Source organism: Amblyomma americanum, chromosome 6 (genome assembly GCF_052857255.1).
Source record: "Amblyomma americanum isolate KBUSLIRL-KWMA chromosome 6, ASM5285725v1, whole genome shotgun sequence".
NCBI classification, from domain to species: domain Eukaryota; kingdom Metazoa; phylum Arthropoda; class Arachnida; order Ixodida; family Ixodidae; genus Amblyomma; species Amblyomma americanum.
Window position 1 is genome coordinate 77384400 of NC_135502.1, and position 142796 is coordinate 77527195.

Genomic DNA, 142796 nt, shown 5'->3' on the forward strand with positions numbered 1-142796 from the left:
AATGCTGGGCCCCAACTCGCGCGGTCGCGCGCGGCCGCAGCCACCACCTGACTCCCGCTCCTCCCGCTAGGGGCGCTGCGCCGGCGCGTGACGTCACGGAGGAAAAGCTGGGCCCCAGACCTTAGTTTGCGAGGCTCCTAAGTAGGGCTCCCTTAGGCCTGCGTGCCGGGGTTCCAAAAAGGAGTTTCATTTCGGTGGAAATAAACGTTTTGATGATGATGATGGGCCCCAACTCGCGCGGTCGCGCGCGGCCGCAGCCACCACCTGTCTCCCGCTCCTCCCGCTAGGGGCGCTGCGCTGGCGCGTGACGTCAGGGAGGAAAAGCTGGGCCCCAACTGGCGCGGTCGCGCGCGGCCGCAGCCACCACCTGACTCCCGCTCCTCCCGCTAGGGGCGCTGCGCTATGATTGACGTCACGGCATATGTGTAAAAGAGCTGCGCTCCTTCGCCGGGACAGTCTTATACCCCTGTCACACGGGCACTCTAAAGGCACTTTGAACTAATGCTCCTTTACGCTCCCAAAGGAGCACTACTTCAAGGGAGTTCGTCCGTGCTACACGGTCGCGGAACGACCTTCGCAAGAACTTTTTAGCGCCCTCATCGGCGAAAAGCGTTATTTAAATTGCAAACCTCACTGCACATATAAATACATAAATGTCACATTTTTTTAGTAAATTAGTTTTATAACCGTATTATGTTAAAGCTAGAGTCACTAAATAAAGACTTAGAGTACTGTCACTGCAGCACGGCGGTAAGCAAGGGCGGCCATTTTGTTGTTTATCATTGTTGCCAGATTGCCGCTTCGGCGACCTCGCCGCTAACTTTGGCCCGGCCATTTTGTAAACAACGCTGTTAGCCACCCTGCGCTGCGGCGGGGATCGTAGCCGTACGGCATGGAAAGCGGAAAGCGCATGAAGCGTTTTCCATCATTCTGCGAGTTGAAACAGCCAACAACGCAGCAAAACGGCATCCTCGTATGCTCTTGTGCAGCTGAAATGCTGCGAGGCGCGGAATCCCTGGTCACTGAGTCGGTCACCGGCAGCACTCGCAGCACTAGGACTACCACAGTTGCCCGACTGAAAACGCATAAGCCACAAAATGGCAGCCCCCATGAACCGTCGCAGTGTAAACAAATATCACGTGATGCAAACTGACCAATGATCGTGGCGGCGGCACAGAACAATAGGAGAAAAGAGTGCCGGTACTCTAAGTCTTTATTTAGTGACTCTAGTTAAAGCAATGCAATTTTAACTGCAATGATGACATGATTTTCCAAGTACAGAGCATAACATCACAGTGCTGGCCACACTGAGCCCAAATGGCTCGTATATCTGGAACGAGAGTATGGCGTGGTGAGACTGCCACAAAACAAATGATCTTATATTTTAAAACACCACTAATCTTATGAAGTGAATTTATAAAATGAAAATTTAACGTTTCTTTTCTCAATTTATTTATGCTGTTAACTCGCTGGGAGAGAGAGTACTCCCTTGAAGCCTCAAAGGACGAACTCGAGCTGCCTTGTTTCGAAGCTCCTTTGAGCTAGGTGTCCTTTGGCGCGTCCGTGTGGCAGCGCGCGTTCGTCCTTAGAGTAATGGAGCATTAGTTCAAAGTACCTTTACAGTGTCCGTGTGACAGGGGTATTATACCCCTGTCACACGGGCATTTCGAGGGCCCTCGAACCGATAGTCTATCGACTCAAAGGCGATCGAGCGCTGCTACACGGGCAGTTTCAATGGCGATCGAGTCAATAACCTATCGAGTCAACGGAGCAGCACGGAACTCCATCGAGATATGCAACGCATTCTTGCCTTAACCAAGCTAAGTCTGGCCATTCTTTTTTTTTTGACAAACATTGATATATTGCTCTTAATGTCCTTTATTTTCTAACGTATCTGAAACGTTGCTTATAAACGTTGAAATAACCTTGCCCTGGCCTTAATTATGTAAGATCAGAAATGCAACTTTCTATAAATTGGTAAACTTACAAGAGCATGTCGACCCACCAACTTTGAAGGTGCACAACTTAATCAACGTTTTGCAAGGACCAACATTGAAGGCGTCACTCGTGTTCTGCAGTATACGCCGCATCCAATACAGGCAACTGACTCAAACAACTTCATATAACCATTATTGAAGGGTGTTCTATAAGTGAAAGTGGTGTACAGGTAATAAGCAACGTTTTCTAACGAAAAAATAGGACTGCGCACGCAATATTTAATGGCAGGCAATATTTAAGCGATATATTACGAAGAAATGCTATAGTTTAACACCTTTGCTGTAAGAACAGTGAGAAAAGTTCTTGGACACAATGGTTGAAATATATGTATAATGTTGTTGTTTTTATAATTTAAACAGTATAATAACGTTTAGGACAAGACATTATAACTGTGTTTATTTTTAACGATAAACTAAACTTTACGATGCAGCACGTAACATTGTTTGTTAATTTTAAACTTGACAGCAACATTCATTACACAGCATTAACGCAATGTTTACTGTGAATGCAAGCTATTAGTGCGTAAGCACTAACCCAATGGTTACCAACCCCGAGCAAAATCGTAGAATGGGACAGCCAAGATGTCTTGCGTTGTAAAGCATGTGTGTAGAAGTGGAGCAGAATTTTTTTTTTAGTTGCCCTTATATTATTTTTTCCTTCGCTCTGTACAGCTAAACATGCCCGGATAATTAACTGTAAACAACAGGACGCAAGAATGTTTCTTGGGAAAGTAGCCGGACCATTCTTTCAACATTTATTTTTATAATGTGGTGCATTCTTATGGTGCATGTATTGCATATTCCCAGCCTGGATAGCTTGGAAATAAACTGAATTTTTACGTATATTGATCATCATGTCATTTGTGAAGTCCGTGTGCTGACCTTCTTCAACGGTCAGCGCTACTTCGTTTTTCGTTCAATATGAATAAACCAGCCCGACTAAACACTCTTGTTTTAGACTGTCTATAGACAGTCTGTAGATAATGGTGTACTGAAGGTTTAGTATACGGGGGTCTATAGGCAGTCTATAGACCTATGTCTGCTGGACCAGTAGACTTTTGTCTATAGACTCTCTATAGAGAGAAATCTACAGGAAGTGTATAGCCATAAGTCTATATATCATCTATAGACTCTCCGTAGGCTTGTGTCTATGTCTTTCAGTAGACATTTGTCTACAGAATGTCGAAAAAAGTCTGCTAAAAGTGTATGACCATAAATCTATAGATTTTCATTAGACCAGTCTATAGGAATTATCTACAGATGTCTTAGAATAAAGTCTATAGACAGTTTATGGACTGCCTAAAGAATTTTTGTAAGGGCTATTCCAAGCTAAGAAAAGAAGTGCCAACAGAGACAATACGTAAGAAGTGACACGGACAAGCGCTTACTGCAACTTTTTGCCTTCGGGATGTTCACAGATAAATTCCAATCCATGGCTTTGCTGTCTAAATACTTCTAGAATATCATTCATGGTATGACGATGGGTCCTGTTTGAGAGATGAGAGATGCTTATTGACGGAGTAGACGCTCTGTCAAGGACAGCTTCGGAAAAATCCCCAGGGGGCCAAAAGGAGTTCAACACCGTCGTCACTTTTTTCAAGGACAGAGGTCTGCGGTTATTACAAGCAGACAAAGAAGGAGGTTTTGTGGTGGTGCCACCGGGATGTTACAAAGAAAAGACCTGCGCTGCAGTGGAAAAGAATTTCGCTGTGACAAGTCTCAAGCCGGGAAAAGTAAGATCTCGAGCAGTCACCCTCTGTAGGAACCTAGATTTGGAAAAGATTGCAAATGCTATAAGTAAGCGCAAGGAAAAGACTCTAAGCATGTTTTTCACTGCCAAGACTCATAAGGTAGATGTACCGTTCCGTTGCATTGTGAGCGAGCGCGAGTCTTGGCAACGCCTTATTAGCCAATTCCTCTTAAAACATCTGAGTTCACTTGTTGTAGAGGATCCCTTTGCAACGAAGAAGTCAACTGATGTAATAGACTTTCTTCAGACTTGTGGAACTATAGGCAGCGTTTTCTCGGTCGATGTTAAGGATCTTTTTTATTTTATTCCCCACAAAGAATTATTTCTAGCCGTTCAGTCTTGTATCGAGAAAAAAAGGTGCGGTGTCATTTCAAAATGCAGTGGGAATGTCAATAGACAGTTTTCTAACGTTGTTGGAATTCTACCTAAGTAAGTGCACGGTGGTCGAATTTGAAAATCGGGTCTACATTCAAAAGAAAGGTATTTGCATAGGTTCTTGTGTGGCGCCTATTTTAAGTAACATTTTTCTCTCAGCCGTTGATGAAGTTTTGGACACTGTTCTGGACAAAGGGAAAGTTCTGAAGGTATTTAGGTATGTCGATGATTTTCTAGTCGTCTTAAACAAACAGGACCCATCGACATACCCTGACACCATGAATGATATTCTAGAAGTATTTAGACAGCAAAGCCATGGATTGGAATTTACCTGTGAACATCCCGAAGGCAAAAAGTTGCAGTAAGCGCTTGTCCGTATCACTCCTTACGTCTTGTCTATGTTGGCGCTTCTTTTCTTAGTAACATGCACCAACTAGCCCAGCAAAAAGTTCTACTTGCTATTCCAAACCATCGCTTCTGTATGTAAAGTTTATTTTTATACCGCTAGGAACAAAAACAAGCCGAAACGGAAGTAGACGGTTTGTCCTATAGCGCTCATCCGGATGAAAATTTCACGTAATCAACCATGCTGGACTGTCTTCTTTACTACTTACAAGTGGAAGGCTTTCAGAAGTTAATGTTATGACAGAAATTAAGTTTTGTGGCACGTAGTTGATTTTTTTTAAGCCTGTAAAGGGCATCTGAAGAGGTATTAAAATTCTACAGGTTTAAAAGCGTCGAATGAATGATACTTGCAGGTAGAGTATGCAAAGTCTATTTGCGCTAACATTTGAAATTGTGACGTAATCGCCGTATAAAGCCGCGTCGGCGTTCAGGCTTCTTTGCAGTGTGGAGCGCCGGGCAGAGTCAGTCTTCTAGGTGGCGTTGGCAGAGGTCGAAATAATGACGTCACAAACGGCGACGCTCCGTTTAGAGCGAATAAACTGTTGCTTGAAAGAAGGAAAACCATCACCACCAAAGGTGAAGCCACGAAGCATTGTTTGGCGGCACCGGACGACGCACGGCGACATGTGGTCGAAGGCAAGATAATATTTCAAATTTCCGCAACTATGACGTCATTACGAGTTTCCCCACACTTCTTCACAGCCGTGAGGAGAAGCCTTAACATCTTCGTGGTTTTAATTGATAATTATGTCATGCTAGCGCAAAACTACTTCGCATCGTTTACCTAGAAGCTTCATACATTCAAATTCTTGTATCACCTAGCTCGTATTCTCAAAATACTATTTCAGCTTCCTTTTAAGGAGCTTTTATGGGAACCACAGAATGTATTTTATGCTTTTTTCGAGTATTTTGGAGAACTAAGAGAGAATTTTTTTTTTGCCGCTTTGAAATCGTTATCAGTAGCTAAGGGAGGTTTTTTCGCTTCTTTACAGTTTGCGTGAGTAGCTTAGGAAGCATTTCTATGCCGCTTTCGCGCTCTTATCACCCAACATCAACCTGTGACGTAAGCAGCTCACGGTGGCGCTGCTGTCGCCGGATGAGGCACGCCATGGTAACTACACGGGGAGATAAGGTGCGGGCCCTAGAAATACGTGAAACAAAAGATTTAAAAGTAGGTATCTGATTTTGGAGTGAAGCTGTTAGGTCGCCCTTTCGCCAACAAAAGCCGTGTGCATCCTAGAACAGAACACTTCAAGCCAGTTGTATATTTAAAACACCTTGATACATACGTGCTGGAATTAGCCACAGGTGGGGGTACTGAGCGGGAACGTTGGCCATGGAAACAGGCGTAAACGGAGCTCCCTAAATATTTTTTTTATTTCACACTGCACCTGTCAAGGCGGCTGTTAAGAGCTGAAGATTTAAGGATAACATGAAAAGTGTGCAACGCAATTTCGTGATTGATACCTTTTAAAACGTTATGATTAATATGTGTTATAATGGCTGACATGCCCCTCACAGCGTCTAGGCGCTCAGTCAGTTCGGCCCTATCCGAATCAGGAAAGCTTCTCCTGTAGTCCGATACGCAGCCGCCGGCGCTACGTTTTCGCGCAAATTCAGTAGTTCAAACTAGACAGCTCTACATGGAAGTCAGTTTTCAAAAGGCATGATAGAAGAACTACACACCGTAGCGAGAACACCCCCTCACTGTTTCTGTAAACACGATGTTGGCCTATAGGTGCCCCAAAGTATACAGCAGCCTCCAAATGAAGTGAAAGCACCATATTTCAATACATTGCCAGCAAACACCCTGAACAGCATTGTGTATCCCTTGAGCACTTAGCTTCTGCGCAGACCCAGAAATTCTGGACAGCGCATTTTTTCAACCGGAAATTTATTAGGAGCGCTATCATTTCTCATATCGTAAGATTGGACCATACCAATCAATCGATCCGCAGATCACTCCTCGGGACGCTTGTGATTTCCTGCTATTCATTGACAAAAACGCACGTATGTACCCATTTCTGTTCTGTGGCAGTCTTCACTACTCGGTGCGAGCGCAGGACACTTTAAAAGCAAGGTTTTTCTACGCATCGGAAAGTCAGCCTATTACAATCATTATATTCATAACTGCATCTTACAATATTCCACAGTTGCCTCATAATTAAAGTGTTGTCAAAGAAAGGTGGATTTGTAACGGGGGAAAAAATTACTCTGTGCAGGAAAAGCTTTGAGCGAAGTTTTTTAGAGGGCACCTACTGTAGACACAAGGAGCTTTTATTTCATGTGCAGCAACACTTGTGGAACGTCCTCGGCAGTTTAATTTCCTTTTTTTATTTCGACATTGGCATGGTTTCTGTGTACAGAAGTATTTGTCATTTAAAAAGCCTCCAGTGTTTTTTTTTATCATGAAAAAAAGGTATCAGAAACCTTATTCTCCAAGACCTCCTGCTCGTATCCGCCGTTCTGCCACATAATAGCGATAATAATCCTTAGCTGTATATCATAATAGCTAGTATCTATATATTGAAGTCATTCGATGGCGCCCACCAAAGGCGGAGGCCACCGATGGCAGAAGAAAGAGCATAAAACTTTTTAGCGAATCGATCTAAGATAGAGTGCCGGAGCACTGTTCCCAGACGCCTTACCTTTGCAGAGCTTTTATTCTGGTATCCACAGCAGTTTTTATCGTGCTATGGGGAACTGCTATGGGGAACGAATACATTTTCTCCAAGCTAATTTGTAAACACCTCTTTAACGCCTCAAACCAGCTCGCACTAGCTCGCACGGACAGGCAGTGTCATCTATCGATGGATTCTCGAGATTTGCGGGTGTAATGGGCAAGTATGGTCGTCCAGCGTTGTCGATTAACCCTTAACGATACGGTAAAGGAAAAATGAATGGAAACAAGAAGCTGCGCTAGGACTGAGAGATTACCCTTCGAGAAGGCTAGCACCATTTCTCCTTCGAGGAAAGATGTCTGCGTTGCTGAGAAAATCGGACATGAAACCCCCAGTTTCGAGCCCCCTTATCGCTTTCACGAGGGGGCAATGGGTGCCTCCTCATTTATATAATGCAATCTCTCGAAATATCAAGTAAATACCTTTACAGGCGCTTATCCTTGAGCCTGTTACTGCTAGTGACCAGAATCAGTCGGTTCGTGCAAAGATGACGCAATAATGCCGCAAATCCGCAAATGCGTGACAAGTTTGTGGGTGGTTGCTGTTTATTTTGAGAGGGTTATAGTTCCAAGAGAAGGCAAGCGTAGCAGGGGGTGGCAGAAAGTTAGGTGGGAGGATGAGATTAAAAAGTTTGCTGGCATACGGTGGCCGCGGCTGGCAAAGGACAGGGTTAACTGGAGAGAGAGGGGAGAGGTCTTTGCCCTGCAGTGGGCGTAGTCAGGCTGCCGATGATGATGATGATGATGTACTGCTAGTGAATACCAAACCAACATGTGTCGTGCGGCGTGGTAGGTTATGCAGAGTTTGTTTCGAGGCTGACATTTTCAGCGGCTACGTCTGCAATGAACTGTGTTCGTTGGAGTCTATGTTTAAAGTCGTGAAAGAATAGAGTTGGAACCGCGGTTTATGCAAGATGAAGGACTCGACCAGCTTGTCATCTCTTGTCTGCGAGGCGTCGGAAGACACGTGACGGCCACAGGGACAGCCTGCTACTACACAGACGTCTGTTATGTCCGTCAGGATGTCTGGATTGATGTCGATGTGAGCGCGGCTGCCGGAGCATATGAGCAGTAAATGATGACCCCCCTTGCCGAAGGCTGTGCCCCGGTTCGAGGCGGTAGCCGAGGATTTCGCGGCAATCGCGTCACTCTCAGACCACGAGTGCGACCGTGCGCCCCACTTCGATTACTACGAACGTAGATCGAGGCATGGGCTGCGTGAATACTGTGTTGACGTGATTGAGAGCGAGTATGTGGCATGCCTGCGCAGCCTGCCACATGCTCGGCCTGCCACATGCTCGGCATACCACACTTTTCATTATCAAATTTCATTACCTCAATGAGCATACAGTTTTCATTATAAGATTTTATTATCTCAATGAGCATACAATGTACTGGAGTACTATCCAGTGCTGCGACCGCTCCTCACGCTTGATGCACCTCCTGGTGCCGACAGCAGCAGGAGCGCTGCAATTGAGCACTCTTGAAGGCTCACTTTAGAAATACCGCGGTGCATCGGAACTAACGCCTGCTTTATCACGTCACTGACGCTGTGCAGTGTAATTCTGTTTGCCATTATTCAGGCTGCATTTTGTTGCAACCCTCGATAGGGCACTTCGATATTCACGAACCAATATTATTCTTTCTTCAGACCTCAAACAAGCTGTCAGCACGAGTACCGGTGAAACCTTCATACTAGATCTTGCATTTTTTAATGAAGAACCTCTACGCAATGGTTATAGTTCCACAGTATTCGAGGGAGTGTCTGACAACAATGGAGTATTTATTGCTTATAACATCATGTGTAAACCTGAGCCGCGCACCTATCATGCTATTCTCGATTTTTCATGGGCTGCAGATGACAACTTACTGACGCGCTTGAATCCTCATTTCATGTTTTTTTGTGTAGTTGGTCTTGTACAGTTCACACACTGCTCGACAGGTTCCTTTGTTATTGTCAAAGCTGTATTTCACGCTTAATACATTTTAAATCTAGCAAGGAAAATAGTCTTGCTCAAAAAGCCCATCACGCGATGCAAGAATCTTCACTCTTATAGCCTCATTTCCTCCTTGTTTAGTTCTCTGCAGCACAAAACAAACATGAAAAAAGCCAGAAATTTCTACTTTAGCACTGCGTTGGCGGTGTATCGTCTTAATAATTGCAGCCTTGAGTCTGTGCCTTTTTACAAATATTTAGGTGTCTTCATTTCCCATAATCTTTCTTGGAAAGTACACATAGACTATGTAAGCAATAACGCTAACCGCATGCTGGGCTACATACGCCGTAACTTTAATCTTTCTTCTAGATCCGTAAAACTGCTTCTCTACAAGTCGTTGGTTCGTAGTAAACTAGAATATGCTGCATCTATCTGGGACCCCTATCAAGAGACACCAATATACCAACTCGAATCTATACAGAACCGTGCGGCCCGTTTCATTCTCTCGAATTATCACCGTAACTCTAGTGTCAGTGCCATGAAATCAAGCTTATCACTCCCACTACTGTCGCAACGTAGAAATATATCCCGCCTTTGTCTATTCCATAAGATTTACTACGATAACCCCATCCTTAAGAGAAAATTTATAACGCCACCTTGCTACGTTTCAGCTCGGATCGATCATCGTCATAAAGTTGGTATTCTTTCATGCCAAACAAACCACTTTTACAACTCATTCATCCCCAGCACATCGGCACAATGGAATCACCTTCCCCGATCGGTCGTCGAAATAAGTGACCATTCTGTGTTTAAATCGGCTTTAACTAACTTGATGGTAACATAGTACATGTAATTCTTGCGCCCTGCCGTTTATTCTTTTCAGCTTATGTGGTAGTTAAAACAAACCTGGTCTGCGTGGTATGCTTACTTTTATGCTTACTTTTATTCTTTGCTCATAATTTCGTGTTAAATGTCTGTTAATTTGTTTGATTGTATTTGCTGTAACCTACTGATTTGCGCGAGCCATATTCTTGTTCACATTTTTGTGTTACTTGTGACTGCTGTTCCTTTGTTATTTTGTCTATTGTACCCCACTCCCCTCTGTAATGCCCTCGGGCCCTGAGGGTACTGAAATAAATAAATAAATAAATAGACCATTCAGCTAAATTTTGTAAATGAATACTTTCCCAAGCCCATAATCCGTCTGCACTCATCATCAATGGTGAGTCATGCGCTCATCCCTCCGTCGAATCTGAAGCTTTTAGCAATAATTAGCAATCGACATTGGCTATAGTGATGACATTACAACTCCAGAATTTTGCTCCAATACTTCTCTCGCCCCTTTTCTTCGTATTGATACAAATTTTACTTATGTGCATAATCTCTTATTAAACATGTACTCAAGCAAAAGTGCTGGCCATGGCAACGCGCCCAATACATTCCTGAAACGGCATTCCTGCTCATACCCAGCAGTTCTGGACAAAAACATTTTTGAACGAGAAAGAGTATGACCGCAATTTTCTGACATATATTGTAAGATTTCACTATAACAATCAATATATCCGCAGATCTCCCGTCGGAAAGCTTGCATATTTATTTGCTATTAACGTCTTTGCTATCGTAAAAAACGTTCCCTTTTGGTTTTTTTTTATGGCGGTCTTAACTGCTTGATGCGAGCGATGGAAAAACTTTGAAAGATTTGGCTACGCGTCGCAAGAATGAACCATTGCCATCAATAGTTTCATAGCAGTCCCTTAAAATATTCCAGTATTCAAAATTGTTGTCCGAAAGCGCTGGATATGGGATCTCTCGCTGTCTAAGGGCGTTTCTTTTAATCTTTAGTGTCTGCGACTGTCCCATTACTCTGGAAAAATTGGCAGTGCCTTAGCTCGGCTATACCAAGATATACGTAGCGAGAGGTACATTTCTCTGGCTGAGCTTGTTGTGGTCACTGTATGTGTAGCAATGAGAGACATTGGGTATACACATCTTTTATTCATTCTGCTTGACACAGACGAAGACTGCCCGATAATCTGTGAAATAGCATGCAGCGGTCTCAATTTTGTGGATACAGAATTTTGATTTTGTATATACTCTCTTTGGTATACAAGGTCTATAGTAGTTCCCCATTGTGTAGGCTGGACGTGAGGGTCCGAAGCTAAACTAAAGTCAAACTTTTATTTCATACACTAAGAGAGTCCTGTTTCCTGTTGAAATCACCCAAAGTCACACACAACTGTGAAACCATGCCGTAGACTGGTATACACGTGGCAACCACATCAAACGTCTGCTTGACAGATGTTCCTGGTGCCGGGTAGACTCCTTGGATGATAATGCCGCTCTCCAGAAGCCGAACACAGCAGGCTTCACCATTATTCTCCGCGATCAAAGGGAGATGTCTGACGGCGGTGATACCTCGTTTCACGTACACACTGACTCCGGCGTTCTTATTTGGTTGAAGCCAACTGCCAGGCGACAACCTCAGGATCGGAAGAGTTAATCTTCTCTTGTCTATATATACCGCCGTTTAGCAGCGACTGTACTCTCCTCTGCATCCATGTCAAACGTTGTGATACAGGTGCCCACTACATCTCCGCCTTTTAAACGCAATCCTGCGCATGCAACGCGGGGTTCGGGTGACAGAGCAGCGTGCGGCGAGGCGGTGACGAAGAACGCCGCGCAGCTGTGGGGTCTCTCTGATTACCATGGCATCGACTCATGCGCACAACTGCTCATCCACGTGACGTCACGCTCGGCTTAGACGGTGGGCGAAGCGCAAGCCGCACTTTGCTCCTCTTCGGTTGCCATGGTAACGGCGCATGAGCACAACTGTCCTTTCCCATGAACCGCGAAATGCTCGACTAGTAGCCCAGTGTAGCTCTCGCTACAAAAATTCGAACGTTATCCCCGTACATAATGGTGAAGACGCTACTGATATCCACTCACAGGATGATTTCCTTACTATCCACATCCTCTGAACTCTTAGAGCACATCGTTGATAAATACATTCTGCAGTACCTGATAAAACACGTTGCGGGGCTAGTTGGTTATGCATATTCTTTCGTTAAAATTTAAGCAGCGCTAACTTTTAGGACGAATACACAGAAGACATGACAGGACAGCGCCCGTCCTGTCATGTCTTCTGTGTATTCGTCCTAAAAGTTAGCGCTGCTTAAATTTTAACGAAAGAATATGCAGTACCTGAGTACACCATCTTGTCAAATGCACAGCATAATTTCCGCGCAGGTTTTTCAACCGTAAATCATCGAATTCACGAATGATATGGCTCCAACAATTAACATGAGAGAACAGATCAATTTCATTTTCATAGATTATGTAAAAGCATTTCACACTAATGTCACCAAAAGCTTGTTATTAAATTGAAAATTTTTATTGTGATCCTAACATAGCTGACTGGTTAACTGATTTCGTGCACTTATGTTCTCAGTTCGTTTGTTTTAACCAGATGGAATCATCTAGCGTTAAGGCAACTTCAGGGGTGCCGCAAGGGTCCATTTGAGGGCCGCTTTTGTTTATTGCATATATTAAGGATGTTATTAAAATTATTGCTAAATTTCTGGTTAAAATTCAACTATATACCGATGGATGCGTCCTTTTCTCGGGTACCTCCTCGATTATTGATCAAGGGAAGCTAAAAGCGTTATCAATGTTCTGTGGTTGGATTGATAAATGGCGGACGTCCATTAATTTGAAGACAACAGTTGTCATGACGTTAGCGAACAAAAAGGAACAGCTTAAGCAGACTTACATTAATAAAATCTGATAATCTACCACAAGTAAATGACTGAGTATTTGGGAGTAACCTCCACACCTAATCTGAAGTGGAGTAGGCATGTAGATACAATTTGCACCAAACCACAAAGACAACATCGCCTTCTGAAAGTTGGCCCAAATAATCGCAAGCTTAAAGCATATAAATCCTTGATAAGAACACTTCTCGAATATGCTTGCGCTGTTTCGTCACCCTATTATGTGGGCGATGTAAAACAACTGCATTTGTACAAACTAGATGGGTAGTCATGGTGTCATCATCAGGTGAGCTTCGCTTTTCCATGACTGCTGCGTCAACCATGTTGCGCAATTCTGTGTTTGCAGGTGTGCCTCCTAGGTTTTGTAATTGGCTATTTCCTAAATTATCGGTGGTATGATTTCTTTCTCTCCAGAATGCACTTTAATTTTGAGAAGTAAATTTTGTCGCAGTCAGACAAATGCATCCCTTTCCCTGATGTGGAAAAAAAACGGCTGTCTGCGTGTCGATCAAGCTCATTCACCCTGTGTAATTTATTAGTTTCTATCTGCTTAATTTTATGAAATGTACGATAGCGACAGTGGAAAAACTATGTGTTCCTTTTGAATTCCACGACATAAAACAAAGTAACTAATACTGATTCTCATGTTATTGTATGTTCCTTTTGAACTCCATGGCTACAGCGGAAAATAGGTTTTGTAGAGCCTAATGTATGAGTTTATACAATCCAGAAATCGGGCGGTGTACATGTACATTTAGGGAAGAGAAAATAATACAGCTAAGGACCAAGTGAACATTTGTAGGTATTTCAAATCTCGACAGTAAGCAATATATTTGTGTCTGATGGCAAGTTCCCTTCCATAATGTTTGTGAAAACCTGCGAGCGCCTTTTTATACGGTTGTTTATATTCGTCTGATGAAAAGTTCCAGGCAGCCTACAACAATGGAGACGCTCAGCGACGCAACGAAAAGGTAGCAAAATGATTCGAGCTCAATTAGTTCCAGAGGTTTCACTTTGACGCTATTGTGTTCGGCGTGTCCCTTTAACGCTTCAAGTAGCGCAAACTCTTTCGGGGGTCTGAGCTGCGAGCTTTCAGTGACCGTCCTGATAAAGTGGCGGAGTGCGTCAATGTGCGGATAATTCTTCCGTACAGTCAGTGTAAGAAAGCTCGGTTTCAGGATGTCTCGGGATTCAACGATATGGCGCCTCTTCTCAGCTGAGTTCCACGGTGGGAGCCTGTAGAAAACACAGACGCGGTCTTGTCGATACGCGCACAATAGGCAATGCTCTACGTCTGTGGTCACGAGCGCTTCTTTGCCTCTGCTCATCTCAAAAGCCTCGCGAAGCTTACCGTAAACGCTTCCTGATGGAACCTTGCCCTCTAGAAGCTGAAGCATCAGGCTGCCTCTGGGGACACAGGGTGCGATTTTCCTTTGGTCGAGTGCGATCAGAAGTTTGGCGGTAGTGTCGATGACGTAAGGGGAGGCACGCAGGCTTAGTCTAGATATCAGCTCGCTTCTGAAATAGTTTGAGAGCGGTAGAATTCCCATCAGCCAAATGCCGTACATGACTCCGCAAGCGAACGACCAGCGCCTGGAGCGCGGAAGAGGAGACGACGTCGCGTAAGAAGCAGCTAGAAGGAACGCGAGGCCATCAAGCATTGTTCCAAAGGACCTAGCTCTTAAGAGTGGCAAGTCTGCAAGGCTTAGAACCAAGCAGGAACAAAGCAATGCCACCGCCCCTATCGATATCCCCGTCATAGAGCTCATCAGGACTTTAAAGAAGGACACCAGTACAAAGCGGTTGCGTTTGGCATAGAAGGTCTCATACATATAGCTCACAATTCCGGGAAACGCGAAATAAGCGACGCCTTTCTCGTTTGCGGCGGATAAATCTCCGTGCACGTCAACTTTGGCGCTGATGAGGTCAATATGGAGACGCCGCGAATCTCTGTAAAACGTGTGAATCACTGTCACGTTGTAGAAGCTCATTGCGCGCCAGATAAAGTCAGACTGCCAGGGATTACAGCTCAATCGTCGTCGCGTTCTATGAGCGCTGCCGATACACCCGACGTGGATCTCTGTGTTTCTTAGCTGAGCTCGTCTTGGCGCTGAAGAGCGAGTCTTGGGAGGGCTCGAGATGCAACCCCTGGAGTACACTGAAAGCAATCCTGGTTGACCATTGTGCGACGTGTTGTATTCAGTTCTCTTAGATTTTGGGAAGGCGCAAAGAAAATTCCTCACAGCAGAAGACGACACGTAGCGGTTCATTGCAACCTTCTCTCGTGGGCTTCCCCGAATAAGTATCCAATCTACCAAGTAGAGAAAGACTGGCGTACGGAAGGTACGAGCCAGGCACGTCGACACATTGGGCCCAAGATCCGTTACGAGCAAGTTTGTCCTGACGCTGCAGAAAAAATTTTTTGTGATAAGTTTTTGCAATCTTGTACTTGGCAATGTCCACAAGGTTACCGGCCACGGAAGCTTGCGGAGCAAGGAAAGGTCTAAGTACTGACGTTCACAAGAAGCGAGCGCTACGTGATCTGTACGCAACATGTGTGAAGACAGCGTGGTGATGATAAAACCACTTTCATTCCTTGACAGACTCTTTGATCCCGATGCACCACCAAAGACTCCGCATAATAGCACTAGTACCGTTATAGCGTTCAGAGCCATTATTTTGCCACTGTCTCTCATGAGGTGCAACTAAAGTCTAATATATTGTCAGAAAATATATAGAAGTGAGTATCGGTCGAGTACTCACAATGTGCCCCGTGCTAAGTGCCTCCAGACCCAGATTTAAAACACCTTGCACCCAAATTTGAAACCTGGTCGAGGCGTCTTGACGAAGAGTTCTTTGGCCTGCTTCTTGGTGGAGCTGTCGGCGGTCGTCATTGTATCACACTGGCTTAAACCACTACGAAAGAAGTGGCAACGGGCAGTGTATCAGTTTGACACGTTGCCTGCCCACAGGTGGTGTGATGCACGTTGAAGATGAAGCGTTGAGAGGTGTAATGTGGTAATGTCGCGTTCTTGGACGTCGACGCAGCTGATGGTTGTGGATGAGTCTACTGTCATGGGTAACTGCACTGCAAGAACTAGCTACGAGTACCGCTAGCAGGGCTTCAGCAAACACCACACTGGTGGATCACTTAGCAGCTTGACGTTTTTGTGCAGTCGTCCAAGAAGAGGGCCTCTTCTGATGCAGTCCTTCCCTGACCAGATGTTAGAGCTCAAGCAGATCGATTCTCAGCCGGATGCGTGATGATCACACAACCCCGTGTTCAGGGCCCTCCGACATGAACAGAAAAAAAAATTAATAATGAAAGTGGAGGAAGCCCGTACCGAACGTATACCTACAGCGGGCTTATAAGCCAATCAAATATAAAATATTCGGGGCATAAAACTGCCCAAAGCGGAAAATTTAGAGAAAGAAAGCAATTTGAAAACAGAAAATTAGCCCCACGGTAGCACAGGTTTCACAGGCGATGTCAGAGAGGGCCGAGTGCCCTCAGCGGCAGCAGTTGATGGAAGTCATGGCAATGAAACGGAGATGATGATTCAGTTCCCATCAGTTAGGCGGCGCCAACAGAACAGGAAAGACTGGGTGCTGTCCGAGCAAGAGTGTACGACCTGCGAAAAAAAATCAAGCATATAAAAAAACAAAAATGGTGCAATGTATGACAATCAGAAGCATGCATAAGACGTATACTCACCCCAAGGCTCAAAGGTCTCCGAGTCCAGCACGTTGAAAATGCACTAGACAACCACGGTAGCATCAACTGTATACGGCAGTACTTCGCGTGCTTAGTACTGCTTGCGCTGCGTATGCCGACTGGTTTAATTCCAGAGGGGCCACCAGCACGATTTATTGATTCAAGCGGCACTGACGGCCCGCGCCAAGTCGTAAGGAACCCAGTAGTTTGCGGCCATGTCGTGCCTTCAGGGCTTTCATTATCGAGAAAGAAATGTTATAATTAACCTTCACGCGGCACCCAAGATGTGCAACAAAACAACAATCCGCTATCTAAGGCGTTCCAGCGCGTCACGAACAGAATGGAATGGGACGAACACCGCACATGTGTGCCCTACATTCACTCCTGAAGGGCATCTGGGAACAGTTGGGGGGCTTCTGGGAACAGCCAGTGTGTGTGACCACCCGATAAAGACAGTGTTTGTAAATGGAGTGGCTCCTGTGGGTTGGCTTGCGAGACGGCGTTGCTGATCAGAGAGCTGCCTTTCAGATTTTGTCTTGATTCATTTGACTAAACATATCAAGTGTACAGCTGTTACTGTAAACCACAGGCATGGGTAGTATAACGAAGATACACTATTCTTCGATACTTTTTTGTATGGTTATTAGGTATCGCTTGCCAAAAAATGAAAGTATCGGATTATCAGTACCGCAATACATTTTTAGTGTATCGTGTATTTGGACGATACTCGATACTAAAAAAAATGGCAGTGGCTTAGCTCGGCTATGCCAGGATATATGTAGTGAAAGCAAGTGTGAAACTCCCCGGTTGGCCTTGTTCACATATTCCACAACGTATGAAGCACTGGCATAAACGTCCAGTATGACATGTAAGTCCATGTTTGATTTCAGCACCGAGGCTATCCAAGGATTGAAGGGGTCGCGTCACTCCCACGCCTATGACTCGATGGAGCACCGCCACGGAGAAATCGCGAGTTTGCGGCCAATAAAGCTTACGTTTTAAAAAAAATTGGCTGGGGCCTAGCTAAGTTAATTTAAGCCTGGATATCTCCAAGCGAAAAGGTTCGGTGATGCTTATGGTTTAGCTTATGGTTATGCTTTATTATTTAGCCTTTGGTTATGCTTACGGTTTAGCTTATCGTCATGCTTTATGGTTTAGCCTATGGATATGCTATTCATATATGGATATGCTGTTCAGCCTCCTTTTCACGCCGTTTAGCGAGACGTGCCTGTCGTACTTCTGGCGTTTCAGACTCGGCTTTGCTGCGTCGTTTAGAGAGACGTTCTTCTCGTTGTTCGGGTGTCTCGGACGCTCGTTGAGCTTTCAGCCTTTCATTTCTTCGCTCCTTTTCAGCCAACTCCCGTGGTAGCACTTCTGTATCGGTAGTATATCACTCTCTTCTCCTTCCATGTTGAATACGCACGCCTATTCTCTGGCAATCGATTATATAGTCGGCCTCCGCGATAAACACGCGCTTGCGGCGAACGTCAAACGATGACGCATAGCGCGCGGCAGTGGCCACCTTCCATTCCATTCCATTCCAAAAACTTTTATTTCCATCAGAAATGGAGACCCCCTACTCCCTACCCCTGGCGCGCAGGCCTAGGGGCAGGGGCCGGGGCCGGGGCCTCCGCGACTAGATGCAGGCAAAGAGTTGCTGTCTCTTCGCGGCCTCTACCGCCAGATGAATGGCTTTCCTCTGCATGGCGGGGTCCGCGCTTTGCAGAAGGGTCTCCCAGGCTTCTCTACTATTTATTCCTTCATTGACGCCTGGGGAGTGTGTGCATTGCCAGATTATGTGGTCGAGGGTCCCCCTCTCCCCGCATTCCTCACACTTATCATCTGTCTTCGTCTTTCAGGACGTGTGATGCCCATACCGGATTTATGTAGTTTCCTGCTTGTAATCTGCGCCAAGTTGTTGCCTCTCTGTTTCAGAGCTCTTTGTCCGGTGGAGGGACAGTTCTTCGCTGTAATCTGTAATTTTCTATTATCTCCGTGTATGTCTGTAGTCTCTCGTCAAGCTCCTTGCAATCGGGCGGCTCTGCTCTTGCCCGGAGGTAGAGATCTCGGGCTAAGAGGTGCGCCGCTTCGTTGCCTGGAACTGACGTGTGAGCTGGTGCCCATATGGGGCTAATTTTCCTATCAATTTTCCTTCCAACTAGTATTCGCACCGCTTCTGGTGCTACTCTGCCCCTTCCGTAATTGTAGATGGCTGTTTTGCTGTCGCTTATTATGTAACTTGCCTTGGTGCCTACGCAAGCAAGCGCTATTGCTACTTCTTCCGCTACCTCTGGATTGCGGCTGCGTATTGTTGCTGCCGAAATTGCTTTACCTTGGCCATCTATACTACCGAGGCTACTGCTGCTCCCAGTTTGCCGCTCGCCGCATCTGTGTATGCCACTGTCTCGCTGTTTACATCGCTGAAGCGTTTGACTAGTGCTTCAGCTCTTTTTTCCCTCCTTTCCTTATTGAAGGTGGGATGCATGTTCTTGGGAAGCGGATCAATCCTCAGCTGTTCCCTCATTTTTCTTGGAATATCTTGTTTCTTTTGCATGCCTCTATCCGTCTGCAGTCCCACCATGCTTAGAATGGCCCTGCCTCTGTACGTTTGGCTGAGTCTTTCCTGCTGGGCGGTCCTTACTGCTTCGGCTATTTCTTTCCATGTATTATGGATTCCCATTGCTATAGGAGTCTTTCGGTGGAGGTGCTTATGGGTATTCCGAGTGCTCGTTTGTAGCATCTCCTGATTATTGAGTCCAATTTTATTCTTTCTGAGGCCCGGATGTTTAGATATGGTGTAGCGTAGCTGAGTCGGCAGCCACCTGCACCGTGCGTGACGTCACTCGTGCTCCGACATACGCCGGCTCGCGCGAAGCGCGGTGTTGACTAACGTAGTGAAGCGTTTCGCTTCAAAAAAATGTGCCGTAGATATTGAGGCTGCTGCCAGTCAGGCTTTGGGTCGGCGGCGCTCGCTGACCGGTAGTGCGCGCGCGCGCGCGTGTGTGCGCGTGTGTGCGTTCGTGCGTGTGCGTGCGTGTGTGTGCGCGCGTGTGTGTGTGTGCGCGTGCGTGCGCGCGTGTGTGCGTGCGTGTGCGCGTGTGTGCGTGCGCGTGTGTGCGTGTGTGTGTGTGCGTGTGTGTGTGTGTGTGCGCGTGTGTGTGTGTGTGTGTGTGTGTGCGCGTGTACGCGCGCGCGTGTGTGTGCGTGTGTGTGTAGGGTGGGCCCTTATTGCAAGAGGCCATTGGCTTTTGCAGCTGCTCTTGCCCGGTTCACGAGCCAAAGCTGGTCTTCCAGCTGTAAGCTATACAGCGCCGCCTCCCAGCCCTAAAAAAAAAACCGATTACGCATTCCGTATCTACCTCTGGGTAACTCCAACTTTGCCAGTAAATAATGCGGTACAGATTGCAAATCAGGCGATACTTAATTACTGCTTCCCTCCATATGCATCAAGCTGTTAATAAGGGAACATGCAGTGCGCAGTAATATTATGTGTTCCATTTTAACGTTGCGGCAACGTTAAAAACATATAAGGTTATAAATTATATATAAATCGTTACTTCACCGCTCTAAACAATCATTATTCTAATATATATAGTCTTCTAAACGTTACTTTAATGTTAGCATCAGAACTATGAAACAACACTACAAATTTATTTCGAGCACTGATTTCCAGAAGTTTTGCCACTGTTCTTACAGTAAAGATGATTTTCAACTAGCAGTACTTTGCAACCACATCTCTTAGATAGCATTCGCCATAGATTGCATCACAGCCCGATTATATTGTCAGAGAACTTTGGTTATTACCCATTCGCCATTATCACTAATAGTGCATACCTCAGTAATTGGTATATAAGCTTAATTAAATTATTTCCGTTCGGAGGCGAGTTAATACGAGTTGCATGTTGTGTATAGTGGAACTGAAGTGTCGCCCTCATTGCTGGTTCTTGCAAAGCGTTGTAAGTTGTGTGCCAGCACAACCAGAGGGCCTGCGTGCTTGTGCAGGGCTGCTTCAACATTTTAGAGAATGTTACATTTATCTTGTTTACATGTTCCATTAATGTTTGCGGAAGGTCATTCTGACGTTAATGTGTCACATTACAAAAACGTTATAAAAAAAGGTGATTAAACAAATAACATTTGACCTAAACAAAAATGTAACGTTATCATAATTTTTCGGTGCTATCTGAGTAACTTGTGCGAACATTACAGAAACGACAACGCTCTGAACGAGGATTCTGCTTGTGCGAAGGTTCGACCAAGTCAGCATTTTTTAATGCGCCCGATTTCCTATACAACAACTGTAAATTGGCGAACTTCGTGTTGTAGAAAGCGCGAAATTTAAAAAAAAATGGGCAGTGGCTTAGCTCGGCTATGCCAGGATATAAGTAGCGAAAGGTACGTTTACCTGGCCGAGCTTGTTGTGGTCACTGCATGTTTAGCAATGAGAGACGTTGGGTATACATATCTTTTATTCCTGTTGCTTGACACAGACGAAGACTGCCCGACGATCTGTGAAGTAGAATGCAGCGGTCTCAATTTTGTGGATACAGTATTTCGATTTGGTAGACCCTCTTTAGTATACAAGCTCTATAGTAGTTCCCCATTGCGTAGTCTGGACGTGAGGGTCCGAAGCTAAACTTAAGTCAAACTTTTCTTACATACACTGACCAAGAGAGTCCTGTTTCCTGTTGAAATCACCCAAAGTCACACACAACTGTGAAACCATGCCTTGGGCTAGTATACACGTGGCAGCCACATCAATCGTCTGCGTGACAGATGCTCCCAGCGCCACGTAGACTCCTTGGATGATAATGCCGCTTTCCAGAAGCCGAACACAGCAGGCTTCACCATTATTCACCGCGATCGAAGGGAGATGTCTCATTGCGGTGATACCTTGTTTCACGTACACACAGACTCCAGCGTTCTTATTTGGTTCAAGACAACTGCCAGGCGACAACCTCAGGATCGGAAGAGTTAATCTTCTCTTGTCTATAGCGCCGTTTAGCAGCGGCTGGACTCTCCTTATCTACATACATGTCAAACGTTGTGATACAGATGCCCACTACATCTCCGCCTTTTATGCGCAATGCTGCGCATGCGAATCACGGTTCGGGTGATAGAGCGGCGTTGGCGGCCTGCGGCGAGGCGGTGACGAAGAACGCGGCGCAGCTGTGGGGTATCTCTGTTACCATGGTACCGGCGCATGCGCAAAACTGCTCATCCACGTGACGTCACGCTCGGCGTTGACGGTGGAGCGGGCGCGCGGCCGCGGCGACATCTAAACATCTAGGTACTAGACATCTAGAAAAAAAAAAAAACGGCTATTTCCGAATTCCCGAAATAAAGTTGATATTTAAAAAAACCACAAAAATGGTACATTTTCATGCTTTTTTTCGATTTTTTTAAATATTTATGCTGTATAAAGCTGCATGCTGTGAATTATATCGAAAGCCAGAATCTGTGCAAATATCAATGAGAAAATTGTGGTGTTTTCTAAAAATTAGAATTTCTTATTAATTATTGAGCAGTCCCTGGTTTCTCGCCTTTTCTAAATATTCAAACTGCCCTCACCGCACGAGTAATATTTTTTTCGGCAAAAATATTTCAGGCTTTGATTACGCACATTAGGATAAGTTTCCATGAATTTCTTTGAACAATTTGGAGATGGTCGAGCGCAACCTCTGGGTCGTTTGGCGTGGAATGACCCAAATCTGTCCCAATCCGTCGCTCTAGTTCATTTCACCTTGTCTTTGTGCTTAGCAGAACTAAATACCGTGTATAGTGATCACTTCCCAGTGGCTGTGCCGTGTTTTACCCACTTTGCATCCCCAATACCCTTTCACAAATGTTGCCTATCCTCGTATGATCTAGCGGGTTGTTTAAAATCGTCCATTGCAGATCCTGAGCTACCTGCCAAAGCCTATTTCCCTTTGGGCTGGCTCGGATGTAGCCCCAGAGTTGAGAGTTGAGGTGTTGAAAGCTACAGGTGGGGTTAGCCTTGCTTTGTCTGCCGGCAATTGCTCCACCGTAGCGTCCCTTCTATATTAACAATGTCCCCACTCCGGGTGAGGCGCATTGAAATCCCCTACCACGATGAATTGAGCCCTAGCCGCTATTCGTTGTGTTTTTATCGAGGTCTGGCAAGCCCACCCCATTATCTTTCGGAGAACAATATACATTAAGAACAAAGAGACTCTTATCGTCCTTTCTTTAGGGCAGAATCTCTAGCCGGACGTAGTCCTCCTCTCTGCTCCTATCTATGGTATGCTGAATCGCCGTGGTGTTGCGATGGTCTAGCACGGCCGTGAAGACTCTCGATTCCCCCCTCCCCGATCAATCTCTGGCGGTGCGAATGCCTTAAATCCCGGTAATTTCGCCAACCCAAAAGCCTCTTGCAAAGCTATAATTTCCGGCTTACTATCCAGATTTTGTTTGTGCAACTGCAGGTTCCCCCGCTTGCGACGGAAGCCCCCTGCAGTTCCACTGCCAAGTCTCAATTTGCTGCTGAGGGGCCATGATTAGACACTAGGTTCACTAACATCGGCGCTTGGCTGACTACGGGAGGCAATCTAGCCTCTAGCATAGCATTGAGTTTTGAAACATGCCCATAACCTGGGTTTGGAAAGCCCGGAAGTCCTTGGTAACGCTCTTCAATCGTGTCTATAGTCTTGCTTCGATCCTGTCGACCCGAGCTTCCAATCTATCCTGTCTTTCCTCCAGTTTTGCTACTCTGTCCGCAAGGGTAAACATGTCCCCCCTAGGACTAGTGACTACTACTGGCTGCGGCGTGTCCGCCGTCGAAGTTTCTGCCACTCTCTTTGCATTAGCTCACTCATCCGCCGGCGGCGGCCTCTTGAACGTCCCTCGATTCTCCAATTCCATAGCTGTGCCCTCGCTTTCGCGACAAGCGGTCGCCTGCGCCGATTTTAGTGGACACTGGACCACGGTGTCTTTACCCTTTGTCGTTTTGGAAGGCTACCACAGGTCCCCCCTGCCACCCCCCCCCCTCCCCTCCTCCAACCTTGCCTCCTGTCTCCTGTCCTGAAAATGAAACTTGGTTGGCCCCCGCCGCGGTGGCTCAGTGGTTAGGGCGCTCGACTACTGATCCGGAGTTCCCGGGTTCGAACCCGACCGCAGCGGCTGCGTTTTTATGGAGGAAAAACGCTAAGGCGCCCGTGTGCTGTGCGATGTCAGTGCACGTTAAAGATCCCCAGGTGGTCGAAATTATTCCGGAGCCCTCCACTACGGCACCTCTCTCTTCCTTTCTTCCTTCACTCCCTCATTTACCCTTCCCTTACGGCGCGGTTCAGGTGTCCAACGATATATGAGACAGATACTGCGCCATTTCCTTTCCCCCCAAAACCAATTATAATTATAATTGGCGGGTATAAAAAACATTGTAAAAAATTGGTTTATTAAAACAATAATTTTTTTAAAACCAATTAAAAAAAATTATTGTTTTAATAAACCAATTTTTTACAATGTTTTTTATACCCGCCGCGGTGGCTCAGTGGTTAGGGCGGTCGGCTACTGATCCGGAGTTCCCGGGTTCGAACCCGACAGCGGCGGCTGTGTTTCTTTATGGAGGAAAAACGCTAAGGCGCCCGTGTGCTGTGCGATGTCAGTGCACGTTAATGATCCCCAGGTGGTCGAAATTATTCCGAAGCCCTCCACTACGGCACCTCATTCTTCCTTTCTTCTTTCGCTCCCTCCTTTATCCTTTCCCTTACGGCGCGGTTCAGGTTTCCAACGATATATGAGACAGATACTGGGCCATTTCCTTTCCCCCAAAACCGATTATTATGGTTTATGGTTTTTGAGGAAAGGAAATAGCGCAGTAATTGTCTCATCTCGAACCTCGCCGTAAGAGAGGAGGAAGGTGAGAGTGAAAGAAGAAAGAGAGAAAGTGGCGCCGCAGTGGAGGGCTTCGGAAAAATTCTGAGGGCGCTTAAAAGCCTGCTTACGTGGATGAATGAAAAATGAAAATTGGTTTTTGGGAAAGGAAATGGCGCGGAAAAATTCTGAGGGCACTTATGTCTGCTTAAGTGGTGGAATGAAAATGAAAATTGGTTTTGGGGGAAATGTTTTAAGGCGCGGTTGAGGTGTCCAGCGAGATGTCGAGAACTACTGCGATCGGAGGAATGCGAAAGCGTGTGCTTTGAGGAAAGGAAAGAGTGCAGTAGTTATAGAATCTCGACATATCGGTGGACACCTCAACCGTGCCTTAAAACACCCAACTGAAGGTCATTGGTCCGAAACCCTGTCGCAAGCTAGCCTAAAAAATTGGTGTTTGGGGAAAGGAAACGGCGCAGTATCTATCTCACATCTCGGCTAATGGATAAAGGAGGGAGTGAAACAAGAAAGGAAGAGGTGTAGTAGTGGAGGGCTCCGGAATGATTTCAACCACCTGGGGATCTTTAACGTGCACTGACATCGCACAGCACACGGGCGCCTTAGCCTTTTGCCTCGATAGAAACGCAGCCGCCGCGGTCGGGTTCGAACCCGGGAACTCCGGATCAGTAACCCGCCGTGGTGGCTCAATGGTTAGCGCGCTCAGCTACACCATCGGCTCGAAATGAGCATTTCTGGAGATCCTGAGCGTACAAGCTTCACATCGTCCCTTACTATGCATATAAAGACCTATAATAACAATTGGTTTTTGAGGAAAGGAAATGGCGCAGTATCTGTCTCATATATCGGCGGACACCTGAACCGCGCCGTAAGGGAAGGGATAAAGGAGGGAGTGAAAGAAGAAAGGGAGAAAGCGGTGCCGTACTGGAGGGCTCTGGAATAATTTCGACCTCCTGGGGATCTTTAACATGCCCTGACATCGCACAGCACATGGGCGCCTTAGCGTTTTTCCTCCATAAAAACGCAGCCGCCGCGGTCGGTTTCGAACCCGGGAACTGCAGATCAGTAGTCGAGCGCCCTAACCACTGAGCCACCGCGGCGGGTTACACCATATAATGACCTCATGTTTGATTTACATCGGAGGGCCACTTTAAGGACATCCTGTGCACCTGTAAACTTCTTAAAGGGTCCCTGAAAAGGGTGTTTGAGGTTGGCTATAAAATGCTCACATTATGCAGAGTACTGGCCAACGAGCGTTCATGCCGCGTACAAGACCGCAAAATGACTGAGTGAATCAACTTTATTTCCGTCATCATGGGGCCTCACGGCCGGGGCGCAGCAATTAGTAGGGGGTGCCTCCCAGCCGGCTCTCAGCACCGGAGACTGCGGAGAGTCTTGCAGTAAACTGTCTCCGCCTGAGGGATGATGAGTCTTTGCTGATCCGGGTAGTGGCTCCGAAGACCGCAAAAGCGAGCCGATAATTTACCATTTCAAGAAATCCCGCATCCACGCCTAGCAGCGACCTGCAGTGCTGCGCTTTTGCCCGAATCCGCGCTCGTTACGTCGGCATCCGTGCTCGTTACGTCATGTGGCGCTCGTTACGTCAGCAGTGGACTGCTAGCATTAGTTCGCGCGCGTCGGCAGCCGGCGGAGGAGCGTCGACATTTGAGCATGAAAAAAGTGACGAGAGAGGGAAAGGTGCGAAGACGCGGGAATTCAAATTTTGACTACAGATAATTCAGCTTCTACAAATAATAATAATAATTGGTTTTTGGGGAAAGGAAATGGCGCAGTATCTGTCTCATATATCGTTGGACACCTGAACCGCGCCGTAAGGGAAGGGATAAAAGAGGGAGTGAAAGAAGAAAGGAAGAAGGAGGTGCCGTAGTGGAGGGCTCCGGAATAATTTCGACCACCGGGGGTCTTTAATGTGCACTGACATCGCACAGCACACGGGCGCCTTAGCGTTTTTCCTCCATAAAAACGCAGCCGCCATGGTCGGGTTCTTCTACAAAGCGCATTTAAAAAATTTTTGCTGGAGAATGTTTGTGAAGTGGCGTCCTTTATCATCCTAGGCACATCGCACCTTTGTTGAGACCCCTTTCACAGCCCCTTTAAGGGATACTGAGGGCAAATTAAAGCTGACCTGTATCAATAGATTACTGCACACTACCAACAGAGATGATAGTTATACTGAAAATGGAGCTTTTATCACCTAAAAAATACAGAAAATGGAAAATGATGTCGCCATTATGGGCCGATTTTGCAACTAAACTACAACGCGTAGACAGTTTTTTGGCACAGATCTCAGAGGCTAGGCTAGACTGCCATTCCCTTCAAAATGTTGATCAGGAGTCCTTTTCGGTGCAGACATCACGTTTGAATGGAGTGGCGAGAGGATTTTTGCATGCAATTTCCTAAGTAATAAATGTGCCTTTTGCTACCGGAAAAACATCAACATACTTGGAAAGAGCGATAGTATTGATTTTTACTATGAACAAAAATTTAATGGAGTTATCCTCAGTGTTCCATTAAGCATGAACACCACATATTAGCTCAAACGCTAATTAACAGTCATGTTCTGCAAGTATGAGTGACATTGCATCAGTTATTGACAATTACTACTGCTTTCTGAAGATAAAACTGAAGGATTATTTTACGTCTTCGTGGTGGTCTCTCATTCCATATCTCTTGGATGCTTGTTAGGAGCATTAGCTTCTTTGCCAACATTGAAAAGGATCAACTAAGTAAGAAAAATGATTCAAGGAGTAGCACATGTGTTAAATCAACAGCGGAGAAAATATGGCCACTACCATTACTTTCACAGAAATAAAAACATTCAACACGTTTGCAAAATCTGTACACTTTGTACATTTTTAATGGTAACTCAATAATGTGATGATGGTAAGAAATAATGTGTTGATGATACAGCAGTAATCTAGTCACAGAGTGCGTGTTGCAATGGCATGGCAGCAGACTCGAGAATTTCGAAGACTTGGCAAGTTCACGCACATGAATCACACCGCAGTCATGTTTTCATAGATTCCAGGCGTAGCATAGGCACACAGCTGCTTCACGATCAAGATGCCAGACTTAAGTGCAAATGCTATCTCTCGAAATGGCTCAAGAGAACTTTCTTCAAGCAAGCCACCAATAGACATAATCATATGGCAAAGCAAACAAGACAAGGTACAGTCAATCGTTCCATGCTCCCTTTGCTCGCCAGCTGAGAAATTCATCATATTCCTCTTCTTCCAGATCACTGTTGCTCTCTTGACTGGCATCATTTGTGGTCACTTCCTTCTTCATCAGGTCTTCTTTCCTCTGCTGAAGTTGCTCAACCCGCTGCCAATTTTGGCTGAAATAGAAAGAATAGGGCCACTATTAATAACTGCCTTTACATACATTTCACTCCAACAATGGTTCCCGTTTAATGCCTCCTTTCCTCAAATGATTTGTCAGATCTTTCATTAAAGTATTCCGACAATGAAATTAATTTGTCACTGGGTTTATATGAAAATTATCACAGTGGCAAAGCTCTTCAATCCTTGCCAATAATAACATGTAGGTACACAGAAAACATTATGAAATGAACGGCGGCTCAACAAGGACACTAACAAGAAAGAGACACCTTGTTGCGCCGCCGTTCATTTCATCATGCACCAACTCACCCCTCAGGCCGTTATTCTGAAACATTATGAAGTTCTAAGTTTTAAGTATCATAAAAAAACATCTCGTGAAAGAGCACGCAGACACATCACATGCAGCTTGTGTGTATACAGGCGATGTAATTCAATAATGTAGCGTTCAGATCAAAGTCCGCGTGAGCACTCATAACACCAATAACACCTTAACCATGACAATGCACTAATGCTAAAAAGCTTGCTGATGAGAGTAAACAAGAAGCATATCAGAACTCAAAAACAGTAAGGTTTCACATTGCATTTGTTGAAATGTCCTGCATGAAGAATATTAGTTTTGCAATACAGTAGACTCGTAACAATTCAGACTCAAATTCACATTCGGTGAATTAAAACGAATTTCAAAACTTGATTAGCCTGCTATATTTTCAATGCATTTCAAAGCTGCTTAATTACAGCTGGGGCTCCGCTTAATTCAAACGCTTTGTCTCACTCCAACTTTCCCGGCACGCAAGAGGGCGGTGGCTGAGGTCGGATACAAGCGTCATGGCACAGTCTATGGCTACCAAAAGGGGGCCGGTGTCGAGGTATGACCGGCACGGCAAGCGATCGTCCAAATATCTCTCCTGAAGCCTGAATTGCATGGTACATTGTTGCCCGCACAAGCTCCGAAGTTCGCGCAAAGGCAGGCATTACAATTGCTGCAGGGTCCCCGTCGCAACACAGTTTCGTTTGCTGCGCCCTGCCACTACCCCGAGGACAACAGCTATCAGCCACGCACCAACTTGCCAAGCCTAGCTGCTCACTGTTTTGGACACCAGTTGGCGCGTCGTTGTAGGTTTTTATTTCTTTCAAAAGAAATTTCACCGTTCTGGCATCAATGTGCATTCCCCTCACTTGCATCCGCATGCTTCTCTGCTCACCACAAGCTGCTCCCTCTATGCAGTGGAGCCTGCTCACACGAACACTGCCGCTTGCAAGGAAGCTTCACCGCTGACGCGTCGCATCGTGAACGAGGCCGTGGAAGCCCTTATCATTTTGAAGCAGTTATGTTTTAGACATTCCTGACAGTGTGCATGCAGAAATATAGAAACTCGTTGTTGCAACTGCTTTCACTAAATAGCAGACAACCATCGTTCATTTTTTCACCAACTGAATTTGCTTTTGTGCAAAACTGTTTTTAGCAGTTTTTTGGAGCCATTCGTTCATTTGACATTTGATAATTCGGACGTTTTTTTTTCCTGTCCCTTAAAGTCTAAAATAATGGGACCTTAATGTATTGACAAAGCAGTACAATAATAAACTTTTTTTTTCAACCACATTACCGGTTGGAGACTGCAGGTTGAATAAACAAATCAATGCCTTTCACCCATGTTTTGTATTGTGCCGATGCTTGTAACGACATTTGCCTGAAGGCTCCAAAATTCCATTTGTATGCACAGATATTTGTAAAGCAAATGACAGATAGCCTCATATTTAGATGAACTTCTAATAATTCCAACCTCTGATAATTAAAACAAAAATCTATGCTCCACAGAAATTTTAATTAATGAGTCTACTGTAAATAAGAATTGTGCATGAAGCACTAGCACAATGATAAACATAAAAAAATATTCTATGCTGTATATGTACTCAGAAGTCAACAATCTGAACTGTACAAAATATACCAAGTGCAACCGTTGTCCGTAAAGTTTTGAGACTGATTTGTTTTCTTCTCTAGAAATGACTCCCCAAAACAAATGTTGGTGCAAATGTGTAGTGTCATCTTTTCGGGCTAACCTGAGCTATTTATGTTAATTGCTGTGGCAGCCTCTAGATGGCTCTACATGCAGAAAATTAGGTTGTCACTAGTCGTCTTGCGCATTCTACTGTGAGTGAATGTGAAGAGATGTACGTCCACCTCGAACAGCGTGTAAATATAAAATTCTGTGTGAAGCTTGGCAAGACAGCCACACAAACGTGCCAGAGCCCTTCACTACGGCATCTCTCATAGCCTGAGTCGCTTTGGGATGTTAAACCTCCATAAACTAAACTAAACTAAACTAAACAGACGTATGAGCTCCTTCGTGACGCTTACGGCAATGAGACATTATCACGGGCACGAGTTTTCGAGTGGTACAAGAGGTTCATTTCGGAGAGAACGTCGGTGGAAGACGACACAAGGCAGGGGCGCCCTTCAGCCTCACGGAATGAAAACAACATGGCTTGGATCAGGGTAATCGTGCAGCAAGACAGCACCATTACAGTCCGCATGCTATCAGATGCTCTAGACATTAGTAAGACAATATGCCACCAAATTTTGCGTGAGAACTTGGGGAAACGAAAGCTGAATACCAGACTTGTGCCGCACTCCCTCACACAGGACCAGAAGGACACGCGGGCATTGGTGAGCGCTGATTTGCTCTCCGAGGCACAGAAGGATGCTGCATTCGTCGACAGCATCATTGCTGAAGACGAAACATGGTGTTTTCAATACAATCCACAAACAAAGAGGCAGAGCGCCGAATGGCGGTCCACAAGTTCTCTGGTGTCGAGAAAGGTGCGGTGACAGAAGACCAAAACAAGGACGATCCTGACAGTTTTTTCGATGTCAGAGGTGTCATACACCACGAGTTCATCCCACAAGAACAGACGGTGAATCAGGAGTTTTATATCCACGTGCTCCAACACATGCGTGATGCACTGCAACGCCATCACCTTGACTTATGGGCATCTGGACAATGCAGCCTTCTCTACGATAACGCAAGGCCGCACACTGCTCTCAGCGTGACAAAATTTCTTGCCAAGCACAGCATTACTGTACTTCCCCATCCGCCATACTTGCCTGGCCTCTCGCCATGCGATTTTTTCCTGTTTCCTCGTGTGAAGAGAGCCTTAAAAGGCCACTAGATGGGGAGTGTGGAGGCCAATAAAGATGCCACGACGAAGGAGCTGACAGCCCTGCCAAAAGAAGCGTTTCCCAACTGTTTCCAAGACCTCAAGAATCTTTGGAAGCTGTTTACAGACTGCAAGGGAGACTATTTCGAACGGGTGCTGCACAAATGAATTCAATGGTAAATGCATTTTTTTTTAATGGACTCAGTCTTGGAACTTTACAGACAAAGGTTGTAATTGCATACTTACATCTGTTCATCAATTTCTTCAATGTCACGCTCCACCTTGCTCTCTTCAATGTCCTCAGCCATGATAGCCTCTGACACCTGGAAAGGAAAAGTGCGTCAACCATAGTCTTTTCTGTCTCAGGTTACATGCTACTTCTTGGAAAATATTACTTGCTGCTATTGTTCTCCATAATTCAGTGTTTTTCATATGTACATAAAGTGTTTCTGTATTGTATAAAATAAGCAAGACTGTAATTTCACCATTTAAAATTTCCTCCCCAGCATAAATCTACACAAGTGTGGACCTAAATTCTACCTCCAGCAACTCCATAAGTGTACTTTTTTAAATTCTGCTAATCGGAAGATTTTGAGGCAGGAAATTTGCATTTCATCACACACATGACGTAGTTCTGTATTTAGAAACATTTAGTATCAAGTCTGCCTTACGAGCTATTCACACGTGCTGGTAGCACTTCCAAAGTAGTACACGTCTGCACATATACAGGTACTCTTATTTACACATCAAGGACTACTGAATTTTACACCACCACTGAAAGCCCTGCTCCAGTGCACCTGTCCTAGTTCATTCCTTTTGCTAGCAGGGCCATAACTAGGGGTTGCAGTTTTTCGGTCTTTATTTGTTTAAATTCGGCTGACTTTTTTTGGTGTTTATTTCAAAATGCAAGTTTCAGGTAATTTCGGCGAATATTTTTTTACACAAATGAATTATTCACTTTTTTCGGTGATTTAATGTGGCAATTCTGTGTGGTCAAAAGTCACTTAGAGTCTAACTGGGCATTTCTGACAACATAAACACTGCGTTTGCAAGCATTTAACATAATTTACCAGTACTTGGAGGTGTGTTTGTAGAAGGAACTGCTTTCGTAATTAAAAAGAAAATGCAACTTTAATGAGGCAGCCGGCAGTCAAAAATGCCAGTAGAATTTACTTCTAAGAACTAGGCTAAATGTTTTCTTTGGGTTGTCGCGCTTGGTTGAGCCAAAGGGCGGGACATCACGTAGTCTGCATGTTGATATCAGCAGTGGAACTGCAGCTCAATCGTCGTGGTAGCCCGAACACTATATTTGTCATGACGACCATGCACAGTTTCACGTCAGTGGCCTACATGCAGTTTATAAACCTTCTTTACCGACTAACTGCTCTAAGCGGGAGATGATAGTGAACAAAGAGTGCTTAACTAGTAGGCGGCAAGGACGTGGTGCTTCCCGGTCTGCAGAGGAGTGTAAATAACTGAAAAAATATCTCAAATTGCACAACTTCATGGCTTATCCAATGATGCCACCATCTTATCATGCCCCTAGGTTCCCTACAAGATAATTTTTAACTTTGACTGAGTGTAGCCCATACTGAACAGCCAGCTAGCCATGCCTTACATATCAAGAATACTGACCTTCTTCAGTTAAAACCAAATTTCAAAAACTGAATTCGGCGCAATCTTATCAGTCTTTTTTGGTTAAAACCAAAAATTCCAACCCCTAGCCATAACACTATGAGTGGCATTGCAATAGCCAGCACCAGTTGCCGGAGCCACTTTAAATTTCCACTGTGACCACCTATTGCTGTCTCAAGTTTCCCCTACTCCAACACAGACAGTGCGTAATTTCACCACTATTTGGGTGAAAATTATGTTGACCAGATGTGAATGTGCACCAAATAGAAGCAACGAAGGTTAGAAAACCAAAGACAGGTCGGAAACAACCGTCATAATCTATAAACTGCTTCTATACATTTTTAATGCATACTAAGTGCACAAACTCTGCATCAAATGAACTTGTGTTATTTTAATAGTGAGTTAGTGATAATCTGCTTATACAAGCTCCAATTAAAACAGTCCTGTGTGGCTGAATATGCAGCACTGTGGTAGCAATATGGGCTGTTGGTGAAACATAATAAGGACTGCACAGTGTGTGTGTGTGCGTGTGTGTGTGTGTGGGGGGGGGGGGGCAATACACAGGAAGGTGTCCTTTGATCTCTCCAGTACACCTCATATTATGCAGCTCTATATTATGTATCGCTTAAAATAGCTAAAGCTTGAGTACTTGAAAATTTCTAATGTTGCAGACATCGTGTTCTTTAACAACTTTCAAAACATAGGAAAAGTGCTCAAATACAGTCAGCACACAGCCCAGAGTCCACAACAGACCAACCTGACACTGCCTCAAGTATCAGACAAGTAATTCAAGTGACCTCAACGACCAAACAGCAAACTAAAGTTGGTACACATGGCCCCACAGAACCTATCTGTGCATGTGTTGTCAAGGACCTACAGAGCTGGAAATTAAAACCACATAAGTTTGGGTTCTGTTAGCATCCCACCAACAAAATACTTCACCAGATGCAACAGGCTTGAGGAAAACCAAAAACCTTCAACTTGTAAATGTTCAGTAATGGTTGGTAAACAATAAAGAGTAACTTACTGTAGTTTCTTCTGCAATTTCCTTTCTGAATTTCTCCCATTCCTCTTCAATTGGGTCTTTGTATTCCACGTTCCTCGCCTGAGTATTGAACACACAAACAGTAAGTAAGCCCCTGGTAAGCATAATTATACTTGCTGAGATCGTAACACTTTACAGAAATTCATTAACCTTTGGCCACAATGTGTTATTGACTAAAATAGATTCAATAGAGACTAACCTAAAACAAAACTAACACCATCCCAAAAATGTTCAGACAGACTGCAGGAGCAATACTATGCAAGATTTAAAAAGCAGTGCAAAACCACTTCCAGATCAGTAAGGAGTAACCTGTACCTAAGCCGCTGTACCAATGCAACATTTTGTTTTATGCTATGACGGCAACATGATCTTGAGGAATGACGCAATCCTCGAGATCATGTCGTTATTGGTGGCATCAGCGTGATCCGCGCAAGCATCACCCCAACAACCCATGAGTGCTTACTGCACCCGGCTACTCCGACACAGTCAACACCGCACCCCCCTCCCCACTCACACTCTCTGCCTCCCTGTCACATCCTGTCGCTGCATTTGTCATGACACCCCACGACATGACAAATACACAGGTAGCAGTGTACCCTACACCCTACACTGCTACCCTAAGTTATTAAACACACTAAAATCAGCACTTCGCACTACCCAAGCTCTCTCTCTCTCTCTCTCGTGCGTTTCTCTCAATGCGTCCGCCACGCAGGTTGCCTGCCTTATATGCATGGATGAGCGATTGTCAAGTACCCTGAGGTTTTCCCCTTCCTTTGTTCAGTATACATGCCTGCCCAACACTGGCACCGCCCCCACCCAAACCACACCCCCACCAACAGCAAATGTTTGCTGCACACTGGTTGTCCAATACTCTCACCAAAAGGCATTCACTAAATGTAGCTCTTAGCTTTGAGCGAGTGTAGCAGTGTAAACACAGCAGACATCCCCTATCCCTACCTACAGTTAAAAGCGCTCCAACTGGCATCAGCATTTCACACCACGCCCACTGTCATTGAAATTCACATTACCAAACTCCCAGTAAAACTTGACTTTGCTCTTGGCTTTTAATCCTTTAAAGCCCCAAGACAGCTGATATAACCAATCAGTCAGTAAACTGAGTGGCAAGAATGAGCAGAGTTGGCACAGTTGAGGTAGTGATTAGATGCTAGATAATTGCAGTTTTGAAAAGTGAAATTTGACAGCACAATGCTTCGTGTTTGCAGCATCTTCGCACACTATGGTTATTGCTTTGTTCCACTCTACAAGTCTAGCGTGCGGGCATCCAACAGGACCTGAGCTCACAAGTTTCCTGTGACCGAAGTGGAGAACAAACAGCTCAAGAACCCTTCGCGACAGGCCATTGTAAGCCATTAGGCTGCCCCAGCTGCTGAACATGCTTATAAAGTGTGCACCAGAGCATTTCAGGTTGATGGCTTGCACTCAGCAGTGAAATAAACATTGAGATTGCCAATTATCATCTTGATAACTGTCAGGTTTAGCTTTCCTTCAAGTGCTTCCTGAGCATTGCTGTATGCGTACTTAGTTCCTAGCAATCATTGCATACTTTCTAGGGCCAGGGAAATAGCCAAGGATCCCAAAGGACCAAAGCAAGGCCTGTAACCTTTATTTCAAACCAGAATGCTACAGAGAATGCCTTAAGTTGCACAGATTGAAGCCCGATGCTGTACAAGTACTGACAGCATCTACCAGTGCACTTCACCCCTACCCACTGGTCATGCAGTATTTCTTTGGCAGCACAATGCCATAGGAGAGGACAGAATGCACAGGCCATTCCAAATACATATGGTTGTGTTTAAAGCAGAGCATGCTCAAAAAGAAGCACTCACAATTGAAATTAGAAAACTTCAGTTAACGGAACGTTTCTGATCTCATAATTTCATGGTAATCTAAACCCAGCTATCCAAAAGAGTAAATAATTATGCCTTCAGTTGTGAGTTACCTTTGCATCCAGGACAGGGTCATCAAAAAAGCCTTCTGGTATTGCTTTCGCAGGTGTTTTTTTAGCTGACACCTCTGGCTTTGGCGGCAAAGGTTTATCTGTCGCAGCTGCTTTTGGCTGTGCTGAAGCAGTTTTATCAAAGAAGTCTGCAAAAAAAGGATACAACAGAAGCATTAAAACAGATTTATATGAACTCTGTAAACTGTATGCAAGTCTGAAAAGCTACGTTATGTAGAAAAGTGATTCTGCACACCATACAATATGACACGCACCGTGCAGTGTGTGGTTATGTGCTGGATGCATGGATATGTCACTTTATGCATGGTCACTTACATCAGCAGTCATTGTCATGCAGGCTTGCAGCCAGCTCAATGTAACCACATGACTAAAATATTACGCAATGCCCATAAATTTTTCTTTTACTGTGGTCCCAAAGCTGCCTCCACCTGTCGAAAAATTTACCAAGTGGCAGCATGTGTTATCAGCATCAAATAAAACGTGGACAGGATAACTGCAACGTGAACACAAGAACACAAAAAATTACCTGCTGAAGAAGAAATACAAGCTGGATCCATTAACATTTCTGCACAGTGCACTTTGTGCCATCAAAGTAAAAATCAAGTATGCTAATACATATTCAGTATTCCTCAGCTAAAATCTTTGCATTTTGCTGCTCCCGTTTCAGTTGTCTAATTCGTGTTTCATTTGATGTTGACAGCCCGCTTGGCATCAGAAGTTTATAGAGTACACAAGGCATAAAAAAAACTGGCTGTCTTTGCATCCATGGCATGGAACCTTAAATTCAGATATGCATCTTGTGCTTTCGCCTGAGAGTACATCACTGTGCCTGTCATTTTCACGTCATGTGCCAAAGTCACAAGACACTTTAGTGTTTCAATATAAATTCTGCTCTGTAAACTTATAATGTCAGCAGCAGAGAATAAAACAATTCAGTTGGACACCAAAAATAACGTCCAGAACGAGATTCTGCAATCAGTAACTGCATCGGGGCCTCCTATTGCTTGTAAATAAGCACTTAATAAATCAAGAAACAGCACAGTATAATCAATACAAATTCGAGAACAAATGTTAAGCAGATGCAAACAGGAAATATACATACACTATAAGCACTAAAACAAATTCATGATATAACACACTGAAGGTAATAGATTTAGTCAAATCAAGCAAACACACAACTGTGTAAAAAAAATAAATAAAAAACAAACATTTTTAAAGAGTACATAAAATCATTTTTGTAAGTGCAGGACAAAGCAAAGAATAATGAATCAAAGCAGCAGTAAAAGCAAAAAAAAATATATGCTACTCATTTCCAGTAAAAAAAAATGGTAGGGTTTTAACGCAGTTAAACCAGTAGGGCATACGAAAGCTTTTGTGCACAGATGGAAGCTGATGGAGACGATGATGTGCAATGGACAGTGCGAGAGTGTGTTGCAGTTTAACACAAGACGTGATCGGCTGCGGCGATGGCATAGCAGTGACCATCGAAGCTAATCTGTTTGCGCTGGTACAGGTTTGAAACCCAGCTGCAGCAATATTTATTTTATTTCTGCAGGTCGCCCAAGGTCAACCTCAAGGTCATGCAAGCCACAAGATTCTTGGCTGAGTTTGACTGTGTTAAGTAGTGATTTCACATTAAAAATGTTTCAGTTCCTTTCAGAATACAAATGCTGAATAAGATGCTTTTACGCAAAGTGTCAGCATATTCCGAAATAAAAAAGCTGAAAAATGAACCTTTGGTTTCATGTAGCTTGTGTGTACCCACAGCGAAATGAAATTATCATTGACTGCAGGTTTAGTGACGTCAGTTAATTAGTACACGTTAGTATTAGTATACATGCATGTCACTAATAGCATGACTGAATGAAAGGTAGAGAAATTTGATTATTTGTTAACCACAGATAAATCTGCATACATTATATTGAACAGTCTTGGTGATGAACAGAATATTGTTACTGTTCAGTAACAGAATAATGCTAGAACAATATGGGACAACAAGAGACTACTCTGACAGCTTGGTGCTTTACACTCTGAAGTGAACTAAGGTGAGTATTAAATAGTATTTCCTCAGCGTATTAAGCAGTACTTAACATGTGACTGAATAAAGGCATAGTATAATAAAAGAAGCATTGTGTGATTGAAGTATTGGCAGGTTTTAATAATTAAACAAATTCTGTAGGCAATTCATAGATTTAAAAAAGTAAATGGGCCACTTAGCATGTGTTCACAACTGTCAACAGCCTCTTTAGCTAGATCCATAGTATTCCTAACAATTTTTACACTGCCCCTCAGTAGCGAGCAAGAAAGACTGTCTTCCTAACGCTATGCACCTCTGTACTCCCTGGAGTTCCATCAGAACCGAATTGTGTGGCTTGCATTATTCTGATAAAGACTGTGCATGCCATGCTTCTGAACTCTTTATTGTGCGCTGTTTTTGTACCTTGCAGCATTGTTTGCTAGAGGCAGCACCTTTTATTCTGGCCTATGTGAAACATTAATTTTAGCACAACTGCCCGTAATCTTCACTGCATTATTTAGGATAAATGACAAGGACACAAGAACAAACTTGCCCTTTGGAAGGGCAGACTCTGCAGAATTTTGCCTCTGAGCAGGCTCAATAACATCCATGTCCTCATCTGATGAGTAGTCTTCTGTGAGGAGAGGACCTTTCGCCTTTTTGTGAGGGGGACTGCAACAAATGAATACAACAATGAAACATGCAGTTTCATGTGTCCCTTCAATACTTATTCAGTGCTATTATCTTTATCACCATTTTACAAGAGGGGGAACAGGGTCTTAAAAGAAACATTTTTATTCTTAATGTCATAATTATGAAATCTTCAGGAAGCATGTGTTTTTGTGTACCAATTCCAATATACCATTTCACTTCACGTAAAATAAGTCCTTATGCACTTATGTAATCCTTTAAGTAAGGTTTATCGTCTTGAGCATTTAAGAAATTCTGTTGCAGGGAACTCGCTAAAATGCATGCCATTGGTTTTTACTGACATCAAGGAATGCAATAAGGGTAAAAATGTTACCCTGTTCGTCATAGAATTTGTGGTATATAGCTCTGAGACTGCCACTTCAGAAAGAGTAAAAAAATTGCTTTCCCATTTCTCAAGTGGCAACTTCCTGTAAGTTCTATAGACAGGATGGTTACAAACGATTTCGCATTCTTCCTCCGCTTAAATAGCAATTTCGCATTCTACCCCCATTTAAATATGCTGTCATAGCCAGGTCGAACCTGCAAACTCATTTTATACTTATGCATACTACTGATGCCCCTTACATACTCTAACTTCCAACATTCAAGAATGCTTATGGATTGAGCAGGTAAAATACAAGCAGTTTCATTAACACAATTAAAGCCGCAGTGGTGGCCATTACAAAAATATGGAACCACTCCAATTAAATACCTAATGGCCATCGACATTTTACCTACTTGGAGCACTTTGGCCCCAGGCGAAATATTTAGTCACTAAAACAATGAAAGCTATAAACATGCATAGCCAGGCATGGAAAAGGACTTGAGCATGAAAGATGCCTACAACAAAATTCTTCACTTTGCATTATTTGCAGCTCTTAGAAGTAATTAAAATCGTTAAGCTACAAGTATTTCTGTTACATAAGGAAAAAGTTTTTACTTGGACAAACTGCCTCAAAACAAGATGGCTGAGAGGATTATGATATAATTATCTGATAAAATGCACTAACCTCGCGTTTCCTGGTAGGCTTCGGCCTTTATCTGAAATAAAATCAATCCAAACAGTTTAGCATTTAGTGTGAACCGACCATCAAGAAAACCACTTATGGCGGCATCGAAAAACGCACCGTTCTGATTGTCAGCTGATGCATCATTTCGGCGCTTGCTGAGAATGCTCTCACTTTGTCCACGATTGGCCGTGCTTTGTTTAAAGTCTTCCACATTCTGACATGCAAGAAAGACAAACAGCAACGTCACTCAATTTGCCGTCCTACTCAGCAAACCAAAATCGAAGCGATCGTTCACGATCGCTTCACTTACTTGCTTATGGGCTTTCCCGAGAACATGAGTTGCCCATAATGTTTCAGTTTTGACGTGGACCATACATACTGAACACATTAGCTGCCCTAAACTGTTATATGTGGATTATATTAAGGAAAACAAGAAAATCAGTTTTACACAGCAGTATGCAAGCGAACCCGAAACGCAACGGCTTCGGTATTCATAACGAAACCACAACAATTATAAAAGGATATTTGGCATATGGAGATGTGATTTTTTTCGATGACTGACTTAAAGCTTCCTTTCGCTCTCTCATCAAGCGCTTTAAGTCATCTTTTTGGATAACTTTTTTTCGCGCACCGGGCGCTGCCATCTTGGTTGGATTGAACTGGATTGGATTATAAATAAAACAGTGGCAGTCATTATGGTTTTGGCGATTATATTTAGCACAGATTTTTAATGCAAGCAAGTTTTGGACATTTTTACTTTAACAAAGTGTACAAGAAGTTTACAAAACTGTCTTAAGCATTTTATGACGCCTTTTTGCTCTGCATAGTAAATGTCCAAGGCAGCCTTTAGAAACATTGCATTGATAGCGCTATCTGGGAAGTGCTTTGCACACTATAACGTAAACATAGTGGCTCCCGAGATTTGCAACGACCCCAACTATGGGAAGTCGTCCAACCAATCGTTACGCCGGTTTTCGCTCTCAGAGGCCATGTAAACACGCGCTGGTGCGCTGAAGATCCCGAAGAGACCAAGTGGAAAAGCTGAAAACGGCCGTCATGGCGTCGTCCGGTGAAGTTATTGCTCCGGTGAAGAGTGTTGACAAACTTAAATATCTAGAGAAATACATGTCCGGGAAAGAAAAGAAGAAAAAGAAACGGACGAAGGCTTCTTCAACCCAAAGGTATGACTCGTTTGAATGCATTCCGGATCATATGTATCGCGGCTGCTGGATTGTTGCCGGCAGAAGACCCGAAAACATAAAGTGGGCCAGGCTGCTCCCACCACAATTCCCGCATTGCTTTCACGTTCACGTTCATGCACAATAGACTGAGCAGGTCTTGTGTAAGTGATTCCGTTCCCAAAGTTTTTGTTCGTTTGTCAACAGGTTACGGATACTCGACGATGATGTCGACTTGAAGCAAATTTCTTCGGCACACAGTCGAGAAGCAACACCTGAAGATGATGAACCAGCAGTTGCGTCAGTTATTGACGAAAGACCTCTCCATGCCCGTGTGGCGGAGCAGTACACATCGGCCCAATGGAAAAAAATTGGCAAAGGTGAGCGAGCAGTTTGGCGCCACGAATAGTTGGCGGGAATGTTTTGAAATCCGCATCGCGTTTCGTAGTAGGTCGTTGGTGGAAGATGCCGCCTGGTGTGAATTTTGAATTTGTGCGTACTTTTTTTCGCAGATGCAGGCAACGAAGAAGTTCGTGGATCTTCCAAGCAGGAAAGGGCTGCTGACGATAGTGACGAATCGCCTCCTCGAAAGCGGCATCAAGCTTGCTACAGGAGCAGGCACGATTCTGACAGTGACCTGTCCCCGGAGCGACCAGGAGGTGTTGCAGTGTCTCCGGCAAAGCACGGTGAACCCGAAAGGAACTACCGGAACAGAGGAAGCCCACCTGCTGAGCCAGTGTCAAAAAACTCCCGCCACAGGTCTTCGCCTCAGAAGGCAAGGCAACACTCGGGAAGTGATACGTCGCCACGTAGAAGACCCCCGTCATCACCTCGATCGAAGAGAGATAAGGAACAGTCTCCCAAGAAGCAGCGTCCAACATCATCATCGTCATCTTCTTCAAAAAACAGACCTAACACAGATACATCGTCCAGTTCTCATAGGCACAAGAAAGATCAAACAAGTGCATATCGTGGCTCATCACCAGAAAGATTTTATTCTGATGTTTCTGAAGTCAGAGTCAAAGTGGAACCAGCTGATGCGACAGAAAGGAAGAGCATCCGTAACAAAAGTGATGGGAAACAAAGCAGAGGACATGTATCACCAGGCAAACCACCTGACTCTCCTCAGAGAGCACCAGGAAGAAGAGGCCGCACTGAGCATGAGCATAGATCATCTAAGCATAAGATTCACAAGTCTGATGAAAGACATCACTCTCCACAGCATAAAGAGGTGAAGGTGAAGACAGAACCGCCTTCTCCGCGGGATGACCGTGATGTCCGGAGGTCACGTGTTAGGCATGACTCTGACAGTGACCTGTCCCCAGCTAGGGTTTCAGATGCCCCTGAGGACATTGATAGTGACCTTTCGCCGAGACGTTGCAGAAGAACTGGTGATGGTGCCGTGCTCGGAATGCGTGGTGGCTCTGACAGTGATTTGTCACCACCACGTCCAGGGACGGTCACAAAAGCCCACGACAGACAAGGTGAATCGGATAGTGATTTGTCACCAGTGCGTCCTAGGAAGAAGAGTGTAAGCCCGGTCCCAGTCGAGCGGCATGGTTCGGACAGCGATTTGTCACCACTGCGCCCTGGACGAAGTGCCAACTCACCTGCAAGACCAGCAAAGCAGCACCGGAAGCAGAACAGCACAGCAGACCACAAGAGACAAGACAGAAAAGCTTCACCTCCAAGGTCAAAGCACCGGTCAGCACCACACGTCAAGGTTGAAAAGGAAAGTCCAAAAAGAAAGGGCAAGGAACCGGTGAGGTTCTTTACTTTTCAGTGCAAGTTTGGTAGTGGTCTAGAGTGCTGATTATAACTAGTTTTGCTGTCTGCAATGCAGTAAGGCTTTAGCCACCTGTTAGTGTTGTTGCATTTTTTTTTTATGGAAGACCTTGTGCAAATGATCATATTTGATGTGCAGTCATTATGTGAGGAAAAAAAACATAACTGTGATTGCAAGTACTTTCATTGCAGGTGATAGGTCTTGAAGTTCTTTTGCTTTGTGAAGAGAACAAAGCTGTGAGGCTGCTGGTTTCATGTTCATATACTGCATGAATGTAATCAGAATTAGTAACCCTGCTGTATGTGCATAGTAATGAGTTTTGTGTCAGGGATCAACTAATATTAGTTAATTCGTGACAGAAGACACTGTGCCTAGCTTTTTCTTCATTGTTTAAAAGGGATCAAGTGATGAGCTGCAGTGGTGGCTCAGTGGTTATGGTACTCAGCTGCTGACCCAAAAGACACGGGTTCGATCTCGGCTGCTGTTGTCGCATTTCAATGGAGGTGAAATGCTAGAGGCCCGTGTACTGTACTATGTCAGTGCATGTTAAACAACCCCAGGCGGTCGAAATTATCCGGAGCCCTCCGCTGCGGTGTCCCTCATAGCATGAGTCGCTTTGGGACGTTAAAACCCATAAAATCAAATCAAATGGTTTAGTTTTTTTATTTCTTTTAAGGTGTAAGCCTTACTTGTCCCATTGAGCAAAAAAAAACCCGTCTCTCTTTCTCTTTTCCTGTGTGCGTGCGTGTGTGCGTGCACATGCGTGCATGGTGTGTGTGAGTGAGTGAGAACCCTCGATGGTACCATGGGCGTCCGGATGGGGGGGGGGCAAGAGGCCCCGGCTGCACACCCCTGGAAATTTGGACAATCATTTTTTTCGCTGAAGCTAAAAAGTTGATTAGCACACTCAGGTTCCTCATATCCGTAGAAGCGCCATTCAGGATTGCGAGCAAACTTTGCACTCTGCACACTATGACGTAATCTTGCTGGTGATGGCATGGCAGTGAAAATATGACAGGCTCAAGATAGCGAACAATTCTGAGAGGAACGCTTGATGTTTCCTATCTTGAACTTCGAGATCTACGCAGTATTATCGCTAGAACTTCCGCTTTCTCATAAATTGCCAGCTACACTTAGGAAAATGTCTAGACAGCCACACATAGTAAGAAAAGTGTGACACCTTCCTGTGGCATCACATTTGCTTGTAGACACTCCTTGACGAAATTTCGACCACCCCGCCACCCAAACCAAGCCTATATAAATCCGCCCCTCAAAAACCTTGTACACTTGTAGTACACTGAAAGCCGAGGCTAGTAGAGTCATTACGCGATCCGTTTCAACGAATTAAGATAGGACCACATAATTATTTTGGTCCCAGATAAATGCAACCGCAACTAAATTTTGTGTATGGCTACCTATCAAAATAGGATAGTCAATTAAATAAGCTTTTTTATTAATGGAGTGTAATTCGTAGAAGTCTACGTTTTACTTTATTTTCTAATTATGAAAACGATTGTCAAGTGCTTCGGACGAATTCGCTTCGGACTTAAGAAGGATATAACACCTGGAAAGAGTCCTTTTCGCCACCAGTGGCTGGGAGATTACGCCCCTTGGCTGGCATACTCAGCGAGAGCGAAAGGCGCCCTTTGTCGTTTTTGCGTCACTTTTCCTCCACGTGTTCACCGGGGTACTCAACGTAGTTTTATCGTGCGTGCTTTCACTAACTACAGAAAAATGCACAAGGCGTGCAGGGATCACGTAAAATCCCAATGGCACCAGGAGGCAATGAGGGCCTCACTGAACTTTATAGATGTGATGAAAGGCAAGAAGCTATCCATTGTACAGCAGCTGAACAGAGCACTGCACGAGCAAGTTGAAAGGAACCATGAGAAACTATTTCCAATAGTTTCCACCATTTTCTTTTGCGCGACACATGACTTGCCAATTCGCAGCAAACAGTCCAATAGTGGAGTCTTCAATGACCTCCTTGAGTTTCGGGTAGAAGCTGGAGATATTCGAATTGAGGAGCACTTCGCTTCGCCTGCTGGCAATGCTAAGTGCACTTCTGTCCGCGTCCAGAACGAGATCATCACAATCTGTGGCGACATCCTGAAGAGCAGATACTTGCCGAAGCTAACACAGCGTTTGCTTTTCTCGTTCTTGCTGATGAAACTGCAGATATCTCAGGAAAAGAGCAGTCTATAGGCGTTTTTGGGATTTGTAGAGCTGGAGCAATTAAACTCCGCTTGCATCGCCGCTGCAATCTTGAAGCTTTTGACGAATGCCAGGCTGATTTTTTCGAACCTCGTTGGACAGGGGTACGATGGATGCTTTACCATGGCTGGAAAAGAAGCTGGAGTGAACAAATTAATACAAAAACATTTCCCGAAGGCACTATTTTTCCTCTGCTTAAGTCGCAAACTAAATCTCGTCATCAACGATTAGAATGACATCTCTGAAAATTCTAAACACAATTGGAATAATCAAACAAAACCATAAACTTCTTCCGCGAGAACATGCTCCGGAGAAAATTGGTGCCCAGCATTCCGATGCTGTGTGAGACAAGATGGTCTCCAAAATACAAGTCTATTAGGATCTTCTCTCGGCATTACGTAGCCATAGTCGAAGCACTCCAGGAGCTCGCGTCAGCGGAATCATGCTCGAACACTGCAACTAGACAACGAGCACACATCCTCTTCTGCGCAACAACAAGCTCATCTTTCATCGTCTGCTTGCACATTGCAGTGAAGTACAGCGCTCGGCTCGAACCAGTTACGAAAGTTCTGCAAGATGTATCCATGGACTTCCATTCTGTGCATGACCACATCACTGAGCTTCAACGTATTTTTCGCGGCCACCGGACAAACGCTGTAGAGGAATTCTCTGACATCATGAGTGTAGCAAAGAGGTAGCCAATCACTTAAATGTGGCGATATCTGTACCAAGACAAGTCTCTCGTCAGGCCCACCGAGACAACTACAGGATTCAGTCGCCGGAGGAATACTACCGTGTGGCAATATATGTGCCGTACTTGGACTCTCTCACTGCGTCTTTAGCTCGCCACTTTTCTGAAAGCAATGAGAGGAGCTTCATACTTCTCCAGCTGCATCCATCAAAAATGAAGCACTTGAGCCATGTTGAGTTCACTGCCCTCGCCTAAGAATTCCAATGCTTTTACTGCATTGACAACTTCAAGGAAAAGGCCATCTCTTGGTACGAGATGTGGTGCAACAAAACTGGGGACCTATCAGAAATAACTTACTGCGAGCTTCTACATCAGGCCAAGACATTCTTCCCCGTTGTTGCAAAATCCATTGAGGTGGCTCTGGCTTTGCCAGTTACTACCTGTACGGTCGAACGCTCCTTCAGTACAATGAGGAGAGTGAAAACCTGGCTGCGCTCAACGATGACAAACGACAGGCTGGGCGGCCTTTGTATGATGAGTGTGCACCGAGAGCATGTAATGAAGCACAGAAATGACTTTATCACCCATGTCATCACGCAATTCGCCCAGAAAAATCCATATGTAGTTGCTGTTCAGGGAGCACTGACTGAGTAACTGTAGTTGCGTGTTTGTGAACATATTGTGCTGTGTGCTGGCCATCAATTCGGGTGAGTCGAGAACCTGCATCCAGCAAAACTGAGCACTCTTCTCCACAAAGTGATAGTATCTTTTTGCATTTTTTATTAATTTTAATTGTTTGTTCATTAATAAACTGCAATGTATCTCTCCAAGCCACACATTAATTTGCTGTTTGTAATTTTTCTTTCGTGTGTGTATTTTACTTATTTATAAATAAATAAATAAATTTACTCTTCAAATAGTGCTTTTTTGCGGAAAACATACCGCTGCACCCCCCACCTCCCCCCACTCCAGCGCCAACAACCAACGGGGCCCCTACTTATGGTACCCATAACTTGGATGGTACCCATAAAAGATGGCGTCCTCATGCAACCTGGCAGGTGGACAGGTTTCAGTTAAATCAATTGGTCGCACGAGGTTACTCGGGACAACCTGGATCACACAAGTCCCACCAGTGACAGCGCCTGCCATCCCAAGGCAGCGGCACACTGCTTAACTACTGTACCACTGCACCAGGAGTATGAAGACTTCCAGGGATCTTTAAATGTTAAGTAGAGAAAGACCACAAAGTTAGCGTGCTGATCAGAACGGGTGCAGCAGCATTGCGACAGCAGCTACGTAGAGCCATCCAAAGGTAGAATCGCCAGCTGCATGGCATCGGATTACATCCCACCGCAGCGCGCGGCGACTGCATTCACAAAGTGAGCGGCCGGGCTTATGCCTGCTCCCACTTAAGCAGTCGTAGTGTCTCACCGAAATTTTTTTTTTAATATAAATTCAGTTGGAAAGCATGATTTTGTTGTGTCTCTTATAATATGTTTGTGTGCCTTGTGGAAGCATGAACATGCTCAAATTGGTGTCAGTGGAGCATGCTAGCAACAGCCAGACTCTGTCTTAAAGCTGCTTAGCTGGGCTGGAAGGAAGCAGATTGAGGCGTGCATGCATGCTTTGGTTTCACTGGCAAAAGTGATTATGCATTGTGTTTTGAAGTGTTGACACTTCTGACTATGGTGGTGTTTGAGATGACTTTCAGCACTTCTTCCTTCGCACCATGCGATGCTGATATTTTACTGGCGACAGCGAATCATGAGGACTTCAGTTGGAGTGTAAAAGCCGATCATGGTCATCGTCATTATCTGAAGAGGAATGCATGTTTTTTCTCTCCTCAAAGCCTCCTCACAATGCTTAGCATGACTTTTTCTTCCATTGTGCCCAGGCTACAAAAACATGAATGTCACAGATTACGGCATCTTTTCTCTGCTGTTCTTATAGGGACTTCGTTTGGGACTTGTCATCGTCATCTGAGGTCACTGAGTGTCATAACCAACACACACGGTCACTGAGTGTCATAACCAACACACACGCAGTAGGTGCACTTTGAGATGTACAGTGTCAGAAAATTTTGGTTGTCGCCGACATATTCGTACACAATTATGGCAACAACAAATTCTCGTGCTTTTTTTTTTTGTAAGCACTGAAAGTGAACAGCGACTCGCTTCTCTATGGGCAAGACGTATTGCTTACCCTTGCAGGGTCTGGTTGCTTTCTTCATTTACTGACTACAGGTCTCTAAGGCACTGCTGGTACAAAAGACCGCGATTTGCAGGTGCCGAACATGGCCTTTCAGTTTAGGGTTTTTTTTTTTTTCACAATCTTTCGGACCCATTTTCTCCTTTATGAAAATCTTAGTACTCTTCAAATGTGCAGTGTTGTAGCCTGACAGTGCAATTTCAGTTCTCTGCATTGCTTTCATTAATGAGATCCAAGGCATGCGGAGCACTCAAATGTTGCCGACAGTTTGGAACTTGCATGCATGCGCAGCACGTAGCGTAGCCTGTCAACTTTAATAGTTGGCACTAGAACACGGATCGTTTGCTGCTCATGTGATCTATTTTCCTCTGTTCTTGCCTGTACTGGGTGTGAGGAATGCTTTAAGCTCGTAACTATTTTGAACATTTCTAAAATGGACTAGTTGGAGTTGATAGGAAGTGTTCTTTGATGCATGCTTCTGCAAAAGCTTTAAATCAAGGCAGTCTGGGTAAAAACCAAAGTAGCAGTAATAGCAAATGTGGTAGAGTACTTCAAAATACAATTCAAAGATGTTTAGCTCGGCAGATGTCATCTGCCGTGGCATACAATACTGATGAGGTTCAAAACTTAGACTGCTAATAAGTATTGCTTTACTCTGCATATTCACTGCATAGCACGCAACTAGAGAAAAGAAGTGAAGGGCAGCAAGGTCAACCAAGCTCATGCACATAGCGTATCACATGCATGACCGGTAAAGTGGTTTGATGGGCATGTTTTCATTCTCTTGTTGCATGTCCAATGGCATTGTGTGGATCAGTACGTTTTTAAACATGTACTGTTTACTTTTTTTTTTTCATTAGTTGACCTCTTATGACCTAATTTTTTTTCTCAAGAAAAAAATTGATTCGTACCTAACGCTTTTTGTTTGTGTTCTGAGAATGTGCAGGAAAACTTTTAGACCATTTACACCCATGGTGCGCATTTTGTAGGTTTGTTGCAAAAATACGACAACACGATTCAGGTGAAAAAAATTACATCTATTCGTGGACTTTCGCTTACTACAATGCTTTTTACTTGGACGAGCTGCATCTCATATTGCGCAAAAATTTGTGAAGCATTTGTTATTAATGCAAAGGTGACGCATGCTTTTTGTACTAACGAACGCTGCCTGACCTTAGAATTGTGGAATCTTGAAGCGCTGCCGTTTCTAATTGATGGCTGACCACTGCCCTACGCTGTGCAGCCCTCAGCACTGGAGCTATGGATTAAGGGCCCCACCTGTCTTAAGCCACTTTTCTCTATCTCTTTCAATAACTGTTTCCACTACCACCACCACCAATTGAGATAAGTCCTGTCATAGGATATCAGTCCACCAAGTAAATCAACTCCACCCATAAATGAGTTGTATGTGGCAACAATTGCTAGCTGTAGCACATTCCGAATTTCCTTTTCCTTCCTGTCATACCTCTTGTGCTGTCCTATTAGCACAGCACTGTCGTTTGTGCTGGCCAGTGTTCCGCCTCAGTTGTCACACCATTCTGCAGCTGTCACATCTATTTTGTTGTTGTTGTTGACCTCTACTGCATTGGCAGAGTCTTCTTTTTTTTTCGTAACTTTCACTTCCTTTTTCTTCACCTCAGCACCACTAGTCAAATTGCAGCAAAGAATTCCCTATCAGGTGCTGCTGACGTGTCGTTCTCCCCATCAGCAGCATCCGCTTCATGAACAGGATTGTAGTCCGAATTGCTGTCACTATCGCTAAGACAGCTGCTTTTGCTCTACTCTCTGAACATCATAATTATTCTATAAAAGTTCTTGCTTCATCTGGAAACATAAAGGAATTGCTGATTAGCTAATACAACGCACTTGCTTGATGTTGTTGTAAGCTACCGTGGTGGCTAAGTGTTCCTGGTGCTCGGCTGCTGACACGAATGACACGGGTTCGATCTTGGCCGCGGTGGTCGCATTTCAGTGGAGGCGAAATGCTGAAGGCCCGTGTACTGTGCCATGTCAGTGCACGTCAAAGAACCTCAGGTGGTCGAGATTATCCGGAGCCCTCCACTGTAGCGTCCCTCGTAGCCCGAGTCACTTTGGAACATTAAACCCCATAAAACTGTTTTTTTTATGTCGAGTGGTAATTCAGATAACAAAGAAAACTGCCTTTAAATGATCCCTGATAGACTTTTGATGCAAAATGGCTCCATACTGTTCTCAGCGTAACTTAGCCCCAAATGTTACAGCAGCAGTAGTGTTTTTTTGCAAAACAGCTGTTATATAGAAGCGAATGAACTGAAATACATTTTGTTTATGACTCGTAAGCTTACCGCATTTCTGCAACGACGACGAAAGCGAAAAAACAAACCGGGACTCCTGCAGTATTTCTTCCATGCAAACAATGGCCTATAGAACAATAGAAGAGGCTTGAGATGACAGTTTGCCGTTATGTGGTTGCCGGACATCTTCTAATAGTGTCTGAAAGCAGGATATTGTTGTTCATGCATTCCAGCTCAACAGAGGAGCTGATGAACTGTTTGTTGCGAATTTGCGACACTTGGCCACCAGAGGTTAAGCCTCCCTCTTTGCTTTTGCAATGCAGCATGGTGAAGGCTCAGAAGAATGCCTTTTACCTGTGTTTTCCAGTTTCGTTTGGCACACTGGTAGTTAAAGAAATTGCAGCAGTGTGGAGGCCCATATTGGTGCCTGACCTTTATAGTTTTTTTTTTCTCAATTTTTCGTACGTTTTTCATACTAGGGGCAGTTCGTTAGATGTGCCTGAAACAAGACAACACCTCCTGTTTCAGTGCCAGTCACATTGTTCACTTGGACCATCGTCTTACAGGAACATGACACCTATTCCCCCTGTGTGCCATTTGTTGCTGTCCTTTCATTTTTGTAAGTTAATTTATGTTGCTCCATGCAGGAAAAAGTACAAGAAGTGGTGAAGCTTCGGGATACTTCTAAAGCAGACAGAGCAAAAGAAAAAGCCGCCAAAGAAGCAGAGATGGCCAGTATCTACAGCAAGTGGGGAAAAGGGTATGACAATGTTCTCCTCTCTGTGCTCTTATCAGTTTTGTGGTGAAATTTCTCATTTTGATTTGCAGTCCCAGTCACTAAATCTGGTCGGGAAATTCTTGCTTAGGAGGCCATTTCTGCATTCCCGTGGGACTCTTAGCGCTACGGGAATTGCTCACATCCGCTTTTCTGATGTGGTGTTTTTAAAATTACCCTAGCACTAAGGCTCCTCGCTCGCCGATTTGGTCTATCTTTGTCTGAAGCCTCTGTCGATGCCAACCTGCCCACCGGTTTTTGGGCAGCCTGCCTGCAGGCTTTATGGCCAACTATGCACCACACTGTATGGCAAAACACTTCATGGCCACGGGTGGGTTTAGAACCAATGGCGGCGTGAACAGATCAGTTTTGCTGGCCACGGCATTAGACCACTACACCATCGCCGCAGCCAACCGTGCTCCTCCATGTAGGTCTTGGTGATGTGCTTGACACATGAGTAATTCATCCCACGTGGTTAACTTCCAGTCTCTCATGCTGTACTTCGGATGTCATCATTTTCACCAACTTCCATCCATGCACAATGGATCCAGAACACACTGCTATCGCATTGGCCTTTAAAGCAAGCCTCGAACCGAATCAGACACTGAAGTGCATACCGAAGTGCAAGCACAATTAATTCGCATTTGCATTTTCACACCTTTGCACTTGCTGTTCCTTGTCTCTTGCCCTTTAGCTATCTTTGCTGCTTTAGAGTGCCATACAGGTGTGCCAGTTATAATAAAGTTGCAGCGCCGCAAGTCTTTGAGTGACTGCTGATTGTCGCTCAAACAACTGCTAGGCTAGTGGCTTCACAGAAATTTTAAAGGTGTATCGTTGTCAGTAGTGGTGTTTGTCTCTTAGGTTATTTCTGACATACTAGAACATGCAGGGGCACACTCTGTGCAGCATGGAGCCTGGCCATTCCCACACTGCATCTTTTGTTTACTTTATTTCTTAATGATACAGATATAGAGGCTCTTTCCTGTGCTTCTGCAAAAGAAAAACAGCCACTAGTATCATTCTCTGACAGTCGTAAAGGCTATCCTAGTTTAATGTGGACATGAGCAGTAGGCATTTAAAGGAACATAGGAAAAGAGGAATAGGGAGAGGTTCTTACAATGATCCGGGCAACTGTGCTTTGTATAGAGAGCAGTGCCAGGCCCACCCATAGCTGCTGGTTCTTCATAAGAAGGAGTTCGTTCCTGGATGAGAGGAGTCTTTAGTAGGGTCCAGAAAGATTCGGCACTTTAGTTTACCCTATGGTCTTGATTGTGGGACTAAGCTTATCGCAAGAAAGTCTTAATGGCTTGCTATTACTCTGTTGCCCTAGAGGTGGGAGAAGGTGTAAAAGGACTAATCATGACGAGCAGTACCTTGCAGAGTGGGAAAACATTGAAGATGTCTTGCTAAGGCTTTAAAGCCACATTATTGGTAATTCGGTCCACTTTCCTTTGTCTTCTTTCGTGAGGAAAATTTGTGAAGCTGGGAACAAGTAACACAGGGCAAGAGAACTATTGACGCTAAGGCATTTGTATTTGCTTTGCAGGATCTACAAGGAGGCTATTTTGTTGCTGAGAAAAATGTATAGCTTGTTCCTGCTCTGTTTCTTGTTCAGCTTTCTGGTCATTGTGACTGTGCATGCTATGTAAAGCTTGCCGACATCAATACTATTGCAATGTTGGTCAAGAAATGCTTCTTATTTGTTCATATTACCAAGTATAGTGTACTCTTTACAAGCTTCGTTGCTCTTTGAGGTCATTGGAATGCAAAGCTTTTTGCAGTCTTACTGTGGTGAACCTGATATATAGATGTGCCCTGTTAATAAGGCCCTTGTTGATATGAAAATGAAAATTGGTTTTTGGGGAAAGGAAATGGCACAGTATCTGTCTCACATCTCAGCGGACAGGGGGCCATAAAGGAAGGAATAAAGGAGGGACTTACGGAAGAATGGAAAAAAGAGGTGCTGGGCCCTCTGGAATAATTTTGACCACCTCCGAATCTTTAACCTGCACTGACATCCCACAGCATACGGCGACGCGACTTCACCTCCATTGAAACGCTGTTGCCGCAGTTGGGTTCGAACCCGGGAACTCCGGATCAGTGGCGGAGCGCCCTAACCGCTGAGCCACCATGGCGGGTGGGACTTGTTAATACGGAAACTCGCTGTCCAGACGGTGAACAAGGCGAAATGCATAGAGCCCACTGGGGCCCATGTATTTTTGTCCCATTAATATAAACAGTGAAGAGAACAAAATCAGCCCCTAAAATTTGTTCCGCTCCTTGTATTTTGATTGTAGGACTCCAGCAAAAGACAGTGCCCAAGTGTTAATGGTGTAGTGATAGCTTTTTTTGTGTGTGTGTGTGTGTGTGTGTGTGTGTGTGTGTGTGTGTGTGTGTGTGTGTGTGTGTGTGTGTGTGTGTGTGTGTGTGTGTGTGTGTGTGTGTGCGTGCGTGCGTGCGCGTGTGCGTGCGTGCGTGTGCGCGTGCGAGAGAGAGAGAGAGTGAGTGAGTGAGTGATTTCATGGACCTGTAGGCACTTGAAATGTGCTTCAACCTGCACCCAATTATTTTAAAGGTAATGGTGGCCAGAATCTTGCACTCGGAGCTTCGAAGGCCGTATAGTCAATGACTGTGAGGGATCTCCTGTGGTAAGGAATATGACAGGACTGATGTTAAGGGAGAGGAAAAAAGCAGATTGAGTTAGAGAAGAAACATGAGTTATTGATATGTTCACTAAAATCGAGGAGATTATTGGCATATACATGGCATGTATTGTGGATAAGAGGTAACCAGTGGCCTTTTAGGGTAATTAAGTGGATTCCAAGACAAAGTAGATGTAGCAAGGCATGACAGGGAGTCAGGTGAGCAGATGAAATTAAGAAATTTGTGGTAATGAGGTGGCCACAGTCTACACAGAACAGCGCTGACTGGAGGCCAGTGTTACAGCTGTTTCTCTTACAGTGAATAGCTGGGATGATGTTGATGATGATAATTATCTGGCTATACATTTTTTATGCTGTGAAACACTAGCCAGAATGATCTGTTAATGGCAAAGAATCTGTTCTCTGGTCAGGTATGTAAATGAACACATACCTCAGATTTGATGCCATGTGAAGGAAAGTCTTTCTAACATGCATATCTGGAGCCTCCCATGTGTACGTATTTCGGCTGTGGGACAAACAATAGGACAATTTTTTGCATTATTTTACATGAGGCAGTAAGCTGGCAGAAAAAGCTGCCAAGGACCAGCTTGACAGGATCTCAGGCCCTCTTCATTGGCAGTTCTCATAATGTCAGCAGAAAAAAATTGGCAGTGGTTTAGCTCTGGTTAAACCTGGAGTGACGCGATAGCTACAGCTGGCTGAGTGGAACTTGCTCAGTTGAATTGCAAAGTCAGTCTTTCACCGCTCCGTTTCGTTGGGCGGTCCTTCTTCATCTTCGTCCCACTTGACACGGCGCATGCGCATAGCTGTTGCAGCTCGGTTTCGCCAGCGCGCCGCGCCGCCGGCAGCAGCAGCTGCTCCGCACCACGTGGCTGCTCACGTGACCAGCCATGTGACCAACTGCGTGACCACGTGGTGGTGGCGGCACAGCCACGGTCACGTGCCGCCACCACGCTGAAGGCTCGAAATTCTGCCGTAAAGTAGCTATCGCTACAATAATATGAACAGTGCCTTTGTTGCAGTAAAAGAAAGACGTGGAAGCACAGTACCTGCATAATACTAGGTGCACTACGTGGCAAGAAAGGATATTATACTCTGTGATAACTAGACTTCACCTGTGAATCACATGCAAGTACAACTTGCTACAGTTCAAAACACAAGAAAATAATGATAGATGCTACATTTTGAAAAGATTGTGTAATGTCTTGAATGTTATGTTCTCAAGCTGGGTGTTTCTAATGTGTAAACTGCTCAGTATCCAATTTGTTTAGCAGCATTTGTAGACTGCACATTGTTCTGCTTTTTTTTTATGTTTTATGGCCCAAAAAGACACATCTTAAAGGATTCTTCATTATTTTCTAGTTTAGTTATTTTCGGAATAAAATCATTGCTACATTTAGTCCCTTGTTTGTATAACTTGCAAAGCCAGTAGTCGTAAAATTTTTTAGCTAAAAGAGTGTTGTACATTGCGAATGATTCAAGTGAGTGATAGTGCATTGGTATGTTTTCGACAACTCTTATAACTTATTTTGCGTCATGACCAGTTTTTCTATATTATATTTAGTAGCTGATGCTCATACCAAGTGGCAGTATTGAAGTCTAGACGTGAACAGGCTATTGTAAATCAACATTTGAATGTCGCAGGGAATACATAGCGATTGCGAGAAACTGTACCTGCTATAAAGCCAAGCACCTGCAAATTATTTTCACCACTTATTTGTTCCAGTCTTGCGCAGCAAGAACAGCAGAGCCAGAAGTTGGCGGAACATCTGCATGAGATGGCTAAGCCCTTCAGTCGTTATGAGGGTGATGAAGACTTAGAGAAACATTTGAAAGACCAGGAAAGAGAAGGTGACCCAATGCTGAACTACATACGAAAGAAGAAGAAGAAGGCGGATGACACCAGTGGTATGTAATGCTGCTTCCAAAAACACCTGAAAGCTAGCACTGTATATCCGACCTTCCAAAATAGGCAGTATCACTGTAATTTGTGCCTTACCATGGTGTGATATAGACCCTACTTCCATGCACCATGACCAATGTTACCCTTCAAGAAGAGGCTTTCAGTCTATGCGTAAACACAAACATCGCTGTTTGCCAGGAGACCTATTGCTTTGCACAGTGTTGCCTCATTTCCTTCCAGCCTCTTGTTATTGAATTTCATCTTGCTAGTGACACGTAATGCTTCAGATGGTCATAATTTAATTGAGAGGAGCCCAGCTTTATGCCTAAATAGAATTTAATCCCTGCAAAAGGCCTATTTAGTGACATTATTTTTAATTTGGTATTGTTGCCTATCCTTATCCCTCTGAAAAGCTTATTCTCAGGAATAAAAGAAATTGAAAGCGGGAATGTTAACATATTTAATGAAAGTATGGCTGGTTGAGCGAACAAGTTAAAAGATTGGAGAGCATGGCCAAGGCAACCCAGTCTTGTGTAAATTCCCAGTGATTTTGCTTTTAAAGAACAAAGTGATTAGCAAGTGATTAAATTTCACTTTCAGCTTAATCTGAAGCCTCTTTGCCTATTGGCTGTCAGGGCAGCTAGGGAAGTGCTTCGCCTTCTTGTGTGTGTTATCTTATGGCATGAAAGTTGTCCACTTCCAAACAGCTGCTTCCCCATAATATTCCAACCCCGCACCCCACATTTTGCTGCAGAGAAAAGACATTTTTTAACATCATATGCCAGGATTTGGCATGTTCCACAGTTTGGTGCAAATTGCATAGCAGTTCCACCACTGTAAAAAATTTTCTTTGTCTCTACTGTTTCCTATGCTTCACACAACAACCTTTTTTACCAATACAACAAAAACTATAGAGCCAAAGCACTCTCTTTTGTTCTGCACAGTGAAATATAGTTCCCAGTTACAGTTAACGGCGTCCTCATACAACATATTGTACTGGTAACACTCATTATTTAAAACATGTTGCTAACTGCACATTTTCAGCATTAAATAATCACTGCAAAGCACATTTCTTTATTGCAACAATTTTTGGGAGTAAATCTGGTTGCGCGAAGCTTCCATAGATGGTGGCAGCTACACCATCGATAAAGTGAAGCAACCAGTGCAGAGAGCTAGGTGGCTGACCTGCAGCCAAACTGTTTGCAGAGTGACACTGTTACAGATGCTCTGCCCCTGTCCTATCTCTTCATTGCCAAAAGAAGTTGTCACAGAGTATAGCTGAGCGCTGTGAGTGGCCAGTGGAGAATGAGGGAGGGGGAGAGTGGACGTTAAGCCATCAGGTGAGAGAGATGGAGAAGGAGTACAATATCAGTACCATTGGCCAGCTCGGGGACATGGTCCTACCTATCACCTTATCACCTATATCCTTTACCCTATCACCTTTATCACTCCTATGCTGTGGTTCATGCTATTGTCTACTGGCTTCTACGAGGACACACTTATTATTCAGGTTTAGTATAATGTAACAATTCCTTCCTGAATCAATTCCGTTTTTAAATTTCCCACCCTTCGCCACTTGCTGAAGTGGCACCACACCCTAGGCTTCAGCCAGTAACCAAGAACTAACATGGGGCATGGTGTCACTTCAGCCAATGAGGAAGCGTGGGAAGTTTAACAATGGCATGGAATCAGTTTGGAAATTGTTATATTATACCGCTCCAGTTGATATGTTTGAGAGCAAGACATTAAGGAAAACTGTATAATAAAATGAAATTTGTGCCCATTTTGACAGTGTTCTCACAGCTGACATCTGTCGCTTGTCTTATGTCACTGGCAAAAGTATGCAGAGAGGTGTTGGCCTGACTGATGAAAAGAAGCAATATTTTTTTAATTAATTTGTGCACTTCATGCAGAGCTGGTAAACTTGACTGCAATGTTCACAAAGACTTCCCTCTGCTCATTCCATGCGTTAGAATATGACTGCAAAATCATTTCGGTGTACTTTTAAGGAATTTTATGTAAAGACAAAATCTGCAACATGTTCTCATCTTGTAGTATCTACAATGACTAAAATGTTGAGACATGAAATTGCAGCTTGTTGCACTTCAGTTTGGAATTTTCTTTCTCCTGTAAGGTATTCAGAATGCTAAATCCTAAATCCTGCTCATGGTTGTCACAAGTTTCATGGTATGAAGTGGTATCGCGCATATTACTTCCTTGATTGAATTCATACTACAAACATTTTTACAGGTCGTCCCAAATATAGTGGTCCTGAGCCTCCGCCAAATCGTTATGGCATCCCTCCTGGCTATCGTTGGGATGGAGTGGACCGATCCAACGGTTTTGAAAAGAAGCTGATTGAAGCAAAAAATAACAAGATGGCAACTGAAGAAGTTGCGTACAAGTGGAGTGTGGAAGACTTGTAGTCTTCTTTCTTTTGTTCAGTACATGTAACATCTGTTTTTACATAAAAAGTTATTTAAATATCAAAACTTGTTTGAAGTGACTCTCGTTTTTGTAGTCTGAGCTGCATGATTAGTTTGATCTGCAGTACTGATTGCCCCTCTCCTTTTTACTTTTTATGACTAGGCTTCAAGACTATCGTCGGACGCTCTCTCCAGATTTTTTTTTCCTCCATGATGGTAAAACTCTACTTTTAGCAGAGCGCATACAGTCGTGAGTAAAAAGATTAGCACAGTGACGTCACCAGAGCGCTGAAAATAGCACCGTGCGGCTGGCGTGGCGCCGTGTTTTGCGAGCGTACCTGGCACTTTTGTTATCGGCAGGTTCTTAACCGCAGCGCCGAGTGTTGCTATCTGCCGCTCCTATGGCACATCACTAGTGCTCATCTTTTTTACTCGTGACTGTACTCACCACCATGCTTACCGCGCGCCGTCTAGCGCATATAATAATACTTTATGCCAGAAAGCACACTATTGCAATAAAACTTTTTAAAAAGCCGCCACCGTCTGGAAGACGTTGAAGTAACGAGTGTTAGCTTTATTGGCCATGCGTAAAATGAAAGTCTTTTCGCATCCAGCGGGGCCAAGGAAGAAAACCCTGAGCGGTTTGGAAAAGTAACAAAACTTTAACACCGAGCAGAGCAATCGGTGCCTAGCGCCATCTATCAAAGAAATTACGATGCACGTCTACCCATTGTCGAGTTGCACCCCCTCAAGATACATCCCAAACGGAATTTGCTTCATTTGGGGGGTGAGGGTGGGCCTAGAATTCGGCTTGCTGTGTGATATGGTAACACTTCAATTAGTAATTGCACGTATACAATGTTTGCCTATTATGTAATTGTGGTTTTATTTCGATACCGCAACCCATAGGGTTTTATTTGCCCGCTAAATTTCGTACACAACTGCCCTTGATGGGTCCCCCTTGTTGTCGGAGTATATATAGCGAAATGAATGTATACATATATAGCGGTCCCGTAATGGGACAGTTTTTCTACCCATTATAGAAACCAATTTTAATGGCTGCCATCTTGAATTCGAGAAACCGTAACTATGACGCCATTTCGACCCCTGACGTCATACATAGTTCCACCATATTGGACTGTGACGTCATCACTGGCACGCGTCAGGTGGTTGTTTCTATAATGCTATTGTAGATGGCGCTACAAGTCTCAATGCGAGATGTACTGTTTTCTAGTTGCTGCCACAGATGGCGCTGTGATCTCAGGGTGGTAGCAGACCCCACGAAATCTCGAAACATGATGAGTAAGAGCTAACGCTATTAAAATCCAAATTTAGAGCAGACACACAAGCTGCACCTTGTGAATGTGAAGCGATAGTGTTAATGGGTTGGTTATTCTCGACTTTACATTCATGAATCCGTGGGAGTACTCATACCACTCCTGGCGCACTCGCGTAGTGGTGCAGTGGTAAATTAAGTGATGCACACCTGCCCTGCAATGGCAGGTGCTGCCATATGTAGGGCTTGTGCGACGCTCTTCCCAAGCAACCTCCGGCGACAAATCATTAATTTAACTGCTGCCATGGTGGTCAGTTTGCTCAGAATCTGGTGGGCAGGTTGTGACACCAAAATTAAGGTCGCGCGACTTATGTTGCTTCTAAGGCAATTTTTTTCTTACAACGCCGACCAGGACGCCGGATTTTCTGTAGAACGGAAGCCTTAACGCTGTCGCGTTAAAACCATTGCAGCTGCTAAGCATTGGACAGCCGCTTGGAGCATGATAACTAGTCTGCTGTCACTGCGCTCCTCCCTATGGAGAGGAGTAAATTGGTTTTTGGGGAAAGGAAATGGCGCAGTATCTGTCTCACATATCGGTGGACACTCTGAACCGCGGTAAGGGAAGGGGTAAAGGAGGGAGTGAAGGAAAAAAGGTGCCCTAGTGAAGGGTTCAGGAATAATTTCGACCATCTGGGGATCTTTAGCATGCACTGACATCCACAGCACACGGCATCCAAACAAATGCAGACGCCTTAGCGTTTTTCCTCCATAAAAACGCAGTCGCCGCGGTCGGGTTCGAACCCGGGAACTCCGGATCAGTAGCCGAGTGCCTTAAAGGGACTATGCAATAAATTAATTGAGATTACGTAAAGCCGACGAGAGATAGGCATTCGATCACTTGTCACCCCAGTGCAAGAATTTTTGAGCTAGCATCAATAACAGCGAAGATAGGAGGAGCCCGCGGCTCAAGTTTGCTGGCCATCTGGCGGCGGAACGTGAACTACTGGGAAGAGAAGCAGCCGGTGCGCGGCGGCAGACAAGTGCGTGCGCACGCGTTCCGAGGCCGTCCTGGGCGCAGCAGGGCACCGCGGCGCCGCCAGTTTTGTGCAGTTGTTCGGCGAGCATGTTGTGGAATTTGCACAATGGCAGAAGCGGTCCTGCCTAAGCGGAAGCGGGGCCCGAAGTATTGCTGTGTTGTCGGCTGCCACAACAGTGCGGAAAACACCAAGGGACTTGATCCACCTGTAAAACTGTACCGATTTCCGGGGATGGTATGAAAAAGAAAGACTTCAAGCGTGGATCAACGCAGTGAGGAGGGTTAGGTAAGTCCCTACAGCCATGCCGTGCTTTCGGCTGTGGCGGTTTGTATTTTGTGTTCGTTCGTTTTGGTTACAAGCCGGTACTCAACGCTGAGCATGCACGCAACGACTGCACTGATGATTGCGGGTACTTGTTGTGTTCTCGCAAGCACAAATGTAAAAGTTGGATTGCGATTGCGTAGTGGCTTTTGATTTCCTGTATTGTTTTTTTTTAGGTGTGGCCGTCGTTGTTACAAGTTCGCACATGAATATGCTAGTGCATTTAAATAAACATTGCGCTGTTAGGTGATTACAGTTAGGCGCTGTCAGAGCAGCTTTATCACATCGGAACGAACTGCTGCAATAAAGGATTGGTTTGTGAATTCTACGCCCGAAACCACCTCAGGCAATATGATAGACGCCGTAGTTTGCTTTGTTTTGTTGTGAATTTATATGCTGTTTTAACCTGTGAATCACACTTGCACTTATTATTATGCTATATTCGAGGAGCTCGTGAGTTATTTGAGTTGCTCCCTTTGGAACTTGTGCGATTTCGTTGGTGTCTGTGCGTGTGTTTATGTTTGCCTTGGCAATTGATAATAGACAATACTATTCTTTCTTATGTAGCCCTGATGGAACTGTTTGGTTGCCTAAGGAGCACACAAGAATTTGCAGCAGACATTTTGTAGGCAACTGCAAGAGTGACATTAGCCAACATCCAGCCTGCATCCCTACCATTTTCCCTCCGATCTACAGAAAAAAAGCACCTGACAGGGAAAGAGCGCAAAGGTATGAAAGCAAAAATGTGAAACTGCCAGTGTAAAATGCATCAACAGGACTTGTCGGGCTAGTTGGTTGATCATAATGCAAAAAAGACGAACTGCGCAACAAGAACACGGACGAAAGGGAGGCGTGTGTGTGTCTGCCTCCCTTTCGTCCGTGTTCTTGTTGCGCAGTTCGTCTTTTTTGCGTAAAATGCAGCCTTGTGTTTTTTAATGAGTTCTGCTTTTTTTATTTCATACTTTAAATCCTGTCACTGATTGTAACAGGGAGGGCATTCAAAAGGGCAATGAGATAAAAATATAGCAGTTAATTACACGATGAGCTTGGCTGCACCCTTTTTAAGGTTGGCAGTAATATGTTACTTTTACTGGTTCAATGCAGGTGGCAAAGGCGTCTCAACCAGGCAATATCTTCTAGACAGCTCGGTGCAGGAAGTGAAAATCCATCACGAGGTACAGACGATGAAGCGACAATGCATAAACCAGGAGTCTCCATTACAGACTGTCGACATCAGGACATTCACATGATGGATCTCAGTGATGCACCTCTGGAGATGAGTGCAGCTGTGGCTTCGACAATCAGCACAAGTGATTCGCATCCTTCAATGAGTGTGTGTGGCACAGGAGAAAGTCATTTCATTGCAAAGAGAGATGCTGTAAGAACACCTTTTAATTATGGGATCATATTTCTGTCTATAGAAAAAGCTTGACACAAATCCAACATTAATTTGCTATTAATACTGCCCTTTCAACACTGTTCTCCTGTAGCACTGAGAACATATCTATGCAATACAACATAGTCATTTATACATATTTTTTTTTTTCAGGCATCCCAAACCAAAGAGAGTGTGGCTCAAGGAAAGCTAACTATACTTCTTTCTGCGACAAATGGAACTGATGCATCTACTCAAGTTGTGCACACATAAATGAGTGACAAGGTTGGACTATGCTGCGGTTTCCCCTTATCAGTTGTGCTTAACTCTAGCTAACATTTTATTAAGGCTAGCAGAGGATTTCTTTTTTAGTGCAATTACCTTTGTTGTGAATTTTTCTTCCTGTGTAACATTTTGTTATTTTATAGTAGTGGTGCTATTTTCTTTTGGGAATGAATGAGCATAGTTGCAGGGGGATGCAAATAGCATTTTTCATTGGTTAGTCCTCTTGCTAAAGTATATTTGCCTGTAAATTGCACCATGTTCTCTGTTTATTCTGCTGCAGGTTGCAAGTACGGATGGCAACTGGAAGAAAAACTGTGGATTTCAAGGCTTTCAGTCTCTAAAGGAAAAAGAAAAAGCGCTGCAAGATTTATGTGGAGTGACACTGCAAGTCTTCTGCCTCCTTTTAAACCTGCTGCCTCCTCCGAAGTACAGGCGCAATAATATGTCAAATGAAGATAGGCTGTGCTTGTTTCTCGCAAAGCTACGTCTTGGGATAACATATAGTGCACTAGGAGTAATTTTCAGTGTCGCACCCTCAACAGCATCCACTGTCTTTAGGAAAACACTTGGTATTTTAAGCATTGCTCTGAAGGATTGGGTCTTCATGCCTTCCCGGAGAGCAATCAAACTTTCTTTGCCTGCCCCATTTAAAGAAAACTACCCGAACTGCACCTTAATAATAGATTGTACCGAGATCCGCACTGAAGCACCCTCAAACCCTGACTGTCAACATATTTTGTATTCACATTACAAGGGAGGATACACGCTGAAATTCTTAATTGGTATAATTCCTAATGGTATGATAAGCTTCGTATCAAAGGTTTATGGAGGGCGACATACTGACTCATTCATTACCCAAGATTCTGGCTTTCTGGAGCTTGTTAGTCCAGGCGATTTAATTTTAAGTGATAAAGGATTTCCAAGCATCCGCACAACGGTAGAAGGGAAAGGTGCGGTGCTACTCATGCCTCCTTTTAATTCAACAGGTGGTCAAATGTCTGATGTCATGGACATGACTTACAAGATTGCCTCTGTACGTATCCATGTTGAGAGAGTATTCCAAAGATTGAAAATTTTTCATATTCTAAGGAACAGAGTACAACTTAGCTTGATACCACACATGAAGAAAGTATTTTCAGTGTGTGCTGCCTTAGTAAATTTGCAGCCTCCAATAATTAAGCAGTAGGCCTGCTTTGCTTGATGTAGTCCATACCTTAGTTTGCATGAATTACATTCATAAGAGTTCATGTTAGCACTCAAGTGAGTTCACAACTCTTAATTGTATGCGTCCCAGCCAATAAATGGGTATGCTAATCACAGCACTGAGGACTTTTGTTTTACTTACTTTTGTTGTGAAAGGTTCTGTGTTGGTCACCATGTGTTTCGCACAGCAGATCTGTGCTTTCAACTTTTTATTCTCCCATAGATGGCAGCAAAATAGTGAAAGCAATGGATGCAAGCCAGTACATGGCACTGAAATGGTATCACAGAAATATGGTTTATTGAACATCACTTGATATCACCTCATCATAGGTGTAATGTTAAGAGATAGGAAGCGTGCACAGTGGGTCACAGGACAAACTTCAGTTAATGACATTCTTGTCGAAATCAAGAATAGGCATGGGCAGAACATGTAATGCGAAGAAAGGATAACCGGTGGTCATTGAGGGTAACAACATGAATTCCAAGGGAACTAAAGTGTAGCGGGGGGGCGGCAGATAATTAGATGAGGTAAAGAAGCAAATCAGGGGTCAAGTGGGTGCAAGCTAGCACAGGACCAGGTTAATTGGAGGAATATGGGAGAGGCCTTTGCCCTGCTTTGGGTATAGCCAGGCTAATGACGATGACTTCATATCACAGAACTCTGATTTATTGCACATGAGCTACACCCGACTACACTTAAATGAGATCACTTAGACATCTGACTAGCATAAACAGTGCTACACATCTGGGTTGTCAGCCCAGATGTGTTTACAATAAAAATGCAGTACAATGCACCGAAATTTAATGTATTAAAAGCTTGAGACTGTTGTCCTTTGGACATAAAACTCTTGCAAACCAACGCTTGACGCTTCCCCTAATTAGTCATGTGGTCTTTGCATGCTACTTTTAGCGCTATATTATTGATAACTTACATTTTTCAGTTTTACTTGTGCTTTACTAAAAAAATGTAATGCATTTCACTGTTTTTTACTGAAATGCAATTTTATTATGGATGAAATATGTTAATGCTTTATCTGGCTAATTTTCCTATGTCATGACTAGGGGACACTTGGACTAAAAAATGAAAAAGCTACCATTAGAACAAAAATTCATGCTCAAACACTTAAAATCTCCAGGTGTATTAAATTAACATGGCACGTCCTTTCAAAAGGCACCTGTTATAGCCAGAGTTGCTTCATGGCAATAAATATCCTATAACATAACACATTTTCATTACATAACTTCTGAATAAAAAATTCTTAAGTATGTTTAATAATTGGATATTCCTGGAATTAAAAGAAATGAATAGGGGTTCAAAATTAATAAGGAATTCAGTGCGTACATAATAAAAAAGGTGGTTATGCAATGTAAAGTAACTTGAGCGAAGCATCTTGAATCAGCTGAGGAAATAAAGTATTGAGATCTAGAACAACAACTGAATTAAAAACTTAAAATAAAAATACTCCATCTTTGGAATCAGATTCCACAGAAAGGCCTCATCCCGGTTTACTTTTACTATCACTGAGTGTTTAGGACTGTAAATATAGAGAATGGCCCTGTAAAGGTTCATTATATACATTTGCACTTGGATTTGAGTGTAGTAGCTATGTGTTGTTTTCAATACAATTTCATCCCCACTGAAAATTAAGTAATGCAACAGGCTGCGCCTTTCTTCATACAAGATGAAAGGTTCATCTCTGAACTTATATGTGCACTTAATCTCAATGAGCAAAGCCATGGTTGCTCTGGAAGCACGACGAGTCCTGTCTGAAAATAACGAATGGGATTAATTAGTACTTTATTTGAAAGATCTAAGGGATAAAAGACTTGACGTGCAAGGAGGGACTCATGCAAGGTAAAACAACAAGCAAACTTACTTGTACAATGCAAATACCAAGCTTTTGTTGCACCTCATCTCGTGCAATTGCTTCTGTTTTGATACCTGAAAAAACAATTTGACGTCCTAGACTTTATTATTATGAACATTGGACAGAATTCAATCCTGCTGTGGCACAGGGAGCACAGTGATGTGATTTGATGACAAAGCACAGCATATTTTCCTTTTAAATAAGTTATGTGCTGCTGGAAAGCATACCGTATTGCATTGCAGCACTTGTGTAGGATGATCTCTTGCATAATTGTTCAGCTACTCTCTGCAATCCGTCATCATTCTTTTTTGTCCTGATGGCATGTGCTTTTGTACTGCTTATTCACACGTGACGCTCTTCGTGCCATCTGCAAATTATAAGCATTATAAACATGATTTCATTCATTATGTGTGTTGTGCTTGCTATCATTTGCCGAATTTCCATTACATACCGTAAGCAGTTTGCCTGGCCCCTTGTGTGAAGGCATAGGTCACATGGGTTCTCTTTAAGCACTACTTTTTCATCGTAGCTCGCAGCGCTTTTCTCATCCAATTCGCTGGCAAAATTTCTGATTTGGGTTTTTTCATTTTCAAGAACCTCAAGGTATCTATCTGTAGACTGGTCGGTGCTTCATTGGCTGTAGTAGTTCCTCTAGAGTTTCTTTCTCCAATTTTGCCGTCACTTGTTCAACAATTTCATTAACTACTTCCTCACAAATCATATCCTCAGCACTTGTCTTTTCTATTTCCAATATTTGTCGTAGGGAACATGCTATGCCCGGATAGCTAAATATGATGTTTGGGTCATGAGGCTTTCCTTCTGGAGTGCTAGTGTCCTGGCCTGTTAAGAAGGACGAAAAAAAAAAACTAAACAAGTTAATGGCATACTTAACAAACGGAAGCAGCAGCTATGAAGGGCGGCATGCTGAATGCACAGAAATAAAAAAGATCAGCTAAACTAGTTGGCCAGAAAGCATATTTTCAGGCTGCAGTGTTGAACCATCTAATAAAGCAGCGAATTCTACTCACAGTAGAAGAGGTCCGAAACATCTTGCTCTAAGCGCCTCTTTGGTTTGTCACTCGGCTTTCCCCATTTCTGGGGCTGGCTGGTGCATGATTCCTCCTCGTAGCTGTTTACATAGAGGCACATAGTAGCTGCATGCTTGCAATGAGCTGTGATGCCAGCTTTGCATGTGCACCTCCCTCCTTGAACGAGGAGGTTCCACCTCTCCTGGCTTGACCACGCCAACTATGAGGGAAAGAAATTGTCTGGGTATTTCTCAAACCAGCCAGACATGCTAGACCATCAAACTAATTGCAAATGTAAGGCAACGTCAGATTTTGGGTGGCCTGGCTTATAGTTGGATGCGCCAAGACATTGCTTTTTGCTAGAGCCACGTCTCCATCTCGTCATGCATGTTTCGCTGCATTACTGTTCGCAATTGCTGTTACCGCATTCACTGTCTCATTATCTTACATCACTTTCTATCACCATCTGATCGGCCGTCCTATCACACGCATTGGCTTTCCGTGAAAAATCTTTCGGTTATAATCGAGCCCGATTCTTCACACGTGCGCGCGCACTCACGCACACAGATTGAGTTTTCTTTTTGCTTAACGGCTTCCTCGTGGATAAAACTAATGGCACTGTACATTTCCGCGCTTGCGTCGCACGCACGGCACCCGTGGCTGGGTATCACTCGCAGCTAACTACGCGTTCACGCCGCAGGTTTAACGCCTGTAATGCAGAGTAGCCCACAAAACTCGTAGGCAGACGTGAGAACCGAATAAAAAAAATTAGGCGGCAGTAAGCCGAGTTTCGCAGTGCTTTAATTCAGCCAACCTCGCAAGCGTCAGTGAATTTTCCAACCAGCTACTAAAGCATCTGCCTCGTATTCGCCAGCAGAGATGGATCGAGTGCCCCTAATCATTGCGAGTCATTTATCGGTAGTTCGAGCATATAACAAAATGACAGACTTACCTCGACGTACACGTCGTACACGATGTGGTCGCTCACTTGCGATGTGCATTTGCCACTTAGCCGGGCTGCATCGTGCTCAATACTCTGCTCCACAGAGTATACATGTGAAATTAGCTTTTGACCTTTATTCAAGTTTGTTTTTCGGAAGTAGCTGTCAAGCTGAGCGGACTTTTTGTAGCCGCACTTCAGACGATACATATTGGAGCGGCGTGAGCTCGGCGCGTGCACGGAAGCGAGCGGGAGCGACGCGGTTCAAAAGGCGCGCGCCACCGCGAATGCCCCCCCCCCCCCCCCCAGTTTCTCTTTTTCTGTCGGAGATGGCGCTTTCTGTCAGGAGCAGTAGCGCCACTCTGCGACGCTGCGGTTCCCTATATAGACGATTAAAAATTACGCTCCTCCTTTCCCCATTCAACTCGTACACGAGGAGCACCAGAAAAAATTTAAGAAAAGAGGTCTGGGACTGCGCCCCGCCTTTGAATACGTCATCAGATGACGTTCGCTCTGCAACTTCCGGTTGTCGCTCCTAGCCAAAGCCACCTAGACTCTAGGTGGCTTTGTCCTAGCCCCTCAGCAGCAGCGTCGGCGGCGTGGCGGCATCTCTCTGCCTTCCTGGATTGCGGCGCGCGCCGGGTTTCTTGCTTGTCATCTGTGGTAATTAGCAGTAATAAACCCGGACCTCGAGGTGCGACAGCTCGCTTTTACGGCCGCGATGGGCATCGAGCCCTATGCGTGCGCACGAAGAGCCGTGCGAGTGGCTCCGGAACTCCCGACAGAGGGAGGCGGCAGAGGAAAATTGAAACCATATGCGCGAAGGCAATGCCCTGGCTCGCTTGCCCAAGAGGGTCGCGCGGCGGCACGAGCAGACGATTTTCACGGCTACCGGAAGTGTGCCCGTGACGTCGTGGCTGCCGTGGCTCCAGCGAATGAGAGCGTGTAGTGGCCTGGCGACGTCATGGTACAGTGACGTCTTTGTTCCACGATTTTAGTTCCAAAATCGGTCACTTCGAGTGCACCAGTCGGCCCATGAATTTTGAAAAACACTGTTTTTAAAAGTTCATAATAAATTGCCGGCTCATTTCCGAAGACTCATACTTTGTGTGAATGCTTCTTAGCATCATTTCTAAGCATTGAAAACATTTACAAGTGACTTTTTATTCGTTGCATAGTCCCTTTAACCACTGAGCCACCGCGGCGGGGATTCGTATTCGAAAATTTCAATATTCGCACTCCCCTAGTCTAGAGCCTTTCGCGTTGTCAGCAACAGGTACTACCTTCGTAGGAAATTCATTTATTGCAGTATAAATGGTAGAACGTAAAAGATAGATGCATAAGCGATACCCAAGCGAATGACATAACTCCGTGTCAGTGCTCCGTGCTTACCGAGCGTGCCAGCTTTCATGCTTGCGGTGGAAGATCGCTATGGCGCTTGTACTTTCTGACCTGATAGGTCGATAAACGACCAATTAAGAGGATTTTCGGAGAGCTCGAAAGTCGGCTTACAGCGATTCATTGTGCTCCGGACTCTGTACGTAGACGGACGAGGCGTGCATTGTTGATTTTTTTTTTGACGTGCCTTTAATTGGATTTAACTTTTACACGTTGGTATATTTACAAGCTCAGATATTTTATTCAAAGAAATAATATACTGTTTTCTTGCTTATTTCGCGGAATTTTTCCAGATAAACTTCGCGACACCGCCAGGGCGACCGTTGGAGAAATCGTGTTTGGCCAGGGTTCTGAAAGATTGTAATCGAATTGTGGATATTTTAGGCAATAATAGACTTCTCTGAAATAGCAGCAACGTGTCGAAACAGTCAAAGTGCGCCGCCAAAACGATCGACTTAGAGATGCGATGGAACTCGCGACGCTCGCCAGTGAGGGAGTTCACTGGCCTCTGGGGCATGTCTGGCGGTCAACCGCAATGACTTCGAACTGCAAACCGATTTTAAGGTATCGCTTCTCGGCCTCTTGGCTAAGATCAAAGTGTAGTACCTGTTCTTATCAGCTTAATATCTGATATGGGTCCTAATTGGGCCCAAGATATTAAACATATTTTTGGAATGCGGTGGGGTGCTTGAAGCTTGCTTCGCCTCCGCCACGGGTTGGCCCGGACTTGCACTACTTCCGGGATCGGCCCACTCACCCCTCATGGGGTGAGGCCTCATCAAATCTAAAATCAGATGTTAAATGCACACCAACACCTGACACAATCCACATTGTGTGATTGTGGGCAGTTACGTTCCACATAACCGACGAGCTTTTCCTACTGCAGTGGGAACAACCATGAACTGCAGCGATTGTCGACTTCGGGCTTGCTGCGAAGAGCTGTTTGAAACCACCTTGTGAATGGATCAGACAAAAATTAATGAAACTTTTGTGTATAATGAGTGCACAGAAAAAAAGTCCGCTTGAGATGAAAATGTCTTGCTGTAAATATATTGCAGATATTGGAAGAGAAGTGCAGTGAAACACACGAGTCCATCTGAGGTTATAAGGATAGCGAAGAAACCCAGTAGTGTTTTCCAAACAGGTAAACAAGTTGGCAGCTTTTGTAGAAGAGCTGGTCTGCAGTGATGAGCATAGGAACAGGAGTGCCTCTTTTTATTTCAAGAACCAAATTAGTTTTCATTACTGCATTGATATTGGAAAGTCCTCAAATAGAATGTACTTGTGGAGGATATCTAAGAAGGAAAACTGCTTTGTATTTTTACCTCTCATGGGAACACTACATACGCTGGGAACAGTATTCATTTGGAAGAAGTGCTTGAAAGATTACTTTTTTACCAAGTTTGTTAGGCATGATTTTTTTTTGTCTATGGTCAGTCAAAATGCAAGCCCAACGTGGGGAACACAGATGTTCTATTGGCTTCAGCAGTGTTGTGTATTAGTGCATTATAGTGTAGGTCACTGTTTGGTTTAGTAGCTACTGGCAGAAATGGTAAAAGGTGAATTATTTTTTAATTATATGTTACGTGATGAGGTAAAATATGAGTCTTGGTGAGGTATCTGTGGTAATGTCTAAACAAGCATACCCACTTTCCTGCTATGTGTAGCTCTTTGAACTGGCTTATTTGGGTGGCTCATGAATATAGTATGGGTGCAAAGCAAGTACATGAAGGGAGACCCAGAAGAGCATTGATATCTTTAGCTTGGTATAGTGGAGCATTTCTAAGTCCTTATTTTTCTCTGTGCCAGTTTGTCTGTGCAGGGGCTCATTGATGTCTCCAACTCTCGAACCTCCAAGAGGAGACTGCCGACATCAACACCAAGTGCTCCCAGCTAGAACACAACTCCTGCATCAGCTATCACTGCTAAAGAAATGCAAGCTGCAGACTGAACAGATGGATAAGTGGACGGTGAGAGTGGCAACTTTGATGTGGAGTGGTGGCAGGTGCCATCAGCTCAATGTTGATGTTTTGTGTTTTGTACTGTTTTAGTATTCACCTTCCTTACAGTTGCAAATTGCAATATTTTTAGGCTGTACTGAACCTGATGTGATATTCTATAGTTCCTTACTTCCTTACTTTTCAGCCACGACTCCTCACAACAGTTTTAAAGGAGTATAAACACCGATTTCAGTTGCACATTTTCTTCTCTGTAATGATGTGTGACACGTATTATGCATGAGTCATCATGGGGTATTTTATTTCCTGTGACAGCAAAATAATTTACTATTGAATTTTTTCTCTTACTGTTCCTGTTTCATCAACTGTGCATGATGGCTGTGATGCATAAGGTATGTTTTAGTCCGTTAGGCATGAAAGAAGCTACAGTCTAATTGTTGATACATAGTTTGAATTCACTACAGCACTTCAGGGTTGTACGGCTTTCACATCACAAAAATCTTGAAAAAAAAAAAGAATTTTAGAAAACACCACATTTTGTATCTGTAAGGTGTTATTAATTATATCCCAAAAATATCCCCCGGAAACCACCCAGAAGTGATTTCAAAAAATGTTTTTGAGGCCGCAGGAAGCAAGCCGAAATTTATTTATTTATTTATTTATTCACGTTGCCTCACAGGCTCCAAGCATGGAGTATTGTGTGAGGGGGGGATTACATAAATAGGGGTAATAACAGGAGCATGAATGACACGATTATATAATGCTGATTGACTGTTAGTACTCATTAAACAGTAAGAACATCATTATACAATAGTTATTGACGCGTCAGTATTTAGAAAAAATGGCTGTTATTTCGGTCCTAAAAGAAGCTGGATCACGAATATTGACAATGTGTTCCGGAAGACCATTCCAGTGAACAATAGCCTGCGGCAAAGCGGATGAATTGAATGCAACGGTTTTACCTGAAAGGCGTTTGAAGCTGAGATGGTTGTTTAAACGGCGCGAAATGCGGTGAGGTTGGGCAAGAGAGAGAGTCGAAAGATTACTGCTATAGACTATCTTGTGAAATAAGCAGATTAGGGCAATTAATCTTCGTGATTGCAAGGTACAAAGAGAGAGCGATAATTTAATGTTTGTGACGCTTGAGTGACGGTCATAGTTTCTGGAGATGAAACGCGCAGCACGATTTTGGACTGATTCAAGGGAGTTAATTAAATAAGCCTGGTGAGGTGACCAAATGGATGATGCATACTCGAGTTGCGGACGAACAAATGTTTGATAGGCGAGCTTACGGGTAGTAGCAGGAGTTCCATGAAGATTCCGTTTTAGGTATCCTAAGGTCCGGGATGCTTTAGCTGTTATTTTCTGTATATGAGTGGACCAGGACAAGTTACATGAAAAATGGGCACCGAGGTATTTGTAAGAAGACACCTGAGAGACTAAGCTGTTATCGAGCATGTAATTGAACGAAGAGTTAGATTTTTTGCGGCTGAATGTCATTAACTTGCATTTTTCAGTGTTAAGTGACATTTGCCAGGATGAACACCAAGCGGTTACATGATCGAGGTCCCTTTGAAGTGCAAGAAGGTCTGCAGGTGATCGGATTTTGCGGTAAATTATGCAGTCATCTGCGAACAAGCGAATGGTTGATGTAATGTTAGATGGCAGATCATTAATGTAAATCAGGAACAGCAACGGGCCCAGGACGCTTCCTTGAGGAACACCAGATAGAACATCGCTAAACGGAGATGAGTGGCCGTTAACAACCGTGAACTGTTTACGAAAAGACAAGAAATTCCTTAGCCATGAGGTTGTTAGTGAGTCTAGGTTGAGGGAAGTAATTTTACCTATTAAGCGTGAGTGCGCAACGCGGTCGAATGCTTTTGAGAAATCTAAGAATATGCAGTCTGTTTGGAAGTTCTCGTTCATGTTGTGTAGTAGCTCGTTAGTAAATTCCAGTAGTTGAGTCTCACAAGAGAAGCCTTTCCTGAACCCGTGCTGGTTAGAAAAAAAGAAATTATTACTATCTAGATGCTGCGCCACTGCTGATACGATGATGTGTTCGAGGATCTTACATGGGACAGATGTCAATGATATGGGGCGATAATTTTGCGCGTTCGTTTTATCACCTGATTTGAAGATGGGGATAATTTTACCAATTTTCCAATCCCTTGGAATTTCACCAGTTGATAGCGACTGACGAAATATATGGAAGAGAATATTGCTTGAATGGATCACTGTGCTTTTGAGAATTTTTGTATTAATATCATCAATGCCAGCAGAAGTCGAAATCTTAAGATTGTTTATTAATGCTGCAATACCGGAGACACTTATTTCTATGGGACTCATGTACTGGTAATCGGCATCTACTAATGGTGGAGTAGTGGAATGGTCTTCCTGTGTGAACACTGAAGAAAAATAATTATTAAATATAAGTGGGCATTCTTCTTCTATAACTGGAGCACCAGTGTTATCCAACAACGAAACAAGAACCGGAGTGTCAATAGGTGATATCGTTTTCCAAAATTTTTTAGGGTTGTGTGTCATAAGAGATTGAAGGTCATGGGAATAATATTTAAGCTTTGCTTTGCGGATGGCACTACAATATGTTTTTTCGGCGGTTTTGTGTTTCTGCCATGAAGCCGGTGTGCCAAGGCGTTTGGCAGCTTTGAATAGTCGCTTTTTCTTGTTTTTTAATGCATGTAACATCCTGTTGAACCATGGTTTAGACGCGTTCGTGCGGAGGGTGAGCAGTGGTATATGACGGTGTACCAATTCCAGTAAACTATTTTTGAACAAAACCCAGTTCTCGTTGGCCGAACGCTGAGAAAAAGTCGGAAGATATGTGTCACAAAAGGATTGTAACCCTATATTAATGGCATTGTAGTCAGCGCGGTTATAATCAAAAATACGTTTAGGTGTTTGTGCACGTGCGCATGAAGGCATGGAAATCGTGAAATTAAGCAGTTCGTGATCACTAAAGCCATCAGAATAAGAGATAGGGCTTATATTGTCTGGGACTGACGAGAAGACGAGGTCAAGCTTATTGTTTCCTCGGGTAGGTTTTTCGACTAATTGAACCAAAGAGAAATCGAGAGTTAGTTGAACAAAATTAGTGCCATCACGTGTTCTCGAACTTAAGCTCGGCCAGTCAATTTCGGGAAAGTTGAAGTCACCAAGTAGACAAATACTTGCTTTTGGAAATTTAGCTTTTGCTTCAGTTAGGTTATCATGTAGATCAGAGACGAATGATTGCGGACTATCTGGTGGTCTGTAACAAACTCCAAGAAGATGCTTGGAAGATGGCGATGTGATGCAAACCCACAAAATTTCTAAGTTACTAGGAATATCAACGGGAAAAGAAGTTATATGCTTTTTAGCAGCAATCAACACCCCTCCTCCCCTTCTGTCGCTCCTATCGTTTCTGTAGATAGTGAAACTGTCCATATCAGGCAAGACTTCATCGTTCCTAATATCTTTATGGAGCCACGTTTCGGTTAGTATTAAAATGTCGCATTCACAATTGTCAAGGTATGAACAAAGTTCGATGCGCTTAGGAAGAATGCTGCGTATGTTAGTGAAAAGTAAGGAGAGCTGCGATTGCGCGGTGTTATTGCGGTAAGATGTTTGTTCTTTCCTGATGACACGTGTAGCCGAGCAACACCTTACCTATGCGGAAGATAGTTTTACGGTGTCAGTAGCGGCGTCGTACACGTAAACACTATCGTTTATTCTCAGCTTATCGACATTTAGCTTGTACGGAACTTTTTGTGGTTTGGCAAATTCGATCAACTTCTTTCTAGCCAGTCGTGTCTGAAAGGAGAAATCTTCGCGCACAGCGTAGTTAGTTCCTTTCAGCTTGATGCCGTTCCCAATGATCTGTTGTTTGTCCTTAAACAATGTGAATTTTACCATCACTGGCCTGCACTTTTCCGGGTCGTATTTACCAATGCGGTGTGCCCGTTCTATTTGCGATGAATCTACTGTAATGTCCAATTCATTCTTGCACAGGTCAATCACTTTTGTTTCAGCACTTGACCATGTCTCAGATATGTCATCGGAAAGGCCGAAAAAAAGCAAGTTGCAGCGTCTCATCCTGTTTTCCGCGTCATTACAACGCGATTCAATAATTCTGAGCTGGTCAGAGATGACGCTGGAAACTGCACCAGGAGAATCAGCCGAAGACGCAGCGGGATTGTTTTTTAGATCTGAAACGTCCACTTCAACACTGCGAAGTCTAGAAGACAACTGCTTCAGTTCAATGTCTACTGACGCTTGCCACTGCTTCAACTCTCTCAAATCACTTCGAATTCCATCTTGGCCGGATTCGATCCTTTGTACAGTCTTCAGCACAGTAGCCAGGATGTCATTAGAATCAGGTCCGGGGTTTGTTTCCACATCCCCGGAAAGAATTAAGAATAAACTACTTAAGCAATGTTGCACAGTTTCCTCGCATGCTTCAAGGGCAAATAACCACTCTCTGGGGCACGACACCAAAAACAAGCAGCGATTCTTGCTTCTTAGGCAAGTGCAATGATCAAGGTAACTCACCTGGAACAGTGTGAAAGGTAAGTGCTCCATTGCCAATACGGCGTCGTGCCCCAGAGGGGCGTTCACGGGCAGCAGCTTATATTCCGTGTGGCCGGCGCTGATAGTGGTATCGCTGGTGATGAACGACCGCGGTTGCCAGCCGAAGAACAGGTTTCCTTCCAGATGGATCTGTAGGCAAGGCTGTTGCGTCCAATCCGCGGGTTGATTCGCGTTCTCAACTGGGCAGGTGAAGACCACGTCCGATGCCAAACAAGGTAGCGATGAGCCAAGGAGTAGGGCAGCCTGGAACAGTGTGAAAGGTAAGTGCTCCATTGCCAATACGGCGTCGTGCCCCAGAGGGGCGTTCACGGGCAGCAGCTTATATTCCGTGTGGCCGGCGCTGATAGTGGTATCGCTGGTGATGAACGACCGCGGTTGCCAGCCGAAGAACAGGTTTCCTTCCAGATGGATCTGTAGGCAAGGCTGTTGCGTCCAATCCGCGGGTTGATTCGCGTTCTCAACTGGGCAGGTGAAGACCACGTCCGATGCCAAACAAGGTAGCGATGAGCCAAGGAGTAGGGCAGCCTGGAACAGTGTGAAAGGTAAGTGCTCCATTGCCAATACGGCGTCGTGCCCCAGAGGGGCGTTCACGGGCAGCAGCTTATATTCCGTGTGGCCGGCGCTGATAGTGGTATCGCTGGTGATGAACGACCGCGGTTGCCAGCCGAAGAACAGGTTTCCTTCCAGATGGATCTGTAGGCAAGGCTGTTGCGTCCAATCCGCGGGTTGATTCGCGTTCTCAACTGGGCAGGTGAAGACCACGTCCGATGCCAAACAAGGTAGCGATGAGCCAAGGAGTAGGGCAGCCTGGAACAGTGTGAAAGGTAAGTGCTCCATTGCCAGTTTTCCCAAGTGTTTGTCTTTTACCTGACTGCCCTGCTTGCAGAAAGCATAGCATGACAGCTGCATTATGGATGCTTATGTGGTTTGTTATATTGTGTTCCGTGATTAATTCTTTATGCACTGACTTCCTATATTTATGAACTACTTTCTCATTTCTCAACTACTTTCAATATGACTGCCACGAGCAAAAAAGAAAAGAGGGATGAGTAAAACAGTGGACCTAAGGAAAGGCACGTTAATTGACATGTGGCACTTGAGAGAAAGAGAAGAGGGAAGAAAAGAATATGCAGTGGTATTTTCGGAAGATATAGAAGATGATGGTGAAACCGAAAACGAGGCGGAAGTAGAAGAAAATGAAGTGGATGCATAAAAGGAGGGGTGGCGGCATGTACAGGAGGAGGAACGTTCAAGGTGCGGACGGTGGCACACGGCCGTCTGTGGTCCCCACCGGCTGATTCCCCAGTCCCGTGGATCACGACGCTGACCTTGTATTCGGAACGTGGGCCCTGTGTCAACGCCACTGGAACGACGACTTGGCCAGCGGCTGTTGCTACCTCGCAGACCTCGTCACAGGTACGAGGACGCTCCAACATCAACATCCAGTTAAGGCGACGTGGCAGCACCGACCCCCTTCACCTGATCCTCCTCAACACTCCTCTCGTGGAACAGCGGTGCCTCTTGAAACAAGGTACCACCTGGGTTTTTATCCAGGATAGCGTGCGAACCACCCATGCTTGGTAGCAAGACTGTATGAGTATGACTTTGTGGTTTACAAGTGAAGACCATTAGAATGGTAGGACTGCGGTGTTTTCTGTAGCATTATCTTTGTGTATGTGTAATGCGCTGTTTTGTTCATTGTTATGCATGTGTAAAGTGTGGAATCTTGAGTTTCCCCTTCGAAGCCTTCTCTCTCCTTTATAGGCTTGCACGCATACAGAGCGCTTACCATTTTATATCGGAAGCACACATTGGTGCGACAATGACATATTAATGAGTGCTTTATGAAAGTGTGCATATAAAGCATTGTGTAGAAAAAATTGAGCTGCTAAAAAAATATTTGAAGAGCGTTACTGTGTCAAACATTTCTTTTGGTACAACTGAAGTGACTGCAGGTGCGTACCATGTTTTGTTGTCAAGCTAGGCTTTCTGCAAGTTTGATGTAAGAGGTATTCATGCGACGTTACGGGCGCCATTTCACACCCAGCTTCAGCGGTGCAGGCCAGACGAGGGGGAATGAGACAATTAGAGATGCACCGTAGCCTTTCGCCCTGCTGCATGGAAGCCAAAATGGTGACCACTGTGGCCTGAGTGCATACCTCCTATAGCACTGAAGCATATAAAAATTTGTCAAAAGCAAGTTATTTCGGTGAAAGTTTGTATTTAAGATGCATTCAGTGGACTTCCCAATAAGCTGGCCAAATTTCTATGCCGTACACCAAAAAATAAAAAATTTCACCTCTGATCATGTCCTCCCTTAAAGGACCATACACACCTAATTTTAGTTGCACGCTTTCTTCTTTCAAGTGTTGCGTATACATTAGAATACATGGTTCACCATGTAATATTCGCTTACGACCACTACATAATTTATAATTGAATTCCTTCTTTCATGCTGTTTCAGTTTCGTCAACCTGACGTTAGTGGGTGCTTAGGTAAAATGAAGCGCTAAAAAAAAGAAATATATTCGCTTATACAAGTTTAATTCGCTACAATGTACGCTTAAGCCAGCCTGCTTCAAGGTTTGTAATGACAAAAAATTGGTGTATCTGCAATTTTATAGGTGTTGTTCTTATGGCTCATGACTTAACCCTTTCACTGCCGGGTTTTTTAATCACTGCTGCACACTCCCTGCCGTGGTTGGTTTTGCATGTCTTTTTTTAGTTTCCTGGAAATTTTATGCTTGCAATGCACTGTGATGCATTACTAAGATAAGATGGGTTGAAAGCATGCTCCTGAGGCTTGAACTCTTTCTTCTTCCAGCAGAAATCTTGCTCATCGGATTTCCTCTTGTTACGCAGATTTTTAGGTGGCAGAGGCTCTTCATCGCTGTCTTCACTAGACAAGGCACTTAGGTGGGCTGCTTCCTTGTTGTCACTATCAGAGTCCGAATTCTTAAGCAGTTCTTGAATTTCCTCATCCGTCAAAGCGCGGACGCACGTGGCACGCTGCCTCGCCATGGCTGCTCTGCTGAGGCCAAAACGGAGTGACGCGGATGTAGAAACATGCGCTCCATCTGTTTAAAATTTACTCCACAAGTTCTATGAATTTATGAGCCCTCTTCTTAGATGGCACGACATGCTTGCTTCTTTTTTTTTTGCACGAGTGTTATCGGGAGTGGCAGGGAGCGAGTTAAATAGCCAAAATGAGTTGCAGAAGCAGGGGGTGTGCATGTGTGGTTGCCAGAGTTATCTCGGGGGTGGCAGTGAAAGGGTTGAACACCGACTACTCTACACGTCGCAGCCATTGTTCAGGAGGGTCCCCGTGCCTCCGAAAATGTTCCAACAGGGCAGTGACCGGCTGGCCCGTGTCCTTGACGGTCGCGAGGTGAACCCAATTCGGAGGATAAAAAGGTGAGCCCCATCCTGTACGGGCCAATATGCTCTGGCAAAGTGAGCATTTCCCATGATCAACTCTTCCCCGTCCTCGCCCCCACAGGGGGGCGTCTGCAGCATGCAGGCGTTGGTGAGTGGCGATACCACGGGTTCCCGAGCATCCACAGGGATATCCCTGCAGGGGGATGATGGTGAGCAGTGCGTCACCGTGGACCCAAGTACTTGCGCTTATCCGTGCGTGGCATCGCCGTGTCCGGAGAAAAGGGGAACCTGGTGGTTGAGCCGATGCCGAGTGTTTGGACCTTTAAAGCTCCTCGGCGGAGGCAACACACCACTTTGGCCCCAGCTTCCTTTAGACGGCACCTCCGGCCTGACCCGACCAGTGGAAATCGGCAGTCGCCTTTTCCTATCCTCCCCTCTGTCTTTCACTTTCCTACCATCTTTCTTAGAACTTTCCTGTTTCCTCCTCCCTTCTCGGTTTTTCCTCTTTTCCTGGCAGCCAGGGGTAACCTTGTGCGACCAACTACCCTGAGTTGCGTCATATTTGGTTATAGTTGCGATGTATAGCTGGCGTGGGCATGACTTGCTTTCAAGTTCCTGTTGCGTCCCCTTGTTGGACTCCGTGGTGGTTGGCTGGCACCATGACCGAACAACAAATGTATTTTATGGCTACTTCATTCCTTTTTTCTGATCGCCCTCTGAAGAGAGGGCACACCGATATGACAGCAAGGTTCTTTGCAAAGAATCCCTATAACTTTCCAAGATTTCACGTGGTTCACTCCAACCACGAAGAAAAAACTGCTAGACTCATTTCATCGTTTCACGTGACAAAAACTCTCAGACACCATAGGCCAGGGGTACAAACTAAAAAAAAAAAGCTAATGGAGACCTTCTACTTGAAGTTCTTTATAACAACCAGCATGAAAAACTGCAAGAAGTCACTTGCTTTGGAGACATTCCTGTACTAGTCAGCCCAGACCGATCATTGAATAGTCTGTGGAGTCATTTCAGACGATGACCTAAGATGCTTGAGTGAGGAGGAACTTCTGGAAGGCATAAAGGAACAGAATGTCACGAACGTGTACAGGATTAAAACCAGACACGACGATAAAGAAACCCAAACAAAGCACATTGTCCTCACCTTCGCTTCAAGCACACTTCCAGAGTCTGTAGAGGTCGGATACACCAAAATTAAGCTGAGACCATACATTCCAAACTTACGTCGATGCTACAAATGCCAGAAGTATGGCCACGGTTTGCATAGCTGCCGGGGCAAACAGATCTGCGTTAAATGTACTTCTTACAACCATCTCGCTGAAAACTGATGTCAAGCCCTACCTTTGCGTAAACTGTGAGGGCAGCCACCCGGCTTACTCATGGGCATGCCCAGCCTGGAAAAAAGAAAAAGAAATTATTACACTCAAAGTAAAAGAAAACATAATGTTCAGAGAAGCGCGGAAATGACTCCCGTTGGGGCAGAACCCAACCTACTCTGCTGTGGTGCAACAGGGCACAGCATCACAGCGGCCATCGGCACCTGCACAGCTCACAAACAGTGAGCCTGGAGTAGGGCCACCTGTGCCCCTGGTGGCCGCAGCTAGTTCTGCGCCACCACCCACGAAACAGGCCGCGCGGTCTGCCGTCCCTAAGGCCCCTCCTTACACGGAGAGGTCCAACATGAAAACAGCTGTGCGTTCAGCGAGTTCGTCCAGCTTATCCAAGGATGCGATGGACACAGCTCCTCCCTCGCCCCGCTGCAGCGGCGGCAAAGTTCTATCGAGCAAAAAAAAAAAAGGGATAAAATTCCAATAACTGTTCCAAGAGACCCATCAGCCTAGGTTTTAAACCTCATCCCTATCTAGTCTATTGAATTCAATTCAATTCAAGGATTTATGTTTCTTTCAAAATACAAAACAGTTGCTGGAACTGTCGTGGAATTTTACACTACACTGACGTAACATATTTTAAATTCATTCTCCCCGGTAGCACTGTGTCTCCATGCAGGAGACTAACCTAGGACCACAGAACAAAAATATTCTTAAGTACCAATTGTCTTTCGTTGCGACCGAGCGAACTCAAGCAGGCTCTCTGAAGGTGCTGCTATTGCGGTCCAGGGGGTGTTGCAACTCAGAAAATCAACCTAAAAACCTCATATGAGGCAGTTGCTGTGACCGTTCTCGATTTTAAAACCATAACAATATGCTTCATATACACTGAACCTCACCTAACCATCACACTTCACGATTTAGAAACGCTTTTAATACAACTACCAGAGCTGGACCTTTCAGTTGGGGATTTTAATGCTCACTCCTCCTTTTGGGGAAGTGAATATACGGACGTCAGGGGCAGAATTCTGGAAGATTTTATTCTCTGCAACAATGTATGCCTGCTGAACACGGGCAGACACACTTACTGTTCTCCAAGTAGTGGGAAAATGAGCTGTCTAGATTTATCTTTTTGTTCACCTTGTGTTTTTAACGATTTTAAATGGGGTGTCATTGACAACCCATATGGCAGCAATCATCTTGCTGTATTAATCAGTTTAATATCCCCACCAGAAATCATCCCAACAAAGCTGTGTCCTTGGAAACTTCATTTAGCAGACTGGGAACTATTTAGAACAGAAGCCACACTAGAATAAATTGCTTTAGAAAATCTGAGAATTGATGAAATAAGTGATAAGTTCATGAATTGCATCATAACTGCCGTACATTTAACTATTCCCCATTCTTCAGGAGCGGTGCATCAAAACCGCAAAGTGTGATGTACAAAAGTCTGCAAGTAAGCCAAAAAACTACAAAACAGAGCTTGGGGTAAATTTCGTAGGTATTCACCACAAGAGAACCACGTATATTTTAAAAAGGCAAGAGCCAAAGCTAGGTACGTCCGTCGCAGTGCAGATAAAACCTCATGGCAAAGTTATGTTACTTCTATAAGCAGTCAAACAACATAAAAAAAATGTTTAATAGTTTTGAAAATTAGATCACAATTCCCTTCTGGACAACACCTGGCGCACAAACAGGCATAAAAGGACAGGCAGACATTTTGGGGGAACACTTCGCGCCAGTTTCCAGTTCGTCTCACTGTTCGCAGTCATTCCTAAAATACAAAAATATAGCCGAAAAACAGACTTCCAACAAGTGGAGGTGCAAACCAGGAATACAACAAGTTAATTACTCTCCAAAAAATCAATAGAGAACTGTCTGCCGGCAAAAAAACTGCTCCAGGACCCGATCAGATACACTATCAAATGCTTGCCCATCTTTCCCAGCCTGCCGTAGAGGCACTCCTGACTTTCTTTAACAAAATATTCATAGAAAGAAAATACCTCAGGTGTGGAAAAGAGCCTGAAATCTAGGAAACCAACAACTTCACCTGAAAGCCATAGACCAATAGCACTTACAAGCTGTCTCGCAAAATCTTTCAAGTGTCCTAAATACAAGACTAACATTTGTCCTCGATTCCCACGAACTTCTCAACGTCCATCAATGCAGTTTTAAAAAGGCATGCTCAACAACTGACCATCTTGTTCATCTCGAAAACACAATTAGGGAAGCGTTTATACACAAACAGGACTGTCTCGCGGTCTTCTTCAATATGGAGAAAGCATATGATACAACTTGGAGGTTTGAGATTCTCCGTGACCTAGGTGACCTAGGTATCCGTGGTAGGATGTTAAACAGCCTAAATGACTTCCTTTCAAACTGTTCTTTCCATGTACGCCTAGGCTCAACGCTGTCAAGGAAATTCATTCAGGAAAATGGAGTACCTCAGGGGTGTATATATTAAGCACGACCCTGTTTATTATAAAAATGAATTCCATAGCTAAAATAATCCCCAAGACTATCATGTATTCAGTCTACGTCGATGATCTCCAAATAGCCTGCACATCCTCAAACATAACAACATGCGAGAGACAAATACAACTGACAGTAAGCAAACTGACGACATGGACAGATAAAAATGGTTTCAAGTTTTCCACGCAAAAGTCAGTAGGTGTTCTGTTCTAGCTGAAAAGAGGGTTGCACACTGATCCCACACTTTATCTAAATGAAGTCACAATACCAGTAAAAGTTGAGCACAAGTTTTTGGGAATAACTTTTGATGAAAAACTCACATTCCTGCCACACATTAACACCCTCAAAAAGAAAGCTTCTAAATCCTTGAATATACTAAAAATACTTTCATGAAAAACACTGGGGCTCCGATAGGACATGTCTGTTACAAATTTATCGCTCTGTAGTATGCTGTACCTTAGATTATGGTTGTATAGTTTATGGATCAGCAAAACCATCGTACCTTAAGCGACTGGATCCAGCACATAATTTCGGCTTGCGTCTTTCCACTGGTGCAAACAGGACGTCATTCATAAACAGTCTGTATGTAGAAACCAATGAGCCATCACTGTAGACAGATAAGCCATGCTCACATGCTCGTACATTTTAAAATTTCGTTCACTGCACAAACATGTTTGTTATTTCATCATTACAATGTGCCCATCTAGAATACTCTTTAACAATAACCCGCAAGCTACCAGGCCACTGCTCTTGCGATTGAAAGAGATGTGCCAGAACCTCGGCGTACTAGACATATTGCCAAGCATTGCTCGAAGGCGAGGTCCACTGCCACCATGGTATAAGTTCCCTGAAATCTGTGATTTCACTCTCACACAGTTTCACAAAAAACAAATGCCGGAAGAAGCTATAATGAAAGAATTTTTTACACTCGAGGAAAAACACAGTACTTTCACAGCATATTATACAGATAAGTCAAAAACAGAGGCGTACGTTGGTAGCACAGTGGCACAAGGGAATCGGAATAAAATAGTAACACTTCCACAGTGTGCATCCATCTTCACTGCCGAATGCTACGCCATGTGTGTAGCCATAGAAAAATAGTAAAGGAGAACCTTGCCAACAGTATTATTTACAGAGACTCTCTAAGTGTGCTTACAGCCCTTAATTCCAGAAATGCAATAACTCCGCTGCTTGGCGACCTCATACACAACATTACAACAGCCATAGCTCAAGGACAAAACTTAAGACTCTGCTGGATACCTAGTCATGTCGGCATAAAAGGCAATGAAAGAGCAGATTTGTGCGCTTCTCAAGCCTGCGGCAAGCAAATTAAAAATGTAAATATGCCCTATAGAGATTGCATAAAAATTCTGCATTGTAATGCAAGGAAAAAAATGGCAGTCCACTTGGAACAATGAAATAAATAACAAACTACACCTAATGAAACCAGTTTTAGGCCAATGGAAGTCATCTGTGCACCAAAAACGTTCCAAGGAAGTCCTTATCTGCCATCTCCGTATAGGCCACACACACATTACACACAACTTTCTGCTTACAAAAGAGACAAACCAGTTTGCACATGTGGAGATGAACTTAAAGTTACATGCTCGCAACTGGAAAAGCTAAGGAAAAAGTGCTTTTCTCCATTTTATAATCAATGCATCCCTTTTCACCCAGCACTGCTCTTAGGTGAAAATGCAATTGTGGACATGTCTTTTGTTTTTAGATTTTTAACAGAAGCTGGTGTTCTTAAATGGATATAAAACATGACCTAGTGCTTCGCCTGATGCACCTCAGCCACTTTCTCATTCCCGAGAAAAGGGGCTGAGGTATTGTGTCTGATTGGTTGGGGGCCTCCAGTCCTTGCACAGTTAAGGACGGCTGATGATGTTACCCGACCTCCTTTGAAACTTTTAATATTAGCCGTTTATCAATATTGTTTTGCTGTCAATACTAGGTAGAAGTAAATAACTTTTTAAGCTTTCTACACTGTCATAATTTTTTATCTGTGTAAAAATCTTTACAAAACAATTTCTTATACCTTGAGCTTGGCGCATGATAGCCTTAGTTGCTTATGCGCCATTAAACCCAATAAAATACAATGCAATTAATCCGTTTTTAGTTTTCTGAAAGACGCAGCGATCTTAAACAAAGTATAATATCAAAGAACTATTAACTCTAAAAATTCTTACCCTGTGCTTTGACGCGTTTTATGATACACCTCATCCATTTTCTCAGGCCTGAGGCTGAGTTTTACATTTGATTTGTTGGGCTCCTCCAAGTCCTTGTCCTGACAAGGACTTTCGCTGAGGACACCCAATTCTTGAAATAAATTATACCATGTGTTTGGCGCATGATAGCCTGAGCTGATTGTGCACCATAAAACCCAATACAACACAAATCTTCCTCGTCATCTCGTACGCCCGCTGCTGCTGATCGACTCTCAGACTACAGACCATCCTCGGGTCTAGAAAGCTGTGAGAGAACTTTTTAGCCCCTGACTGTTGACCTGGAGAATATTTTAGCCCTTGTTTGAACATTGATTGTCCTTAGTATTTTGTCCATTGTATCTTTAGTGTAACTCTCTGCTCATACTTACCGTTTAGAAAACTTGTTTTGTGTTACCTATATCCTTCGCTTAATCACTGTATTTGCTAACAGTTAGGATTTTTTTTTCCCAGTCTTTTGTCACGAAGTTGTTATAGCTTTTGTTATTAGTGTCATTAGAACTGCTCGCTATAAATATATCCAGTTATTTGTTACAAAAGCGACTGTCGTGACCTTATTCCTCAATCCAACATTAACACACGTGCTTCATGGGTTGACTGGCCTAGCTTTTAAATGTGTCCGCAAACCTCTTTAGAGGGATGGTGAGTAACCGTAAAGGGGATCTCGCGCCTCTGCTTACTGTAAAGGCGGAGGTTTAGTACCCATGCTGCCGTCAGCAAAACAAAAAATTTGGAGGGGCCATTTAAGCTCCGCCTTAAGGGTATGACCTGATAAGGTATTAGGTTGATTCCCATACATGTAGAATTGGTCATTCTCTACTCTACATTCATCGATCCCTAGGAGTCCTCCCACTACTTCTGGTGCAGTTGAACTGCAGTTAAGCGATGCTCACAAGCTGGTGGGAAGGTTGCGATGACACCGCAAGGTCACATGACCTAGGTGGCCCATCTGCCTCCTAGGTTTCTTCTCTGGGGATTTTTCTTGGATTTTTCCCTCACAGTGAACAATGCCGACGGCTAGGCCGGATTTTCTGTGACCGAGCTCCTTAATGCTGTTGCGTTAGAGCCCTACTTGCCTTAAACCCGACGTGGACTGCCAGAAAGCACATGATCAGCTGGACTCGTCATGAGCCAGAAATGACATTGTGCTAATGACCAGCCTGGCTTGTCCAAGTCCACTAGGGGGTTAAATGTAAACCATGAACACGTCACCCTTGCTAAGCCCCACCTGGTGACTGATTAGAGTACCAGAATTTGTTGGTTGTTGACCCTGGTGTATGCCTTCTAGTAGATCTCTTCACTTGCTTTGCACAGGAGTGGTACCATGTCTACCATTGCTGTGAATGATTCTTTGTGAATAGCAACTATTGTCACCATTAATGAGCATAGTGTTTGATGCTTCTTCCTCCCAGGAGATCTGGAAATCCCCAAGTGGTGCCGCCATCAATGAGGATTGTGACCTTGACTGGCCAAACTCAAAGTTGATTGGCAACTGCATGAGCAGATGCGCCATCCCGCTCCAGCCTGAGCAGGTGGGTGGAGCACCAAGCAGCTACCCAGGTTGGACATAGGCTTTGACGTCACACGTGCGCAGCTGAGGGACATGTTCTGGTGGGTGCTGTTGCTGTGTTCATTCCGTAGCTGCGCTATTTTCGAATGACACACAAAATGGCTAGGATTTGTTGTTCCACTGTGCTCAGTGTAATCACATTTTCATTACACTACATCTCTTACACAACTGCAGCCAAGGCAGATTACATGGCTGTGATGGCCAGCTACAAATCTAAATATGGCCTAACTGCAGTAGTTAAGGAGTTAACTATTAGGATTTGGCTACCCTACTAGTTACCATGTCACCGGTTTTCTGACGTCCGCCACCACTAGTGTTAAGGTGAGATGAGGCTTCGTTTTGTGCAAAAAACTGCACAGGCCTAAGAACCACCGGATCTGACAACGAGTTTACTGCCAGCATGCTTTTAAAAACTAGTGGCCAGTGCACTTCATGAGTGTATTAGACATGCAAACTAAACCTTAACAAGGTGCACTATGAAGAGCTCAAACTAAAGCACCATTTTGACATTGGCCTTTTTCTGCTGACATTATCAGAAAAAATTGGCGGTGGTTTAGCTCCGGTTAAACCTGGAGTGACGCGATAGCTACAGCTTGCCGAGTGGAACTTGGTCACGTGATTAATCACGTGACGAACCACGTGAACAGCCATGGCGCCGCGCCACCGGCAGCTGCTCCGCATCACGTGACCAACCACGTGACAGCGTGGCGGCACAGCCACAGGGTGGCAGTGCCGCCACCGCCACAGTGCCGAAGGCTCAGAATGCTACCGTAATGTAGCTATCGCTACAAAACTCAACGGTGAGTGCTTCATGTTATGAGGAGAGCAGTGAAACACAGCAGTTAATGAATGTTCCTCGTACATTTAACAAGGTGATGGGGATGTGAATCACTGAAAACCACATGGCAACTTTCAGTGTATAGGGGCTGACATACAGATATAAGCAATTTTAGGGGGAACATTAGGTTCGCTCTGAAAAATTTTTTACTTCTGCATTGTTCTTGGAAACATTTCAAGTGGACTGTACATCCAGAGAAATGCTGCCTTGAAGAAAAGTGTGCTGCTCATTTATACCTTTGAGTAATCTGCCTTTTTCACAAGGCATGGCACCCTCTGGGGAGTTGGTGAAAACTGGTTGAAAACAAATGCATGTGGAAGACACAGGCACGGTCCCCCCCCCTGAAACCAAGGTCATCCCCCTCGGATCTCAGAAGTTCATAAAACCTGCGGTGCCTAAAGAATTCTCTTTCCCAGGTACATCCTCATGAGGCACATAATTCCTTGGCTTTCGTTCAGCAAATTTTCTCCTTGCAAGGAGCATTCAGGCATTTAGGCACACCCAAATTTCAGCCGGATATTGATGTCACAATCAAGTAGTACGAGACGCCTTTTTCACAAGTGACACCCTCTAGGCAGTTTATGAAAATTAATCTGCTACTCAGAAAACTAGTTGAAAACAAATGCACGTGGACACTGCAGGTGTGATCTTCTTCTACGAGGTGCCATGTGTGCAAGCAAGGTATCAGGTGTGCGCTTGACGGCTGCTACCATCTGTTGCTTGTGCCTGTAGCAGACACGAACTGCAGCTACCTGGCCATGGTGGACACTGCCGTAACGGGCAGTGGCAGATGCTGCATCTGCCCATTTTTAGCACAATAGTGTGCTTTTCTTTGTAGGTCATCTCAGTGGCAACCGTGAGGAACAAATAGCCAGGCCTATCATAAACCAGCCCATTTGACTCCATATAAATCCAAGATGGCGCCTTTCACACTGGTCGGTTTAGACAGCGATGCCTGCTTGCATCTATATTATGTCAAAAAAAAAAAACTTACCTTCTGCTGAAAAAAAAACGATCTTCACAGTATTTCTGGCCATTATTTTTATCCAAAAAATCGAACATTCGGACTCCCCAGAATCCGAAATATCGGTCGTTAATACAGTAGACTCCCTTTAGAAAGGCATTGAACGTGGTCTGCTCTGTGCAGCGAATGCCATGGGCACGTCCTAATTACCGTGTTTATACACTTGCATAATGTGACAACAAATATAACGCAAGAGGAAAGTTTGAGACTGCACAGAAATAAAAAAATATTGATTATAACGTGATTGCAGCCAGTTCAAGTTGTACTAACAACAGCCAAGGTCATGGAAGGAACGGTGATCATGGTATGAAAAAATGAGGAAGCAACGCATACGTTTATTTTCTTTTAAGTAACACTGGATAAATGTGCACGACATCGAGCGCAGCAAATTTAAGCCGCTGACGCATTAACGCACTCAGTCCTCGCGCAGCAGTGGTCACCCGTCGCCACTGTGCCACCGCTGCTTTGTGTTTCGTGCTGCCCAGTCTGGATGGTCTGCACCACCGTCAGAAAGTTGGCTTCTTCTAGCAGCATGTGAGTCGTGTGGGGAAGGTCACTGTAGTAAAAATCTTGTAGTGGCACTTTGGTTCCCAGGGCCAGCCTTAATTACCTCATTCGGCGCCCTCCTGTCAAAGCACCCCCCCCCCCCCCCCCTCCCGCAGCCGTCAATTTCTTTAGATTTACCTTTTCCCGATTCATTTTTTTCTTTTCTGGGGGACACCTGATATTAAAACAAAATTGTTTTGACAGTCCATTAATGTGACCTGTGTATTGCGATATCTGAAGCCTGAAGGAAGACCACGAATTAATAGCACCAGCCAGCAGTCGTCACCATGATTCTGCCTTAGGTTATACCTATATAGGTCCCAGCGGGTGACAGAGTTAACGCTGACATTTCAAGCAGCTCATACGGTCCAAGAACACGTACGCAAAGAGGCTTATCAGTGAAAATTAAGTTTAGTTGCATTTCCAGACAACTTCCATTATTATTCAAGAAGGTTGCGTGCACGAACAAATCGCAAATACTGGCTGCCTGATTGATTTAAACCTTTATAAGAAACCAGCCAATGCTAGAGGCATGAATAGAGTGGACACCAAAGCGACACACACTATAGCTATTCCAAGATTAATAGGAGCAATTAGTTCCTCGTAATGAAGGGAAGTGTCCATTTAGTAAATTGTCCATTTAGTAACAAACAGTCGCATAGAGCTAGATCTCTACTTATTGAGCTCAGTCGGTTCACTCCATTGCATTGCTCCCAAGCCCTTGAATTAGCACACTACAAAACACACATGCCAGTTATTAGATGGCGCAGCGTAAGGCAGTTTGCGCCCCAGCATTTTTGCCGACGTACTGCGCATTCACCTTCCAGCACTTGTGACATTGCGAGCCAAGAATGCAGGCATCAGAGGCAAAAAAGAATCAGCTTTGGTCATTTGATGTACTTAGTCTGTGCATCTTTATTTTATAATGCATGAGGTACCATAATGCCACCTCAGATTCTCGTGCCTTGTGTTTTTGCGACGATGGTGCCGATTCAGTTTTTTTCCTTGTGTGGTGGCGAGGCACGCTTCCGTGATCAGGGCCCCACCAGTGGGCACGGGCAGGAAGGTCATCGCACAGAGAGCACAGACTTCTCAAGCTGATGCCTATGGCGGCAAAGGATTAGCTTTCTTCTCTCCCCTGCGCTTGCCGGGTTGCAGCGGGGACACGAGTCTCCTGCTTGAAGCCCCGCTGGCTTTGTTGCTAGCGGTGGCGTGCTAGCTTCGGAACAGGCGACATGCGGAGAGGACGGCCAAGACAGCGGCACTGACTGATCTTTTGTGTGAGTCCTTCGGAGTCAGCCGAACCTAATGCCTCACGACCGACAGGGTCGGTGTCCCCTTCATGCTGGCACCCTGTACGACCGCACTGGTTGCCCACCCCAAAGACCAGCACTGTTGGTTCTGAATATAACGTCAGGTGCTTTGTGAAAGCAGTGAAGTGAGCAGACAAAAAAAAGAAGCTCTTGTTAGACTCATGTAAATATGGTAGTGCTTGCGCAAACGTTCATATTGTATTCCCACCCTGGCATTGCACACACCATTGATGCTTGCTTGCATGTTGAGCTTATGTTTAGAAGGCTTGTAATGCCCAATGACCATTGCAGACCCGTCCAAAATAAATTTTCTGCGTCTGTTCTATATCATTGCTCCTCATTCTTGATATCTTCGTCTCATCAGGTGTATATCACATGAAAAAGTCTATGGTGCCATAGTTGCGAAAGTTACGCCCAGTTGATTGAGATATTACCATATTTATTCGCGTAATTAGTGCACCCGTAATTTATCACCCGGATTTATATATAAAAAAAACAAACATATATGACGCTTCCTGCTGCGCCAGACTACCAGCATGCACGCGGATGGACAGAGGGCAGGATTGAGAAGTTCAGCACGGCTGCTTCACTGTGTGCAGCTGTGGAAGGTTCAAGTGGCAACGGGATGCTGTTTTAAAGATATCACTGCCAAGGCCAAAAGAAAATGAAGTCATACCTTGTGCATACAATAGGTGAGCACGGCAGGCTTTTTTGAGTGGGAGTGCAAGACTGGGGCCACAGAACCAGCGTGCCTGGATTGCCATGATAGCCCCCCTTCCCTAAACACACGAGTGGAAGTGGATCGGCACCAGCAAAATAGTCATGAAGGTGATAATGCCGATGTACTGGAAAGAAATAACAGCAGCAATGTCCACTCAGCAGCTTACCCTTTCAGTAGCAATTCAAAAAGTCATAACGCGTACTGTACTTACTATACTGTATATTGTCACCTGTAAGTCAACCGTTTATTACAAAAACAACCATTCGAAATTGGGGGCATCGACATATGCGGTGCCTGCCTATATGCAGGGGTAACATTTCACCTGAGCCGTGGGTACCACAGACCCCATGCCAATGCTCATCCCCCATAGGACGCATTAAGCTCCATGTGTAAAAAAAGTTAAATTTGTTTGAAAATTGGTTCTGGTAAAAAAAAAAAATTGCAAGCTACTTACCTGGCTCGCTCGCACTGGCAGATGCTGTCCTGGATGAACCGCTATGGGAACATATACTTCCTGTAACCTCCTGGGCACGCAGGAATTTGAAACTGCCTAACCGTTTGCTGTTCTTGTTGCCACTAGTCAGCCAAGTTATACACAAGAGAGCTGTTCTGTTGCTTTTTATCTCCATTTTCCTCTGACTATTGGCTTTGTGATTGTACTGTTGCGCATTCATTGCTTTGAGTTGCGCACGTGCTGCATGCCATGCAAGGAAGTGTATAACAACGAGCAGGGTGGCAAAGAAGGATGGGGAGGGTATCCACTGACATACATTTGCAGTCAACTTTCTTTTTGGCCAGGGAGCAGTGCGAGTTTGGAGGTTGACGTATAGATGGCAATTTGCGGCATATATTAAATTGTTTTAGCCTTGCGGAATCCCAACGACTTTCAAAATTTGCTGAGGAACCCCATGTCTCTTGCCTTCTGCGCGTTCCTGCCTTAAGGGGTGGAGACACCAAATCTCTCCTAGTGTTTTTGCTTTCGAATGATGCGTAAGACATTAGTAAAGATGGATCAGCACAGAGTTCACCCATGCTCAATAAATGATTTGTAATTGAGTACCTTCCCTCATGTAGTTTTAGTGTAGGTTACAGTAGCCAAGCTGTAGTTTTAGCATGACAAGTATGTATGAGACAAATGAGGTAAGGCACAGTGGGTGAGGCACACAATAACTGGAATATACTTAAGAGAGCACTAAAATATAATTACTGGTTATCATTTGCTACAACTCTCATGCTAGCCTACTCCAGAAGGTGAAATTGCAGTGAGTGAATGAACAGCTGGTATATGCAGTTTTTCTGTGCCTTTTGTGACCTGGTTGTTGCTTTAATTGTGACCTCACAACCATCATTCAACTGATGAAACTGAAACGGCAGAGAAGGAAACTGTAAATTATTTATCAAGTATAAGTGAATTTAATGTGGTGATCAATGTTTACTGTAGTTTTGTCTTCATTCCAAAGCAAGAACACAATGAAAAATTTTCTGGTCTTGCCCCCTGCATATAATAGGCGTACAGGCACATGGCTTCTCAAAAAATGCCCAAATTCAATTGAGAATGACTAGCTGTGAAATAAGTCTGCTGTCAACAATTATAGCATGATTACTCGTAGTGAAAGTCTGGTATCTGCCACCACGGTGGCCGTGTTTCTTTGGTGCCAGTTCAGCTGCTGATCCCGAGGTCGTGGGTTTGATCCTGGCCGTAGTGCTTGTGTTTCGATGAAGGTGAAATGCAAAATACTTGAGTGCTGTGCAATGTCAGTGCATAATAAAGAATTCCCGAGGTGATAGTCTGGAGCCCTCCACTACAGCGTTCCTCATAGCTCGTGCATACCCCATGAACACAAGGGTTCCACAGAACTCGCTCTGCTTTTCTAATGTTGTCCTGTGCAAGCTTACTGCAGCTTCCGACATCTAACGTAACACAATAGTGACAAGTCATACGTGCAAGGATCCTAGCTTATCAGCGTTGAGTATGTATTAGCAACTTGCTGTAATGACTGGCACAGTCATGTTCTAATGGATTGAACTCAAGGAAAGGTAATTAGCTGTGCACAAATATATGTGTATGTCTCGTATGAGCACAAAATGGATTCACCTAACGTGATTTCAACAACATGCAGCTATTCTTGGTTACAGTGTAATACAATCTGGTCGATGCTTCCTTAGCGCTGTACGTCTCCTATGCCCTTTGTATTTTTTCCTGCTGACAGTACATCTAGCACATGTATAAATGCTGTTTTCAGTGTGCCGTGCAATGGGCACGGTGGCAGCATGCCTACAACTCTTTCTGGCTCAAAAAGAAAAGGAAAAAGCAGTCAGTCAGAAGTACCAAGGTAAGCGTTTCTTTGATTCGGTGCCACTGCAGTTTTGACAGTTGCTCTAGGCTTTTTTCTTTCTGCTAATATCTGCGTTGCTGAATAATTTCGGGAACTATTTCACTGGCTATTTTATAGCGACTTCACAGAACCAATTTCATGGCAAGAGGCTGCTCAAAATTTTCTATAATGAACAATAAACCAGTTGTTAAGGAACAAACCCTTTCTCAGGATATTTCTAGCAGTCTGTTCTTGCCAGGTGTCAGATTAAGAAATAATGCCAGAAGAGGCACATAGTATTATTGAAATGTCTCTGCGAGTGTGATGTACCTCCGAGGGCATATTGTTTCTCATTTGAATTACTATTTCATATTTTAGCGCATATTCACATAATTGCACTTTGTTTATTTGTAGTTAATCTGTTGTCTTTTGAACCTGTTTTAATCTGTTGTCTTTTGTTGTCTTTTCCAGTATTCCTTACAGCTTCTTTGGCTTGGGTGGCCAGTTGATCTTCAGTTCAGTTTCACTTGGATTGAACGAGCTGGTAACAACTGGCAACTTGTTTCGGCAGTAGGACATTCACCTTGGATTTTATTGTTATTGTGGAAAAATGGCTTTCACTTTGCCATCCCTTTGGCGCACTGGTGAATTTCTGTGCTCGATTTGTCCTGGTACCTCTGTTAATATGCTGGCTCTTCCGAAGCGCCGAGTGGCTAGTCCTTGTATTGTACCTGTGCCACTTCCGGCTAGGACATGGGAGCACTGTATCGCCAGTTTCAATACTATTCTAAAGTGAAGCTCCGCCCACATTCATGACCATCGCTTAGAAAGTCCATTGTGAAAATTCTCATGACCTGAACAAGAAGCATATATCCAACACAAAATGCATGATAAGCTGAAGTATTTTTATTATTGTTATTGCCTCAAATTATGTCGTTCGTCGTACTCAGAATTTTGTTACCAGTGTGGGTATGTGTGCCTCTGGCTTGTTTGATGTATTGCACACATTCACAAGCTGATTTTATTTGCTGTCGTGGTTGGTAAGCGGAGCAATAACAGGACCTGGTGGGTCATGACCCATTGTTACCAACTGCTGTTCTTGAAGTGACACCAGTGATGCCAATGAACGACTCATCAGCACCTGTGGCAAGGCGACCACTCTGCACTTGGCAAAGTCTGCAATGGTAGGACGCCTCGGAACAACACACATCCAGCGGTTTAATATGAATGGACGAGAGAAGGGAATGAACAGAGCTCTGGGGAATAAAGGTTGCATTGTCTTGTTATACCGACCCAGCTGTTTTTGCGTTGTTTTTCCTTGCACTTATCATTCCCTTTTTTTGTGCGTATGGTGTGCCGGCACTACAGCCCACATTTGCGGAAAATCCAATTGCAGTTCTGGACCTAGTGTAATGCAGGTAGTTTCTAAACAACAAGAAACTCGGTGGCGCGGTCTCTGACATCCTGCACGCAGCGGTGATGTGCGCACAGTGCTAGCACCACCCACTGCTTCTCGCCTTTTAGCTTTTTAAGACTATAAAAAAAAAAAAACTATCGCCAGACGCTCCCTCCCGAGCTTTTTCCTCCATGGCAGGTAGGCCACAGCAACTTTTCCGATAACGCCGACGACGACACCGGATTTTCTGCAGAACGATATTCCACGACTACAGCGCAACGAACGGGACGTAGGTGGAGGACACAGGCAGAGACACAACACAGCGCAGCGCTGTGTTGTGTCCCTGCCTGTGTACTTATAATATATACGTCCCATTCGTTGCGCTGTAGTCATAGAATATCGAAACCAATTAACTCGCCTAACAACTTACCTAGTCTGCAGAACGGGAGCAGAGACTGATATGCATGCATGGAACGACTTTAATAAACATTGTGTCATGACGTGCTTCATTCATATCATGCAAACACGACTTTAATCACATAGCAATATGATGAACAACAGCATAACTATGATAAAAAAATTCAAAACTATGGCTACAGAGTGCTAGCGTGCGTAATTCGCATTTGGCCCAACTACGCAAATCAATTGATGTACCGCATTTTTTCTTTTTTTTGAAGCGAGAAACTTCACTACGCCAGCTTTTCAAGCCGTCAGCAGGGCCGAAAGTTTGACCTTGAATGCAGGTAGAGGTCAAACCATGAACATATAACTGGTGGTATAGTTAGGTTCGACACATCACGTCAGCTACAGCAGCGACTTTACAACTATCGACTTTGACCCTCACTTTTGACGACCTTCGGTCAAGCGGGACTGTGTCTGTCGGCAATGTATGCGCAGGTCATGAAAGTGGCTTTTGCATAAAACGCCGGTGCACTTTGATGCGTTCAGCGGAACGCTAGGTGTGATTGATGCGATGCCTGCCGGCGGAGACCGACACCTGAACTGCGCCCGTAAGAGAAAGAAAATGAAATGAAAATTGGTTTTAAATTACGCCTGACCCGCCGCGGTGGCTCAGTGGTTAGGGCGCTCGGCTACTGATCCGGAGTTCCCGGGTTTGAACCCGACCGCGGCGGCTGCGCTTTTTAATATGGAGGCAAAACGCCAAGGCGCCCGTGTGATGTGCGATGTCAGTGCACGTTAAAGATCCCCAGGTGGTCGAAATTATTCCGGAGCCCTCCACTACGGCACCTATTCCTTCCTTTCTTCGTTCACTCCCTTTTTTATCCCTTCCCTTACGGCTCAGTTCAGGTGTCCAACGATATCTGAGACAGATACTGTGCCATTTCCTTTCCCCAAAAACTAATTAGAATTATTAAAATTACGCTTGTCTCGCATATCTAGGGGAAAGTTGGTTCTAAGAAAAGAAAATGACGCTTGTTTCACATTGGGCCTTTGTTTCCCTCCAGAAACCAATTTCTTTTTCGATTTGGCTTATCTGCACAGTTTGCGTGTCATTTGGAACCGGATTTGGTTCCATATTTCCGCATACAACGGGCAATAATGCAGTTGTAAATATCACCGAAGCTATATTAAATATATACTGCCTTGTGCGACCGCCATTAATGTTTCGATTAAAGAAAGATGTTAAACAAAAAAAAAAAAATACCAGCTACTGTATGTGCGGCAGAGGGAAAGCTGGCGGCATTGTACCTGAGCCACTCAAAGCATCATGGGGTTAGAATGGGGCGATGAGCTACTTTCTGCGGGACAGTTTTTTCAGGAACAGAGAGTGGCGTTACTAAGATGTCCCGTTCCGTCCACGGCACAGACAGTCTTACTATTAACTAGAGGGAAAGCTGGTGCCCCGCCTATGGGAATTTGCATGGAGCTTCCTCGAGACCACCTGTGCCACGGTGTAAGGATAGAAAGGTGTACCAACGGCGCCGCTTGTCCTGTGCTCCGAACAAGTCTCGCAGTTTCGCTGCCTGCCGACAGATGGCGGCACACAACAGCGGACCCTCCCGCCGTTCGTGTTGTCGTCTGCTTGCAGTAAAGGCGCCGTTGAACGTAAGTTTTCTTTGGTACGGACTTCCAATTCGGTCTGTATTGTTGTTCTTTGAAACATGACCGTATTGTGATTCTGGTGGCATATGGTGCTGTCGCCGGTGCCTCGGTGCTTCAACAATGGGACGAAAGTGGTTTGTTTCGTGATGCACGACAGGCTACAAGTCTTGCAAATGAAAGTTATAATTGTACCTGTTTTCGGCATCAAAGAACGAAGAACGTTTGAAGGTGTGGAGAAATGCCATCCCACGTAAGGACAGTTTGTTGCAGCCTTCAGACTATTTATGTGAGAAGCATTTCGAGCCTCATCTCGTCAAAAACGTGGGGCCATGTACTCGCACGTACCCCGCGGCGAGCGTGGCTTGCGAAAGACGCAGTGCAACAAGGTTTCCTGACTGCCCTGCACACCTGTCGAAAGTCAGGAAGGAAAGGAAAATGCCTGCTGAGAGGCACGATATTCCACTGCCAATTGTGAACGTCACGAGCCGCTCGAGGGCCCTCATGAGGATGCGGCGAATCAAGACTCGTCTACAGAGGAGGGCCCGCAGGAATCATCCTCCTCGGACACCACATCGCGCGGCTTCAACTACTTGTTTGAGGTGTCGCCGAACATTTTACCTTCTAGCTCTTGGGAGCTGCCATCGACTCGAACTAGATGGTGTCAGAAGCGTATATTTTTCGAAAGCTGAGCGCATTAAAGTTGGCCACTTGATAGCACCACCAATCCCGTCTCCTTCAGTCGTGTCGACAAGGATCGTGAACGTCACTCATCCGAGCTATTCATTTTGTTTTGAGCGGGTGGGTTGCTGCAGCGCGTTGCGCAGGAGCGCTGCGGCGAAGCAGAGTTGCCGTGCGTTCGGTGTCATTTTTTTTTATCCTCACTCCTCTTTTAAGCATATTTGCTGCTCTTTTTTTTAAATCTCTTTTTGACGACTGACTATAATGAGTTGCTTCGGAGGAGATACATCGTCATGCGCTGACAAAAGCTACAGTTTTTCCTTCCCTTAATTGTCCTGATCACAAGGAGACAATTATATGGCTCAGCTTTTACACTGCTATGCGTCAATGAGGATGCGTCAGTACTGCAAAGCAAAAAAGAAATGGGCAACAGGACGCAAACACTGAGGAAACTGTCAAAGCTTTCCTAAGTATATATTCTTGATTGCAGTGGAAGTGCCGGGATTTTAGCGAGAAAACCGAAGTCTAATTTCCGTGCTCCTTCGTGTACGTTGTACATGTGCTTTTTCGCTCATGAGTGGCACCGGTTTTGGAGTATCTTACTTTTGAAAATAAAACTAGTCACCTAAATGCTGAATGAGGTTATGAGTGCAATACTATGCATGTGAGTAGCATATATGCGGTCTGATTCGTCGCGCCTGAGCTCTTTTAGCGTGCGTGTAATATTTTCACACTATATCAAGAATTTCAAGTTTCGTTTATTTAATGTCTGTAGTACAGAAAATAGCAGCTATCAGGTTAATCTGCTCAGAGCGCAGTCCGCAACACTGCTCATTCTGCACGCCGTTTGTTGGACTAAATCCCCTGAGTGTTTTTCGGTTTGGCGGGTTGATGAATTACGGATGACCGATCAATACAGGCATCCACATTTTATTAAACTGGTGGCAAGCAAATTGTTGGAAGTCCCAATGTTTCGCCCATGATAAATAACCTGAAGGCTACGATAACGACTGGTAAACACAGAATTATCGGAAAATATGCGTCTTATTTTCTGGTTATTTACACATTTTGGCTAAGCTTTGTATTTAAACCAGTTGTTCTCATTGCCTCTAAATGTATATATTTCCACAATATTCCAACATTTACTTGCTAATGTCTATTCCTGCCCCATTTACTTTGCTGTTTCTAACTTCAAAAGGGGCCGCAGTCGTGTGGCGCCATCTGGCTGAGAGCAGAGAACTGCGAGGGGTTCTGCGCCACCTGCCGAGCACTCGTTGGTCGCTTCATTGTTGAGAGGGATTAACGGCTCTTTTTTCTGCTGCTCCCTGCAGAGATCACTGCTCAGAGCCGGGGTGGGGGAGTAGGGAGGGGGGATGCGCGAGGTGCGACACAGCACACACACAAAGCTGGCATTAGTAGCACATAGTGGTACAACAACACTGCACTGGAGGATCACTGCACTGCCGAGGGGGAAAGGCATGCGGAAGGTCTGCTGACACAGCATCTGTCGAGATTGGTCCCAGCAGCAACCTTGCTGGTTTTGTACTCGATCAACTGGTCCCAGCAGTAAACCTGCTGGTTTTGTACTCAGTCAACTGAAACATATTGTTGCTTTTAAAATCAAGTAGCCGGTCGTCAGAAGGGTTCTACTAGTCTCAGTAGAGAAGAAACCGGCTTTATATTGAGATTATTATTTACTTGCCTGGAGAAAAACTGATCAGCTGGGAATTCAACCTGGCGTGTATTGGACCAGATGACCTAGCTAGTTGGAAACCAACTAGACATGACTAGTTTCATTCAGAAGGTGTGTATTAACAGCCATTTGGCAACTGCTTCAGCGCTTGAAACTTGAGTATTTATTGGGAGACAGGTGTAACTAAATAAAGAAACACAGTGACAAGCTTCTGCGACAAGCTTCATGCACGGCTAGCAGTAAAAGTGGAACTTCGCCTTGTGAATTCCAACTCCAACGCTTTTCTTAAAACGATACTTCGTCAATGGAAGATCATGCCTATCAAGAATATATAATATCAGTCTTTGAAGCGCTTTGATTGCCTTCCAAGACAATCCACACTCAATGGCAAAATTCACAGTCAGTGCAAGGAAGTCCTCAACAGTTAAATTACTGCATTGCGTCTGATCTGACGTCTCAGGGTGCTCGGAAAAGTCAGGCAGTTGCGTGTGATTGCTCGACAATGTCGGAATTTCCGTAGGACCTGACCAATTATAGCTGCTGCCATAATCATCCCCGTCATGATGCGTGGCCTGTGGTGATGTCTGCGCTGGTGAAGATGACCGCATAGGTCCTTGCTCTGGCGAAGCTTAGCGTGTAGATCCTTGCGCTGGCGATGATGGCGGCCGCGGAGATCCTTGCGCTGTTGACGTCGGGTGCGTATCCCCTTGCACTGGTGACGATTACCGCGTAGGCCCTTCAGCTAGAGACGGTGGGTGCGCAGACATCCGAATATAACTTCTGGTGGAAGTCGGAAGACCAGCATCGCAGCCTGGGTCAAGACAACGCCGGTACCGCTTATTCCTGCGGCCCATTCTTTCAGCTCACTGTGACAATAATACCACGGCCACCATCCGAATATCACTTGAACGTCGACCGAAGAGAAGCACTAGGCGGGGATTGCTGTTGCTGCTGCAGGATTTGGATATGGGGCTGTCTCTTTGTATCGGGCGGCCCTTACAAAAAAAAAAAAAAACTCGTGTCCTAGCCTATTTTGCAGGAGGCCCTACAGTTACAGAAAATATACTAGTTCACTGCACTACAGTCGTCGAGTTGAACGAAGCGTCTAGTTGGATTTGGATTGGATTTAGACAACCTGGACTGGTGAAAATGCTGATGTGGCTATCCTTCAAGAGCTCATTGAACTGATTTACGAGTAAATTAGCACATTTAATTACATGAACATGCCACTAAAACTTAATAAGTAACTGTGTATCAATTGTTTTGTTTTAAACCAGTTTTGAAAAACTTGCTTACTGACTACCTTTTTTCTTGTCCGAAGTTTGTCGCGTCGATTTTTGGAGATAGCAACATTGGGTACCTGTTTACCTTTCTTTTCCCCTTTTTCCCTGTCTTCTCGGAGTGCACGGACGAGTATCGATCCCCGTCTCTCTGTTCTATCATACTGTGGCGGCTTTTAGCTTTTTAAATTACTTCGCTAATCCGAACTTATTCAGTTAATTAATCTGCGGCTGATCTGCGCTTGCAGAGTTATTAGTGATCCTTGGTGTGCATCACGCTCCACAGACACGTGCGATGCTTGCCGTTATCAGGTTCGCGCACGATATAGCTAAGAAGTTGTACGTGATTCCTGCAAAGGATATTACGAATTTCAACCCGAAAAACAACACAGACTTCAATAAGCGGTCTGTGTATACCGCGTTCTGGAGAGATCCGCTGGACGGAAAGGACAGCAGTCACTACAGCACCCAAGTCCTGATGCTAGGAGGTAATGGCTCAGTTTTGTGCACCTTAATTGCACGAGATTTTGCCACGCGAACTGGGTTACTATAATATATGTGTGTGTATGTCTGAATTTCTCACTGCAGAGTCGGAGAAAGAAATCCAGGAAAGGATGAAAAAAAAAAGACTTGCGATGCCAAAAATTCTAGATTCGCATGATTCTTCAAGTGAGACATGTGAAGAGGAAACAGCAGCCCAAAAGAAGAAGGTGTGCTTGCATTGTGAAGTGTTATATCTTGTTTGATTGTGCAATCTCGTGAAATTTAACCTGCGATGTGTTGTAGTGTATGCTTGTTGCAGCACATCCTGTTTTTAGTTTTTTCGTTCTTTAGAAGCAAAAGCGAACTCTGCTGGCATCCAGAAAAGCAGAGTATGATGAGACCATGCTAAAAAAAAAATATGGACGATGCCAGAAGCAAAACACTGGCAGCTCAAAGCCGCGACAGCCGCCAAGTGGTAAGTAGTACGCCTGCTTAGCTATAAGCTGCCTTATAATTATCAGACACCTTTAAACGTCAGATTAAATCTGAAACCGTGAATGATAATTCTTTATAGGCCAAGAAGCGAGTTGGCTAAAGTTCTTTAGTTATTATAGCAAGTTGGGAGTTATGTGCACTATGCCCCTGCAATCACCTGCTGGATCGTACTGTCACACCCCTCCTTCCTTTCATATGGCAGCTATCTCTGCAGCACCTTATTAACTGTTGTAAATACTTTTTTGCAGCCACGGTGAAGCACTGGGGTCTACAAAAGGGCGTGGACGTGGACCCCGTCGTAAAAAAACATCAACAGGATCCTCAGCGAGAAGATTCAAGATGTCGTAAAATCCAAGAGGAAGGATATGCAGTGAACTGTCCATTCACATGAGAATAAACATGCTAAACTGCACAAGACAAGTAGATCTTCTTGCCCTCTCCTGCTGTTGAGAACATGTAATGCATTAGTATGCGTCAAAGCAGCAAGTGGGAACCTGTGTCCAATGAGCTGTGTTCGCTCGGCAGTCTCGGATGAGCAGAACTGGCATGTTAGTTTAGCTTAGGTTCCTCAAATTCTGCGTGAAGGAACTAGAACAATAGAAGTGATACAAATACCAGACAGCACTGTATTTGTGGTATTTGCCTCGTTTCTACTGATGTTATTCTTTCACGAATTTCGAGAGGTCAAAAACTGATTTCAGTGCCTGCTGGTCCCAGCAGCGCCTGCTGGGAATCTGCCAAAATCCCAGCAGTGTTGGGGCCAGCAGACTCCCAGCAGGAAATTTTCACCTGGGTCCTGTTAAGAAGAGGTCCTTTGCAGCACTCTGGGCACTGATAGGTCACTCTGGAATGCACAGGGCACAGCACTAGAGGGACCGATTGTGTGAGCGGTCTTTATACACAGTACACTGCACAGCACACAGCACCCGACACAGCACAGAACCGAAAGTCAAAAAGGTCCTTGGATGTCCTTAGGAGCACTGAGTTTAGACTTTGTAGAGCGACACACCTTTCTATTCTTCCACCGTGACCTGTACCACCATGGGCGCTCTAAGCATCATGGGGCGGAGAGCTACAGACAGTGCTGCCAACCTCGAAAGCCACTTCTCCCCCAAATTTTCACTCAAACTTCCCTAGATTTCCCTAGATGCAAAAAAAATTTTCAGGCATGGAAAAAACGTGCGTAGTTGAATTGTGAACTCTTTTATTTCGCAGAGACCCTCTTACCACACTTTGGTAGCAACTTTGATATAAATAACATTGATTTCCCATGCAAACTCGCGTACCACGTGATCACGGGTAAAGAAAACATTAGTTAATATCAAAGCCTAATAAATCCTGGCCTAAGCCCTGAACTGAACGAAAATCTCGCAGTGAACACTTACGCTCATCGGCTGCAGTCAAAGAGCGAGGGAAAATCCACTTTGTGCCCAAATGTTGGCGTGAACAAACAAACGCTAAAACATAGGACACGTCATTCGGGTGGCATCCCGACTGAGTTTCACTCCTGCATACACATTTCTTTTTTCATGAGGCCAATTAAGCGTTCTTTCACTGCAAAGTCATAAAAGTTGGCCCCTCTTAGAACCCGCTTGGCGTGAAGCGTAGCTGCCAGGGTTTGCGTCATCAAGGTGTTTCTGGTCTTTGTTTTCATCAGGTTGATCTGAGAGAAAACTCTCTCCACTGTTGCACTGGAGTGCGGCAAACAGAGAAGCTTGTAGACGAAGTCGCTCAAGAGAGGGAACATTGGGCTCCCATCTCCTTGCCAGGCGTCTTTCACTCGTTTCCAAAAGCGTTGCACGCTTGCATCTGCCGGCAGGTCCATTTCTCTATTGTGGAGCAGTCTCCATTCTGCTTCAGTTTTGTTCATTTCTCTTTCTGGCACCACAGAAGGGAATGATGTGGCAAGTGGGGCTATTGAATAAATCCGCTTTTCGATGACAACTTGCGGGTCGATTGCCTCCAGTCTCTTGATTTGGACGTTGTCCAATGGGAATCTGGTTAATATCTGGCTTGCCGCTTCAATATAAAATTCCAAACATCTGAGGCGGAAGTTATGAGTAATGGTTCGGTCTATGCCGTGAGGTTCCGACAGTGCCGACATCACTTTTCCACCGAGGTATATCTCCTCAAGAGGTATGAAGTTCTTTGGGTCTCTGTACGGTACACGCTCCAACGGTACATCCCGCAAACAGATCGGCTTTATGTCACGCTAAGTCGAGGGCATCTCCTTTGTGACCGAGACCGCTACCCCCACACGCTCTAAGGGTGTCTGGCAGTGCACGCAAAAGTGCGCGAAGTGGTGACACACGCCTGAGAGACTTCATATGAAGTCGCCTAAGCTGTTGTGAAAGAGCAACGACTCTTTCTGCTTGCATCCGGGTCGACTTGGGCCTCTAAAAGACTAACCACTTCACCTTCAACTGGCGAGTCACGGGGACTGGTTCTAAGGAGACTCGTCACGAATTTTTCTACGGAATTTCACCGGAACCCAGCCAAGAGAGTCCAACCTAGATCAGCCCTTCCAACAAGCAGCTCACCCTTAGATTAAAGTGCTGAAACAATTCGTTTGTAATTTCCTCTCTCTGCTCGATTGAATTTTTTTAACTGTTCTAATTGTGTTCTCATTTAATGTTACTGCTTGTATCGTTGTCCTAGTTTCCCTCTTTGTAGGTTTATATATGTTTCACTAGATCTGTTTTTTTTTAAACCTCTTTGGCTTTGTTCTTGTATTTTCCTATGTACGAAGCCCTCCTTATGTAATACCCTGTGAAGGGGCGGGGCCTTAAGAGAAAAATAAATGATGATGATGATGATGACGTGGTGACGAAGAATGTGCGGTGCAGATTGACTGGAGTAGCAAAGTCAATCTGCTCCTCTGAAGCGGAGAAAAAAGCAGAATCCATCATTCTCGCCAGCCTACAGAAGAATGGCTACACACGTGGCTTTATTCAGCGCGTTGGTCGCCAGTCAAGCTCAGAGGACAGGGCAACCAGCTAACAATGAGACAACGAAACGCGCGTGTTGTGCTTCTATATGTGAGGGGAACCAGCAAGGCACTCGCACGCATTCCGAGAAAACATGGAATCTACATAGGCTCACGAACCTGTTTCGATAACAAGCCGCTTCTTGCCATGACCGAAAAACCGTGTCCCAGAGAAAAACAACCAGGTGTCGTTTACAAAATCTTATGATCAAAGTGCCCGGCCCCATACATTGGCGAAACAAAAAACCTCCACCAATGAATAAGGCAACACAAAAATGACATCCGGCAAATGAATTCAGAATCTAACTCCCTCGCCGAACACTGCGAGCGCGCCGACCACAGGATAGCCTTCGAGGAGGTGAGCGTCTTGGCCGTGGAGCCAAACCGGTTCAAGAGGCGACTGCGGAGTCATGGCACATCCGGCTGACAAAGGTGTCGATGAATAGCACTCCAGCAACACTCCCCTCCGCGTACGTTAGTGCATGGAGTGCGCCACGCGCTAACAAACGGAGAACGAAGGCAGCAACCCGCTGCTGCTGGCACACTTTAGTCACCCCTGAAGAAGAGACCGCGTTGGTCCAGAAACCTTGGCTAAAGTTAAAAATATTGGTTGGCGTCAGTTTCCTCTAAACACACCCAACTACCTTCAGCCGTGATTTCGAGGTATCGTGCTTCTTGAACAGCGTGCTTCTGGTACTGCTAAAGCTAGACTGTTCCAGGAACCGACCAGGAAATTCGAAGCAAAGGAAGCGTCCCAACTTTTGCCTAGGCAGATGCGCCATCGACTCTGTTCAAGGGCGGTGGCCAGACTTGTTTCTTAACGGGTAAAGAAGGCAGGAACCGGAGGCAAACCCTATTTCAGGGCGCCCGTCCGCCTTACCCATCGAGTCTCTACCAGCGCTTCCCTCATCATCTCTGTACAGTCCGTGCATTTCCTTCACCATGTAAATAGAATGTCTTGTTGTCCCCCCAAAGTCTCCCTGAGTCCCGTCATCCTCGTACCTCCTCCCGGCCTGACCACGCCACCTCGATCCCAACAACGCTTTCCCCTCGTGCACATGGCGCATAGCCAGATTCTCAAAATCAAGGTGGTGAAGAAACAGTGAATAAGGAGCCGATTCACATCGAAAAATAAAAGACACATGCGGAAAGTAAAATTTCCCTAGATTACAACAAAAATCCCTTTCCCCCTAAACAAAGTTCAAATTCTCTAGATCTAGGGGAAAATCCCTAGGGTTGGCAGCACTGGCTACAGACTGCAGACAAGGTAGATGTATCCGCCTTGCTGCAGAACCACAACTTTTGGCCAAAAAATAATAAAAAACAAACGTTGTTCGATAATGAAGAATGTCCTATCATTCGCTATTCTGTCTATAAATCGTAACAAACGAGAAGAAAAGCATTTATATGCAAATTTTGCTCAAAATGAGCAATGGCTTGCTCTCCTATTGGCCAAGCATTGCAAACAACAAAAGCCAATATTTCGTGTTTAACAAGCGCACATTTAAAAAGAAATATGTTCTATAAAAAATGTTGCCGCCTCAACATTTTAAAAGGTTTTTCCACAGCATTTCGGAAAACAAAACTTTTATTGGCGTCGTGTGCTGTTGCGTTTTCGCTACTATGATATTTGCACACTACTTTTACGCCGAATTCGTCTGCGCGCGGAGCCCACCGTGCCTAAAAATATACTGGCTAGTGTGGCAAGCGCGGGCTAGGCGAAGGTCTCGATGTCGATGATTTCCGGCGGCGCCCGCTTGGTGCGCTGTTGTGCGGGTGGGTGTAGAGTCACTGGATCCAGTGACTCTAGGTGGGTGTAGAGACAAGCGTAATTTTAATAATTATAATTGTTTTTGGGGAAAGGAAATGGCACAGTATCTGTCTCAGATATCGTTGGACACCTGAACTGAGCCGTAAGGGAAGGGATAAAAGAGGGAGTGAAAGAAGAAAGGAAGGAAGAGGTGCCGTAGTGGAGGGCTCCGGAATAATTTCGACCACCTGGGGATCTTTAACGTGCACTGACATCGCACAGCACACGGGCGCCTTGGCGTTTTTCCTCCATAAAAACGCAGCCGCCGCGGTCGGGTTCGAACCCGGGAACTCCGGATCAGTAGCCGAGCGCCCTAACCACTGAGCCACCGCGGCGGGTAAAGAAGTTATTGCAGCTCTTTGTACATGGTACGTGAGCACTAAAATTACTTGTTTACTTGTTACTTTGTTACTTGTTTACTTTTTAGTAAATTAAATTTACTAAAGGGAAAGATATATTCCGCTTTAATTTTAATTCCTGTTTCAAAATCTCAAAGAAAGCACACTACAATCGCCTCGCCAGTGACGGTGCCAAGGGTAAGCGAGAGGTGGCGGCCACCACACCACAAATTTGCTTGACCACATTTCAAATTTGCCTACCGTTTCAGGAGGAATGTAATTGAAAGAAAAGGGGCACATGTACAACCCTCACTTACCATGTGACACCACTTTTATGATTATGATATGGCCTTTATGATTAAAAAGAAGGTGCTTACATGCATTAGTGATATAGCTGTAGCTCTGCGACATAATGAATTTGCTATCTTGAAGCGTTTTTATGAAGACCTGCACCGCCAAGAATTCTCTCTTCCTTTCCGGCGTCCGACTGCCAAACCTTGGTGGGGCTGTTGTTGTGGCCTTTATTATTGTGTTTGTTTTTTGTTATTTTATTTTTGTTTTGCTTTTACGTTTAAGGTTTATACTGCTTTTGCGTCGAATGCATGACACTGCTTTTGCTACTATTTAGTGACACTGCTATTGCTAAGATTTTGTTTGGTTTATCTTTCTGTTATAACCTAGTGCTTTGTGTAATCTTTAAATAAGCTAGGGCTTTAAGCGAATTGTATATAAGCCTTCTGCGTTTTGTTTGTAATCCTGTAATTTGCATATTACTGGTTACTCGGTTGTGAGTGATAGAGCGGTGGCACATATGGTAAATGAGGGTTATAAATGTGCCCCTTTTCTTCCAATAAACAGTTGGTAGTGTGAGCATGTGCTATCTTTTTCTTCCTTGCGTTGTCTTCATTGCGACGCAGTTTTTTCAGTCATGCACCCCACAGGCTGTCATTCTAAAGTGACAGCGCACGTCTGCGTGAAGCACTCTGTGCAACTCGCAGACATCAAGCTGAACGAAACAATTCCCAGCACTGTTTGATGGGCGTGTTTGTCTTACTCATGTGCTAAAAGCACAGATCGGAGCATGGAGAGTAACGTCGGGTGTGCTCTAAACGCGCATTCAAAATTGGCGCTGCAAGACGGCGCTGCGGAAACTTGAGTTTCGGTTTCGGTTGGCTTTTTTTTTTTTGCTTACAAGGCTTGTTTGCACAAAGACAAACTATGATTCAAAATAAAATAAAAAAATAAAAAATTGCTTGTTCAGCGGTAATTGAACCCTAGTCTTCCGCGTGTGAAGCAAGTTCACTAACTACTACGCTACGCAGCGGGCGGGTTCTGCCTCATCTAAAAAGGCTTCTAGGGATAGATAACGTTCGCAGCGATCCTATCGGAAATTACCCTTTTTTTGCCTCAATTTTGATACACAGGCGGCATAGGCGTTTGACACTATCTACCAGAGCTAAACAGCCAGCAATTTTTTTTCAGAAGCACTCTGAGAGGGTACAAATGTGGGAAACACGGCTCGTTTACACGATGTCTTTATGCAGGGCGTGACTGGTTGGATAACTGCAGAAGAAAAAGATAACGAAACCGACACTGTAGGCCAGTAGCTATTTAGGCGCGATAATGCAATCTTTTCATTCAGTGACTTGAAGCAAAAGATATAAAGACATAGATGCATAAAGTATCTACCTTTGATTTAGTTTAGCTGCAACAGGTAAAGCACTGAATAGAAAATCGTTTTATTTTGTGATCAGTACGCACTACGTTCGCCAGGAGGATACGAAAGTAAAACCGCAACATGGCTGCGCTCACAAGCGAGCTGCTTAGTTGATGCGGACGGTTATTGCATGAATTGTATTTTGAAGAGGGTGTCCGCGCGTTTTTCTGTGATAGTTCGTTCATATTCAGCAATGGCTTCAGAGAAACGCATTAAGGCAGCTCTTATTGATTTGAGTGGCACGCTACATGTTGAAGACAACATCATTCCAGGGGCCGCCGGGGCTCTCGAGAGGTGAGCCGGTGCAGTGAAATTACTCCGATGCAGTCGTTAAACACTTTCTTCTACCGCAGGCTGCGCAAGGCTGGAATTAAGATCAAGTTTGTGACAAACACCACTAAGGAATCGCGGCGCCTACTGCACGAGCGGTTGGTTAGTTTAGGCTTCAAGATTTCTTTGGACGAAATTTTCTCGTCCTTGACTGCTGCGAGGGCCTTCATAGAAATCCGCAAACTCAGGCCCCACCTCATGGTGGCCGATGCTGCTGTCGAGGAATTTCAAGGTATGAGAAGTTGCCTTGTAACACATACATCCTATCGTGCCTCCTCACCATCAGTCGTCACCAATCAGTTAGGCTTGCAGTTATAGTGGCCAGCAAACCGGACACAACGATTTACCTGTCAATTAGCTAAACGTAGTCAGAAGACATGTGTATCACATTAGATCGGAATATCTCTAGTGATCGCACTGTGCAGGTACCACTGGTCATGTTGCAGTTCATTACTGTGCGAGCTCCTAGTTAATCGTAAGGTAAAGAAGGGGACAACGCGAGGTCTGTATGTGCAGGTGCGGTCGAAGTATTGCGGAGCACATCTTCGGCATTTGAAAATTTCTCACGTGTTCTGTAGAGGAGATATGACGGTTTCTTGGGTTCATACGGGAGCGTACCAGCAGCATGTGCTAAGGACTTGCAAACTTTTTCTAGGTAAAGCGAAACAAGGGTTTTGTCACCAAAGCGTGCTCCGTAAAAGTGTGGCCGGGACTGCACGTCCCGTTTCTGTAATAATTTCCATGAACCAACTAACTCAACTTAACACGCACTGCCGAGCTTAGTTTAGTTTAAAGTGAAAAAAAAAATTAGCTCTGAAGTCTTCGTAGGAGGTGAGATATCAAAGTTATTCTCTTTTTAAGGGCTGGATACGAAGCAACCCAATGCAGTTCTCGTTGGATTGGCACCAGAAAAGTTTGACTACAGTCCCATGAATGAAGCTTTCAGGTAAGTTGATCATACAGTTGTTCCATGCGTTAATCACAGTTATGTGGAAGCAAAAGATGCATTCGAACACTTTCAAAATGTGGCTTTTGAAAAATGTGTCTGTTGTTTTCAGGTTGCTAATAGGTGGAGCTATGCTTGTTGCAATCCACAAAGCTCGCTACTATCGCACTAATGACTACCTGGCTTTGGGACCGGGACCATTTGTTAAGGCACTGGAGTTTGCTACAGACACGACAGCTCAGATTGTGGGCAAGCCTGAGAAGACTTTTTTTGAGACTGCACTTAAGCAACTCGAGACCCGGCCAGAAGATGCTGTTATGATTGGGGATGTAAGTTTATATGGTTTAACTTACTAGATTTATTTATTTTCACTTATTATGTAGCAGGCAAACTCCTCCTGTTCCCCTGACCAAGGAAATAAGATAAATTTAAAAGTGAATAACTCTTTATATACCATGAACACTGTTAATGGTCATAGCTGTTTTTTGAATGCTTAGTTCATTTCATTTTTTGTGTGTAGAGTCGGCATCCTGTAGGCTACAAATTTTTGGCAGCGTTATGCCTGATCACATGTTGGAGTGTCTCTCCATTCAGTCCCTGAGCCTTATTTTAGTAAGCCAGTTATCAAGCAGCTAAGGAACATAGTCCCCCAGTGAAAAATGTCTGTATAAATGGTTTTTGCAGTCTCGATCATTCTGTGTGTAACTTAGAAGTGCCTTGACAAGCTTTGAGTGATGGGAAAATATTATTCTCTTCTCTTTGGTGTGCTGCGTCAGGTTCGTCTGTTGTGGTGACATTTTAGTGGCTTTGATGTTCTGCTGCAGAGAACCAGGCTGTGAGCATGCTTCCCTGCTGCAGCTACTGCATTTCATTAGGGGTGGAATGCAGATATGCCTGTTTGGTATTGTGACACACCGTAAAGAACTCCGCATGTCCAAAAGAAATTTTGGATTCCTCGTCTGTGGTGTACTTCATAGCATAGTGGCAGCTTTGTCACGTGAACATACATTAATTTAGTGCGTGGGCTGTTGTTTATTCTGTAGTGAAAATTTAATTATGCTAGTTTTTATGTTCATTAAAATTAATTAGCAAAAATTATTGATCACGTCACTACATAACATGTCTATGCAGTAGAGACAGACATGGACAACGTATTTTCAACAGTCATATTACTTGCCCCCTAAAAGGACCTCATAAGTAATTTTTCTTGCAATTATCTTGTGCCAAAACTATGAGAGGAAAGTTCACATAACTGGTATAAAGTTTCGCGAGAATGTGCACATTGTGTGCAGCCTGCATCACACCATGAATATGTCACACAAAGTGCAAATGACGATAACATTATTCCTATAACTTTGAAAGCAATCCTTTGGTGCTTTTTTAATAGTGTGGAGAAGGATGCAAGATCTACTCATACTAAACTTGATTTGCACAAAGATACATGCAGGCACCCGTGTACTGTTGGTCCTACAATGTGGAATCTAGCTTAGCAAATAGCAGAGAACAGAGGATGGTGGAAAAATATCAAGGTGCTTTCTTTTCACACTTGCACTGCCCTGCATGCTTCAGTGTTGAAAATGGTTGCGTTGTTTGGAATCCATATAAGCAGCGCGATATTAACAAACTGGAATCTATACACAAGAAAGCAGTGCATTTTGTTTGCAGCAGATTGGACGCTGATTTTCTGCAGTCTTCCTTTTTTCCCCAACTATGTCTCACTGGTCTTTTCATCTTGAATGCCTCTAATTCATGCACTCTTTACTCAATTACCTGACATTTTCAGTCTTCATTTACAAGGAGCCATCACATCCTAAATAATTCTGTCTGCATAAACTAAAAACGTGCATTTGAAAGTCTTTGTTATTGAGAGTAAAGAAGTCTCGCAATTATTACTAGAGAAATGCACTGAGAAATTAGGATAAGAAAACCATCAAATTTAATTTAGTGGTTAAACTTCTGAATGTGTCAAAAAAAAAGGGAGTGGGAAATACAAAGTGCCATTGACGGAAATAAAATGTACAAACTGTGCATAGTTCTTAATATTCTTTGCTCTGGTTTTATTCATGGAAGCTTGAATAAAAAATGTGCACTCATTATGTGCTCACAATGTGTTTAAGGATAAAGTAGGCAATGCAAGCCTTGTTAGAGTATTGTTTTATGGCAGTGCTTGGTATTGTGGCCTGATTTGTGTGTCATGCTTCTTGGAGATCAGGTTTTTGTGGCAGTAGATGCTTGCTTTGTATTAGGCTTAGCAGTCTTTTGGAATGTTTGCTCCTGTACTCTTGCTTAGGATGTTCGAGATGACATTGATGGGGCACAGCAAGTTGGCATGCGAGGAATTCTTGTGCAGACAGGTACGTGTTTTACTGCTGTGTCTGTGACAAATTTTGGTTTTACCTGACGTGTTGATGCTTTGCAGGAAAATACATGCCTGGCGATGAGAACAAGATAGCAAATCGGCCATGGGCTGTGGCGGCATCATTTGTTGAAGCCGTGGATGCAATACTAGGTCCAAAACGTCAGAAAAAATAGTTCACATAATTTGTTTTTGAAAGAAATGGACATGAATATATAATAAAGTGTATGTTAATAGATTTTATTGCAGATTTCAAGCAGTATTGATTCTCAATTTGTTTGTATCCATGCCTATGGTGGAGCGAGGGTTGATGGGTTCATTAAAGCCTGCTACCTTGAAATAATAGCCTTTTATGAGCAGCAAATTTTCACACTCCTCATATCACGACTCCTACTGGCTCTGTGTTTTGCATAGCCTTTCACTGTTTAGCAGACACAGTACCGTGACTTCAAAATATTGCGTGCAGGGGGCACATGCCCTCTATTGTTGAATTATAGAAGCCTGCAGTGGACAGTGTCTTCTTCTCTCCCTTAGTGTTCTCCCACAGAAGAATCAACCTTGCTGTTGCAATAAAGAGTATCATTTGACTGGAATATTTTCCACTCACAAACAGTATTGATCTGCCACCTCTTGTTATATGCAAATGGTTTCAAAACCAAATTATACTGATTAGAGCAGAAAGTTGGCCGTGTTGGTTTAGGTTTAGGTGTTCCTTCGTTCTGTCTTCGTCTTTACGTGCTTTTTCCGCCATGCACCAGATGATACTATTTAGATTTTAAAAAATGACAATTTTTACCACTATGTAACACACGAGATTCAGCGACAGGTGTTAATGTATTATTATTTTACGATCCCTTAAGTTTGAGAACATGAGAGCCACTTCATATTTGTATAGTTATAGAGCGTCCCCTTTTCTTTCATGCATACTTGTTTTTCGACTAGCTCTCTTACTCCGCCGCCCTAACTGCGTGGCGTCACCTACGGGCTCTACTAGGGCAGCGTGATTTGCAACAGCTACCACAGATGGACTGTGCTACATCCCTCCGTTCTCGTTATCTCGCTTTCCACCGTAACCACATTCCTGGTGGTTCCCATTGTAACTAACCTCCGATAATGCATTCCCACGCTCTCGACATGCCCTCCTCATTCTGTGGTCATCCTCCTCTTCCTTCCTCTTCCTTCACCCTCCTCTTCCTTCCTTCCCTCTGGATGGTTCTCGTGGCAACCAACCTCCACTTGCGCCTTAGTTTTTCGCCATACCTTGGTCCTTCCACGGTAACCATCCTCCAGGTGACTCCAGGGTAACCACCCTCCGGTTAAGCTTTCATACGCTCTCGCCTTGCCCTGCTCCTTCCACGGTAACCATTCTCCTGTTGGGGATTTCTTTGCTCTCGCCACACCCTCCTCCTTCCACGGTAACCACCCTCCGGATGGTTTTGGTAGTAACGACCACCATTTATGCAGTCCTCCGCTCATTTCATACCCTCCTCCTTCTACGGTAACCACTTCGAATGGTTCCCATGGCAATGCACCCACCGGTTACGCCGACTACTGTGACATACTGTGACGCGAAAGCCAAGGGCGGGCGCTTAACAGCTGTCGCTCTAAAATGGTTTATTTCTTTACATGCACAGATTTGCACATATATATAAAAATTCAGTGAAAACAAAGTATAGTCAATCGGCATGATTATTAATTCTTAACTGAACATCACATGACACGAATGTGCTTGGTAAGGAGGCTCTTTGTTTCATCATAACTTTACTGATCTATGTTCAGATTGCATGACGCACTAGGCTGTGTTTCAGTGGTTTTATGAGGCAGAAACTCAGTCGTAGCATGTCTTATAATCATCTGCTTTCTGAACTGCCAGTTTTCCTAACTATGCAACAAAAACAAGCTGTGACTTTCATGCTTTTATTTTTTCCATCATGGCATGAATTGTAGTGGGAAGAGCGAAAATGGAATATAGTATAGATTTTTTTGTCAATTTAGTTCTGCAGCATTGTCACGAAGCAATGTTTATCTTTTTATAATTTATGCCGCACTGTGTGTTGTTGGCTACTGGGGATGCCACATGCTGAGCTCGTGGGGGGTTGAGCTTGCCACACATTGACGTTACTTGCTGGTGCTGTCAAATGTGAAATGTACAGGATCTTGGATGTACATTACATTTGAGAGGCTACCAGTGTAATGTCTCAAATGCTAGAAAACCTTTTTCCTAAGAGTAAGTAAAATAATAGTGCGAAAGCACTCATGCGCTCACCAACACTGAAAGCATACAGCCAAAGCAACCTTTCCAGTGCACGTAACTAGTCGAAAAAGCCAAATTTTGTTGAGCCACAGTGGCGGGGGTAATTGCTTTTTCGAAATTCCAAAAATTGACATGGCAGTTACTAATGTTCAGCTACAAATCTCTAATTGCAACTAGACACCTAACTCTAATAGCTAGAAAGTTAATTATTGGAAATTAGTTAACCATGTTACTAGTTAAGATGATTCACCTGTTGGCGTCCGTCAACCTTGGCAGTGCTGTGCCGCAAAAGCCATATTTTTGCGCAAAAATCCTATTGTTGAAAATTACTTAGTCTTTCTTGTAACACCTGGTATAGAGTGGCAAGTTTTTCTAGCACAATCTCCCCACCATTCTTCAATATGCTGTTACCTGGTTCTCGGCAGCCACTTTCCCCTTTTGCATTGCTTGTAAGGCTTTGTTCACTTCCTCTTTCGTTACGGAGTATGAATGCATGTTACATTAGTTGACCACAAATTTGTTCAGCCCTAATGATGGTGGGCTTGATAAGGAGTTGAGATAGCAGGATAAGGAGTTCTACCTGTTTGTATATGGCTGATAATAAAGTCTTGTGTGTTTATTTTGCAGTAATTAAACTTTTGGACCACTGCGCATCAGTGAAAAGGGGCATTGGAGACGTTTTTCCAGTAGCGCGCCCTGTTATTGGCTGTAGGCCACACACATATATATATATATATTTGCTCTGGGGCAGTTCAGGACAACGCAGCGCGCGAGAAACATTAGGCGCAGCTTTAAAAGAGAGCATATATATAGCGGGCAAGGGAACAAACACGACTACTGTATCCTAGCTGAAATCAAGAAGAAACTGTATGAGCAGGGAAAATACTGCGAAAGGAAGTTAACAGATGAACCCTTAGTGCAATGATGAGGATACCAAGAGAACTCAAACTTAACATAGGGCGGCAGGAAGGAAAGATAAGACTGCGAACTTTGTAGGGATATGGTAGGGTCAGCTGGCCCATGCAGGACAAGGTTAATCGGGCTTCAATGGGAGAGGCCTTTTTCCTGATGAAAGGGACGTGAGGCAGCGTTACAATAGTGGATTGGGCTTACTTCAGGGATGCTTCAGGGCAATTGATAGTTAAAAGGACAATATACTGCAGAGACGAGTATGAATATACTGTAATATCCATGCAGATCTTACCCTATGATGACAGCAGCGAAAGCGGAGCTCGGAGTTTTGCTTGGAATTTACATTTTAAATTGGCAAAGAAAGTCTGGCCAGAGCTGACGGTTGTCCTGTGCCGTGTTAAAACTTTGCGGCTTTCCAAATAGTCGGGCAACGTCGCCGGGAGTTGATCTACTATACACTATATGAGTAGGACTATAGTGCTCTATGGAAGTGCCATTATTTTGTTATTTGTGCCAGAGGAAACTTCGGACGCCTTAATTTTTTTCTTTGGCAACTAGTCACCGTTTTTTGCATGGCTTAACCATGCTTTCTCCTAATTACCTCTTCTGATGTTTTCAGAAACACAGACTGCCACTATACATATACGGTGCCAGCAGTGCTGCTGGTAAAAGCACGCGTTTGCTGATATCTGTGATAGGTATTGTCAGTTTTATTTAATTGATCATATTTTAAAGGCAATCTTAGTGCTCTTAACTACAGAATTAATAAAAAAACTTGAGGGGGCACTTAGGCTAGCTCTGCCTTAAGGTTATGACGGGATAACCTTAATAGGTCGCTTCAATGGCCTGGTGCCCACTTTGTGTATAACTTCGCAGACACGGATATGTTATTTCTTTCACATTCACATAACGCTTAACCTTCTCTTAAGAACACAATGAGGTAGCATTAGAGATACCTCCCGCGCAAGTACTCTGTCGCCTAGGTTCTGCCTACATACCCATATATGCAGAATTGTTCATTCTGCACATTCATAGATCGCGGGGAGTCCTCATAGCAATTCCGGCGCAGTGGTGCAGGAGTCGGGCAATGCGCCACTGCCCAGGCAGGTGCCTGTTTCGAACGCAGCCACCGGTTGGGCTTGTGAGACTTTTCCCGCGGAACATCTCGCGACAAGTCATTATTGTAACTGCCACCTGCCGCGGTGGTCAGTTTGCTCACAATCCGATGAGCATGTTGCCACCATCCGCGGTGAACAAGATGTGATGACGTCACAAAGGCCACGTGACATGTGTGGCAGGTCGGTCACTTACTTTTCCATTCGCAACATCGCTGCCGCCGTTGATATCGCGTTATAAAGCCTATGCATCCGGTTTATTGCTACGCTCATTATTGCCTCTGCACGCCGCCAAGGCGGCACACGGCAGTCATGCGCATAGACTTGCATAGAGTTTTTGTACTAAATATAGTGTCTCGATATCAGCGTTCGCAGGCGCCGCCTACTGCGAGAAAGCGACGCAACCATGTGGGAAAATTAGGTTTTAAATTATATTTCTTTTTCTCAGCACCAAAGCCGGGTATTGGTTTATTAATGCAAGGAGCTTGACAGCTGTCTCTGCACGCGCCCCTTCCCTCGGTTTCGCATCGTAGTAGTGCGCAATCGGAGGGTGCTGCCACGGGAGCTACCCCAGGAGTGTTTAGCGTACCGGAAGGTGGTTACCACGGGAATCACCCGGCGGGTGGTTGCAGTGGAAGGAGGGGGGGTAAGCGGAGGAATGAATAGCCGAAGGTTGGTTGGGGAGTAGGGCAAGAGAAAAGGGACGCGGCATGCGCCGACTGCTGCGAAATGCGCCGCCCGAGGAGCGGGTCAGCGGAGGCGGCGACGCGCGCCTGGAATGGCGGCCTCTGTAGAGAGGAGTGCTCGTCGAAGAACGAGTAGGTGTGGAAAATTGAAAGAGTGCTCTACAGCTATGCATATATGCAAGCCTCTGTCAAACTATTTTTCTAGATATATCGCGAAATGAGAATGCCTCAAAAGCTGTCGCCGAATCTCGCGCTACACATGTTTACCATCCCGTTTTTTATTTCGCATTTCGCCTCCATCGAATTGAGGCTACCGCAGTTGGGATTTGATCCCGTGACCTTGGGCTCAGCAGCCGATCGCCAAAGGCACTGAGGCACCGCGGCGGATCTCCTCTCTCTTTCGAGGGGCCAGACAGTGCGAGGACCTTACGTGCTGTAAGGTTTCTGGCGACAGCCCGTCTGGTTCAGCTGCGTAGTTGGTCCGGCACAACTGCAGGCGGGGTCACTGCAAGGCGATAGGCATCTTGGTTCCCACGGCCGGTCCCCGCTTGGTTTATTGGATTCGAGACGGAGGATTCTGCTGCCGTTTGTAAACAACATTGTTCCCGGAAGATCGACCGTGCGGCACGGAGGCAGTTAGCGACCGCCAAAACCGAGCAGGGGTGGCTCACCCTTTCAACTGTGCCTGCTCGCCGGCGCCTCGCCCATTCGGACTTCCCGGAAGACGTGTTCGGCTTGACAGCGTGAGAACTGTCGTTCGGACGCGAAGACAACGCTCTCTCTCGTGGGGGAGATGGTCCAGCGGCACCCTCTCTCTCCGGTGAGGCATGTGACGGGGGCGTGTCCCTATGTGAAGTGGTGTGTGTGTGTGTGTGTGTGTGTGTGTGTGTGTACGACAGCGCAAGTTAGGCCACGCCCAACCTGGCGAAGACCTCCTCGAACCTGGGGAATCCTAGGGACCGGACCCTTTTAAAACCGGACGACGAGTGCCATGAGAAGGAATCTTCGATCATCCTCAGATCTTCTCAGATCCTCCGAACTTCCCCCATCACCCTCCAATGGGTTCCTAAATCATGTAAATAATGTAAAATAAACCCCCTGTACAGTTTCCTTCATAACCAAGTCCGACAACGTCATTCGGAGAAGGGACCTGCGGCGCTGAAAGAGTCAGCTCACTCAAGGACCCCACATCCCCAACAGTGCTCATATGCGTGTACCTTTGAAGATGTTAGTATATACTGCACCTTAACCGTCATAAGAGAAAGAGGCACCTGGCAACAAGAAGTAAGTCAGTTGCTACTCCGTCAACTGAAGGCGTTGCACGCTGAGGACCTCCTTGGCATTAAGAACTCTGATGAGATGATAGCCTTCCTTCAGTTTGACAGAAACATTAGGTCTGCCTCCTCAATTGACTTTCAAGATCCTTTCTACTCTGTGCAATATCGGCGCCTCTATGCAGCCGTGCGTGACAGGCATAGATAAAAATGGCGTCACAACCTTTCAGAATGCTACTGGTTTGAATGTGGACAACTTCATGCAAATACTTCAGGTTGCCTCAAGGCCACTTTTATTGGCTTTAACAGCCAAACGTATATACAAAAACAAGGAATTTGCACAGGCCCCTGCGTAACCACAGTGCTTTGCAATATCTTTTTATCTGAAATTGACAGCTTCTTGAGTGAAGCACTTGACACCGACCTTGTAGTTTACGTTTTCAGATTTGTAGATGATTATACCTCGTTCTTTTAAGGGGAAGCGATTTTAGTTATGACGAAGCTGTAGCTGATGTTTTCGATGCGTTTGGTCGAAATGGCATGGAACTCACCTTTACTCATCGACAGCATAAGAGTGATAACCAACTTCAGTTTTTAGACCCTTCACATGTTTGCTACAATACTACCCACTCGCAAAGAATTATTTGCTGCCGTATCAGTCTAGTCATAAGACTATCAAGAGGTCTGTCACATCTCAGTGCATTTTGTATTTTGTGCCGCACTAACGAAATCCTGTCACCATGCAATGCACACAATCTTTAAGTCACAGGTGTCCAAGCTGTGGAAGGCAAGTTTCCCCGCTTCACTCTCACAAGCCCCACTGGTGGCAGCACCTGCCATCGCAGGGCAGTGGCACATCGCTTAACCACTGCACCAACTGCGCCAGGAGGGGAATGAGGACTTCCAGCGATCTATGAGTGCAAAAAAAGAATGACCAATTCTGCATATACATAGTTTTCACGGACGTCACATACGAGGGCTTCTGGGATACGTGCCGCCATCTTGAGGTACTGAGCGGAACCGCGGGCGCAGAGCGCCAAGCCACGCAAACCTACAGGGGACGCGGTCAGTCCGTGCGTTCGTATTTCTGGTTCTGCGCGGTGTCATCATGCTGATGTGTGCCATGTTCGGCTGCGCAAGCAGAAGCAAATCTTCTGCGCAGAAAACGAACACCGAGCCGTGCGTTGGACTTCACTGTTTACCGAAACTGATTAGCTGGCAGTGCGACCGCACAAAGCTCCTTTCGGAGAAGCCTTTGGCTCACACGGTTCAACCGGAAAGACTTGAAAAACCTGGACAGCGTTCGCGTATGCGGTCGGCACTTTATCACAGGTAAGAAAAAGTAAACTTTATTGACTGACATAAGCTTACATACGGTCACTGTCGGAGATGTTTACCGCGGCAGCTACAGCTAGTAATGAACTGTGGTACACGAGCCTCGCCGTCGCCTATGTGTTTGCTGAGACGGTGTTGTTCGTAGCAAAATGAGTCAATGTGCGTAACATTGTGCGCACGGCACCAACTTTAAATTTTACAGGAACACCTTCAGGCCTTATGGACGACGCGAACCAGGACTGGGCGCCGACGCAGCACCTGGGTTACGAGCCCGGCGAAAGACCCTTTTATTGGTCCTCTCAGAAAAAATAAAAAGGAACATAAATGAAAGAGAGAGGGAGCCCGGACCAGCAATGCTTTACCGGGCTTAAAGCCAATAAAAAAAGAAAAGGAGCTAAACGCTAAAAAAAGCTTAATTTAAAGAGAAAAGCAGGAAAATAGAAACAACAAACAAAAAAAACTTAAAACCCCAGAGGCGCAGAACAGACAGAAGCACAGATAACGTCACAGAGAATGTCAGCACAGAAGCAGTCACAGGTCCAGACACCACAGTCAGACAGAAGCACAGATAAAGTCACAGATAATGTCAACACAGATAAAGTCACAGGCACAGTTGGTCCAGACACTATAGACAGTCAGACGCACAGATTAAGTCACAGAAAATGTCAGCACAGATAAAGTCACAGACACAGTTGGTTCAAACAGTGTCAGACCACAGAGAGATACATCATTGTCCAGCAAAGGAACACAGAGCAGTTCTCTGTAAAGAGCTTAAGCAGGAAAATGATAGTGACGAAGGTACTCATCGGGAATGTGTAGGAATTGTGCTGCTGATGAGATGAACCATTTGAATCAGAACAGCACAAGCAGCAGGGTTATTCAAAAGAGAGGGGTAAGTAGACAGTGTAATGTCAGATGAGCAGAGAGACTTTAAACGGGAAACTAAAGGAGCAGTAAGGGAGCAATTCCGGAAGTAATGACTAACCTCTTCGCACAAAACACCGCATGAGCAAATTGAAGAAGGAGATAAGCCAATTTTTTTAAAGTAGAAAGGGAATCGGCCATGCCCAGTGAGTAAAGTAATAAGAGGACTCCTAAGTAGACGGATGGAAGGAATATTGAGCGTATCGGGGATCCAGTTAAATAATTCTGTGCCGCCATTATTTTCTTGCCAATAAGCTCGCCATAAAAGAAGTGAAGAATGGTATAAACAGGAACGCACGCAACGGCGTGAAAGGGTAGAAGTGTGTAAATGGCCATATTGCCCAGCACTACCAGCAGCCTGGTCGGCTAACTCATTTCCATAAATTCCGGAGTGACCCCGGATATGAAATAAAAGAAATGAGGCAAGAGAAGACAAACGATAGACATCTTTCTTAATGGAAATAATTGTTGGGTTAAATGAAGTAACTGAAGACAGGGCAGAGATAGAGAATCAGTGTAGAAATGAACGGGCATAGAAGGAAGGTTTGTTAATAGCAAACGCAAGAGCAGAATGGAATGCAACAAGCTCGGCGGCATACGCACTTGAAGGTGGTTCTAAGGATATGCGATAAACGTATAAGATATTGTGTGTGGAGCTAAGAACAACAAAAGCAGCACCAGCACTGTGATGAGTGAATGACCCGTCTGTGTAAATATGCAATGCACGTTGACACGAAAAAGCCAAGGCTTCCTGATAACTAAGTTGAGCAAAAGAATATTTATATTTCAATGAGGGATGGTGAGACCAGATATTAAGTACTGGCTGAATTTCAAACGGGTTATAAAATGTCTTGCCGTAGACAACGAGTTGCCGTAATGTAAAAAGCATAAACTCTGCACATAATTGGTCCAGATAAATAGGCAATGGAAGAACATTGGCAAGGACATGAAGAGCAACAGTTCTCGTAGTACTGTAGGCACCAGTAAGAGCAAGAAGCGGAATGCGTTGCAACGGTAAGACACGATCTCTAAGTTTGGAAGGCGGACAATGGAACCACCAAGCTGGGGCGGCATAGGTGATTGTAGGAAGAATAACCTGATGATACATTAGGCGCAAATGCGATGGAGAAACACGAAAATGGAAACGGAACCAATTAAGGAGCCTGGTCGTAGGTGCAATAATTTTCTCTTGCAAATGATTAACATGAGGAATAAAGCTTAGCTGGGAGTCAAAAACAACTCCTAATAATTTAATATTGGGTTCACACTTGAGACTGTAATTGTTTAGGCGTATAGTTGGCTTACGTTTGCGCAACACCGGGACTCCATTAAAGAATAAAACATAAGAACACTTTTGAGGGTTCAAGTGAACACGAAACTTGCCACACCAGTTTTGGATTAAAGTTAGAACATTTGAACCCAATGTTGACAACTCGCGGCTAGTCTTTCCAGGGACAAGTATAATAGTGGCGTCAGCATATGCCTGAATGTAAATAGGTGAGGGGACAGGGAGATTTAAGAGGTCATAAATTAAAATGTTCCAAAGTAAAGGTGACAGAAGCGAACCTTGCGGACTTCCGACAGAATAAGGCACAGAAATAGTACAATAAGGAGATTGATAGGTCAAATATCGGTTATCTAAGAAAGAAGCCAAGAGGGAATATAAATTTCCTGGACAACGATGTTGTCTTAAAAAATTTAAAACCAAACGGTGCCAAACTCTATCAAATGCAACTCTGAAGTCCAGCGAAATGAGAACCACAGGAAGTTTTTGTTGCTGTTATGTAAATAATATCTCCCGCAAACGATAGAGAGCCTGAACAGAAATACGGCCATGCGTGAAACCATACTGATTTTTGTGCAGTAGATTATTCCGGAACAGGAAATAGTAGAGCCTACCATACACCAAACGTTCGAGCACTTTTCCGAAAGACGAATTAATGCAGATAGGCCGGTAAGAATTGGAAAGGTGCGCTGGTCTGTTCGGTTTGGGAATAAAAAAAATCCTTCCAGCTCTCCAAGTCTGAGGAAAGTAACCCAAATGCAAAGCAGAATTAAAAAAAGAGAGGAAAAACAAGGGATGAGCATTAAACAAGGCGCGAACAACACGAGGAGAGATTAGATCAGGGCCAGGAGAAGACATCACAGCGATCGAATTGATTACAGCTTCAATCTCCGCAGCAGTGAAGGGTAAATCTTGAACTGAGTTATTGTAAGGCTGTGCTATAGTGTCACAAACGTGAGTATGGTATGGAAGATCGTGAGAAAAAGTATCTGTAGCGATGTGAGTACGAAGTAGCAACTTCACCGAGTCAGGAAGCGTTCCAGTATACGTGCCATCAGAGTACTGAAGAGGAGGAATTACAGAAGGGCACCTGAGCTTGCAAAAAGCATGTTTGTATGGCTTGCCAAACAGGAATTTGCGCGTAGCAGTGGAACAGATCTCCTTTAAATAATTATCATGGGTGTTTCGAATATTAGTTCGATACGTTGCAAGAGCCCTATAATAAACTTAGCGGTGGATAATTCTTAACTGAGGGTCTGAAATGCGCTGGAAACGGCGGCGAAGAGCGCGCACACGGGACCGCTCCATGCTCAAATCAGCCGTCCACCAAATGAAACCCTCCGGAAATTTAGGTTTTACCAAACGCAAGTTTTGCTTATATAGTGTCATAAAAGTGTTGTTAAATTTAGCTAGAACCTGATCAAGAGCGGACACTGAATGGAACTGATGATTATAAAAATATTCAAACCAAGGCAAAAAAGTTAACTGGTAAATTAAACGATCCGAGCTGGCTCTCGTGAGCCGCTTAAACGGAGACACAAGTTGGGAGGAGAACGAATATGTAATAAATCTGTGCTCGGAAAATGATGCATCAGCACTGACTTGCCAAGAATAGCCCTGTGTTAGCAAATTTGGTGACGCGAAGCTAAGGTCAATCCAACTTGAAGCGTGCACACGGAGTTTCGTAGGTTGGTAAAGAGTGCGGATTATTAAGAACGACCAGGGCATTAGAGGCCGCGAAAGCTTGAACATGAGTTCCTCTAGTGTCAGTGATCTTTCCGCCCCATAAAACGTTTTTTGCATTAAAATCTCCGCAAATGATTATTTTATCAGTGGGCGAAGTTTGTATACAAGTAGTAAGCAAAGGAGCCGCTTCAATACCGGCACGAGGCGGAATGTAAACTGCAATAAAAAGAAAAGGCTCTGTCTGTGTGGAACATAACATAGCAACAACTTCACGAGAAATAAAAGTTGGGAAGATATCAAAAGTAGGATTATGGAGCAATATGACACACCTAGGGTCTTGAGGTGCGCAGATTTTGTGAAAAGTAGAGGGAAGTCCTACAAATTTATTATTGGTGGAGATGTATGGGTCGCTCACAGCCGCTATTGTAATATTGTTGTCCTGGATAAATTTAACGATCGGGGAAGTCGCGCAACGGGCGTGATCTAAATTAAATTGGAGAAACAAAATGTGATCGGGCAAGGGACGCGGGGTAACACGAGGACTAAGGCCCATAATGAGTGCGGGCGCGGATCCTATCCGCACGTTCACGCAAAAGTGAACAAGACACATGCCCCGCAGGATGACCGGACGGGGACCAGCAGCCGCGCAAGGTGCACACTTGCTTCTTAGGTCCTGGACACTGACCGGGCAAGCCGCAAAAGCGTGCGAACCCGCACAGCGGGCGCAGCAAGCCTTCGAAGGATCATTTTGCAACTTACATGCCTTCGGAGCGTGGCCATATTGAGCACAGTAAGTGCAGAGTGGGACATGCAAATCTGCGCGGACCTCGACAGAAGTCCATTCAATAGTTACGCGACGTGCCGCACATAGACGAGCGAAGGCAGGGGGGTCAACTTCGAGTATATGCACAAATTTTCCAGATTTTTGGGCAAAAGATAACCTAACCTTGCAGGAGGATGGGTCCAGATGGTGTTTTGGGTTCAGGCGGTTAAGTGTCATGACGAGGTCCCGCGGTCGCACGTCGGGGCCGACCCCTGCAAGGCGAATGTGCGGGTTCCTCTGCTGGGGGACACGGACATTGATCGAAGTACGAGTAGCCTCGATCCTGGTTATAGCGGCCTTGAGACGGTCCAGGTCCGCAGGGTTCTTGGAGAAGAAAGCAGCCGCTAAAGTTATCGCCGATGCAGCGGCGCGCCAGTCATCGGAGGACGAATGCACTGCATGTGTTGGTTTTGTGCCCTCGTCCTCCTTGTTGGTGTGCTGTGCCCTCACAAGTATCTGCCCATCCATAGTACCTGCAAACCAGCAAGCATCGGCATGAATTTTTGAAACTGCGGATAGTCTGCTTACTTGCTTTTATAGCCTGTGTCTGCAGTAATGTTGTGGTTACTGCTGTTTGAGTGCCTACGTTTAATCGTGTAGCCATTGACAATGCCTTGCTCATGAAGCCATGCAGTGTGCTTGTAAGCTTATGTGAAAAACATTTTCATGAAGTGTGGCTACATGAGTGCTTAAGCTGGAGACAAATGTTTTTCGATGTGCTTAATATCAAATGCAAACGCGTTCACAGTGAACCTGCAAGTTTTCTTCCTTATTTAAATTAAGTGTGCCTTCATATAAAGCACAAAACCGGCTTAACGTTTCAGGTATTATCTCTTCAACAATTGCAGAATGCACGTTTCCAGCCCCACTTGGTTTACACTGCTTGTGAACTGAGCTGTTTTCACTTCTGGTAAAATGGTCACTATATAGTGCTCTAAATCAGACAAATGTCGTTTGTTACTATTGCATGCATTCCTTGAATTCTCATTAGTGATTCTGTTTGTGCAGATGTGTACCCATTTTATTTATTTACTAAAAGTGGGCTGAAAATAGCAATCTTCATAGTGCTCTAAATTAGACACATTTTGTGACTACTGCAAGCCTTGCATTTGAAGTCTCATCAGTGCTTCTCTGTGTACATGTGAACCCATTGGAAAGGGGTAAAATTAATTGTCTTCCCTTTGTTTACTTGTTTAAGTGAAAGCATGAAACAAGCTGACCTAGTAATTATGAATCTAGTCTGATAAATGTTTGCTGCATACATATCAATCAATATCTGCAGTGTAGTGTTTTCATTGATCTTTGTTATGAACTACTGTGAATTAACTAAATGAATTTAGGTGCTTTTGATCAGGAGGAGATGTACAAACAAAGGCCAAGTGGTACCATGCTTGTTTGGCTTGTTTAGGTGTTTTTGGCTGCAATGCATGGTATTTTACATGAAGCTATACTTGAAGTATATGCTATGCTTATTAACAATACATTATGGCAGACGTAAAGCTCTGCAGCTGGAAATATTACAGAAACAAGGCAAACAGCTCACTGCAAGACATTATTCTTGCCTGTGGAACAATGTTGGCAGAACCATTTTTCCCTCTTTGGGGCTTGCTTAATCCCCAAGCAACTGTAATGAAGCCACCCATAGCTGCACTGTGGGCCATCGCAAGCAAGCATCTTCCCTGCCTCTGGACCTTGCCAGTAGCAAGATATGTTGGCGTGAGCTGTTGGCTTTCTTGTTATCCTTTTTGAGAAGTGTTGAGCGAAAAGTTCTGGCAGGATTGCACGAGTAAAAAAATCTAATGCTGTTGGCACAATATTCTGAAAAAAAAAAAAACGCGTCATCTCTCTCTACCCTTTCTATAAATACTCACAATAGAGTCCATACAACAAAATCACAGTATGGAACGCCACACACTGCCATCTGCGTTTGCACTTGAAAAAAATAAAAGAGCTGTCGCTTTAAACGCAGGCAGCCATCAATTTCCTACAAGCAGAAGTTGCGGTCCTTCCCAGCTTCTAGTATCGTACAGTTGCAGAGTGAAAAGGGACATTTCACTTCCACAATGCCCATTCCGCAGCATGTACAAGAGACAGAACTGTCTGGACTAGCTGCCATATACGGATACTTCAGACTTGAATAAATTCTAGTCTTTTGATGGGTGAAGTCTGTGTGGTTCTTTATCACTTCCTCGGCGTAGCTTGCGATTGCAGCAGCCTCGTGTTGTAATCCCCACGCTGTGGCTGGAGTGGAAAAACTGTGTTGCTCTGGATAGCATATTTTTTTAGTAAACTCATTGATGGTTCATGCACACTTTTGAAGCATACATTCCTCATGACTGAAGCAGTGATCCTGCCTGCACGATAAGCGTACCATTTTGCACACTTCGATTGCTCCTGCGTGCATTCCTCAACGCTCTTCACCATCTCTTTGCTGATCGAAAGTTCACCAACAGTTTTCTCAGCACGGCAGATCAGTGTAGGCAGGTCTTCCGGCTGTGCTTCTAAGCATAACAAATCACGAAGGATAAGAGGTTCTCTTCTGCACGGTGGCTCAAACGTGGCACTGTACGGTGGGTGCAGCATGAAGAATGCTTGTGTAGCACCAGCATCCGCAAGTTTACTGTGAAATGCCTTCAGCTGTTCTTCTGTTGGGGGTGGCACAGGTGGCAATGCTTGTGGTAGGCTTTCAGGTACATGCTCAACGCCTGGCTTCAGGTGAATACTGTCCATACGCTGCTTCTTTTTTTTTTTTTTGATGAGAAAAAGTCAATGTCTCTGATCCTCTTATTGCCAGCCCCAGAGCTGTGCACAGGAAGCCACATGTTCTTTTTGTCAGTGCACACTCGTGAGTCTCTGAGACGTACTGCCGTCTCAACAGTGAACAATGTAGCACCGATGTGAGAGCAGGCTTCGCCTGCACCCGCCATGCAAGTGCAGTGCGCTGTCACGATGGCTCCGTCATCCTCAGCCAGAACCCACACCTTCAGTGGGGCCTCCCTTAGCCTTTGTGAATGGGTGACCTGAGAAGAAAGACCAGTAATTAGGTGCTGACAGCAATCTACATCCTTCATAAGATGTCACTGATCTGAGGATTGCTAGTACGATTCCGGCCCCGGCAGCCGCATTTCGATTGGAACAAAATACAGAAACATTCTATCTCCCGAAAAAGTTAACGGGATGCGTGTCCTCGGGGGAAAAAAATACTGTACTCCACTGCCTCGCGACCCAGTTGCCTGGTAATGTTACCAGCTGATGAAGCATGCGTTTCATACTCTCTCTCGGACATTTCAGGTCAGTGGCATGCGTGAGTCTACGGCATGACTAGTTGCCCAGCTGCAGCATGAGCGCATCAAACACACAACTACGAATTTCATCGATAATTTAAGGCTGTAGTGAATTCAAGCTTTTAATCTGAGGCTGTAAGCGTATGCCGATAGCTCCATTTCTTTCAATTGCAATCATTTTGCACTCGCACGTACCCTACATACACGAACTTGTATCTGCCATTCGAAAAAAGGGACCGCACAGTCTAATGCGTGCTGCGGGCGGCACGTTAGCTACAAATATTAGAGTACAAATCAATATTTTAAATACACGGACACACAAACGCACGCTACCGCGCACACATGTTTCGACGTTAAGGAAGCTCACCTCGCTCAGAACGACGACACGCTTCGATGGCACTCGCATGACAGTCACACATTTACCCGTCCACTGGTGAAGTAATTATGGGCCTCAAGAGACTTGTATGCCTTCATCTGCTGAAGAGACACGTAGCTAGTTGATAACACTAGGTAATTGATGATATCAACGTGCGTCGTGCTTGGCAGCCAGTCGGCATAGCGAGCGGGGTTTGTCCCAACGCGTGGTGTGTAGGGGTCCACGCCGCCGCACATTTCCACCTTGGATTCGTACCGAGCCCGCGTAGGCCCCACAAGCTCGTCGAAATAGGAGCGGCAAAACTCACGCGGGTCGTCGTTGGCCATCGTCTTGCGTGGAACAGAGCAGCGAACGAACGCGCAGGCGCCGCGAGCCCAGCCAGTCTAGTCCAGCTATCTTCAGTACCCAGCAATGGAGGACATCCGGCAGAAGTGGCTGGCGTGTGACGTCACATGAAAACAATTAATGCTATCGCGTCATACCCTTATCGCCTCAAGTGTCCCCTACAGTTTTTATTCTTTGAGAATGTGTTTTAGAAGGCTCCAAGTTATTTAAGGGGTTATGCTGTCCTGATTTGTCACAATACAATTAGCAGTCGACATGAAACAGAAATGGGCCTTCAGTGTTCCCGCCTGCTCCGCCGTTGCCGAACTACGCATCGTTAAGACCGGCCATTTAGAGGCTCGTGCCGCTGCTGCCATTACGTCAAGGAGCGTAAGAGGAGGAGGCGAAGCCATCCACTCGAGTCTCCAGCTCTTGCACGGCAGCGTACTTCCGTGCTTTTAGCGGAAAACCTGATACTTTGCGAAGCTTTCCTTTCTTCGCTGACCGCCGGATGGCGGTGTAAGTGTGGTCCGCCACTTACGACCGCATAGGCTCCTCGATCGTCGACTAGCACGGCTACTAGAAGAGCCCGTAGAAGCTGTTGCTATTGTGTACTGCTGTTGCTGCGAGAAAACGCTGGCTAGGTTAGCTGTTGCATGGTGGCCGTGCCCGCTTGCGTGCAACTTTCGTGTTTCATGGAGGACATTGGTGGGGCGCTTTTCTCTCTCGGGGGAAAGAAACAATTAACTTGTTTTTCTTGGCACTCGTTGCGAAATATGTGGGCGCAATGCCACCCATACATGCGTATGACCCAATTCTTGAGTGCCCCATGTTGATGAGTCTCTAAAGTTTTGAAGCAAGATACGACTGGCGGAGCAAATATTTTTAGGAGCGGAAGTTGTGCTTACCAGGCCTCGTTGCCATCGCTGCTATTAATTGCAACACCTTTTAGAATTTTCTCCAAGCAGGAGCACCATAGGTTCATTAGTTTTTATTGACGAGGACAGCCCGAAGCCTAAGGGAGAAGCGGGAGTTTTAGGTGAGGGTTAGGACGCCAGACTTTGAAATGAAGTCCAGAAGGGCACTGAGCTTGTGCTTGGCGTCGCCACTGGGGACCGCCCAGTCTTCGTACTTCTAAATGTGGAAGGCAGAGGTGTAGCGGGCGTGGAGGCTCGCCGCGCCGGGGCAGGCCCATATGAGGTGACGTAAATTGACGTTGCAATCAGCAGGACAAGTGGGGCAGCCAATCTTGGTTCGGCGCCATCGACTCAGGATGTCCGGTGGGCACGCCGCACCAGCTCGCGATTTGTGAGCGACAATCCGGGCCGGGCGAGGGGGGAGATAGGAAGGGTAATATCGGGGACAATGTCCTGCAGCAAACCCATCAGGTCGTGTTTAATGCGGGTGATGACGGAGTCAGGTATAACAATGAGGGTACGAAAGCAAAGACCCGGTGGTCCTATAGCTGGACGGGCTCACGTCGAGGCAGCGCGGGACGTCTTACTCTAGCTGCGCGCCAGCGGCCTCGTGGGCAGTCCGGTTCCCGGTTCCTTGTGCATGATGTCCGGGCGCCCAGCGAATCGTACCGAGATCTGGGAGATCTCCTGCAGGTAGTGGTAGAGCTGTCTGATGCTGTATGCCTGTGAGTCTCGTAAGAACGGGCGTTGAGCGACTTGGCTATCTCTTGCCTGTTGGTGTAAGTGTGGATGGTTGTACCTGGTTGTGTGTTCTGCAGAGGTGAAATGTCTCGTCGATGGCTGTTTGATCAAGTTAGGTGGCAGACCAGTACGTGCGACCACAGCGGCTATAGTCGGATACCACTCAAGTCTTCAGTGAAGCTCCGCCCATATTCGGGACCGCTGAACGGAGTTCCTCCGTGCAAAAAGTAGACCGCTGTTAAAACTTTCTTCGTAATCTAAACAAGAAGCTAATCACGAGTCGAAATTATAAGCTCAATAGTTTGGTGCCTTTGGCTTGTTTAAGATTGTCAAACATTAAAAACTTAATTTGTTCATTGTTGCGATTGGTCAGCGGACTAATACAGGATGCTGGAGACCGCGGCCCATTGTTACCAACTGCTGTTTTTTTTAGTTTTATTCTAATGTAGTGACGCGCAGTGGGGAGCCCTCATTATAGCAGGCAGGAACTGCAAACTTGGTGCCAGTGTCGTTGTTCTTGTTTACGAAGGTGCCGGTATAAGTGCGTAGACCGGTGTGTTGGTACTGTTTGCCGAGTACCTGACGTTAAGGGCGGTCTCTGCCAAGCACTTTGGTGTTGGCATCTGCTACCCGTTTTTCTTCCCGTGGTGCTCTAAAGCGATTCAATACTGGCAGTTGAAGGTTGGCAGTTGAAGATGCAATTAAGAAGACGATGTTCGTTGGGTGCGTGTCGAAGGCGAGTTTCATGGTTGGCCCGTTGCGCAGCAATTAGAACCATACAAAAAAGAAAAGCTGCCACTCCCTACCTATCTCGGGAGCCGGCGCTGCTGTAAAGTGTCACTACCAATAGAGTCTAACCAAAGCAAGCAGCCATAAGTTTGTACGCGTCGTGATGCTAGAAAATAGCCTAGCCGTAATCAAGTTGTTGAAACGAGCTTCACTGTGGTGCACGGATGCCAATGTTCTAGGCCGCGGAAAAAAGCCAACAATTTACATTGGTAGATTACTTTAATAATCTGTTAATTGGCGTCCCCTTTTCTTTTTACAAATGCATAATGCGAGTAAAAAAGGTAAGACAAATGCACAATGAATATACAGGAAGGTGTCCCTAGTACTAACTAACTAAGACAAAACAACAAAGTACCAACTAGTAGAGAACTACAAATGAAAAAAAAATAGCATATCGCTAATATAGCATAATGGTGTCCTTCGACGTCACGTCACTCTTCACCAGCGCGCCGGGCAGGCTGGCGTCTCTAAGTGCGAAGAGCTTTTGCAGAGGGACACCACTCTCGCTGAACGCACTCCGTTTGACGTCCCAGACCTTGCTGATTTACTCCTGTTCTGCCTCAGCAATACGTATTTTAAATATTGCTCGAAGTTTTACTCGCAGACACACGGCACTGCCACGGGCGCCTCCATTTCCGTAACGACCGCAAATATTGTAATGGAAGCATTAGAAACGGAAGTACTCAGTAATTTCACACCGCAACCCAAGCTTTTTTACCGCTACGTAGATGATTGTTTTTGCATCCTACGCAAAGAGGACGTCTCCCGGCTACTGCAACAATTGAATTCATTCGAGCAGAGACTACAGTTCACGGTCGAATATGAGCAACAAGGCATTCTCCCGTTCCTCGACGTATTAGTACAACGCAAGGGCGATGGACTCTCCTTCAAAGTATACCGGAAACCTACGCACACAGGAAGGTACTTAGACTTTAATTCGAATCACCCGATTGCCCACAAAAGATCTGTTGTGTCATCTTTGGTGACGCGTGCGACACGAATCTGCAAAGAAAATGAAGATTTGCAAGCCGATGTGACGACCCCCCATAATGCGCAGGTCCACACGGGACGGAGAGGCAAAGAGACACCGTATGGCTCAGTTTAAACAAACAGATATATTCAATAATTATACATGATTATGATTCAGAGGCTGGGGCGTCCGAGCTTACGTGCCGACGACTTCATGGGGACGATGGAGGGGCTCCGGAGTTGAGCTCGAACGGTTGCTGGCAGAAGCTGCACGCCGTCGGGCTTCGGCGCTGAAGGCCCCCTTGGCGAACGATGTCGTCCTGAGCGTTCTTCTTCCGTGCGGTCCATGGCGGCAGGCCCGAAAGCAATCCCACTCAAGTTGCTTGCAGCCATATACAGTAGAAACATGTGTGCTGGCTGCTTCCAAAACGAGACCGGCTGTCGCCGAGCTCCTCTCTTCCAGCTGAATTGTTTTCCCTTGAGTGCTTTTGCCGCCACTGGGGCTCCGTCTACGCCGCGCCGTCGAACGCGGACCCTCGTAGCACACACAAGGAACGTCACACTCGCTCACCCTCCAGAAGAATGTTCTCCGAACATTTGAGTCCATGCAGCTCCCCTTGTCTTTCTGAATCGCCTCGCACAGTGCGTCCGACAAAACACTTTTCGCTGTACTCAACACCACTGCACAACACCCTATGCCTCAGCTGTCATAACTGGCGTCTCCAGGGGCAGCACTGATCTTCTTTTACAGATAAACATGAAACTCAGCACCCAAGCCTCTCCTTTCTAGTCCAAACTGGACGAAATAAATTTACCACAGTTACAAAGGAGCTCCCACTTCTAGCACGATCACGGCACAGACAAAAATATAGATAACGAAAGGAAGTAGGGCAGGTTCTGCATGCGCTCCGCATGCTCTCCTGTGAAGGTGTTACTTAATGACAGAAAGGTTTAACTACCAACTCCGATATCTTAACACATAAGCACATAGCAGTGTTATGAGCTGCGGCATTACACAATTCTAACCAGTTCACAACTCCGCTCTGTTTACGCCATTAGTCCGACTTAGCTTTCCGATTTCGCAGCGGATATCGGCCTTCATGAGTCATACCAAGTAAGTCTGTGACCCTTTGTCTGCTTTGAGACTCGTGAGAGCTCGTGGCAGGAGCCTATCCTGGCGTTATCTGCGCGGCAACCTCGCGCGCTTCTTCTTCTTCTAGCAATGCATGAAGTAAATCCGGTGGCATTCCGGCCGTCACCTCTGGCGCCTGCCGAACAAATGCAGGAGAGGGCGTTTCTTGCGAACTATCTGCGCGCTCCGCTTCACTTCTGTCCCCATCAAAATCCGCGCTTTCCCTTTCCTCATTTCGTGAATACTGAACCGGTGCCGACTTGAGGCGATTTGCGTGTATCCTTATCAAGCGCCGGCTCACGTCTCGGACTCTGAAGTTTACCGGAGAAAGCTTCTCGACAACCTCGCACGGTCCTCTCCACTTCGTCTGGAACTTACGAGCTAGCCCAATCTGCCTTTGGCAGTTTTCAATGTACACGCTGTCCCCCACATCAAACGGTGCGTCTCTAGCACTGTGATCGTGCACCTCCTTCCTGCGCTTCGCCGCTTTCTTTAAGGCCCTTGCAAGCGCGATTCTAGCTCAACCTTATAGTCGTCCAGTGAAGCGTATGGGACACGACGGGGGCCCTCTGGCACTTCACTAGGCTGGTCCGGGTCTCGGCCGTAGAGAAGAAAGAATGGCGATTCGCCCGTGCTCTCGTGTGCTGCGGAATTGTAGGCAAACATTGCATAGGGGAGCCACAAGTCCCAGTCCCGCTGGTCGCGCGAAACAAAATGCGACAGGAACCCGGCCACGGTTTGGTTCAGTCGCTCCACCGCGCCGTTGCAAGCCGGATGGTACGGTGTTGTCTGCTTCTTAGCGATCTTAAGCAGCTCGCAAACTCTCCTCATTAGCTGCGACACGAAGTTCGTTCCCCGATCTGTCAAGAGTTGCCTCGGGGGTCCATGTCGGAGCACGATCTGTTCGACAAATGCTCTTGCAACCGTGTCTGCCTTCTGATCTGGGAGTGCTACCGCTTCCGCGTATTTTGAAAGGTGATCGACAAATACTAAGATGTACCTGTTTCCGGAAGTGGTCGTGGGCAATGGGCCCATTATGTCCATACCTGTCCGCTCGAAGGGAGCCGAAACCTCAGGGAACAGCTTAATTGGAGCTGGTCTTCGTCCCTTGGGTGTTTTTCTTTCGAGACAGGAATGACACTTCGCACAGTAGTATCTAACATCCTGTCGCATGCCACTCCAAAAGTACAAACGCTCCACACGCCTGCGTGTCTTCGCTACGCCAAAATGACCGGCGCATGGCGCATCGTGAAACGCGCGAAGGACCCTTTCTGTCCACGACCGAGGTATGACGACTCTCTCCCAAGCGGTTTTCTCTGGCCTCCCTTTCCTGGTTGGCCTCGTGCGCCGACACAGGGTGCCGTCTTTGCCAATGAAATAACCTAGCTGTTCGGGGTGAGACGGTGCGCCCTCTAAGCTTTCGATTATTCGCTTCAGGTCAGGATCTTTGCACTGCTCTGTGCGTAATTCGGCGGGGTCGACTACGGGGACAAACTCATCTATAGCTGCCACGGCAGCTGTGCGACTGAGAGCATCAGCATTCAGATGTGTCTTTCCTGACTTGTGCTCCACTTCAAAGCAGTATTCCTGCAGGTGTGGATTCCATGTAGCGAGTCGCGAGCTAGGGTCCCTGACACTCATCACCCATTTCAGAGGATGGCAGTCTGTGACTAGCTTGAATTTTCGGCCGTAAAGGTAGCATCTGAAGTGCTTTACTGCCCAGACAACGGCGAGGCACTCCCTTTCCGTAGCTCCGTACTTTTGCTCTGTGGGGCTCAGCTGTCGGCTAGCAAAAGCAACGGGATGTTCTTTGCCCTCGATAACCTGAGATAGCACGGCACCAACTGCGAACTTGGACGCATCTGTGGCCATAACGAAGGGCAAATTAAAATCCGGGTGGCGCAACAGCGGTGCACTCATTAGCTTCCTTTTCAGGGCCCCAAAAGCATCCTCCGCGTTTTCGTCCCAGCGAAAGGCGACATTTTTGGCTGTTAAGGCGGTGAGCGGCTTAGCGAGCTTGGCGAACTCCTCTATGTGCCTTCGGTAGTAACCGATCAGGCCGAGAAACAGCCGGACCTGGCGGACGCTAGTCGGGGATGGAAAATCCGAGACACACCTTAGTTTCTCAGGGTCCGGTCGCACGCCGTCAGCTGAAACAACGTGCCCGAGGTATTTCACCTCGTTTTTGAGGAATTGGCACTTAGAGGGCTTCAGCTTGAGACCCGCTCCTCTTAGTCGCACCAAAACCTGCTCAATATCGCGCAAATGGTTCTCAAAACTGTCACTGTATATGATTATGTCATCCATATACACGAAGCACAGCCTCCCCAGAAGACCTGCCAGGATAACATCAGCGGTTCTCTGCCAGACAGCAGGGCTGTTGGCCAGACCCATCGGCATTCTTTTCCATTCATAGTGCCCTGAGGGCGTGTTGAATGCCGTTTTCTCGGCATCTGCCGGATCCATTGCTATCTGCCAGAATCCCGCCGCCATGTCCACTACCGTGAAGTACCTGGCAAAGCCCAGCTGAGAAATTGTCTCCTGTATATTGGGGATGGGGTATGGATCGATGCGAGTTACGGCATTTAGTTTGCGGTAGTCCACTACCAATCGATACGAGCCATCTGGCTTTTCCACCAATAGTGCTGGTGCTCCCCAGGGTGACTTTGAGTGTTCGACAATGCCGCGATCAATCAGGTCCTGCACCTGCCGCTCCATCTCCTCACGTTGGGAGTAAGGAATCCTGTACGCACGCTGGTAAACGGGCGATGAAGTGCCGGTTTCTATCCTGTGCTTTATAACGCCACAGCAGCCCAAATCCAGGTTGGACGCGGCGAATACCTCCGAGTAGTCGTTCAGCAAACCAGCCAGAGCCTCCTTCTCCCTGGATTTTACGTGAGAAAGATAGAACGACGCCTTTGGAGCAGCCGAAGGACTAGCATGCTCTACAGTTGCGAGTACCGTATCGGTGGGCTCACGTTGCTCTATCGCAGAGGTGAAGAAAGCCAATGTTTTGTTCTTGGGAAGGCTCAGTGGCTGCTGGCTACAGTTAACCACCCGTAGGGGCACTCTGTGGGCGTCATTAACTGTCACGAGGCACGCGGCTGCCTTCAGGCCATTGCTGAGAGAGTCGACCGGCTCAAGCACTCCCACGGCGCCGCTCTCTACATCTGAAGGCACACACGCGTACAAAATGTGCTCCGACCAAGGAAGGACGACCGCCTCATCGACCAGCCTGACGGCAACCCGCGAATATACCTTCTCCAATGATCCCACTGTTTGACGGGTGTCAATATCGGTAATGCGAATCTCAGCCCCTCTCCTGTTCAAAAACGGAACTTTTGAGCCGCCCGCATTAACCTCTTCCTCAGAGAATGAGACTACTACCTTCCCTTTTCTCAAAAAATCCTGCCCTAATATACCTGACACTCCGATTGGCAGAGACACCGTGTCCGGGCATACGTAGCAGGGGTGCTCCAATGCAATTCCGCCGAGAGAGAAGTGTAACCGGTAGAGTCCACTTATGCCAAGAGGATCCCCCGTTATGCCTACAAATTTGGTTGCCATACCACCAGACGCTTCCAACACCTCGCGGTCCCCCTTCCTTCGAAGCGTGTTAAAACTGCTCTCCTTAAGCAATGTCGTGCACCTTTGACCCCGTATCTATCAACAATTCCATGCAACAACCATTTAACTTGCAACGCACAACAGGGCATGCCTCGTCGGCCACACAAACTACCACCACCTCATCATCCACTGCTCCCTCCCCACGCTCCTCAGGATGGGGAGGACTATCTAGTTTTTTGTCTCGGTATCTGGAGCCCCGCTGTAGGCTTGCTTAGGGCGTGTCTCGCCTGCTTCTCTTTGTGGCTCCCCACGGCGCACGTTTTGGCAGAACCTGGCGATGTGTCCGCGACCCTGGCAAGCGAAGCATACGATTTCTTCAAAATCTCGCATACCGCGCCTGTAGCTTTGTGGCGGTCTCCGGTTTCCAGCGAATGGGCGCTGTTGAGCGCGCGCTTCAACCTGGCGTTCCACCTGCTGAGATAGCAGCTGTTCTAAGCGATCTAACCGCTCTGTCAAGAGAGCAACCTCAGGGTTGAGCACCGCTCTCTCTATGACGCGTACTCTCGCTGCGGCTGTCGTTAACGCCTCATTTCGTTCCTCATCCAATGCGGCCGCCACGGCTTGGTCGAAATTGCTCGGCTTGCGCGAGAGCACGAACCGGCGCACGGGTCTTGCAGACCAGCCACGAACAAAGCGGTCATTTCCTCTTTAAGTAAATCCTCCGCGTATTTCTTCTTTAGCTGGTCTCCTTCCTCCTCCCTGCTTAACGTATCGCGTGCTAGGCGCTGAAGCCGCGACGCAAACGTTCGCACGTCCTCCCCTACCATCTGTCCGGCGTCACGGAACCTCTGTACCCGCACGTGACGTGGTTCAGTGTCGAAATGCTCAAACGCGAGCTTCTTAAATTCCGCGAATGATTTTGTGGATTTTACCTTTTCGTCTCGCGATGCGAAATCATGAGCAGCTCCTGCAATCTTACACCTCGCCATTCCCAGCATTTGAGCATCGGACCATCCCCCCATTTTCCCAATCTCTTCTAGCATGGAAAAGAAATCGCAGATTGGAACCCCTGTCTTATCTCCCGTAAACGTCGGAATGACGCTTCCTAATGCCAGCATGCTTGCTCCGAGCGACGGCTGTGGAGTGGGAGCTCCCTCAGATAAAGACATTTTTTTTTTCGCTCAAGCCCTCCGGTGCCTCAAGCCTCTCAAATGGGGGTAAAAGTCCCACAATCAGTCCCGTGATTCCCTTTTGATTACAATTTTGAAGTCATGAATGTCGCAGCATTCAGAGGACATTTTCTTTTGAGACCCCACTTCTGACATCAGTGTGACGACCCCCCATAATGCGCAGCTCCACACGGGACGGAGAGGCAAAGATACACCGTATGGCTCAGTTTAAACAAACAGATATATTCAATAATTATACATGATTATGATTCAGAGGCTGGGGCGTCCGAGCTTACGTGCCGACGACTTCATGGGGACGATGGAGGGGCTCCGGAGTTGAGCTCGAACGGTTGCTGGCAGAAGCTGCACGCCGTCGGGCTTCGGCGCTGAAGGCCCCCTTGGCGAACGATGTCGTCCTGAGCGTTCTTCTTCCGTGCGGTCCATGGCGGCAGGCCCGAAAGCAATCCCACTCAAGTTGCTTGCAGCCATATACAGTAGAAACATGTGTGCTGGCTGCTTCCAAAACGAGACCGGCTGTCGCCGATCTCCTCTCTTCCAGCTGAATTGTTTTCCCTTGAGTGCTTTTGCCGCCACTGGGGCTCCGTCTACGCCGCGCCGTCGAACGCGGACCCTCGTAGCACACACAAGGAACGTCACACCGAACTTCAAATGATACGCCAAGAACTTTCGTCCAACGGCTATCCCAACCATTTTGTGAAAAGGATTGAAAAACATATTTTGCAACCGAGCTCTTCCAGTCGTAAGGTTTTCACCGCCACTGCTGGAATTCCGTATGTACGGGGTATAAGCGAAGCTTTATCCCGTATTTTCGCCAAATATAACTTACGCATCGGACACGTGCCTTCCAGCAAACTTGGAAGTATGCTGGTGAATGTCAAGGACCCCCTGCCAGATAACCGCTTTCCCGGCGTTGTCTACCGAATCCCGTGCGGTGATTGTAACCAGGTTTATATAATGGCGAAACGGGGAAATTCCCCAGAAGATTGAAAGAGAATCAGCGCGATGTTGATAACCACAAAGTTGCCTCCAATGCGACTGCCGAGCACGCGCACGAAAAAAAAAATGCATGATATCGCCTGGGACAACGCCGCAATTCTTTCCAAAGAGCGGAACCTGACGACACGTCTTTTGCTTGAGTCATCATTCATCCAGACAACACCTGATACTATGAACCGGAAGGAAGGGACGATGCCACCCGTGTACATGCAGTCATTACGTCATATTCTGGGTATTTAAGTTTCGACCACTGCCATTTTAGCCTCATTGTGAACAAGGAACCCGTACGGGTTCCGAAACGTCAATTTGTTTTTACTTTGACTTGGTCAGTGACTGTAATCTTTTGCTTTTGCTTCTTAAGATGGGATTCCTCTCTCTTAAATCAACCCCTTTCTCTGTGGGCTCAACCACTACCGGGATCCCTACCGTTCGTTGCTTTCGATGACTCACCAACTTGAAGCCCTCGTTGTCCACGTCAGCCATATCGGCCACTGACTCGTCACCGTCCACGATCGTTGACTCAGCCCCACTAAGCGATGAGGTCTCGCTGGGCGGGTGGTCGAGTCCATGTTCTGGTCGCTCCACAGCCAGGGAAGCCATGGCCGCCTCTTCCGAGCCAGCCTCCTTTGAATGGCGTGGTCCCTTTAGGCTTGCCGGCGCCGGAGCAGCCGTACTCTTCCCATAAGGACAGTACCGCCTTGACGATGCTGCCGTCCTCGAATATTCAAATTAGGCAAAAATTAGGTAAAGAAACAGAATTAAAGACAGTAGGTCGAACGACGTCTTCGTCTTCCTCTTCTTCATGTATAGCAAGAAATCGTGTTCGCATGAATTTGTGTTCACACAAACGCCAGCATAGCTTCCGCGCCGAACGAACGGGTAGCAAGCCTTAACACTGTCGCGTTAAAACATGAAATCACAGGGCTCAAAGAATGAATGTATTCCAAACATGAAACAGCAGACAAGCCGTGTCTGTTGACAAGCTATTAAAAGCGCGTTTTTCTTACTATGCGTGAAGAAAAACGCGCTTTTAATAGCTTGTCAACAGACACGGCTTGTCTGAACACAAATTCATGCGAAACAGCTGCATTATTATTATTTTGCAAAGAAGACACCTGGTAGTGTTCTCGTGCTGTATTCTGCAACGCGACCGCAGTTGTCGTCCATGCCTCTACAGGAAATAAATATACACAATTTACTGCATCTAATTTGCTAGTAAGTTAAGTACTGCGATGCTTCTAAGCGCTTCAGGCGTCCGCCAAGGGTAGTGCTTCATTTTTCTTCTCTAAACCTTCGCTCGATGTTGCCCAAGACAGAACATTTTCTAAGGGCGCTCCGTTCTTACTTCACTCTGACTCATTCAGAAACTATCTTTTTATCAAAATTTTTTGTTCACGCATACGTATGAGGGTTTAAACTGTTGTCTTGTACCGTTTCTTGTGTTGCCTGCCTTGACGATGTGTTGCATGCTGAATGCTGTGGAGAAGGCCAGCTTGGCGTCATTCTGTACGCTGGCAGCTTTTGCTTATACGTGTGCGTCGTAGCGCTAAAAGCCGTTTCTTGTATTTCTTTAGCTTTCCAGGTTTGGTTAAAAAACGGCACAGACGTGTACAGTATCCGTTGTTCACTATGCTGCTGTGAATCGCGGCATGAATGCGACACGTGCGCCGCAACTGCAATGTATACTTGGGCATAATCGGCATGTATTGAAATCAACGTGCACTTGCTTCTTTATCTAGCGGCTTTCAGGAAACCAAGGCGACTACGAATATGTATAGTTGCGTATCTTAGCTGTGTATTAGCGATGTGACGAAGAGCTTTTTCTGCGCAACTAGAAGTTTATTTATGTTAGTTTTTATTGCCGTAGTCCAGACTAGCGTGCAGTAATTCAGATGTGAAAGAAACAAGAGGTGATATATTTGGAGTTTAACGCTTTGAGGAAACATAATGCTGCAATGCGACGTTATCCCAGTAACAGATGAAAGCTTCTTATGCAGGCAGTCTGTATGATTATCGCGCTGTAGATGACAGAAGTATACGCAAAAAGTTTTATGTACGTTCACTATTTTTTCTACACTTTGATTTTCAAATCTCAAGGAGTAACCTGGTGGAACTAATCTATTTTTGCGTCCCACGTGAGAGATAAGCTATGGCAAGAATCCAGAGGTATTTAGACTTCCCTACGCCAGGTAAATGGCTCCGCGCGACGAACAGATGAATGATAAGGCTGCTTGCTGGCGGCGATTAAAAAGCATACAGGTTAAAAATAAACATACTGGAGCCACAGCGCAGGAGACACCAGGCGGGACATGGACAGGGAGACACGCGCATGCCCATGGGTTATCATGTTTTAACCAGCTCTGCTCTTGGTACAGTGGCACGCGTGGAATATCTCAATTGCACAGGCCATTCCACAATAGCTTAAATTTGCAAAGCAATGAAAAAAATGCACATACATACACGTAAGACCGATTGCGTATAGAAGGAAATATATTTCCTTGTGGCTATGTTCGTCGACTGTGTATTCTTACTTTACTTATCTTTAGTGACTTTGGCGCTCGGTTGTTGAGCTCATGCAGTGTCGCGCGATCGGAACGCGACCCCAAACACCCCATTTAGGTGGTGTCGAGGCGCAAAAAGGCTGTGCGCTGCCAGTGCGATGTCACTGACACACTGTGAGACATCAGTGTTAAATAACTCCAAGTGGTCGACATTAATTGGGATCCCTCCACTACCATTGTTCTACAGCGCAAGGCTCAAAGTATAGACACAAAGAACAGAGAGAGCAGATGCTCAAACGCTGAGAAACTCACAAGCGGGAGCAACTACTTCGTGCAGTAACCTCGGAGATTATTGAAAGCTTGGAAAATCCGGGGCTATGTTTCTTCCGGTCCATTTCAAGTACGAGGGTCGAATGACGTCATCTACTTTCTGACAAGGCCTAACAAAGGGCATTCGTCGTGTTCCGTGGACGCTAGACACTCGTACTATTTGATCTCTCAGGAGGAGATGCTCGTTTGCGTGGAATGGAGTATCGAAGCGTACGGGTCGGACGCTTTTCAGAATCATTGGCGTATCAGTCGCTAGCTCACCTTCAGCTACTTGCAGTGTACTTGAAACCGACCATAGCTCAGTCATGTATGTGCGGAAAAGAGGAATTTGTGTAGGCTCTTACCTCGGCCCCTGTTCTAAGGGACCTTTTCCTCAAGAAAGCACGTAAAGGCAGAAGCCTGTCATCTCTTTTGTAATGTAGCCCTGCCTCAAAAGTATCCCGTTCAGTAGAGGTTTACATGGTTTTTTTTAGAGCACCAAGGGGACGTAGAAGCGGATACCTTGGTCTCGAGTGGCATTCAAAGCTTCAAGTAGTATCTGAAGTCACTGCAAGTGACGCACTAGGTTCCTTTGGAGAGTTCTTTCCGATTTCTCGGTCTTCGCCTCGTGTTAAAAAAGAAAAAAGAAAAAACATACATCTGCTGAACGGATAGATCTCGGAGGGGCGAGCAGAACTTAGCCGCTCTTCTGGCGCGCTCACTTCAAGTTGACACCGAGAGGCGTTGCCAGTTTGTGCGTGAGGAATGTGATCACGAAATCTCTCGTTCGTTCAATGCAGAAAAGCTTCACGAACAGGTAGCTCGTCCTAATGGTGTCCTCCAGCGGCGAAGACATCTCTTTTCGAACTCTTGTTGAAGCAGGAAAAACAAAAAGCTATTGCAAGCAGAAGAAACGACGAAAAGCACGAACTGGAGCAGAGGAGGGTGCTCGTCGTCCTCTGCGTGCACAACGTGTGATCCCGACTCAGGGTCTTCTCATTTCCCCTGAAGCTACAGAAAGCAACGCGCTTGCATAAACATAGATGATGATGACCTCAGGCTGTGCGAGACGACGCTCAAAAAGCTCTTTGTTGAGTGCCCAGAAGCTGTCCAGTATTCTCCTGCATCGAGCCCGATCTAAGTCGGACAGGAGAGAAGACGTCTGAACGAGCGCCAGAAGGAACACGAGTACAACGTTCGCAGAATGGCCGCAGGGCATTTTTCGCTGCATTATTGTCACGACAGCAAAGATGCAAGTCAAGATGCTTTTAGCCGAAGCCGTTGCGTTCTGCACTTCGCTCGCTGTTTCCCAAAGAGCAGGACTTTCTGCGGTGGGTGAAGAGCTTGCATAGACGTTGGCGACACTTTTCGCTATAGGTAAACTTGAGAAACTCTATGGTTAAAAGGACATAAAGCACACCTGCATCCATTTCTCGTTCCTAGTAAAAAATCGATTGTTTGGGATGCAAAAGGCGCATTTGGTGCTGAGAAAGTTGGATTTAAAAATAATACCGCCACTCGATTCGAACTCGTGAAGTCAAGAGCGAAACTGACTCCGCGATCACCGTTCGGATGTCATTGGCGGCATGGCTTAGTCTCAGGAATCCGCACGAAAGAAAAAAATGTCTTTACGGACTGCAGTTTCCTTGCGAAAACGGCCGGCGGGGAATAATAACAATAATAATTGGTTTTTTGGGGGAAAGGAAATGGCGCAGTATCTGTCTCATATATCGTTGGACACCTGAACCGCGCCGTAAGGGAAGGGATAAAGGAGGGAGTGAAAGAAGAAAGGAAGAATAGGTGCCGTATTGGAGGGCTCCGGAATAATTTCGACCACCTGGGGATCTTTAACGTGCACTGACATCGCACAGCACACGGGCGCCTTAGCGTTTTTCATCCATAAAAACGCAGCCGCCGCGGTCGGGTTCGAACCCGGGAACTCCGGATCAGTAGTCGAGCGCCCTAACCACTGAGCCACCGCGGCGGGGCTGGGCCGGCGGTGGCGACACCTGTATTTAGTTTTCGACCTTTCCTAGCAGCTAAAAGGTCTCTTTTGAGTGAGTCTAGCGCTTCTGTCACTACAGAGCACGGCAGTAAATCGATACAGGCTAACTTCATGCCTACCTGTTCCGACCTTCGTCTTTTTCCAAGCTCTTCAGGAAAACGCGGATAACATGTCTTCTCCCCACGTTATAATGTATGCAGAACATGATCGATATGCCGCCATATGTGTACAGTGTATGCTCACATAGACATAAGGTGGTTTTTATTATTGCCAAGGCAAACTCTCACCTGGATTGGTATCCGAGTGAACTCTCC

General features: G+C 45.2%; 5 protein-coding genes, 2 long non-coding RNA genes, 1 other non-coding gene and 1 pseudogene across 11 annotated transcripts; 6 read left to right on the forward strand and 3 right to left on the reverse strand.

Annotated features, from left to right (window-relative positions):
* Positions 1 to 27327: 27327 nt before the first annotated feature.
* On the reverse strand, positions 27328 to 40055 carry LOC144093756 (zinc finger protein 830). Its single transcript, XM_077627453.1, has 9 exons — positions 39895 to 40055; positions 39684 to 39779; positions 39491 to 39587; positions 39374 to 39404; positions 38227 to 38345; positions 35639 to 35784; positions 33661 to 33738; positions 31245 to 31321; positions 27328 to 27838 (listed from the first exon to the last, which is right to left on the reverse strand). Exons 1-9 carry the CDS (start codon positions 40015 to 40017, stop codon positions 27676 to 27678), a joined length of 930 nt encoding a protein of 309 aa, XP_077483579.1. The 5' UTR covers positions 40018 to 40055; the 3' UTR covers positions 27328 to 27675.
* A 161-nt stretch (positions 40056 to 40216) lies between these two features.
* Positions 40217 to 57553, forward strand: LOC144093753 (uncharacterized). Its single transcript, XM_077627450.1, has 6 exons — positions 40217 to 40554; positions 40759 to 40931; positions 41064 to 42313; positions 50371 to 50483; positions 54888 to 55069; positions 57315 to 57553. The coding sequence occupies exons 1-6, from the start codon at positions 40430 to 40432 to the stop codon at positions 57488 to 57490; spliced, it is 2019 nt and encodes a 672-aa protein (XP_077483576.1). The 5' UTR covers positions 40217 to 40429; the 3' UTR covers positions 57491 to 57553.
* A 108-nt stretch (positions 57554 to 57661) lies between these two features.
* On the forward strand, positions 57662 to 62200 carry LOC144093754 (uncharacterized; annotated as a pseudogene). The gene is made up of 5 exons (XR_013306318.1): positions 57662 to 60088; positions 60692 to 60853; positions 61229 to 61502; positions 61674 to 61784; positions 62065 to 62200. The product of XR_013306318.1 is annotated as an uncharacterized LOC144093754 (transcript).
* Positions 62201 to 68220: 6020 nt separating this feature from the next.
* On the forward strand, positions 68221 to 93809 carry LOC144093757 (uncharacterized). Its single transcript, XR_013306320.1, has 6 exons — positions 68221 to 68785; positions 70031 to 70191; positions 76007 to 76300; positions 85602 to 85800; positions 92445 to 92534; positions 92988 to 93809. It is a non-coding gene; the product is annotated as an uncharacterized LOC144093757 (long non-coding RNA).
* LOC144095735 (U2 spliceosomal RNA) lies at positions 68788 to 68979 on the forward strand. Its single transcript, XR_013306757.1, has one exon. It is a non-coding gene; the product is annotated as a U2 spliceosomal RNA (small nuclear RNA).
* On the reverse strand, positions 78189 to 92451 carry LOC144093755 (uncharacterized). 2 transcript variants are annotated; one of them, XR_013306319.1, is made up of 6 exons: positions 90656 to 92451; positions 90157 to 90325; positions 82464 to 82541; positions 79503 to 79555; positions 79306 to 79428; positions 78189 to 79210 (listed from the first exon to the last, which is right to left on the reverse strand). XR_013306319.1 is itself a non-coding variant. In XM_077627452.1 (5 exons), exons 1-5 carry the CDS (start codon positions 90873 to 90875, stop codon positions 79382 to 79384), a joined length of 567 nt encoding a protein of 188 aa, XP_077483578.1. In that variant the 5' UTR covers positions 90876 to 92451; the 3' UTR covers positions 79218 to 79381. The 2 variants fall into 2 exon arrangements, 1 of the variants encoding a protein (XP_077483578.1); XM_077627452.1 differs by lacking the exon at positions 78189 to 79210 and having other exon boundaries at positions 79218 to 79428.
* A 4678-nt stretch (positions 93810 to 98487) lies between the features above and the next one.
* On the reverse strand, positions 98488 to 101669 carry LOC144093760 (uncharacterized). The gene is made up of 2 exons (XR_013306321.1): positions 101395 to 101669; positions 98488 to 99158 (listed from the first exon to the last, which is right to left on the reverse strand). It is a non-coding gene; the product is annotated as an uncharacterized LOC144093760 (long non-coding RNA).
* Positions 99144 to 101025, forward strand: LOC144093758 (uncharacterized). Its single transcript, XM_077627454.1, has 3 exons — positions 99144 to 100115; positions 100216 to 100337; positions 100446 to 101025. The coding sequence occupies exons 1-3, from the start codon at positions 99923 to 99925 to the stop codon at positions 100503 to 100505; spliced, it is 375 nt and encodes a 124-aa protein (XP_077483580.1). The 5' UTR covers positions 99144 to 99922; the 3' UTR covers positions 100506 to 101025.
* Positions 101670 to 107489: 5820 nt separating the features above from the next.
* LOC144093761 (haloacid dehalogenase-like hydrolase domain-containing protein 2) lies at positions 107490 to 111331 on the forward strand. 2 transcript variants are annotated; one of them, XM_077627455.1, is made up of 6 exons: positions 107491 to 107750; positions 107810 to 108018; positions 108648 to 108732; positions 108845 to 109061; positions 111023 to 111086; positions 111152 to 111331. In XM_077627455.1, exons 1-6 carry the CDS (start codon positions 107587 to 107589, stop codon positions 111262 to 111264), a joined length of 852 nt encoding a protein of 283 aa, XP_077483581.1. In that variant the 5' UTR covers positions 107491 to 107586; the 3' UTR covers positions 111265 to 111331. The 2 variants fall into 2 exon arrangements, with proteins under 2 accessions (XP_077483582.1, XP_077483581.1); XM_077627456.1 differs by lacking the exon at positions 111023 to 111086 and having other exon boundaries at positions 107490 to 107750.
* The last annotated feature ends 31465 nt before the right edge of the window (positions 111332 to 142796 follow it).

Coding starts and splice junctions, on each gene's coding strand:
- LOC144093756 (XM_077627453.1), bottom strand. CDS start 40,017: ATGGCAGCGCCCGGTGCGCGAAAAAAAGTTATCCAAAAAGATGACTTA. Junction 39,780..39,894: donor CATCTCCATATGCCAAATAT/CCTTTTATAATT, acceptor TAATCCACATAT/AACAGTTTAGGGCAGCTAAT. Junction 31,322..33,660: donor AAATTGCAGAAGAAACTACA/GTAAGTTACTCT, acceptor TTTCCTTTCCAG/GTGTCAGAGGCTATCATGGC.
- LOC144093753 (XM_077627450.1), top strand. CDS start 40,430: ATGGCGTCGTCCGGTGAAGTTATTGCTCCGGTGAAGAGTGTTGACAAA. Junction 40,555..40,758: donor AAGGCTTCTTCAACCCAAAG/GTATGACTCGTT, acceptor GTTTGTCAACAG/GTTACGGATACTCGACGATG. Junction 40,932..41,063: donor ATGGAAAAAAATTGGCAAAG/GTGAGCGAGCAG, acceptor TTTTTTTCGCAG/ATGCAGGCAACGAAGAAGTT.
- LOC144093755 (XM_077627452.1), bottom strand. CDS start 90,875: ATGAATGCGCAACAGTACAATCACAAAGCCAATAGTCAGAGGAAAATG. Junction 82,542..90,156: donor TCACCTATTGTATGCACAAG/GTATGACTTCAT, acceptor TTCTACATACAG/ACTGTTTATGAATGACGTCC. Junction 79,556..82,463: donor GCTGGATCCAGTCGCTTAAG/GTACGATGGTTT, acceptor TCTTTTTTCCAG/GCTGGGCATGCCCATGAGTA.
- LOC144093758 (XM_077627454.1), top strand. CDS start 99,923: ATGCTTGCCGTTATCAGGTTCGCGCACGATATAGCTAAGAAGTTGTAC. Junction 100,116..100,215: donor CCAAGTCCTGATGCTAGGAG/GTAATGGCTCAG, acceptor TTCTCACTGCAG/AGTCGGAGAAAGAAATCCAG. Junction 100,338..100,445: donor CAGCAGCCCAAAAGAAGAAG/GTGTGCTTGCAT, acceptor TCCTGTTTTTAG/TTTTTTCGTTCTTTAGAAGC.
- LOC144093761 (XM_077627455.1), top strand. CDS start 107,587: ATGAATTGTATTTTGAAGAGGGTGTCCGCGCGTTTTTCTGTGATAGTT. Junction 107,751..107,809: donor GCCGCCGGGGCTCTCGAGAG/GTGAGCCGGTGC, acceptor CTTCTACCGCAG/GCTGCGCAAGGCTGGAATTA. Junction 108,019..108,647: donor TGCTGTCGAGGAATTTCAAG/GTATGAGAAGTT, acceptor TCTCTTTTTAAG/GGCTGGATACGAAGCAACCC.